Source organism: Stegostoma tigrinum, chromosome 44 (genome assembly GCF_030684315.1).
Source record: "Stegostoma tigrinum isolate sSteTig4 chromosome 44, sSteTig4.hap1, whole genome shotgun sequence".
In the NCBI taxonomy this organism is placed as follows: Eukaryota; Metazoa; Chordata; class Chondrichthyes; order Orectolobiformes; family Stegostomatidae; genus Stegostoma; species Stegostoma tigrinum.
In genome coordinates, this window is record NC_081397.1 from 5,577,703 (window position 1) to 5,721,881 (window position 144,179).

General features: G+C 45.5%; 7 protein-coding genes and 2 long non-coding RNA genes across 15 annotated transcripts; 6 read left to right on the forward strand and 3 right to left on the reverse strand.

The window, feature by feature from the left end:
• The first annotated feature begins 1,178 nt into the window (after window positions 1–1,178).
• LOC132206001 (histone H2B 7-like) lies at window positions 1,179–4,749 on the forward strand. Of its 3 annotated transcripts, none has more exons than XM_059642520.1 (2): window positions 1,179–1,260; window positions 3,973–4,749. In XM_059642520.1, exon 2 carries the CDS (start codon window positions 4,277–4,279, stop codon window positions 4,520–4,522), a length of 246 nt encoding a protein of 81 aa, XP_059498503.1. In that variant the 5' UTR covers window positions 1,179–1,260; window positions 3,973–4,276; the 3' UTR covers window positions 4,523–4,749. The 3 variants fall into 3 exon arrangements, with proteins under 3 accessions (XP_059498503.1, XP_059498504.1, XP_059498505.1); XM_059642521.1 differs by having other exon boundaries at window positions 4,052–4,749; XM_059642522.1 differs by having other exon boundaries at window positions 4,155–4,749.
• A 1,325-nt stretch (window positions 4,750–6,074) lies between these two features.
• On the reverse strand, window positions 6,075–12,345 carry LOC132207299 (histone H3). 3 transcript variants are annotated; one of them, XM_059642507.1, is made up of 3 exons: window positions 11,833–12,345; window positions 9,385–9,438; window positions 6,075–6,216 (listed from the first exon to the last, which is right to left on the reverse strand). In XM_059642507.1, exon 1 carries the CDS (start codon window positions 12,328–12,330, stop codon window positions 11,920–11,922), a length of 411 nt encoding a protein of 136 aa, XP_059498490.1. In that variant the 5' UTR covers window positions 12,331–12,345; the 3' UTR covers window positions 6,075–6,216; window positions 9,385–9,438; window positions 11,833–11,919. The 3 variants fall into 3 exon arrangements, with proteins under 3 accessions (XP_059498490.1, XP_059498491.1, XP_059498489.1); XM_059642508.1 differs by lacking the exon at window positions 9,385–9,438; XM_059642506.1 differs by lacking the exon at window positions 6,075–6,216 and having other exon boundaries at window positions 9,334–9,438.
• A 1,289-nt stretch (window positions 12,346–13,634) lies between these two features.
• Window positions 13,635–14,273, reverse strand: LOC132206904 (histone H1-like). The gene has a single exon (XM_059642003.1). It carries the CDS (start codon window positions 14,271–14,273, stop codon window positions 13,635–13,637), a length of 639 nt encoding a protein of 212 aa, XP_059497986.1.
• A 5,882-nt stretch (window positions 14,274–20,155) lies between these two features.
• LOC132207304 (late histone H2B.L4-like) lies at window positions 20,156–39,114 on the forward strand. 2 transcript variants are annotated; one of them, XM_059642514.1, is made up of 5 exons: window positions 20,156–20,237; window positions 21,575–21,656; window positions 29,221–29,304; window positions 30,972–31,048; window positions 38,657–39,114. In XM_059642514.1, the coding sequence occupies exon 5, from the start codon at window positions 38,668–38,670 to the stop codon at window positions 39,046–39,048; it is 381 nt and encodes a 126-aa protein (XP_059498497.1). In that variant the 5' UTR covers window positions 20,156–20,237; window positions 21,575–21,656; window positions 29,221–29,304; window positions 30,972–31,048; window positions 38,657–38,667; the 3' UTR covers window positions 39,049–39,114. The 2 variants fall into 2 exon arrangements, with proteins under 2 accessions (XP_059498497.1, XP_059498498.1); XM_059642515.1 differs by lacking the exon at window positions 30,972–31,048.
• A 17,021-nt stretch (window positions 39,115–56,135) lies between these two features.
• On the forward strand, window positions 56,136–66,314 carry LOC132207317 (uncharacterized). The gene is made up of 3 exons (XR_009443428.1): window positions 56,136–56,384; window positions 57,722–57,803; window positions 65,051–66,314. It is a non-coding gene; the product is annotated as an uncharacterized LOC132207317 (long non-coding RNA).
• An 8,596-nt stretch (window positions 66,315–74,910) lies between these two features.
• LOC132207305 (late histone H2B.L4-like) lies at window positions 74,911–76,607 on the forward strand. Its single transcript, XM_059642516.1, has one exon. The coding sequence runs from the start codon at window positions 74,952–74,954 to the stop codon at window positions 75,330–75,332; it is 381 nt and encodes a 126-aa protein (XP_059498499.1). The 5' UTR covers window positions 74,911–74,951; the 3' UTR covers window positions 75,333–76,607.
• Window positions 76,608–77,422: 815 nt separating this feature from the next.
• Window positions 77,423–77,842, forward strand: LOC132207312 (late histone H2A.2.2-like). Its single transcript, XM_059642528.1, has one exon. It carries the CDS (start codon window positions 77,450–77,452, stop codon window positions 77,840–77,842), a length of 393 nt encoding a protein of 130 aa, XP_059498511.1. The 5' UTR covers window positions 77,423–77,449.
• A 2,105-nt stretch (window positions 77,843–79,947) lies between these two features.
• LOC132207308 (histone H4) lies at window positions 79,948–80,259 on the reverse strand. Its single transcript, XM_059642519.1, has one exon. The coding sequence runs from the start codon at window positions 80,257–80,259 to the stop codon at window positions 79,948–79,950; it is 312 nt and encodes a 103-aa protein (XP_059498502.1).
• A 3,666-nt stretch (window positions 80,260–83,925) lies between these two features.
• Window positions 83,926–110,027, forward strand: LOC132207318 (uncharacterized). Of its 2 annotated transcripts, none has more exons than XR_009443429.1 (4): window positions 83,926–84,034; window positions 84,775–84,856; window positions 92,298–92,426; window positions 107,123–110,027. It is a non-coding gene; the product is annotated as an uncharacterized LOC132207318 (long non-coding RNA). The 2 variants fall into 2 exon arrangements; XR_009443430.1 differs by lacking the exon at window positions 83,926–84,034 and adding an exon at window positions 84,174–84,245.
• The last annotated feature ends 34,152 nt before the right edge of the window (window positions 110,028–144,179 follow it).

Here is a 144,179-nt window from a genome sequence, read left to right on the forward strand (position 1 = left end):
GTTCACTTTCAGGAATAGAAACCATATTTGCCATCTGTCTTGCAAAATTTCCTTTTTGTGGGAGGGGGAAGCATTGAAGTGTATTTGGCAACTAAGTTAAACAGTTTTCTACAGTGTCACTTGCCCCTCCCATAGCAGAAACATACAGAGAAAGATTGCCCTCTGTACCCGTGTTCATGTGGTTCAAACATGTGTACAGATTTCTAATTCCACTCATTAACACATACAGCAGAAACTGACGGAGAAATTGTTATTTACATTTCTATACCGTAACTGGCAGGTCCAAATTGCGAAGCACATTCACAGCACACTCACTGGCTGATAGGGAAAGTTTGATAAATGCCCTGAAATAGTCATGTAGCAGAGACTACCAGTTGCAGATTAATAACTGCACACTCGGATACAGAGCTGAAACGGACAGGGACTGACCGGTAAATAGACTCCGATGTTCACATGGCAGTTACTGACAGAACTTTTGATAACACGTCTATCATATCCACACAGCAAAAACTGACAGGAACAGATTAATAATAAAACTCCCGATTTCACATTGTTTACACTGACAGGTACAGTTTGATAACTAATCATACATTTTCTCAGCAGAATCTGACAAGTACAGATCGATAACTAAACTCAGATTGACAAGCAAATCCAAACAGGTATATAAATGACAACGACACTCACACATTGATCATTAGAAAGCCAAGGTGTAGGTGCACAACTACCCTCATTCACATGGCAGTAATGGAGAGCTACAGCTTGGTAACTACAGTCACGCACCTTCAGTACAGTAACTGTCAGAGGCCCACACTGCCCCTTGCAGCATCCCGCCCAGGCCCTTCCCCCTATAACCCACACACCACTGAACACCACGGGCAATTTAGCATGGCCAATCCAGCTAGCCTGCACATCTTTGGACTGTGGGAGGAAACCCATGCAGACATGGGGAGAATGTGCAAACCCCACACAGACAGTCGCCTGAGGCTTGAATCGAACCTGGGTCCCTGGCACTGAGGATGCAGTGCTACTCACCGAGCCACTGTGCTGCTCCAATTGTAATGATATTGAAATAATGATAATCATATTGTAATGATTAACTGAACATTGCATTGATCAATGAAATATTATCAAACTTGGCTGATGTTGATTTACAGGAGGGTTCTCTTCTGTCTTCCTCCAGGCAAATACTTGAGGGACTAAGAAAGTAATAATCCCTCGGGGCAAAGCCAAATGTCACCAGCTGCTTCTAACAAACAGAAGGTATGTTACCGCTGTCAGATCAGAGAACATCCTTTCCACAGTCACAGAGCAGATTGAGTCAGACACACATTGAGGTCAATTTCCAGTGAGATTTGTTCAAACAACACGGAGGAAATAGAAGTTTGTGGGGTTTTTTTACCATCATTCACAATGCACACCTGCCCAGTTTGAACAAATTTCAGCATTTAAATTTTTTTTTTCCCTAATATCTGTAGCTCGGGTAGTGGATAATGTTGTTGACTTGCTTTGTTGAGCTGGCTTGCTTTTTTTCATACAGTTCATCACCATGCTCGGTGGCATCATCAGTGGATCCTCCAATGAGTCTGTTATTCCACTCTGTGTGGAATTTATACTGGATGGTCCATTATGGCAAGTACTGTCATTTCTAGTTTTGATCTGTATGAGTTTTCATATATGGGGTATGAATCTATATGCTTATTGATTGAAGTATGGATGGAAAACCATGCCTCAAGGAATTCCTGTGTCTGTGTTTGGCTTGGGCTACCATAGTTACTTTGTCCCATATTAACCTGATGGCCTTTATTGTTTGAATATACGATACATTCAGACAACGAAGGCCATCAGTTGAAATGGGACAAAGTAATCATATAAAAACAAAAAAAAACTGTGTAGATGTTGTAAATCAGGAACAAAAAGGTCTGCGGCTCAGCAGTAACTGGTTCAGAGGAAAGGTCACTGGACCCGAAAGGCTAACTCTGTTTGTTTTTGCTTTACTGCTGCCGGACCTGCTGAGCTTTTCCAGCACTTTTTTTTTGTTTTTGTTCGATAAAGTAACGATTGCAGCCTAAGCCAAACATGGATGCACATGGGAATTCGTCAAGACATGGTTCTCCACACAAACACATAGAATTGGACCCCGTGTATAAACCCATACAGATCAAAACTGAAATAACAGTACTCAGCATGACAGACTGGACAGTGTAAATTCCAAGCAGAGGAGAACAATGTTGCATCATCAGAGGCTCCACTGATGATGGTGGCAAAATGTCTGAACAAAAAGAAGCCAGCTCGGTGACCAAGTCACTAACATCACATTTCTGCATTCATAGCCCATTGACGTTTACACTATTTATTTGAAGATGGATAGACTGAATACTCATCCAAAATATACACTCAGAAACTGAATCTCATCTACATTAAATCACGCTAATATAACAGCTACCACATAACAAATTGCATTGCATTGTCACAGAATATTACTGGCTGCCAAAGTTCAGCCACGTTGACAAATAGAAACTGACAAGCATGTGTTGATGCCTCTGCTCAATCAGTTACCTTTGTAGAAACAGGCAAAAACAGATTGACACTCACATTGACGTATAGTTTGCTTAAAAACATTCTCAAGTTCACATTATGAAAACTGATATGTACAAATTAATATCTATGCTCACATATCAAATTACCAGGACCTGAATGATAACTACACTTGCATATCCACATCATAGCAACAGAGATAACTCTCCAGGCTCCCAGCATAACTTAACAGGTCTGATTTTATCAATGCATTCAAATATCCACTTTTTTTTACAAAAACTGTTAGGTGCGTAACTACAATCCAATTTCACAAGCAGAATCTCATATTGATTACTAACTTCACCTACCAATATAGCAGAAATTGACAGAAACAGCTTGGTAATAACTTTCCCACTGTCATACAGCATGAACTGACAAGTATAGTTCGATAACTACATGTATATCGACAGTGCAGAATCTGACACCTACCTATTGATAACTACACATACTCTCTTACACACTGTCACTGAGCAGAAAATGAGAAATATAAATGGATAACTAAACAGACAAATTGACATTGCAGAAATTGAAAGGCTAGCTGGATAACTACAGTCATGTCTTCCTGCAGCAGAAACTGACAGTGATATGTTGATAACTAGTCACACCACTAATACGGTGGTAATAGTCGTGGATAGATTCATGATGCTTACGTGAACATCTAACAGAAACTGACAAATCACTACACTCTCATTCACATTGCGCTTACCAACAAAAAGAGGTTAATAACTACAACTACAGATATCAGAATGTATAAGGTACAAATGAATAACTGTGCTCAAACATTCACCTAGCAGAAACTGGCATTATAGATCAGGAACTGAACTCAGATGTTGAAATAGCAGAACCTGCCAGGTAGACACTGAAAGTGGTTTAAAGAAAAAAAACACGCTGGTACAGGTTGATAAACAAGGCACTTCAAATTTCAGAAACTGTCAGGGACAGATTGGTAAATACGCTCACACATTTACACAACACTAACTGTCCTAGAAAGATAAGTAAGCACACTCCTATTCACAATGCATCATATGCACAATTCACAATGAATCTATCCGTGACTATTACCACAGTGTTACTGGTGTGATATTATCAAAAGATGTAGAATAACTCGCGATTAAGATCTCTCAATTTAGAGAAAGCTCGGAGTTTGATCCGTGAACAAAATTTCGATTTGCGTTTGAAATTTCATTGTAGATCCTGGCATATCAATGATAACAAAGTGTGGAGCTGGATGAACACAGCAGGCCAAGCAGCATCTTAGGAGCACAAAAGCTGACCTCGACCGGAAACGTCTGCTTTTGTGCTCCTGAGATGCTGCTTGGCCTGCTGTGTTCATTCAGCCCCACACTTGTTTTTAATCTCGGATTCTACAGCATCTGCAGTTCCTATTATCTCTGGCAGATCCGCGTTGTGTCCCGCACTAACCAATCGCAGAGAAGCAGATGACATTTTCTAAAATTCTTTTAACCGAACCAATCAGGAACAAGGCTTTCCCCATCGTCATTAGCATTGCTGACGCATCAGGCTGCAAAAAGCGAGCTCCGAGCCCGCTTTCCCTTATTCTGTGTCTGACTTTGATACAGTCAATGGTGGAGGAGAAGAAAGGACAAGTTGCCAAGAAGGGTGCTAAGAAAGCGGAGAAGAGGGCGGCAAGAAGAGGAGAAGGCCCAGGAAAGATAGTTACTCCATCTACATCTACGAAGTGATGAAGCAGGTTCACCCCGACACCGGCATCTCCTCCAGAGCCATGAGCATCATGAACTCGTTCGTCAACGATATTTTCGAGCGTATCGCAGGGGAGGCTTCCCGCCTGGCCCATTACAACAAGCGCAGCACCATCAGCTCCCGGGAGATCCAGACCGCCGTGCGGCTGCTGCTGCCCGGGGAGCTGGCCAAGCACGCCGTGTCGGAGGGTACAAAGGCGGTGACCAAGTACACCAGCTCCAAGTGAGACACCTCACTGTGCTGAAAAAACAGCCCATCCAAAACCCAACGGCCCTTTTCAGAGCCACAACTTCCCTGAAACAACTGTTATTCTTTCGACGATTTTTGTGTTTTATAAGTGTTGTAAATTACTGATCGCTGACCCGATGTGCGCCTAATTTTCGGATGCATTCATATACATCTGTAATCGCTGCCTCTAGCCGGGGATCGAGGTAAACACCAATGAGTTACTTACAGCAGTTTATATGTGTTTGTATTACTCTCTGTCACTCGATCAGTTCAGAAGCTACAAGACCCGGTGGAGTATGAACCCTAACTCCTGGCAAACCAAAGTGCCCCATCTCCCTCGAGTTCCGTTTCACTTTTTTTTCATTTTCAAATTTCCACGAGGGTTTTGTCGGGTCGCAGAATGCTGTAAATTAGTTTTTATTTTGCTTTCGGGAGAGAATTTCAAAATGCACCACTATAAAACCAGAACAGCTGCCGGACAGATACAGTGAATGAGGTGCTTCCTGATCGAGTGCAATAACGGAGGTGGGGGGACACTTTAAAATATTGTCTAAAGACGGTGCGCGCGATTAATGCTCCCACCCGAAAAAAAAGTCATCGATTGATTTATTAATATATCAAGGTGTTTTTAAAATGCGAAATTAATAACCATGCGCAGCGTGCAGATTTTGGCTCCTTTATGCCGCTTGCGTTTAAGGTTCAGAAAATAAGATACAAAGTCAGAAATTGAAATTGCAGTCGGTTCGGGAATGGGGGAAAGGGAGATGAAGTCAAATATACATTCATAATCTAAAAGTAAATTAATTCGAGTATTCGTGCATTCTATTCTGTAAAACTTCTTCCAGTTTTGTACATATTGGCGGGCTTTCCGAGTTTGAAAGAAAGCGGTTGATAATTTGGCTCCTGGACGTTCCCGCCTCCTCCCCGGGCCCTCTCCGGATTGGTGAGGGAAGCAGATATCTGATTGGGAATGGAAACGACATTAGGAGATACCGAACAATGTGACCAATCAGCAATGGCCGCACCCCCATTCCTCCCGAAGGTATAAGAGGGCGGGATGAGGCCACATTGCAGCATTCTCTGTGAAAGTGTTTGCGAGTTTGTGGCAAAGTCTGGGAGAGGAAAGGGCAGTGGAGGGAAAGCTCGTTCGAAGGCCTCGTCCCGGGCTGGCCTGCAGTTCCCGGTGGGCCGTGTTCACAGGCTCCTGAGAAAGGGTAACTATGCTGAGCGTGTGGGTGCCGGAGCGCCGGTCTATCTGGCTGCGGTATTCGAGTACCTGACGGCTGAAATCCTCGAGCTGGCCGTTAACGCGGCCCGGGACAACAAGAAGACCCGCATCATCCCCAGGCACCTCCAGCTGGCCGTGCGCAACGACGAGGAGCTCAACAAGCTGCTGGGAGGGGTGACCATCGCTCAGGGCGGGGTGCTGCCCAAGAAAACCGCCGCAGGGGGCCCCACTAAAAAGTGAAGAGGCCGTTCTTTTATCTGACGACCCAAAGCCGCCCGCAACATCAGTGAAAGAATCTCAGACCTCGTTTCTGTTGGCTTGATTTAATTTTAAATATACAGAGCCTGGGACTTGGCAACGTCAAATTTCAATCACATCGTTCGTTGATCTTGTAGTTGTCACAGTTCGATAGAAAATGAAATCGATCCTGCCGCTGCTGAATTCGGTAATTTTTTCACTCTGAGCTGGTGGCCAATGAGCAGAGGAAGAAATTATCATGAGCTTATTATAAAATTGCAATTTGTAGTAAAATTGGAGAGCAGAATAATAGTTTTGCAACTGCATTTTCCAGTCGCCCTGCTTGTCGTTCACGGCCAATTTCACATCTCCCTTAAATCACATTAGAGAAAGCTGAAGTGAGCCCGGGTCATTTGCTTCTGATAATGAACGGCCACTGACCCTCTGTGCATTAATCTCAGGTACATCTTCTTTTCCTGCCTTTGGTATTGTCGAATCCTCAGTGTGGAAGCAGAGCATTTGTCCTGTCAAGCCCTGAGCGAGCCTCTGAAGAGCATCTCACCCAAACCAAGCCCCTTTCTATATCCCTGTCACTATTTCCATGGACACAGGGCGATTTAGTGTAGCCATGCCACAAAAAGTGCACATCTTTGGACTATGGGAGGAAACCAGAGGACAGCCTCAAAGACACTATAAAGGTCATCCTCCAGCCTACAAGTTTCCAGGGAAAAATAGCTTCTCCACCAAGCCGAAACCCTTACAAATCTTCCATGGATATTTAAGCTTGAAACTTTTTTTACTTTAAGTCAATCTGGCTGTTCCCCATCTTAAACCTTGGATGAACTGGTTAGTCCATTCCCTACTGCAGACTAGGAGTGCAGCATCAAAAAGGGGATGACTGGGGCTGTTACAGAAAATTCAGAGGAGAAGGCCTCAGCAAATCCATCAAAGATACCAACCCGCAGGACTGAACCAGTTTAGTGGCCCCAACCAACCACATGGAGTCCCCCCCACCTGTGGGCAACTGCCAAACACCACAGTGGGGAACAACGTGGAGCAAAGCAAGCAAGTGGACAGACAGATCCCACCCTGATGCTCTCTATGCTTGGTTTGTGCAGAATGCCAGCAGCATGGTGTCCACTGCCCCACCAGGCCCCAATGCACCTGTTCTCTTGGTCACTGCAGTTGTCAGATCTGACTTCCTGGTGCGAACACCCAAGGAAAGAGAGCTGGACTGAAGCACCAACTGTGCACTTCATTCCTGTGGGGAATTAGTCGCTGACCTCTTGGATGTCTCCCTCCTACAAGCTGTACTCTGCACTGGCTTGGATAATGGTGGACTTCTGTCAGTACCTAAAATCACATGCAATGTGCCTTCATCACTACTGCCCAATGGCTCTGGCATTGAAAATCGAGAAGTGCCTAGAGATGCAGGTCATGGCCCACTTGAACTCTGGAAATTTAAGCCTGCCTCAGTCCCTTGCAATTTTCCCCACTAATCTAACAGGCCCACAGCAGATGCCCTTTTCCCAGCCCTGCAACCATCCCTGGAAAATCTGGGCAACAAGGCCACCTACATCAGGCTTCTGCTAATCAACTACAGCTCAGCATTCAACACCATTATTCCTTTCTGATGGATCTCAAAACTAACACCACCTCAGGTTTGGCTCCACCCTGTGCAACCATCACCTCAGCTTCCTGAAACTCACACCAAATCGAGAAGATAGGCAACTGCATCTCCATGATAACATTCAAACACTCCAACCCTCAAGAATGTATTCTCAGGTCCCTACTGTACTCCTTGTATACTCATCATTTTTGTCAAATTCTGGTTGAATGTCATCTATACATTTGCTGTTGACACCACTATGATAGGATGGATAACAAATGATGATTCAGATGACAGGAAGGAGATGGAGGATTTGCAGACATGGTGTAATGAAAAAGAAAGCTGAGTATTGACAAAAAGAAAAGAACTTATAATTGACTTCAGAAGGAAAAGAGCAGAACACCCCTCATCTCCAATAGAGAAGGGTGCTGAGAGTGTCAAATTCCCAAAGAGTTACAATAACCAACAGCCTTTATAGGACTTCCCACGTAGATGCAATGATAATGAAGGCATAAAAAAGGCTTCTTCTCCTCAAGCTGCTTGTGTATTTGGCATGTTACTCATGCACCATAGAAAGTGTACTGTCTGGGTTCATAAAGGCCTGATATGGAACCTGCTCTGTCCTGTTCCATGAGCAACCATGGCAGGTTGTGTTCACACCCCACACCATAATGGGAGCCAACTTCCCAAACATGGGCTCTTGTTGCTGTGCCAAGCCTGACAGATCAAAACCCATCCCAACCCCAGTAATGCCCTCCTATAACCTGTTCCATCAGGCAGAAGATACAGAAGCTTGAACACACACCAGCAGGTTCAAGAACTGATTCTTCCCTGCCATTTGGACTCACAAATGGACATTTTAAGTTTAAGAAATCTTTGATCTTGCCTTGCATAGCATACATCCTGTGGAGTGTAACTTGTATACCTTATTCTTTCCATTTTTCACATTATGACCTGTATGTGCTTACTGACTATGATCTGGCAATATTGCTTGCCAACAAAACCATTCACTATTTAGGAACATGTCACAATAAATCTAATCAAATGCTTGTCTTTGTGATAGCAGAGAGAGCAGAATGGAATGCATTATTCCAACAGAGTTCTAATCCATGTCCTGTACAGCTGCAACATGGCCTCCCAAATACTGTTCTAAATGTACTGGCCAAATTTTCCTAATGATGATACCATTAGCACCCAATGCTAAAACAGATGTTAAACAAGATGTATTCTTATTTTCAAAAGGTGGAAAAAACCACCCCAGTGCCCTCCCGACAGAAACTTCTGTGCAAGATGTGATAATGAGCTAATGGGCCAGTTGGAGGTTTCAGTTCAGTGGCAGTTAATGCAGCTACATTGTATGTGTTGAGAGATGATTAAACAAAAACAAAAATGGCAATTTCTGATCAGGATCCAGATTCACAACTGATTTTGTGAACTGGAGGAGTGTGGCAAAGATATTGTCAATTCACACATTCTTTCCAAGCAGTTTTGAAAGGCAATCACTTCACATTGAACATCTGTCTCTGCCTCACTGATATGAAAACAGCACGTAAAAACACATTGCTGACTTTACCTTCACTCAATTGTTCAAAATGTGGGAAACTGGCATATTTACTGTCAACCCCTCATGCCTCAAGCAGCTTGTGAGCAGGCCTCATCACGAGATATTCAATCCTTATCATCAAAACCCTGAAGTTTGCATGCATGTTACATTTATTATAAATACAGAGATTAATGCAGTTTGAATTTGTTCAGATGGTCAGCATCACTGCCTGGGCTAACCCACCTGTAATTGCCCAGAGAGCCATTAGCACTCAGTGCTGAGAGTGTGGAGTCACACCTAAAAAGGGAGAGAGAACACAATAAACTCCAATAACTTATTGATCAGCTACTTCCATTTGTGCAAGTTGCTTTTTTATACTCCATTTCCAGGGGTGACAAGCCCTAGTGGAGTATGTACCGTGTGCTTCACCCCCTGTCAAACAAAGCAATTACCTACTATTTGAGTCAGGGATAATGGGAACTGCAGATGCTGGAGAATCCAAGATAACAAAGTGAGATGGATGAACACGGCAGGCCAAGCAGCATCGTAGGAGCAAAAAAGCTCCTAGTTTCGGTCTTAGGCACTTCATCAGAAAAGCAGGATAGGGAGAGGATTCTGAAATAAATAGGGAGAGAGAGGGGGAAGGCAAACTGAAGATGGATGGAGGAAAGCATAGGTGGAGAGGAGAGCACAGGTGGGAAGGGAGGGGATAGGTCAGTCCCAGAAGGATGGACAGGTCAAGGGTGGGGTTATAGGTAGGAAATGGAGGTGTGGCTTGAGGTAGGAGGGGGTCACAGGAGGCAGCAGCAAGGTGGGCTGGTTTTGGGATGCAGTGGTGGATGGAGAGGGGGTGGTGGTGTGGGAGGGGAGTTTTTGAAGCTGGTGAAATCCACCCTGATACCATTAGGCTGCAGGGTTCCCAAGCAGAATAAAAGGGTTGCTGTTCCTGAAAATATCAGGTGCCATCATTATAGCACTGCAGGAGGCCCAGGACAGACATGGCATCTGACGAATGGGAGGGTGAGTTGAAATGGTTCACAACTAGGATTTGCAGTTGTTTATTACAAACCGAGCATAGGTGTTCAGCAAAGTGGTCCTGAAGCATCCACTTGTTTTCTCCAATGTCGAGGGAGCCACAATGGGTACAGCGGATGCAATATACCACATTGGCAGATGTGCAGGTGAACATTTGCTTGATGTTGAAAGTTACCTTGGGCCTGGGATGGGGGTGAGGGAGGTGGTGTGGGGGCAAGTGTAGCACTTCCTGCGGTCTCAGGGGAAAGGGCCAGGTGTGGAGCGAACAAGGGAGTTGTGGAGAGAGTGGTCACTCCGGAAAGCAGATAAGGGTGGGGATGGAAAAATGCCTGTTGTGGTGGGGTCGGATTGTAGATGGAAGTGTCAGAGTTCACCTCCCAGTCGCAAACCATTTTAACTCCACCTCCCATTCCTCTGACGACATGTCCAATCCAGGCCTCCTGCAGTGCCATAATGATGCTAACCAAAGGTTGCAGGAACAGCAACTCATTCCACTTGGGAACCCTGCAGCCTAATGGTATCAATGTCAATTTCACCAGCTTCAAAATCACCTCTACCCCATTGCATTCCAAAACCAGCCCAGTTAGTCCCTGGCCTCCCCAACCTGTTCTTCCTCTCACCTATCCCCTCCTCCCACTTCAAGTCGCACCTCCATTTCCACCCTGCAAACCTCATCCCACCCCCTTGACCTTTTGTTCTTCCCCCAACTGACCTATCTTCTCCTCCATCCATCTTTGGTCTGCCTTCCCCACTCTCCCCATTTATTTCAGGATCCTCTTCCCATCCCCCTTTCCTGATGAAGTGCCTAGGCCTGAAATGTCAGCTTTTGTGATCCTATGATGTTGCTTCCCCTCTGTCCATCCAGCTCCACACTTTGTTACCTCCTATTTGAGTTCCATGGGTAGTGACATTTTGCACTATTATTTTTCCTTCTCTAAAAATCCATGAGATTTGACTGTGCAGCTGCAGAGACCTTCTGCTGTGCTGTGACAGTAACTTGCAACATCTCAGTCCAAGCCAGAATATTGCTGAAACAGATATTTACATCCAGCTGGGCTATGCCAAACTGGAGTAGACCCACTTACCTGCATTTTACCTAAATCCCTCCAAACCTTCCCTATTCGTGGACATATACAAGTGTCTGTTGAAAGTTAACTACATATACAACACAAATTACTGTCTAAAAAAGTAGTCCCTCTTATCCTTATTACAACTTCCCTTACTCACCTGAAAAAATATACCTCACTCCAGTTTGAACCGGATAACCCCAGGGAAAAGATCCTTGCGATTCACCTTATCTATGCCCAAAACACTCTACCAGAGAGATAGCGCAACCCCTCTACTCCCAGCAATAGCTCTCAAAATGAGCAGAGCTAAAACTGAGACCTCCAGCCACATAGCAATAACAGGAAGGTATCTTTTGCAAAAAAGATAAGGATGGAGAGGTGCTTTACTGTCACTCAAATATCCTACACACCGGGAGGCTTCAATTATGGACTGCGATCAATTTATAACTTCCCTACAGCAACACGCGTTTTGTTTTAGTTAACGGGACAAATCCACTTGGCGGCCAGATTGAATTTCTTTCATAACAGCCGGAACGACACAATACAGCAGCAGAAAAAACACGGGCGCATAATAAAGAACAACGCCTACCGATTGCTGCTCGCTCTGGATAGTGTAGTGGCTCTGAAAAGAGCCGATGTTTCTCGGGGTGAATGTGCACGGTCGGGCACGCTCCTTTTAGGCGCGCTCCCCGCGGATCCGGCGGGCCAGCTGGATGTCTTTGGGCATGATGGTGACCCGCTTGGCGTGGATGGCACACAGGTTGGTGTCCTCAAACAGCCCCACCAGGTAAGCCTCGCTGGCCTCCTGCAGGGCCATCACGGCCGAGCTCTGGAAGCGCAGGTCGGTCTTGAAGTCCTGAGCGATCTCCCGCACCAGGCGCTGGAACGGCAGTTTGCGGATCAGCAGCTCGGTGGATTTCTGGTAGCGGCGGATCTCCCGCAGAGCCACTGTGCCGGGCCTGTAGCGATGAGGCTTCTTCACTCCGCCCGTGGCCGGAGCGCTCTTGCGGGCCGCTTTGGTCGCCAGCTGCTTGCGAGGAGCTTTTCCTCCGGTGGATTTGCGCGCTGTCTGCTTGGTTCTGGCCATTCTCTCTGTAACACACACAAGCCGCTGCTATCAATGCTGATCCAGCTGGGGCGCTGCCTATTTAAGGGAATGGAGAGCCCGCCCTAGAGCTAGGATTGGATACAGCCCCGTCCCTCAACCCCCTGAGAAAAGCCGCTGAAGGACAGAAAAGGCAGTAAAATGATTATTGGAGGCTGATTGGTTAAGTTGAAATGACAGTTGGTCACTTTCAAAAAGCCCGCCGATTTTACCCTCGCAATCCTGAGTTTAAGGTAAATATTTAAAAGGAAAATAAAGTCCGACTCTGATCAAATCGTGTATTTTGCAAACTAAGTTTTTTTAAAAAAAACTACATCAACGGAGACAGGACGCGGGATTATTGTCTCGTCTGTCTGTAACAGGCATGAGGGAAGGGGGAGGGGGTGTAATAAGGCCTGGACAAACTGACAAACCGAACGTGTAACTACCGTTAATGCATCTAAACACTGCCGAATAAAGCATTTTAAAAGCTAATATGGTGTAACACTGTGTAACGAATAAATTTACACAAATTCAATTTAGCGGCACATCTATCTTTCACCTAGTTAATAATTAGTCCGAAAATAATTTGGCATTGCTTCCTGCAACAGACAGATGGAAACAAAATTAAAACATCTGCAGGTGTCCCTGAATCAAAACTGAACGAAATATCATTCCTGAAACTGTTAAATACAGCAATATATGCTCACTCCAGCCCCAACTGGATCTGGAAATAAAACTATTCTACACAATGGTAGGGAACACAATTCTCGGCAAAAAAAACGAACTGCGGTCTCGAGTTTCATGTACGAAGAGGATAAAAATAGGGATTTTTTTTCAAAGCAGTAGTGATATAATTAAACGCCCATGATCCGGCCGTTCTTAACAAGACCACACGGTTGCTTCCATTTCAACGTCAGTTACTATTCCCCCAGCTGAATGAGACAAAATCATTTATTGGGGATTGTGTGGCGAAGAGGTGTTTCAGGGCCTGTGTTACTCTCTTTGAGACTCTCTCCCTGAATGTGTGAAAAGCAGACTGACATGAACTGACACAACACCTGAGCCTATCACCAGTGTGAGCAGGACCTCACACTGACCTATTGTAGTGTACGGGAGAGGGGCTGAGTGTAAATACGGTAGGTAAATCCGGACTGGTTATTCCCATAAATTAGTGTACAATCTATTCCTGCACTCGGAGCGAGGACAGGGATCATTTGATCCGGGCTCAGCTCTTTCCTGGAGAGATGTGGGTGGCTCTGAGAAGAGCCTTTGGGTTCAGGTGGTTACACGTTACACCGACTGCTTCATTTCTTTGCTGCTTTCTTGGTCACTTTCGCTTTGGCCTTCGCCTTCGTTTTCACCGATTTCGGGGCCGGTTTTGCAGCCTTGGGGCTCTTGGTCTTTTTCACCTTCTTCACGGGAGTCTTTTTCTGAGGCGCTGCTTTCTTCGCCGCTTTCTTTGGCGTTGGTGCCTTCTTGCCGGCCACTTTCTTTCCTGTTGCTTTCTTGGCTGGGGATTTCTTCGCTGCCACCTTCTTGGCCGTTGTTTTCTTCACGGCTGCTTTCTTGGCGGCTGCTGCGGGTCTCGCCTTCTTTCCCACTTTTGCCTTGACCTGATTCTTTGGGAGTTTGAAGGAGCCGGAGACGCCCTGGCCCTTCACCAGAACCAGGGAGCCTTTCGCCAGGCACCTCTTGGTAGCCATCCTGATCTGTGCATTCTGCTTCTCCACATTGACCCCGCTTCTCTGCAGCGCCTTCTTTATAGCGGCCAGAGACGTCCCCTTCCGATCGCTGTTCTCCCCGACAATCTTCACAATCCGCTCGCCCAACCCGGGACCGGCTGGTTTTTTCCTGGGGGCCGCCGCCTTCTTCTTCTTGGGAGTCTTGGGTTTAGTGCTGGCGGAGGCTGGAGGAGCCGTTTCGGCGGCTGCACTGTCGCTCATGTCGGGAACTCTGCGCTGAATCTCTCTCTGTCAGACTGAGCTGGGTCAGCAATGAAGCTGCTGGTGGCGGCACTGAGCAACTTCAAGGCAGCGAGCGGACGGCGCGGAGACAACCTGCCCTCAGCTCCCTGCTCCTGCTGCCTCTCTGTGTTTCTCTCTCGGCAGAAACTCTCCAATTCCTCTGCAATTCCGCATCTCCAGAGAGCCAGGCTCGATCGTTCTTGACCATGACACGGGAAGGTTTGCGGCCAAAAAGTTTTCACTCGAATTGACGGCTCCGTTGTCGAGTTACACGCATTTTGCTGTTGCACTGATCGCGCTCTCTGAGCTGAGCGCTGGCATTATCCTCACATTTGGGCTGGAATCTTGAAATCAACAAATACACAGCCTTGAATTCTAGCTTTGGGGTTTAGTGGGGGAGCAGGTGGATAAATGGAATTGAAAATATTTTCGATCTGCACAAGAGAGATTCGGAAATATCATGATATGAGCGGACAGACAAACACAGTGACGTTAGACTAACCCGCCCGCCCTTTCCCCAAAGTCTCTCTGATTCAATATTCACATCCACACAGTCACAGGCCAGAAACATCGCCAAATGTAAATGTGGAAGGATATCATTTATTTTCATTTCAGCTTTTGCTCGGATATCAGGGAGTTCGTTGGAGATTTTCCCCTCAGTAACTGTTAAACTCTCTGAGGCCGGTGTGCCGGAGATTCGCTCTTCTCCAGATTCAGCTCCAAAAGCCAATCATCTGGTTTGAAGTTATATGGATCACCCAGATCAGTTTTTGTTTTTTATTTTCATTCCGGTGACAACCTGAACATCGGTTCTAGGAGTAATCAGACATAGAAACACAAATAATGGCAACTTGGCCGAACCAATGGGCCCTTCAAACCTCTCCTCCAACTCATCATGAAAATGGCAGGTCATCTAACTCAATAGCCTGTGTCCGTTCTTCTCTCATATGGAGTCGTTCAGCAAGGATGCATAACGTTCAGTACAACCATAACATGCCGAATATAATGCCAAACTGAACTAGTTCCACCTGCCTGTCCCTGGCCTGTTCCCTTTCAAACTTGTCATATTTACCTACTTATCAAATGCCGTTTCAAGACTGTATGTGTGGCCACATGGGCCGTTTCGTCAGAAAGTTCATTTCACTTGCAGCAGGCTCTGTGACAATAAAACCCTCGTGTCTTTTGTTTTAATCTCTCTCCTGTCACTGTAAAAATGTCCACGCCGCTCCTCAACCCTCCCCATCCCAGGAAAAAGACAACTGCCATTAACTCTGTCTCACCCCTCATTATTTTATGAACTTCTATAAGGTGACTTTCAACATGCTACACTCTAGTGAAAAAAAAACTCCCAGGCTGTCCATCCTTTCTTTATAACTCGAAACCTACATACTCGGCAATTACTGGTGAGCCTCTTTTGAACCGTCTCCATCTTAATACTGTCCTTCCTCTAACTGGCCAACTGGCCTCACCCAATGCCCTGTGTAATGTCAATGTGATTGTCACCTCCTAAACTCAAAGGACTCAGCAGTGAAGGAAAGCGTGCCAAACACCTTCTTAACCATCCTGTTGAGGTGTGATGCAGACTGAGAAGAATTCTCGGCCCTTCTGTTCTGCAACATTACCCATTAATTGTACAAGGCCTACCCTTGTATGTTGCACCAAAATGCAAAACCTCACAGTTATCCAGTTGAACGCCATTTTGCAGCCCAACCGATTGGATCAGGATCCCTTTGCAATCTCAGAAAACCTTCTCCACTCACTGTGCTACTAACTTTGCCAGAATTCACAAACGTGCTTACCATGCCTTCTATATTCTGATTCAAATCATTTTTTATAAATGACAAACAAAAACAGAGCCAGTACCAATCCCTGTGGAAACCACTGGTGACAGGTCCCCAGTCTGAAAGAAAAAAGCCCTCCACCTTCACTCTCTCTCTATTGCCATTAAGCCAATTATACCTTGATTCCCTTTATTCACAATTGCTACACCCTATAACATTTTGAAATCATATAGTGTGTTGGATGCAGCTGATTTCTGCAGTAGACAATTCCAGAGGCATACCGTTCTCTGTATGAAGAAAGCTCTCACTTTCTCAGCCCTAAATGTCCTATCCCATCTCCGAAAGATGTCACTCACGCCATCAGGAATATTTTTCCAGCATTTATATTGTTTCTGTCTGCCAGTGTCTTACAGATTTCTAAGAAAATCCCTCATTATTCTGAATTTAAGTACATAAGTTCACAAACAATTCAATCTCTCCTTCCATCCCAGCAATCTGCCCACTAAAACTACCTTTATAGTAACACCATCCTTCCTCAGATAAGGAGGCCACACCTGCTGTCAGTATTCTCGATGTTGTCTCACAGATGCTCTGTTAAATTGTCACAATTTCTACTTTTCTCCTGTACTCTAATTCTCTCTCCATGAAGGAAAACATACCTGTTGCCTTTCTCACTGCCTGCTACACCGACATGCTTAATTTCAGTGATTGGTTTGTGAGGACACCCAGGTCTTATTGCAAATTCCACTGTGCCCATTTATTGACGTCCAGAAAAAAAAGCGTCTTCCTTTTATTTTGCTACCAATGTGTATAACCTTACATTTATGCAGATTACACAGTGCCATCCTGGGTGAAATTGAGGACACAGTAATGGGAAGGGGAGTTGAACTGGTTCGCGACTGGGAGGTGCAGTTGTTTACTGCGAGTGTAGATGTTCTGCCAAGCAGTCCCCAAGCCTCCGCTTGGTTTCCCCAATGTACAGAAAGCCACATCGTGTACAGCCGACGCAGTATACCACATTGGTGGATGTGCAGGTGAACATCTGCTTGATGTGGGAAGTCATCTTGGGGCCTGGGATGGGGGTGAGGGAGGAGGTGTGGGGGCAAGTGTAGCACTTCCTGTGGTTGCAGGGCAAAGTGCCGGGTGTGGTGGGATTGGACAAGCGAGTCACGGAGAGAGTGGCCTCTCCAGAAGGCAGGCAAGGGTGGGGTGGGAAAAATGTCTTTGCTGGCTGAGTCGGAGATGGCAGAAGTGTCGGAGGATGATGCGTTTTATCAGAGGTTGGTGGGGTGGAAATCAACATAGAACAATACAGCACAGAACAGGCCGTTCGGCCCTCAATATTGCGCCGACCTGCGGACTAATCTAAACTCCTCCCCAACACTATCCCATCATTATTCATATGCTTATCCGAGGATTGTTTAAATGCCCCTAACGTGGCTGAGTTAACTACATTGGCAGGCATGGTGTTCCATGCCCTTACCACTCTCTGAGTAAAGGGCCTGCCTCTGACATCTGTCTTAAATCTATCACTCTTCAATTTGTAGCTATGTCCCCTTGTACAAACTGAAGTCATCATCCTCGGAAAAAGACTCTCACTATCTAATCCACTGATCATCTTGTATGTCTCTATTAAATCACCTCTTAGCCTTCTTCTCTCCAATGAGAACAGACCCAAGTCCCTCAGCCTTTCTTCATAGGGCCTGCACTCCAGACCAGACATCTTCCTGGTCAATCTCCTTTTCATCTTTTCCAATGCTTCCACATCCTTCCTGTAATGGGGGGACCAGAACTGCACACAATGTTCCAAATGAGGCCGCACGAGCGTTTTGTACAATTGCATCATGACATCACGGCTCTGGAACTCAATCCCTCTACCAATAAAACCTATCACACCGTAAACCTTTTTACCAGCACTATCAACTTGGGTGGCGACTTTCAGGGATCTATGTACATGGACACCAAGATCCCACTGCACATCCGCACAACCAAGAATCTTTCCATTGATCCGCTATTCTACCTTCCTATTATTCCCCCCAAAGTCAATCACCTCACATTTATCCATATTAAACTCCATTTGAAAACTTTCGGCCCAATTCTGCAGTTTATCCAAGTCTCCCTGCAACCTACAACATTCTTCCACACTGTCCACCACTCCACCGACTTCAGTGTCATCTGCAAACTTACTAACCCATCCACCAATGACTGCATCCAAGTCACTAATAAAAATGACAAACAGCAGTGGTCCCAAAACAGATCCTTGAGGCACACCACTTGTGACCGGACTTCAGGCTGAATATTTTCCATCAACAACCACTCGTTGCCTTCTTACACAAAGCCAGAGGACTTTGGGATTCGCTTGGGGCCATTATTGCGACGGCGTGGTGTGGGGGATGAGGTACGGAAAATGCGGGAGACACGTTCGACGGTGTTCTCGATCGCTGCGGGGTGGGGGGGGGGGTGTTGCGGCCCTTGAAAAACGGGGACATCTGGGATGTGCAGGAGTGGATTACCTCATCCTGGGAGCAGATGCGGCAGAGGCAAAGGAATTGGGAATAGGGGATGGAATTTTTGCAGGAAGGTGGGTGGGAGGAGGTGTATACCTGGTAGCTGTGGGAGTCGGTGGGCTTGAAATGGACATCGGTTATAGGTGGTCGCCTGAGATGGAGACTGAAAGGTCCAGGAAGGTAAGGGATGTGTTGGAGATGGTCCAGGTGAATTTGAGGTTGGGGTGGAAGGTGTTGGTGAAATGGATGAACTGTTTGAGCTCCTCTTGGGAGCATGAGGCAGCGCTGATACATTCATCAATGTGACGGAAGAAGAGGTGGGGTTTGGGGCCAGTGCAGGTGCGGAAGAGGGGCTGTTCCACATAACCCACAAAGATGCAGGCATAGCTTGGGCCCATTCCTCAGACGACATGTCCATCCTGGGCATTCTGCAGTGCCAGAATGATGGCACCCGTAAGTTGCAGGAACAGCAATTCATATTCCGCTTGGGAACCCTGCAGCCCAATGGCATCAATGTGTATTGTATCAGCTTCAAAATCTCTGCTCCCACCACTGCATCAAAAAAACAGCCCAGCACGTCCCAGCCTGCCTAACCTGTTCCTCCTGCTCTCCTATCCCTTCCTCCCACCTCAAACTGCACCTCCGTTTCCTACCTCCTAACCTCGTCCCGCCCCCTTGACCTGTCCGTCCTCCCCGGACTGACCTATCCCCTCCCCACATCCAACCCATACTCTCCTCTGCACCTATCTTCTCCTCTATCCATCTTCGGTCCGCCTCCCCATCTCTCCCTATTTATTTCAAAATCCTGTCCCCATCCCCCTTTACTGATGAAGCGCCTCGGCCCGGAACGTCAGCTTTTGTGTTCCTAAGATGCTGCTTGGCCTGCTGTGTTCATCCAGCCCCACAATTTGTCACCATAAGATTAGGCGTGATGATTTGACTTAGGGAGCACATCTAACGGGCCGAATGGCCGTTAGCTACTCCACTTGCCCACCAGATTGTGAGAGAGCCGGAGGGAGGGAGTTATTAACATGGTCCGGGAAACGATCGAAATTCATCGTTCAGCTTCTGTTTCACGCTCTTTTTTGCGAATTGGTATTGAATCGTGGGAAAGAAAAGTCATTATATACAAACGGTCTCTGCTCTTTCCCCCACGGCCCCCAGTTGCTTTGCTGAAACTGGGTGTAAAGTGAATTGGGGAAATGATCAATTGATTTCTGTTGCTGGAAATTATTTGGAAAAGTAGCTCATGCGCGATTTTCCCCTCGGAAAAAGTACATTTGGCTGTTGAGAGGAGCGCATGCGTGAGGTCCTCCCCCTGCGCTGCCATTGAGGGGCATTTACTCAGTGAGTGGAAGAGGTTTGTTTGAAACAGACCGCAATGGAGAGACCAGCGCCCAGGGAAGCGAGAGAGCAGCAGGCTCCTTCCGGCAGCGCATCGAGATGTGAATCTGGGACACAGAGGGGGCTCCGAGACCGGCATTGATTCGGGCTCAGTTCAGGGAGAACCGGGGGCTGTTGGTAAGAGGCCGAGCGGAGCAGGAACTGGTCCCGGAACTTGGAGAGAGAGCGGCCTCGGGGCGGGGAGAGAGAGGCCTTTCTCGGGCTGTGTGTGGGCCTGCTGAGGGAGTCACAGCGGCAAGAAGCTGCTGGAGGTCAGTCTTGTGGTTTTTTTTATCCTTCTGAGCAGTGATGGAAATTCATCGATTAGCTTCTGTTTCAGTGATAATGGGAACTGCAGATGCTGGAGAATCCACGACAACAAAGTGTGAAGCTTGATGAACACAGCAGGCCAAGCAGCATCTCAGGAGCACAAAAGCTGACGTTTCGGGCCTCGAGCCTTCATCTGAGACGGGGATGGGGAGAGGGAACTGGAATAAATAGGGAGAGAGGGGGAGGCGGACCGAAAATGGAGAGAAAAAAAGATTGGTAGAGAGGTGAGTATAGGCGAGGAGGTGGGCAGGGGATAGGTCAGTCCAGGGAAGTTGGACAAGTCAAGGAGGCAGGATGAGGTGGTAGGTAGGAAATGGAGGTGCGGCTTGAGGCGGGGGGAAGGGATGGGTGAGAGGAAAAACAGGGTAGGGAGCCAGAGATAGGTTGGGCTGGTTTTGGGATGCAGTGGGGGGAGGGGGACGAGCTGGGCTGGTTGTGTGATGCATTACGTGGGAGGTGACGAACTGGGCTGGTTTTGGGATGCATTCGGGGAAGGGGAGATTTTGAAACTTGTGAAGTCCACGTTGATACCATTGGGCTGCAGGGTTCCCAAGCGAAGTATGAGTTACTGTTCCTGCAACCTTCAGGTGGCATCATTGTGGCACTGCAGGAGCCCCATGATGGACATGTCGTCAGAGGAATGGGAGGGGGAGTTGAAATGGCCTGCTGAGGGAGTCACAGTGGCCAAAAGCTGCTGGGGGTATCAGTCTTGAGGTTTTCAAATCCCCAATCACTGATGGAAATTCATTATTTGGCTTCTGTTTCATGCTGTTTGTTGACATTGTGCAGATAAAGTCGAAACACAGACAAGACTGTGGAAATATAAGAACCCTGTAATGGACGTGGATTAGAGTCAATGTATTCTACAGTTAGTGCATTAGGATTTGGTAACATGAACTGCGCAGACATTGCAGTGGCTCTGGGTAGCACCTTATGTGGAGCTGTACAATTATTGTTCCATTTCTAGATTTTACTCAATTGGTATCGAAGCATATATATTTTTTTTAAAATCCTCAGACAAGGCGCAGCTGAAAGTTAAAATGGAACCAGACCTGCGTTTGAATTGATGACTTTAAAGAAAAGGCAGATGTCTCATGACACTGTCATCATCTCACAGGTTCTTTTGAAATGACAGGCTTTTGGAGCACTGTTCTTCAGAAGAAGTTAAAGAAAAGAAACATCCTAATAATTATTAACTGAGTATTACAGTAATCTTTTTGACATTGTAAAACTTAATTGATGTTGATTTACAGGATTAAACACTTCTGTCTTCCCCCAGGAAAACACTTGCAGGAACAAGACAATGTTATGTGTGCTTGGTACGAAGCCAAGCGTGACCAGCTGCTTTGAACAACCAACAGGTATGTTACCATGCCCAAGCAGAGAACATCCTTTCCACAGGCACAGAGCAAATTGAGTCAGATACATTAAACTCAATTTCTGGTGACATGCATGCAAGCCAACAGTCAAACACAACCAACAAAATAAAAATAGTTTTTTTTCCCCCGCTCTGTTTTCTCAAAACACCACCCTGTTTGAAAAAAAGATCATTTGTAGCCTATTGGCATTTATGGCATTGTTGAAAACAAATAGACTGAATTTTCATCTGAAACAGACACAGAAGAACGGCAGTAAATCTACATTTAGTAAGCATGTTTTCAAATTTACTGTCAAGGTGAAGAAATAGTTCATGCTGTTACATAGTTACACCAACCAAACATATAGCAGATAATGAGGACAGATATGGAAGAAAACATTCACGTTATCATCAGTAACTGAGCAGGACAGCATTCATCTTTTGTCAAATAGATGTCCCAGGCACAGCCAGAACAATTAATTAATGTGCCTTCCAAATGCATCCTGTCCCAAAGCCTGACATAGAATGCCAGCAGAATGTATGCACACACTTTCTGGCACACACGCACTCCACTCAGTTGTAAATATATACACTATCCCCATCACACGTGTCACACCATCTAACAGCCATGAAGATCATGTATATTACAAACCTCACAGTGTAACATTGAAGATGATTTCCACTCACGGATTTCAGGTCAGAGAGCTAGCCTTTCATGATAAGAGACAAATAGAAAAGAATGTGAGCTAAATACTTCAATCCTCGTGTGGACATGCACTCCCGTGTTCATAATGTGAATATCACTCGTTCACTATATTTGAAAAAAAAGGGCAAATTTTGTGGTGTTCAGTTCAGGCAAATGCGAGGTGATGCATTTTGAAAGATCCACTTCAAGAGCGAACTATGTGGTAAATGGAAAAGCCCTGGCAAAAATTGATGCTCAGAGAGATCTGGGTGTTCAGGTCCATTGTACCCTGAAGGTGGCAACACAGGTTGATAGAGTGGTCAAGAAGACATACTGCATTCTTTCCTTCATCAGATGGGTCATTTAGTGCAAGAGTTGGCAGGTCATGTTACAGTTGTATAGGCCTTTGGTTTGAACACATTTGGAATATTGTTTTTAGTTCAGGTCACCACATTACCAAAAGGATGTTGATGCTTTGGAGAAGGTGGAGAGGAGGTTCACCAGGATGTTGCCTGGTACGGAGGGTGCTAGCTATGAAGAGAGTTTGAGTAGATTAGGATTATTTACATTGGAAAGATGGAGGTTGAGGGGGGGTACTTGATTGAGGCCTACAGAGTCATAAGATTATATTTACGGGGTGGATAGCAAGAAGCTTTTTCCAAGAGTGTGGAACTCTATGACTATGCGTCATGATTTCAAGGTGAGGGGGCAAAAGTTTAAGGATGATATGCATTGAAAATTCTTGACACAGAAGGCTTTGGGTGCCTGGAACGCGTTGCCAGCAGAGGTGGTAGAGGCGTGCATTGTAGTGTCCCTTAATATGTATGTGGACAGATATGTGACTGGACAGGGAGCAGAGGGATACAGATCCTTGGAAAATAGGCGACAGGTTTGGATAGAGGATATGGATCAGCACAGGCTTGGAGGGCCAAAGAGCCTGTTCCTCTGCTGGAATTTTTTTTTTCTTTGACACACTGACTTCCCAAGAAGGAGTCCAAGAAATATATCGAACAAGAGATTAATTTCACGTCTCTGTGTCACCATCTCATCGACTTAGAGAGGTAATTAAAGTATCATTTCCTTTTGTACAAACTGGAGAAATTGCATATCAGGATACGTTTCAGATTGAAATTGATATTGACATTGCATTTGTTTGCATAAAACTACAAACTGAATAGTGAAAACCATCTGATACGCTTCTACTGAATATAAACTTTGCGATTAAATAGACCAGAAGGAAATCAAGTAGTGACCTGAAACGATACAGAGAATAACCTACATTCAAGCAGATAACCTAGATTGTTGACTGTACAATTAAGAATGTCTCGCACAGTGAGCTTGCAACAACAAATGAACATTAAACACTATCTGTATCCAGACTGGAGACAGAGCAAGCCAATATAAGACAGAAAACCTACCCTAGAAATTATACAGGGAGAGAATGATAAATGCATTCACAAACCAGATAGCGTCAGGCATAGCCTAATAACTCATCTCTCAGATTTACAGGACAGGATCTGACGGGCCCAAATGGGTAAATATACTTGCACAGCCAGAGAGAAGAAACTGACAGGCACGTATTGATAATGGCGCACTCATATTCACATATCAGACAATGACAGGGACAGAAAGATAATTACACACACATTCAGATTGCAAAAACTGGCAGGTACAGGCTGATAAATACATGTACACATGACAGGAAAGCGAAGGCATAGGCATATTTAGATTGATAACTACATTTGCATATTCACAGACAAATTTGACAGGGACATATTTGTAACACTTTCACATTCACGCAAGAGGAATTGATGGATATAGATTGATAACTAAACTCACATATTTCACAGCAGAAACTGAGAGGGACAGTTTGATGATTACGCTCATATCTTCACATGACAGCTACCAGCAAGTACGAATCGATGATTACCAATCACACACATATATTCATAGACGTCTGCAGCACAGAAAACAGTCCTTTCTGTCACTGAATCTGCACTGTTTAGAAACAACCAGCCGACAATTCTACATCAATTCAGCCAGTATTCAAATTCCATAAATGTGTCATGTTGGCAGAGGAAGTATCATCCTCACCTTTATCAGTTGTCAATTTCTTCACCAAGCATGATCAGATTTTTTTTATTCTATATTAAGCAAGAGGACTTTATAATCAGAGACCTTTTGTTTTCAAATTAGCTTAAATTTTGTTCACATCGCTCTGTGTTCCTCTTGACAATCCACCTGAATTTTTACATAAAACACAAGAAAGCTTCATGCCATTTTTTTCAAACAAGCAATATCACAATATAACCGTCCTCACTTATATTTTGCAAAGATTGTTCAACAGTGTTTATTCTTCAGTAAATTCAGTTTGACGGTTCCAGTTTTGCCCACTGAATGACAGAAAACAAAAGTTCAACACCGAGCATGTTAATGTCCGCGCCATGAAACGAATTCGAAGTAAGAAAGCTAATTTTCTTTCCTGCACAAGCAACATTGTGGTCAGTCAGCCACAATGCAGTTGATTTGTTCATTGCACTTCCTCTTTGGCAACAACATACTAAATTAACATCTTTACTTTAGCAGCATTCCAAGACTTGTGTCACGATGCAATGTTGAATAATATTAATCTCATCCTGAAAATATCCTTTGATATCACCACAGCGGTTAGACTCTGCAATGTATCCTTGGCAAAGGTCCATTGCTTCTCTGTCCTCAACTCTGAAGAAAAGCACAGACTCATTTCAGTTGCAATGCCTTGCATTTTCACTTGCTTATAAATGCTGGAGACACAAACAACTGAAGAACATAGGCTGTTTCACATTTGCGAAAGAAGAGATGAACCGAAAACTCTGTTCTCTGCCATGGTGGTAACTGGCTCTCCACTTTACAAGAAATACTTAATCTGCTCAGTAATGCAATACAGGAAGATAGAAATAGGATCAATTGAGTGGATCCGTCTGTCTTGTTTCATAACAGCAGCTCTTGTGCCAATACACAGTAGGAACAGAATAACTTACAAAGTGTGGAGATGCTGCCAGGTTAGTAGATACCCAGGCAAAAACAAAAGAAAATGCCATTTCTCTTAAATATCACATGGGTGGGAGAGCTCCCCTTTCATTGTGCATTAATAGGACAGGGTAAGAGCGAAGTACTTCAATCCCAGTATGTGAATACTTTCCTTGAGGATTAAGTATGAGGTATCAGCTTGGCATAAAGTAAATTCGTCATGTTCACTACATCAGAAAATACTGAATCGATTGCATGATCAATGATGAATTCTACTGAAACAGCTCAAGAAGTAAATTGAAATCCAGATTAAATATGCCTCCAAATATCACACCATGTCTTAGATTTGGACACGTAACTAGTGCATCAATTTCCTTTGTTGAAACTGAAGGAAATATATAGTAGGCCAAGTTTAAAATGAAATAAACATTACAATTTAATTTGCTTCCAATGAGGTACAAATTAAAAAGCAGCTCTCATCTCGTGCAGAAGTACTGCATAACGATGTTGTGAAATGGACCAAAGAAGAAAGCAAATGGGGTCGTGAACAGATACAGATAACTGGAGTTTATTGGAAATAGATTGAAGAAACGCTGATCTCATGATCTTGTGACAGGAGGAATAAATACACATTCAGTTTTTGAGTGACTGACCAATCCAGAACAAAACTTACTATCATAAACCGGACAGTAACCAAACTGCATCTACAGAGTCAGAGACTGACAAAGGTATTAAAACAGTTTAATTTACATGATCTGATTATATGGCATTGGGTAAAATCTCATTCATGTTGAGCAGCAGAGATTTGAACAATAGAAGAATGTCAGCAGTTCCTACAAGTAACATTTTCAATGCAACATTACCCACTCGTTACCCATGTGAAAGATGATGAAAATGCATGAGGAATACATTGACACACAATGCCAGAGACTGAATCGATGCCATGCTGACTGTCAGCCCGACGCTAATGAAAACCAACAGTAACCACACTTATAATCTCAGTGGGAGACTGACTATTTCAGAAGAATGCCCACACTCTCTTTATGATTAATGTATTATAAATTAGTGTTATAATGATATAATAATTTATAATACACCTCATAAAGGGAATCAAATCATACATGCAGAGCGAGAAACACAAGCAGACATTTGGAAAAGGACAGTGTCATTTTGCCCAATACCCATCTTTAATTCAGATTGGCACCTCATTAGAAATCTCCCTCTCTTACAACAAACAGATGCTGAAAGGAAAGAAATGAAATTGATACCTCTGGTCGGCATGGACTGTTGGACCAAAGGTCTGTTTCCCAGATGTACTTTGACAATATTGCTGCACTCTGATATTCACAAAGCAGAAACCGATCAGAAGAAACTCACAGTAACACTCCCAAGCTGCATGAGGCATAAAATGGCATAACAAGGCATTTATATTCACAGAGTAAAATCTGATAGGGGGAAATAACAATTATATTTCCATATTTAAATCACAGAAACTGATTGGAAAAGGTTTACAACTGCACTTCAACATTCACACTGCAGGTAATGACAGGGACAGATTGATAACAATGTCCGTATATGCACATAGCCAAGAATGATCGGTAGAAATAGATAACTGTGTTCTCATATTCATGGAGAGGAAAGCATTACAAATTCATAACTGCATTCATATATTCACATCACAAAAACTGATAGTTGCAGATGAATAACTACATTCTCAGGTTCCCAGAGCAGACGTGGACAGATGCAGATTGAAATTTGCACTCAAATATTCACGTTGCATGTTCACACATCATTATCAACAGAGATAGAGTTGATAGCCAGAGACTATTTCCCAGGGCAGAAATGGCTAGCACGAGGGGTCAGAGTTTTAAGCTGGTTGGTGGAAAGTATAGAGGGGATGTCAGAGGCAGGTTATTTACGCAGAGAGTTGTGAGAGCATGGAATGCGTTGCCAGAAGCAGTTGTGGAAGCAAGGTCATTGGGGTCATTTAAGAGACTGCTGGACATGTATATGGTCACAGAAATTTGAGGGTGCATACATGAGGATCAATGGTCAGCACAACATTGTGGGCTGAAGGGCCTGTTCTGTGCTGTACTGTTCTATGTTCTATTAATTACAAAACTCACATCTGTATAACACAAATAGACACTGATTGCTGTGTGAAGGTGCAATTGTATTTTTCAATCAGTCCCTGTCAGTTTTCACAATGTGGATGTGTGATTTTAGTTATCAATCAATACCTGTCAGTGAATGCCACGTGAATGTGTGAGGATAGTGTAATGCATGTTAACTACATGGATTTTAGTAAGACATTTGATAAAGTACCATGCAGCAGATGAATCAGAAATGGAAAGGCTCATGGGATACAGAGCAATGTGCTAAATTGGAAGCAAAGTTTGCTTAGCAACAGGAATCAAATGGTCAATGGCTGCCCTTGTAAACCGAAAGCTGTTTCAAGTGGTGTTTCTCATAGCTCAGTGTTGGGACCTCTGCTGTTTGTTTTATATGATAGCAACTTGAACTTGAACATGGGGATACAATTGGGAAATTTTCAGCCAGCACAAAAATTTAACAGTGTACTGGTAGTGCAGAGGATAGCTGTCAGCTCCAAAATGATATAGAAGTTTTGATGGAAGGGGCAGATGAGTGGCATATGGAGTTCAACTCTGATAAATGTGAGGTAATGCATTTCAGGAGGTGCAAGGACACAAAATAGGAATACATGAGGTGGTGTGGAAATTGTACATAAAATAAGTGGTTTGGTGTGCAAGTGTAATGGAGTATGAAAATAGCAGTACAGGTGGATAAGATTGTGAAACTAGGTATATAGAATGCTGTCCTTTTTTGGCAGAGGTATACAACACAAAAGTAGGGCGATAACGATGAAAGTATTTAAGACACTGGTGAGGCTGGAACTGATGTATTGTGCGCCACGATGGTCACCACATTACAGGACAACATTATTGCTCTGGATATATTGCAGAGAAGATTTACTGGAATGTTGCCAGGGCTGGAGAGTTACAGCTATGAGGAGTGATTGCAGAGGTTGGAGCTGTATTATTTTGAACAGTGAAAGCTGGGAGTGCCATGATTCAGGCAATTGGGATGGGCAGAGATAGAGTCGACAGGGGGAATCGGTTTCCCTTGGCATAGAGTTTAAAAACCATTGGGTGTAGATTAAGTGAAGTGGCAGAACGATGAGAGATGATGGGAGGAAAACCATTTTTATGAGAGGTTGCTTATCTCAAATACGCTGCCTGAGTTGCTGATAGCAGAGATTCTCAACTCTTGTAAGAACATACCTGGACCTCCACATTAAGTCTGCAAGCTGCAGGGCTATGGGATGTATGCAAGAAGATCGGATTTTATGATGGCCATTTTGGCGTGTTTGGGTCAGCGTGGATATATTGAGCCAAATGGCCACCTTCTGTGCTGCATAATTTAAATTGATCAGTAGTTCCTGATCATTCTGTCCCTGTCAGCCTCTGCTGTGCAATACATGAATAATTACCAAAGACCTCGAGGGACACGTTGATAACTACACTCACACATTCACCAAGTAGCAACTGACATGAATAGATCAATAACTAAACTCACATCCACTGACAAGCTTCCACTGGGTGGTTCCAGTCATGGAGCTGTACAGGTATCATTTACTTTCAGGAGCTCATTCAAATGGTGTTGAAGTTTTTTGAAATGATCAGACAAGGAGCAGTCAGGGCAAGATTGGATCAAGACCCATAGTTATGTTAGAATTCCTAGTAATATTAGTATATCCAAATGATTATTAATGAAATGTTGTGTTGATCAGTTAAACATTGTCAAACCCAATTGATGTTGCTTTACACGAACTATCTCTTCTGTCTTCCCACAGAAAAAAACACTTGAATGAACAAGACAAAGTAAGATTTCTTCAGTGCAGAGGCAAGTGTGCCCAGATCCATCTGATAAACAGCAGGTATGTTCCCACTGTCAGAGCAGAGAACATCCTTTCCGCAGTCACAGAGCAGATTGAGTCAGACACACAGTGAGCTTAATTTCCAACAGATATGTTCAAATCTTTCCAACAGGAGAACAAGGTTGGAGAAATTAAACTTTATTTTTCTTATCTCTCCATTCCACATAGACAGTTCCAACAAATTTCAGCATTCATCACCCATTGACTTTTACACCATTTTTGAAGATGGATAGGCTGAAATTATACACTCAGTATCTGAATGAAATCTACGTAAAATTACTCTACTAGCAATTATCACATAATGAATCACACCTCCACGAAGAATATTACTGGCTGCTGACAATTAAGCCACTTTTACAAGTAGAAAATGACCAGTATGGATTGATGCCTAACCTCACTCATTTGTGTTGTAAATGCATACAAAAGAGGATGGGTGACGAGACTCACATATTGGCATTGCAGAAACCGACAGCTAAAGATTAATAAAGATATTCACACATTCACATCATAGAAACTGGGATACACAGGTTAGTAAACAACACTCACATTCACATAGCAAACTGACAGCAACTGAACGATAACTACTTTCACATATCCACACAGCAGAAACTGGCAGCTACATATTGATGACAACTCCCAATTTCACAGACCATAAAGTGACAGGTACAGTTTTATAACTGCATACCCACAGATTTAAAAAATACCGACGGGTACAGTTTGATAACTATACTCAAATATTCACAAAGTAGATTCCCACAGGTACATATTGATAACTTTACTTGCAAATTATGAGGTATTGATAGGTACAGGTTGCTCTACATGCACATATCCATACAGAAGAAATTGATAGGAACTGATTGACGATCACTTTAGAGATAGCAAGAGCTGCAGATTCTGGAGTCAGCCTTCCCAGTTTCACAAAGCATTAGCTGACAGATACAGTTTGGTAACTACTGTCATATTCACAGAGTAGAAGCTGACTGGCTGTTATTGATAACTGCACTCACATGGTCACCAAGCAGAAACTCGGAGATTGATAACAGTGACATTCAAATTGCAGAAACTGGCGGCTACACAATGATAGCTGCTGTCACACTTGCATTGCATGAACCGTTGGGGTCAGATTAATAACTATGCTGTTGTTGAATTGCTCGACATGCTTGTTGCTTGGTTAGAGACATTTTGTCACCATCTACATAATACCTTCAGTGCACCTCTGGTGATGCGTTGCTGTTGTGTCCTGCTGGCTGTTCATGTGCTGCAGTTTGCTGGGGTGGCTGACATCACTTCTGGATTTGTTTCTCAGTGGTTGGTGTATGGGATCCTGCTCTACACATTTGTTAATGGCATTCCAGTTTGAATGTCAGGCCTCCAGGAATTCTTGTGCATGTCTTTGGTTGGCTTGTCCTCAGATGACTAAGTTGTCCCAGTCAAATTGGTGTCCCTCTTTGTCCATGTGTATTGAGATGAGTGATAGTTGGCCATGTCTCTTGGTAGCTGGTTTGTGTTTACGAATTATGATGGCTAGTTTCCAACCAGTTTGGCCATTGTACTGTTTTTGGCATCTGTGCACGATATCGTGCAAATAACGTTGGTTCTGTCAGTTCTGGTTGTTGGTTCGGGGCAATATGGTGCTCATTTCTGATATGTTTTTCATGTTTGGTCAGGTGACTAGTGTCTCTGGACGTGCTGTGTTATCCATTTGTCGTCTGTTGTGCAGCTGTCGAAGGACAATGCTTTTCAGGTAACCTTCCTTTCTATAGTCACTGTGTCGTGTTCTTCCTCAGCTTTACGCAGCTCTGGATGCTGCAGTGTGTTGTGGCTCACTTGAACAGTGTTTTGGTGCAGCTCCATTAGTAGATATTGGGATGATTGCTATTGTAGTTGAGTATCTGATCAGAATCTATTAAAACATGTAATAACTACACTCTCAGGCTCTCCTAACTGAAATTGACGGAGAGCGATTGATAACTAAACATTCACATAGCAAAACTGTGTCATTGGACAGACTGATAATTTCAGACACATATTCACTGAGTAGAAACTGACTGACAGAGAATGACATCTATACTCAGGTACCCGGATAGCAGAAACTGACAGGAACAGCTTGATGATAACATGGACATGTACATGATACCTGCACTCCCTCATTCCAATTGCATTAACTGAGTGGTACAGATTGATTCCTGCACTCTCACATTCTCACAACAGAAAGTGGCAGAGACAGATATATAACTGCATTCATTCACACGGCACAAACTGTGAGGACGAGGTTGTCACTATGCTCTCACATTTACAGAGCAGAAACTGACAGGTACAAAGTAAATTTGCACTCATACGTCCACAAATCAGAAACTGAAAGGCCCATATAGATACCCACACTCTCTGTTTCACACAGCATAAACGGACAAAATAAAACGCGAAAGAACTGCGGATGTTCCCCCCGCAGCGGTCGGCAATGCCCTCAACCGGGTCTTCCACATTTCCCGCGCCTCATCCCTCACACCCTGTCCCTGCAATAACTGTCAAAACAGAAACCCCTTCGTCCCCACATACCACCTTACCAACGTCTGGATACAACGCATCATCCTCCGACACTTGTGCCATCTACGATTCAACCCTACCACCAAAGACATTTTTACTACCCCACCCTTGTCTGCTTTCAGGTGAGACCACTCTCTCCACAACTCCCTTGTCTGGTCCACACTCCCCTCCAACCCCAGCACACCCGGCACCTTCCCCTGCAACCGCAGGAAGTGCTACACTTGCCCTCACACCTCCTCCCTAACCCCAATCCCAGGCCCCAAGATGACTTTCCACATCAAGCAGATGTTCCCCTGCACATCCGTCAATGTGGTATACTGCATCGGCTGTACCCGGTGTGGTTTTGTCTGCATTGGCGAAACCAAGCGGAGCCTTGGGGACTGCTTTGCAGAACAGCTCCACTCGGTTCGCCATAAACAACTACACCTCCCAGTCGCGAACCATTTCAACTCTCCCTCCCATTCCTTAGACAACATGGGCATCCTGCAGTGTCATAATGATCCCACCCGTAGGTTGCAGGAACAGCAACTCATATTCCGCTTGGGAACCCTGCAGCCTCATGGTATCGATGTCGATTTCACCTGTTTCAAAATCTCCCTTCCCCCCACTGCATCCCAAACCAGCCCAGCTCGTCCCCGCCTGCCTAACCTGTTCTTCCCCTCACCTATCCCCTCTTCCCACCTCAAGCCGCACCTCCATTTCCTACCTCCTAACCTCAGCCTGCCCCCTTGACCTGTCCATCCTCCCCAGACTGACCTATCCCCTCCGTACCTCCCCACCCATACTCTCCTCTGCACCTATCTTCTCCTCTGTCCACCTTCAGTCCACCTCCCCCTCTCTCCCTATTTATTTCAAAATCCTCTCCCCTTCCCCCTTTTTCTGATGAAGGGTCTCGGCGCAAAACGTCAGCTATTATGCTCCTAAGATGCTGCTTGGCCTGCTGTGTTCATCCAGCCCCACACCTTGTTATCTGCGGAAGCTGTAAATCAGGAACAAAAACAAAGTTGCTGGAAAAGCACAGCAGGTCCAGCAGCACCTGTGAGGGAGAAAACCGAGTTAACATTTCAGATCCGGTGTACAGATCGATAACTAAACTCACGTATTCACATTGAGGAATCTTTGAGCTAGAGACTGATAATCACAGTCATACATTCAGAGAACAGGAACACACAGGCTAGACTGATAACTAACTTCATGTATTAACATAGCAGAAACTGACTGGCATAGATTGGTAACTGCATTCACGTTATCTTGTCAGCTGCAACAAACAGGTACGGATAGATAACTACTCTCATACATTCACTCCGTAAATACTGACAATGACAAACAGCTTCAATCCCACCTATTGCATAGCAGAAATTGTCAAGAGCAGATTGATAACAAAGTGTGGAGCTGGATGAACACAGCAGGCCAAGCAGCATCTCAGGAGCACAAAAGCTGACGGTTCGGGCCACAACCCTTCATCAGAGAGGGGGATGGGGAGAGGGAACTGGAATAAATAGGGAGGCGGGGGGAGGCGGACCGAAGATGGAGAGAAAACAAGATAGGTGGAGAGGACAGTGTAGGTGAGGAGGTATGGAGGGGATAGGTCAGTCCAGGGAAGATGGACAGGTCAAGGACGTGGGATGAGGTGGTCAGTTGGAAATGGAGGTGTGGCTTGAGGTGGGAGGAAGGGATTGGTGAGAGGAAGAACAGGTGAGGGAAGCAGAGACAGGCTGGGCTGGTTTTGGGATGCAGTGGGGGGAGGGGAAGAACTGGGCTGGTTTTGGGATGCAGTCGGGGGACCCCAGAGGATCCGCCTCATCCTCACATACCACCTCACCTACCTCTGGATACAACATATCATCCTCCGACTCTTCCACCATCTACAATCCGACCCCACCACCCAAGCCATTTTTCCATCCCCACCCTTGTCTCTTTCCGGAGAGACCACTCTCTCCGCGACTCCCTTGTCCGCTCCACACTCCCCTCCAACCACACCACACCCTGCACCTTCCCCTGCAACCACACAAAGTGCGACACTTGCCCCACGCACCTCCGCCACCCCCATCCCTGGCCCCAGGATGACCTTCCATATCAAACAGATGTTCACCTGCACATCTGCCAATGTGGTTTATTGTATCCTTTGCACCCAGTGTGGCTTGCTCTACATTGGAGAAACCAAGCGGAGGCTTGGGGACCACTTTGCAGAACACCTCCGCTCGATTCGCAACAAACAACTGCACCTCCCAGTCGCGAAACATTTCAGGTCCCCCTCCCATTCCTCAGATGACATGTCCATCATGGGCCTCCTGCATTGCCACAATGATGCCACCCGAAGGTTGCAGGAACAGCAACTCATATTCCGCTTGGGAACCCCGCAGCCCAATGGTATCAACGTGTACTTGACAAGCTTCAAAATCTCCCCTTCCCCTACTGCATCCCAAAACCAGCCCAGTTCTTCCCCTCCCCGCTCTGTATCACAAAACCAGCCCAGCCTGTCTCTGCATCCCTAACCTGTTCTTCCTCTCACCAATCCCTTCCTGCCACCTCAAGCCGCACCTCCATTTCCAACTGACCACCTCATCCCGCCTCCTTGATGTGTCCATCTTCCCTGAACTGACGTATTCCCTCCCCACCTCCCCACCTATACTCTCCTCTCTACCTATCTTCTTTTCTCTCCATCTTCGGTCCGCCTCCCCCCTCTCTCCCTATTTATTCCAGTTCCCTCTCCCCATCCCCCTCTCTGATGAAGGGTCTCGGCCTGAAACATCAGCTTTTGTGCTCCTGAGATACAGTGATAACTGCTGCCAAACATTCGCAGAGCATGGAGGAAAATAAACAGATTGATAACTAAACACCCATTTTCACAAGACAGAAGACTGATGGGGAAAAATTGGTACATCCTCTCATAATTTCACACAGCAAAGACTGATATGGACGGAATAATAACTACAGTTACACATTCATGCAACAGAATCTTTAAGGAATGTATTGATAATTGTACAAACAAACTCACTTAGGAGAAACTGACAGTCTCAGATTTAAAACTACACTCTCTTTTTCACAAACTAAAAACTGGCAGGTACAGTGTAACAACTGAACTCAATAGTCACAGAACAAAGTCTCCCAGGTACAGTGTGATAACTACATTCTCACATCTGCCTAACAGAAACTAAACTCGCATATTGACGGAGCAGAAATTGGCATGTGCAGACTAATGCCTGCACTCTTACATTGATACCACCGAATGGACATGTAGGCACGTGTAACAACACTCATGCATTTTCTTGGAGAAACTGTCAGGCATGGATTGAGAACTACACCCACACATTCACAGAGCACAGATTGAAATGTACAGACGAATAATGTCACATTTTTGGACAACAGAAATGACAGAGGTAGATGACCTGAAATATCAAGCGACATTGAAGATCTGGTCAGGAAAGGGAAGAAGACAGACATTGGGTTTAAACTATCAGGCTCAAGTGAATCCCTAGATAACTATAAAAAGTGGAGAAGCACACAAGAGGGAAATCAGAAAAGCAAAAAGATGTCATGAAATGGATCTGGCAGAAAAGGTTACAGATAATCCCCAGAGGGTCCATAGTTATAATAAGAGTAAAAGGTTGGCTGGGGAGAGGAGGACCCCTTAAAGATCAGGATGGTGGTCCATGTGTGGAGCCACAGCAGAAGGGGAGGATTTTTAATGAATATTTCTCCTCATGTTTGCTGAGGAGAGAATCATGGATGCTAAGGAAATGAGATTAATTCCCTACAGTGTGGAAACAGGCCCCTCGGCTCAACAAATCCACTCCACCCCTTCAAGCTTCCCACCCAGACCCAACCCCCTATAACCCACACACCCCTGAACATTACGGGCAATTTAGCATGTCCGGTCCACCTAACCTGCACATCTTTGGGCTGTGGGAGGAAACCGGAGCCCCCAGAGGAAACCCACGCAGACACGGAGAATGTGTAAACTCCACACAGACAGTCGCCCGAGGCTGGATTCGAATCTGGGTCCCTGGTGCTGTGAGGCCGCAGTGCTAACCACTGAGCCACTGTGCCACCCTATAATCCCTACAAGAAATAAGGGAAGGAAGTAGAGACATTTTGGACTGCATATGTCTGAACAGGAAGGGTGTCTTTGCAGCCTTAGATCATATTAAGGTGGATGAATTTCCGAGTTCTGATCGAGTCCATCTCGGATTTTGTGGGAAGCCAGTAAAGAAATTGCAGAGGCCCTTCGTTTGCAGAGATTTCAACTTCATTTTTAGCCACTGGCGAGGTTCCAGAAGACTGGAGGGTGGCTAAAGTTGTGACATTGTTTATGAAAGGGAGGAAAGACAAGCCAGGGAACTTCCAGCCAGTGAGCCTAACACCAGCAGTACGCAAGTTATTGGAAAGGCCGCTGAGTGACATGATCGATGAACATTCGGATAGTCAAGGTATGATTACGAATAGTCGGCATGGATTTGTGTGCGGAAAGGCACATGTGACAAATCTTTGAGTTTTTCAAAGAAGTTACCAAGTGGGTAGATGAGGGGAGGGCAGTGGATGTAGTCTGTATGAACTTTAGTAAGGCCTTTGACAAGGTCCTGCACACAGACTAGTAATGAAGGCTAGGTTGCAAGGGATCCAGGGAGAGCTAGCTAATTTGATTCAAAAATGGCTCGATGGTAGAAAGCAGAGTGTGATGGTTGAAGCTTGTTTCTCGGACTGGAGGCCTGTGACTCGTGGTGTGCCACAGGGGTTGGTGCTGTGACCTTTGTTGGGCACCTCGGTGTCTCAGTGGCTAGCACCGGGGATCCGGGTTCAATTCCATCCTCAGGCGATTATCTGTGTGGAGTTTGCATATTCTCTCCGTGTCTGCATGATGTTGCTCCGGGTGCTCCAGTTTCCTCCCACAGTTCAAAGATGTGCAGGCTAGGTGGGTTGGCTATGGGAATTTTCCCATAGTGTTCAGTGATGTGTTCGTTGGGTGAGTTATAGCAGGATGGATCTCGGTGGGATGCTTGGAGTGTCAGCATGGACTTGTTGGGCCAAAGGGCCTGTTTCCACACAGTAGGGATTCGATGATTGTGTGATAAGTGGCCTTGATGTGAATGCACAAGGCATGATTCGTATGTTTTCCATGATACAAAATTAAGATGTAGTTTTGAAAGTGAGGAAGGTTTATCAAGAAAATAGAGGGATTTAAGAAGGACCTTGCGGAGTGGTGCACATGTGGAATCAGCTGCCAGAGAAAGTTGTTGAGCCAGTTGCAATAGCAGTACTAAAAAAAAAGAAAGGATAAGTTTTAGAGGGATATGTCCAAATGGGGGCAATTGGAATTAGCTGAGAGGGCACCATGATCAGCATGAACCAGTTTGGGCTGAAGGGCCTTTGTCCATGCTGCACGACTGCCTGACCTCAGACTACAACAGGACCTTGATCGAGAGGACCAATGGGCTATGGAGTGGCAGCTGGGGTTTAATCTTGACAAATGTGAGGTGCTACATTTTGTAACAGAAAATCGGGGCAAGACTTGCACACTTCATGGTCAATTCTCGGGAAGTGTTGCCAAACTAAGTGGCCATGGAATGCAGGCTCGTAGCGTCTTGAAAGTGGAATTCCAGGGAGACAGGGCAGTGAAGAAGGTGTTTGATACAATTGCCTTTATTGGTCAGTGCATTCAGTGTATATTGAGGATCGGGAGGTGATGTTGTGACTGTACAGAAGATTGGTTAGACTACTTCTGAAATACTGCATTCAGTTCTGGTGCCCCCTTGCAATAGGAAAGGTGTTGTTCAACTTGACTGAGTCAGGAACATGTTTAAAAGGATGTTGCCACAGTCGGAAAGTTTGAGTTTCAGGGAGAGACTGAATAGACAGGGCTTATTGTGGCTTGTTTTCCATGGAGTGTCTGAGGCTGGGTGGTGACTGTATAGAAGATATAAAATTAAGAGGGGCATGGATAGCATGAATAATCACGTTCTTATGCACAAGGGATAGGAGGCCAAAACTAGAGGTCATGGGTTTTGGATGAGAAAATCACGATTTGAAAGGAAACGGTGGGCAATGTTTGCTCACAGAGTGTAGTGTGGAATTGCAGTGAACTGCCAGAGGAAGTGGTGGAGTTGAGTCCAGCTACAATATTTAAAAGACATCTGGGCGGGTGTATGAATCGGAAGGGCTTCGAGTGATGTGGGCCAAATGCTGGCAAATAGGACTAGATTAATTTAGGATATCTGGTTGCCATGGATGAGGTGGACCCACGAGTGTTGTATATCTTTATGACAGGATGACAGGAACAGACTGTGAGAGAGTAATAACCATCCACACTGCGTGAAAAGCGTCAGATGGATAACTGCACTCCCATTTTCATATCGCAGAGACTGACAGATATTCGACAAACTATCCCTCATTAAACATCAAGCTCTGGACACAATACTGCTCATAGTGTAATGCAGAAACTACAGAGAGTGATGAAACAAAATAAGATGTTATACATGAAAGGTTGCTTTGAGCAGATAAATACATTGTCGCAATTAAAAACTCTCAGGTACTGTGTTCACAATATCAATAAATGACAATAACGAGTTAAATGTAGAGTGATCCGGGTACAAAATTTCGGCTTGTGTTTCACTTTTCGGTGCATATCCTGACAGATCCCCGATGTATCCCACACTAACCAATCACAGAAAAGCTAATCACATCCTCTGAGATTCTTGTAAACTGTCCAATCATGAACAAGACCTCCCCAATCCCTCATTAGCATTGCTGACGCCAGCAGCCTACAAAAAGCGAGCTCCGCGCCCACTTTCCCTGATTCTGTGTCTGACAGTGACCGTCGTTATGGCAGATGAGAAGAAATCGCAGGCAACTTCCAAGAAAGGCGCGAAAAAAATCATCAAGAAGGCGCCAGGGAAAGGCGGCAAGAAAAGGAGCCGACGCAGGAAAGAAAGTTACTCCATCTACATCTACAAAGTGATGAAGCAGGTTCACCCCGACACCGGCATCTCCTCCAGGGCCATGAGCATCATGAACTCGTTCGTCAACGATATTTTCGAGCGTATCGCAGGGGAGGCTTCCCGCCTGGCCCATTACAACAAGCGCAGCACCATCAGCTCCCGGGAGATCCAGACCGCCGTGCGGCTGTTGCTGCCCGGGGAGCTGGCCAAGCACGCTGTGTCGGAGGGTACAAAGGCGGTGACCAAGTACACCAGCTCCAAGTGAGACACCTCACTGCTGAAAGCACACACAAATCCAAAACCCAACGGCTCTTTTAAGAGCCACCCACAATTGCACTGAGGCAGCTGAACCGTTTTAACTTGGATAGTCGATGCTAGAGAATCTGAGACAGCAAGTTGTGGGGCTGGGTGAACACAGCGAGCCGAGCGGCGTCAGAGGAGCAAGAATGTTGACGTTTCGGGGCGAGACCCTTCTTAAGAAATTAGGTTTTAACTTTGTGGTTGATTCTAGGTCTGTATAATTCATGTCCCTTAGCTTTGTGTTTCGTTTTCGATAAACTTTGTAAAAAAAATTCGTGTGATCCCTGACCCTCTGCCCTTTATTCTCGGTTGCGTAGTTCCCTGACTGTATAGAGAGCATATTTATCGTCACGGAGTCATTTTTTCTGTAACTTCTATATTTTCCAGTTACTCTTTAACCCTTGATCAGCGCAAAAGCTACAGTGCCCCCTGGGGTATGAAACACGAGTTTCACCCCCGGAATGAAAAGTAACTGTTCGCGTCCCACGAATAGATTTTGAAATTTACTTGTCCTTTTCTTGCATGAAGTTTTCAAAGCGCCACTGAGACTTCGTCTGATGTTTGCAGAGTACTGCAAATGAGGCTCTCAGCTGTCGATAAGAGGCTTTCAAACTGAACTGAGATAAAACCAGATTAACTGCTGGATTGCCATGTCAAGTGTGAAACTGACTGAAGTCTGATCAAAGACAATAGGGACGGCAACTTTAAACTCAAGTTTCACCTCTCTCACCGGCAAGAACGTTATGTGAGTTTTTCCTTAATATTTCAGGGTGCACTTGCAATATGAAAAATGAATTAAATTCGATGAAAAATTAAATTATTCATTCCTCTTTGTAAAACGTCTTTTTCCTATTTCGGTCATGTTGGAGGGTTTTGTGGCTGTGGGTAATGAGCCCTAAATTTCTTCCGTGGTAACGAAAGTTAATGACCCCGAATTTGAGACCCACGAAGAGTAGTATTGTGCGATTTGTGTTTTGTTTCAATTTCCAAATGTCTACGTGAAGTTCTCCGAATTTATTTTCAGAAAGCAGTATGTGGGGCGTGCCGTTCTCGGTAAGAGGCTTTCAAAACGAACCGAGATTAACAGGGCAGTATGACCTAGCACAATAATTACAAAATTTCCCGAAGCCGGTGTTACTCAGAGTGAGAACGAGAGGTTATGTCAAGTATCAATTTGTAATCTGAAAGGAAATTAAATCGTAAGCATTCACGTAAAGCGTCTTCCTCGTATTGCCCATGTTGGCGGGCTTTTCAAATCCGAAACAAAACGGTGGATGATTTGGCGCCGGTATTTTCCTACGGTTTCCACGCAGAGGAATTTTGTTTTATTTTCAAATCTCCCCGTGGGTTCTATCCAGTTTTGCAGAAAGCTATAAATGAGGCTTTCTGCTGTCGGTGGGAACATTTCAAAGTGAACCGAGATGATGAAAGCAGAACAGCTGCCGGACTGGCATCGCAAAAGGAGAAATATTGTTGATCTCGTGCAGTAGGGAGCGCGATTGTAAAATGTTGTTTAAAGCAGTAATGCGGTCAACGGGAAAGAAATTGTTGTGTGATCCTGTTATCATTATATCCATTATCAGCATTATATGCTGATCTGAAATAAAATAAATCTGTGCAGAGACTTACTTCTGGCGGGCTCTTTTTTCTGCCATCTGCTCATTCTTAAGTATAAAAAAAATCAGAAACACATCGATTCACTGAGGCCTGGGAATCAGAGAGAGATTGTGTGCAGTTTCCAGGTGTATTCTAACAGTAAATTATCTGAAATATGAACGTATTCTTCTTTGTAAAACTTCTTCCAGTTTTGTACATATTGGCGGGCTTTCCGAGTTTGAAAGAAAGCGGTTGATGATTTGGCGCCGGGACGTTCCCGCCTCCTCCCCGGGCCCTCTCCGGATTGGTGAGGGAAGCAGATATCTGATTGGGAATGGAAACGACATTAGGAGATACCGAACAATGTGACCAATCAGCAATGGCCGCACCCACATTCCTCCCGAAGGTATAAGACGGCGGAATGGGGCCACATTGCAGTATTCTCTGTGAAAGTGTTTGCGAGGTTGTGGCAATGTCTGAGAGAGGAAAGGGCAGTGGAGGGAAAGCTCGCTCGAAGGCCAAGTCCCGGTCGTCCCGGTCGTCCCGGGCTGGCCTGCAGTTCCCGGTGGGCCGTGTTCACAGGCTCCTGAGAAAGGGTAACTATGCTGAGCGTGTGGGTGCCGGAGCGCCGGTCTATCTGGCTGCGGTATTCGAGTACCTGACGGCTGAAATCCTCGAGCTGGCCGTTAACGCGGCCCGGGACAACAAGAAGACCCGCATCATCCCCAGGCACCTCCAGCTGGCCGTGCGCAACGACGAGGAGCTCAACAAGCTGCTGGGAGGGGTGACCATCGCTCAGGGCGGGGTGCTGCCTAATATCCAGGCCGTGCTGCTGCCCAAGAAAACCGCCGCAGGGGGCCCCACTAAAAAGTGAAGAGGCCGTTCTTTTATCTGACGACCCAAAGGCGCCCGCAACATCAGTGAAAGAATCTCAGACCTCGTTTCTGTTGGATTGATTTAATTTTAAATATACAGAGCCTGGGACTTGGCAACGTCAAATTTCAATCACATCGTTCGTTGATCTTGTAGTTGTCACAGTTCGATAGAAAATGAAATCGATCCTGCCGCTGCTCAATTCGGTAATTTTTTCACTCTGAGCTGGAGCCAATGAGCAGAGGAAGAAATTATCATGAGCTTATTATAAAATTGCAATTTGTAGTATAATTGGAGAGCAGAATAATAGTTTTGCAACTGCATTTTCCAGTCGCCCTGCTTGTCGTTCACGGCCAATTTCACATCTCCCTTAAATCACATTAGAGAAAGCTGAAGTGAGCCCGGGTCATTTGCTTCTGATAATGAACGGCCACTGACCCTCTGTGCATTAATCTCAGGTACATCTTTTCCTGCCTTTGGTATTGTCGAATCCTCAGTGTGGAAGCAGAGCATTTGTCCTGTCAAGCCCTGAGCGAGCCTCTGAAGAGCATCTCACCCAAACCAAGCCCCTTTCTATATCCCTGTCACTATTTCCATGGACACAGGGCGATTTAGCGTAGCCATGCCACAAAAAGTGCACATCTTTGGACTGTGGGAGGAAAGACACTATAAGGTCGCCCTCCAGCCTACAAGTTTCCAGGGAAAAATAGCTTCTCCACCAAGCCGAAACCCTTACAAATCTTCCATGGATATTTAAGCTTGAAACTTTTTTTACTTTAAGTCAATCTGGCTGTTCCCCATCTTAACCTTGGATGAACTGGTTAGTCCATTCCCTACTGCAGACTAGGAGTGCAGCATCAAAAAGGGGATGACTGGGGCTGTTACAGAAAATTCAGAGGAGAAGGCCTCAGCAAATCCATCAAAGATACCAACCCGCAGGACTGAACCAGTTTAGTGGCCCCAACCAACCACATGGAGTCCCCCCCACCTGTGGGCAACTGCCAAACACCACAGTGGGGAACAACGTGGAGCAAAGCAAGCAAGTGGACAGACAGATCCCACCCTGATGCTCTCTATGCTTGGTTTGTGCAGAATGCCAGCAGCATGGTGTCCACTGCCCCACCAGGCCCCAATGCACCTGTTCTCTTGGTCACTGCAGTTGTCAGATCTGACTTCCTGGTGCGAACACCCAAGGAAAGAGAGCTGGACTGAAGCACCAACTGTGCACTTCATTCCTGTGGGGAATTAGTCGCTGACCTCTTGGATGTCTCCCTCCTACAAGCTGTACTCTGCACTGGCTTGGATAATGGTGGACTTCTGTCAGTACCTAAAATCACATGCAATGTGCCTTCATCACTACTGCCCAATGGCTCTGGCATTGAAAATCGAGAAGTGCCTAGAGATGCAGGTCATGGCCCACTTGAACTCTGGAAATTTAAGCCTGCCTCAGTCCCTTGCAATTTTCCCACTAATCTAACAGGCCCACAGCAGATGCCCTTTTCCCAGCCCTGCAACCATCCCTGGAAAATCTGGGCAACAAGGCCACCTACATCAGGCTTCTGCTAATCAACTACAGCTCAGCATTCAACACCATTATTCCTTTCTGATGGATCTCAAAACTAACACCACCTCAGGTTTGGCTCCACCCTGTGCAACCATCTCCTCAGCTTCCTGAAACTCAAGCCAAATCGAGAAGACAGGCAACTGCATCTCCATGATAACATTCAAACACTGCAACCCTCAAGAATGTATTCTCAGGTCCCTACTGTACTCCTTGTATACTCATCATTTTTGTCAAATTCTGGTTGAATGTCATCTATACATTTGCTGTTGACACCACTATGATAGGATGGATAACAAATAATGATGATTCAGATGACAGGAAGGAGATGGAGGATTTGCAGACATGGTGTAATGAAAAAGAAAACTGAGTATTGACAAAAAGAAAAGAAAAGAACTTATAATTGACTTCAGAAGGAAAAGAGCAGAACACCCCTCATCTCCAATAGAGAAGGGTGCTGAGAGTGTCAAATTCCCAAAGAGTTACAATAACCAACAGCCTTTATAGGACTTCCCACGTAGATGCAATGATAATGAAGGCATAAAAAAGGCTTCTTCTCCTCAAGCTGCTTGTGTATTTGGCATGTTACTCATGCACCATAGAAAGTGTACTGTCTGGGTTCATAAAGGCCTGATATGGAACCTGCTCTGTCCTGTTCCATGAGCAACCATGGCAGGTTGTGTTCACACCCCACACCATAATGGGAGCCAACTTCCCAAACATGGGCTCTTGTTGCTGTGCCAAGCCTGACAGATCAAAACCCATCCCAACCCCAGTAATGCCCTCCTATAACCTGTTCCATCAGGCAGAAGATACAGAAGCTTGAACACACACCAGCAGGTTCAAGAACTGATTCTTCCCTGCCATTTGGACTCACAAATGGACATTTTAAGTTTAAGAAATCTTTGATCTTGCCTTGCATAGCATACATCCTGTGGAGTGTAACTTGTATACCTTATTCTTTCCATTTTTCACATTATGACCTGTATGTGCTTACTGACTATGATCTGGCAATATTGCTTGCCAACAAAACCATTCACTATTTAGGAACATGTCACAATAAATCTAATCAAATGCTTGTCTTTGTGATAGCAGAGAGAGCAGAATGGAATGCATTATTCCAACAGAGTTCTAATCCATGTCCTGTACAGCTGCAACATGGCCTCCCAAATACTGTTCTAAATGTACTGGCCAAATTTTCCTAATGATTTCCTAATGATCCATTAGCACCCAATGCTAAAACAGATGTTAAACAAGATGTATTCTTATTTTCAAAAGGCTGAAAAAACCACCCCAGTGCCCTCCCGACAGAAACTTCTGTGCAAGATGTGATAATGAGCTAATGGGCCAGTTGGAGGTTTCAGTTCAGTGGCAGTTAATGCAGCTACATTTTATGCGTTGAGAGATGATTAAACAAAAACAAAAATGGCAATTTCTGATCAGGATCCAGATTCACAACTGATTTTGTGAACTGGAGGAGTGTGGCAAAGATATTGTCAATTCACACATTCTTTCCAAGCAGTTTTGAAAGGCAATCACTTCACATTGAACATCTGTCTCTGCCTCACTGATATGAAAACAGCACGTAAAAACACACATTGCTGAATTTACCTTCACTCAATTGTTCAAAATGTGGGAAACTGGCATATTTACTGTCAACCCCTCATGCCTCAAGCAGCTTGTGAGCAGGCCTCATCACGAGATATTCAATCCTTATCATCAAAACCCTGAAGTTTGCATGCATGTTACATTTATTATAAATACAGAGATTAATGCAGTTTGAATTTGTTCAGATGGTCAGCATCACTGCCTGGGCTAACCCACCTGTAATTGCCCAGAGAGCCATTAGCACTCAGTGCTGAGAGTGTGGAGTCACACCTAAAAAGGGAGAGAGAACATAATAAACTCCAATAACTTATTGATCAGCTACTTCCATTTGTGCAAGTTGCTTTTTTATACTCCATTTCCAGGGGTGACAAGCCCGAGTGGAGTATGTACCATGTGCTTCACCCCTGTCAAACAAAGCAATTACCTACTATTTGAGTCAGGGATAATGGGAACTGCAGATGCTGGAGAATCCAAGATAACAAAGTGAGATGGATGAACACGGCAGGCCAAGCAGCATCGTAGGAGCAAAAAAGCTCCTAGTTTCGGTCTTAGGCACTTCATCAGAAAAGCAGGATAGGGAGAGGATTCTGAAATAAATAGGGAGAGAGAGGGGGAAGGCAAACTGAAGATGGATGGAGGAAAGCATAGGTGGAGAGGAGAGCACAGGTGGGAAGGGAGGGGATAGGTCAGTCCCAGAAGGATGGACAGGTCAAGGGTGGGGTTATAGGTAGGAAATGGAGGTGTGGCTTGAGGTAGGAGGGGGTCACAGGAGGCAGCAGCAAGGTGGGCTGGTTTTGGGATGCAGTGGTGGATGGAGAGGGGGTGGTGGTGTGGGAGGGGAGTTTTTGAAGCTGGTGAAATCCACCCTGATACCATTAGGCTGCAGGGTTCCCAAGCAGAATAAAAGGGTTGCTGTTCCTGAAAATATCAGGTGCCATCATTATAGCACTGCAGGAGGCCCAGGACAGACATGGCATCTAACGAATGGGAGGGTGAGTTGAAATGGTTCACAACTAGGATTTGCAGTTGTTTATTACAAACCGAGCGTAGGTGTTCAGCAAAGTGGTCCTGAAGCATCCACTTGTTTTCTCCAATGTAGAGAGAGCCACAATGGGTACAGCAGATGCAATATACCACATTGGCAGATGTGCAGGTGAACATCTGCTTGATGTTGAAAGTTATCTTGGGCCTGGGATGGGGGTGAGGGAGGTGGTGTGGGGGCAAGTGTAGCACTTCCTGCAGTCTCAGGGGAAAGGGCCAGGTGTGGTGAGTGTGGAGCGAACAAGGGAGTTGTGGAGAGAGTGGTCACTCCGGAAAGCAGAAAAGGGTGGGGATGGAAAAATGCCTGTGGTGGTGGGGTCGGATTGGAGATGGTGGAAGTGTCAGAGTTCACCTCCCAGTCGCAAACCATTTTAACTCCACCTCCCATTCCTCTGACGACATGTCCAATCCAGGCCTCCTGCAGTGCCATAATGATGCTAACCAAAGGTTGCAGGAACAGCAACTCATTCCACTTGGGAACCCTGCAGCCTAATGGTATCAATGTCAATTTCACCAGCTTCAAAATCACCTCTACCCCACTGCATTCCAAAACCAGCCCAGTTAGTCCCTGGCCTCCCCAACCTGTTCTTCCTCTCACCTATCCCCTCCTCCCACTTCAAGTCGCACCTCCATTTCCACCCTGCAAACCTCATCCCACCCCCTTGACCTTTTGTTCTTCCCCCAACTGACCTATCTTCTCCTCCATCCATCTTTGGTCTGCCTTCCCCACTCTCCCCATTTATTTCAGGATCCTCTTCCCATCCCCCCTTTCCTGATGAAGTGCCTAGGCCTGAAATGTCAGCTTTTGTGATCCTATGATGTTGCTTCCCCTCTGTCCATCCAGCTCCACACTTTGTTACCTCCTATTTGAGTTCCATGGGTAGTGACATTTTGCACTATTATTTTTCCTTCTCTAAAAATCCATGAGATTTGACTGTGCAGCTGCAGAGACCTTCTGCTGTGCTGTGACAGTAACTTGCAACATCTCAGTCCAAGCCAGAATATTGCTGAAACAGATATTTACATCCAGCTGGGCTATGCCAAACTGGAGTAGACCCACTTACCTGCATTTTACCTAAATCCCTCCAAACCTTCCCTATTCATGGACATATACAAGTGTCTGTTGAAAGTTAACTACATACACAACACAAATTACTGTCTAAGTAGTCCCTCTTGTCCTTATTACAACTTCCCTTACTCACCTTAAAAAATATACCTCACTCCAGTTTGAACCGGATAACCCCAGGGAAAAGATCCTTGCGATTCACCTTATCTATGCCCAAAACACTCTACCAGAGAGATAGCGCAACCCCTCTACTCCCAGCAATAGCTCTCAAAATGAGCAGAGCTAAAACTGAGACCTCCAGCCACATAGGAATAACAGGAAGGTATCTTTTGCAAAAAAGCAAAGGATGGAGACTACAAAACATTGACTAAAGGAGGTGACTAAAGGAGGTTCCAAGATAATAAAATGTGAGGCTGGATGAACACAGCAGGCCAAGCAGCATCTCAGGAGCACAAAAGCTGACGTTTCGGGCCTAGACCCTTCATCAGAGAGGGGGACTAAAGGAGGTGCCGGGATGAACTTTCGTGGAATCTCGACAAAGCAGGAAATGGCCTTTCGAGCGTGAACGACCCTCCGAGGAGGATCGAAAGAACATGTGATGCTATAAATTCGGAACAAGCCCACAAGTTGCTGAAAAAGCTCCGCAGGTCTGGCAGTGAAGATTTAACGTTCGAGGTGCGGCAACCCTTGCAGTTCTGAGGAAGGGTCAGGCGACTCGAAAACTTCACTGATTCCCCCCCCCCCCATCTTCAGAGATGTTGCCAGACCTAAGTTTTTTTTACAGCAACTTCTGGTTTTGCTCCGAATATCAACCATCGAAACAGGCTGGGGCCTGAGGGAAAGAGAGTGTATGATCTCTACTCTGAAACCTCACATTGGCGGGCTTTTCAAATTTGAAATAAAGCCGTTGATGATTTGGCGCCAATGATTTCTCCCGCCCAGCCGTGTTCAGTTACAGCTGAGGCAACACCAAGGGAGGCGTGGGCGGAGAGGTGCTTTACTGTCACTCAAATATCCTACACACCGGGAGGCTTCAATTATGGACTGCGATATATTTATAACTTCCCTACAGCAACACGCGTTTTGTTTTAGTTAACGGGACAAATGCACTTGGCGGCCAGATTGAATTTCTTTCATAACAGCCGGAACGACACAATACAGCAGCAGAAAAAACACGGGCGCATAATAAAGAACAGCCCCTACCGATTGCTGCTCGCTCTGGATAGTGTAGTGGCTCTGAAAAGAGCCGTTGTTTCTCGGGGTGAATGTGCAGGGTCGGGCACGCTCCTTTTAGGCGCGCTCCCCGCGGATCCGGCGGGCCAGCTGGATGTCTTTGGGCATGATGGTGACCCGCTTGGCGTGGATGGCACACAGGTTGGTGTCCTCAAACAGCCCCACCAGGTAAGCCTCGCTGGCCTCCTGCAGGGCCATCACGGCCGAGCTCTGGAAGCGCAGATCGGTCTTGAAGTCCTGAGCGATCTCCCGCACCAGGCGCTGGAACGGCAGTTTGCGGATCAGCAGCTCGGTGGATTTCTGGTAGCGGCGGATCTCCCGCAAAGCCACCGTGCCGGGCCTGTAGCGATGAGGCTTCTTCACTCCGCCCGTGGCCGGAGCGCTCTTGCGGGCCGCTTTGGTCGCCAGCTGCTTGCGAGGAGCTTTCCCTCCGGTGGATTTGCGCGCTGTCTGCTTGGTTCTGGCCATTCTCTCTGTAACACACACAAGCCGCTGCTATCAATGTTGATCCTGCTGGGGCGCTGCCTATTTAAGGGAATGGAGAGCCCGCCCTAGAGCTGGGATTGGATACAGCCCCGTCCCTCAACCCCCTGAGAAACAGCCGCTGAAGGACAGAAAAGGCAGCAAAATAATTGTTGGAGGCTGATTGGTTAAGTTGAAATGACAGTTGGTCACTTTCAAAAAGCCCGCCGATTTTACCCTCGCAATCCTGAGTTCAAGGTAAATATTTAAAAGGAAAATAAAGTCCGACTCTGATCAAATCGTGTATTTTGCAAACTAAGTTTTTTTTAAAAAAACTACATCAACGGAGACAGGACGCGGGATCATTGTCTCATCTGTCTGTAACAGGCATGAGGGGAGGGGGTGTAATAAGGCCTGGACAAACTGACAAACCGAACGTGTAACTACCGTTAATGCATCTAAACACCGCCGAATAAAGCATTTTAAAAGCTAATATGGTGTAACACTGTGTAACGAATAAATTTACACAAATTCAATTTAGCGGCACATCTATCTTTCACCTAGTTAATAATTAGTCCGAAAATAATTTGGCATTGCTTCCTGCAACAGACAGAAGGAAACAAAATTAAAACATCTGCAGGTGTCCCTGAATCAAAACTGAACGAAATATCATTCCTGAAACTGTTAAATACAGCAATATATGATCACTCCAGCCCCAACTGGATCTGGAAATAAAACTATTCTACACAATGGTAGGGAACACAATTCTCGGCAAAAAAAACGAACTGCGGTCTCGAGTTTCATGTACGAAGAGGATAAAAATAGGGATTTTTTTTCAAAGCAGTAGTGATATAATTAAACGCCCATGATCCGGCCGTTCTGAACAAGACCACACGGTTGCTTCCATTTCAACGTCAGTTACTATTCCCCCAGCTGAATGAGACAAAATCATTTATTGGGGATTGTGTGGCGAAGAGGTGTTTCAGGGCCTGTGTTACTCTCTTTGAGACTCTCTCCCTGAATGTGTGAAAAGCAGACTGACATGAACTGACACAACACCTGAGCCTATCACCAGTGTGAGCAGGACCTCACACTGACCTATTGTAGTGTATGGGAGAGGGGCTGAGTGTAAATACGGTAGGTAAATCCGGACTGGTTATTCCCATAAATTAGTGTACAATCTATTCCTTCACTCGGAGCGAGGACAGGGATCATTTGGTCCGGGCTCAGCTCTTTCCTGAGAGATGTGGGTGGCTCTGAGAAGAGCCTTTGGGTTCAGGTGGTTACACGTTACACCGACTGCTTCATTTCTTTGCTGCTTTCTTGGTCACTTTCGCTTTGGCCTTCGCCTTCGTTTTCACCGATTTCGGGGCCGGTTTTGCAGCCTTGGGGCTCTTGGTCTTTTTAACCTTCTTCACGGGAGTCTTTTTCTGAGGCGCTGCTTTCTTCGCCGCTTTCTTTGGCGTTGGTGCCTTCTTGCCGGCCACTTTCTTTCCTGTTGCTTTCTTGGCTGGGGATTTCTTCGCTGCCACCTTCTTGGCCGTTGTTTTCTTCACGGCTGCTTTCTTGGCGGCTGCTGCGGGTCTCGCCTTCTTTCCCACTTTTGCCTTGACCTGATTCTTTGGGAGTTTGAAGGAGCCGGAGACGCCCTGGCCCTTCACCAGAACCAGGGAGCCTTTCGCCAGGCACCTCTTGGTAGCCATCCTGATCTGTGCATTCTGCTTCTCCACATTGACACCGCTTCTCTGCAGCGCCTTCTTTATAGCGGCCAGAGACGTCCCCTTCCGATCGCTGTTCTCCCCGACAATCTTCACAATCCGCTCGCCCAACCCGGGACCGGCTGGTTTTTTCCTGGGGGCCGCCGCCTTCTTCTTCTTGGGAGTCTTGGGTTTGGTGCTGGCGGAGGCTGGAGGAGCCGTTTCGGCGGCTGCACTGTCGCTCATGTCGGGAACTCTGCGCTGAATCTCTCTCTGTCAGACTGAGCTGGGTCAGCAATGAAGCTGCTGGTGGCGGCACTGAGCAACTTAAAGGCAGCGAGCGGACGGCGCGGAGACAACCTGCCCTCAGCTCCCTGCTCCTGCTGCCTCTCTGTGTTTCTCTCTCGACAGAAACTCTCCAATTCCTCTGCAATTCCGCATCTACAGAGAGCCAGGTTCGATCGTTCTTGACCATGACACGGGAAGGTTTGCGGCCAAAAAGTTTTCACTCGAATTGACGGCTCCGTTGTCGAGTTACACGCATTTTGCTGTTGCACTGATCGCGCTCTCTGAGCTGAGCGCTGGCATTATCCTCACTTTTGGACTGAAATCTTGAAATCAACAAATACACAGCCTTGAATTCTAGCTTTGGGGTTTAGTGGGGGAGCAGGTGGATAAATGGAATTGAAAATATTTTCGATCTGCACAAGAGAGATTCGGAAATATCATGATATGAGCGGACAGACAAACACAGTGACGTTAGACTAACCCGCCCGCCCTTTTCCCAAAGTCTCTCTGATTCAATATTCACATCCGCACAGTCACAGGCCAGAAACATCGCCAAATGTAAATGTGGAAGGATATCATTTATTTTCATTTCAGCTTTTGCTCGGATATCAGGGAGTTCGTTGGAGATTTTCCCCTCAGTAACTCTTAAACTCTCTGAGGCCGGTTTGCCGGAGATTCGCTCTTCTCCAGATTCAGCTACAAAAGCCAATCATCTGGTTTGAAGTTATATGGATCACCCAGATCAGTTCGTGTTTTTTATTTTCATTCCGGTGACAACCTGAACATCGGTTCTAGGAGTAATCAGACATAGAAACACAAATAATGGCAACTTGGCCGAACCAATGGGCCCTTCAAACCTCTCCTCCAACTCATCATGAAAATGGCAGGTCATCTAACTCAATAGCCTGTGTCCGTTCTTCTCGCATATGGAGTCGTTCAGCAAGGATGCATAACGTTCAGTCCAACCATAACATGCCGAATATAATGTCAAACTGAACTAGTTCCACCTGCCTGTCCCTGGCCTGTTCCCTTTCAAACTTGTCAAAATGTCGTTTCAAGGCTGTATGTGTGCCCACATGGGCCGTTTCGTCAGAAAGTTCATTTCACTTGCAGCAGGCTCTGTGACAATAAAACCCTCGTGTCTTTTGTTTTAATCTCTCTCCTGTCACTGTAAAAATGTCCACGCCGCTCCTCAACCCTCCCCATCCCAGGAAAAAGACAACTGCCATTAACTCTGTCTCACCCCTCATTATTTTATGAACTTCTATAAGGTGACTTTCAACATGCTACACTCTAGTGAAAAAAAAACTCCCAGGCTGTCCATCCTTTCTTTATAACTCGAAACCTACATACTCGGCAATTACTGGTGAGCCTCTTTTGAACCGTCTCCATCTTAATACTGTCCTTCCTCTAACTGGCCAACTGGCCTCACCCAATGCCCTGTGTAATGTCAATGTGATTGTCACCTCCTAAACTCAAAGGACTCAGGAGTGAAGGAAAGCGTGCCAAACACCTTCTTAACCATCCTGTTGAGGTGTGATGCAGACTGAGAAGAATTCTCGGCCCTTCTGTTCTGCAACATTACCCATTAATTGTACAAGGCCTACCCTTGTATGTTGCACCAAAATGCAAAACCTCACAGTTATCCAGTTGAACGCCATTTTGCAGCCCAACCGATTGGATCACGATCCCTTTGTAATCTCAGAAAACCTTCTCCACTCACTGTGCTACTAACTTTGCCAGAATTCACAAACGTGCTTACCATGCCTTCGATATTCTGATTCAAATCATTTTTTATAAATGACAAACAAAAACAGAGCCAGTACCAATCCCTGTGGAAACCACTGGTGACAGGTCCCCAGTCTGAAAGAAAAAAGCCCTCCACCTTCACTCTCTCTCTCTATTGCCATTAAGCCAATTATACCTTGATTCCCTTTATTCACAATTGCTACACCCTATAATATTTTGAAGTCATGTAGTGTGTTGGATGCAGCTGATTTCTGCAGTAGACAATTCCAGAGGCATACCGTTCTCTGTATGACGAAAGCTCTCATTTTCTCAGCCCTAAATGTCCTATCCCATCTCCGAAAAATGTCACTCACACCATCAGGAATATTTTTCCAGCATTTATATTGTTTCTGTCTGCCAGTGTCTTACAGATTTCTAAGAAAATCCCTCATTATTCTGAATTTAAGTACATAAGTTCACAAACAATTCAATCTCTCCTTCCATCCCAGCAATCTGCCCACTAAAACTACCTTTATAGTAACACCATCCTTCCTCAGATAAGGAGGCCACACCTGCTGTCAGTATTCTCGATGTTGTCTCACAGATGCTCTGTTAAATTGTCACAATTTCTACTTTTCCCCTGTACTCTAATTCTCTCTCCATGAAGGAAAACATACCTGTTGCCTTTCTCACTGCCTGCTACACCGACATGCTTAATTTCAGTGATTGGTTTGTGAGGACACCCAGGTCTTATTGCAAATTCAACTGTGCCCATTTATTGACGTCCAGAAAAAAAAGTGTCTTCCTTTTATTTTGCTACCAATGTGTATAACCTTACATTTATGCAGATTACACAGTGCCATCCTGGGTGAAATTGAGGACACAGTAATGGGAAGGGGAGTTGAACTGGTTCGCGACTGGGAGGTGCAGTTGTTTACTGCGAGTGTAGATGTTCTGCCAAGCAGTCCCCAAGCCTCCGCTTGGTTTCCCCAATGTACAGAAAGCCACATCGTGTACAGCCGACGCAGTATACCACATTGGTGGATGTGCAGGTGAACATCTGCTTGATGTGGGAAGTCATCTTGGGGCCTGGGATGGGGGTGAGGGAGGAGGTGTGGGGGCAAGTGTAGCACTTCCCGTGGTTGCAGGGCAAAGTGCCGGGTGTGGTGGGATTGGACAAGCGAGTCACGGAGAGAGTGGTCTCTCCAGAAGGCAGGCAAGGTTGGGGTGGGAAAAATGTCTTTGGTGGCTGAGTCGGAGATGGCAGAAGTGTAGGAGGATGATGCGTTTTATCAGAGGTTGGTGGGGTGGAAATCAACATAGAACAATACAGCACAGAACAGGCCGTTCGGCCCTCAATATTGCGCCGACCTGCGGACTAATCTAAACCCCTCCCCAACACTATCCCATCATTATTCATATGCTTATCCGAGGATTGTTTAAATGCCCCTAACGTGGCTGAGTTAACTACATGGGCAGGCATGGTGTTCCATGCCCTTACCACTCTCTGAGTAAAGGGCCTGCCTCTGACATCTGTCTTAAATCTATCACTCTTCAATTTGTAGCTATGTCCCCTTGTACAAACTGAAGTCATCATCCTCGGAAAAAGACTCTCACTATCTAATCCACTGATCATCTTGTATGTCTCTATTAAATCACCTCTTAGCCTTCTTCTCTCCAATGAGAACAGACCCAAGTCCCTCAGCCTTTCTTCATAGGGCCTGCACTCCAGACCAGGCAACATCCTGGTCAATCTCCTTTGTACCTTTTCCAATGCTTCCACATCCTTCCTGGAATGGGGTGACCAGAACTGCACACAATATTCCAAATGAGGCCGCACGAGCGTTTTGTACAATTGCATCATGACATCACGGCTCTGGAACTCAATCCCTCTACCAATAAAACCTATCACACCGTAAACCTTTTTACCAGCACTATCAACTTGGGTGGCGACTTTCAGGGATCTATGTACATGGACACCAAGATCCCACTGCACATCCGCACAACCAAGAATCTTTCCATTGATCCGCTATTCTACCTTCCTATTATTCCCCCCAAAGTCAATCACCTCACATTTATCCATATTAAACTCCATTTGACAACTTTCGGCCCAATTCTGCAGTTTATCCAAGTCTCCCTACAACCTGCAACATTCTTCCACACTGTCCACCACTCCACCGACTTCAGTGTCATCTGCAAACTTACTAACCCATCCACCAATGACTGCATCCAAGTCACTAATAAAAATGAAAAACAGCAGTGGTCCCAAAACAGATCCTTGAGGCACACCACTTGTGACCGGACTTCAGGCTGAATATTTTCCATCAACAACCACTCGTTGCCTTCTTACAGAAAGCCAGAGGACTTTGGGATTCGCTTGGGGCCATTATTGCGACGGCGTGGTGTGGGGGATGAGGTACGGAAAATGCGGGAGACACGTTCGACGGTGTTCTCGATCGCTGCGGGGGGGATGTTGCGGCCCTTGAAAAACGGGGACATCTGGGATGTGCAGGAGTGGATTACCTCATCCTGGGAGCAGATGCGGCAGAGGCAAAGGAATTGGGAATAGGGGATGGAATTTTTGCAGGAAGGTGGGTGGGAGGAGGTGTTTCCCTGGTAGCTGTGGGAGTCGGTGGGCTTGAAATGGACATCGGTTATAGGTGGTCGCCTGAGATGGAGACTGAAAGGTCCAGGAAGGTAAGGGATGTGTTGGAGATGGTCCAGGTGAATTTGAGGTTGGGGTGGAAGGTGTTGGTGAAATGGATGAACTGTTTGAGCTCCTCTTGGGAGCATGAGGCAGCGCTGATACATTCATCAATGTGACGGAAGAAGAGGTGGGGTTTGGGGCCAGTGCAGGTGCGGAAGAGGGGCTGTTCCACATAACCCACAAAGATGCAGGCATAGCTTGGGCCCATTCCTCAGACGACATGTCCATCCTGGGCATTCTGCAGTGCCAGAATGATGGCACCCGTAAGTTGCAGGAACAGCAATTCATATTCCGCTTGGGAACCCTGCAGCCCAATGGCATCAATGTGTATTTTATCAGCTTCAAAATCTCTGCTCCCACCACTGCATCAAAAAAACAGCCCAGCTCGTCCCAGCCTGCCGAACCTGTTCCTCCTGCTCTCCTATCCCTTCCTCCCACCTCAAACTGCACCTCCGTTTCCTACCTCCTAACCTCGTCCCGCCCCCTTGGCCTGTCCGTCCTCCCCGGACTGACCTATCCCCTCCCCACATCCACCCCATACTCTCCTCTGCACCTATCTTCTCCTCTATCCATCTTCGGTCCGCCTACCCATCTCTCCCTATTTATTTCAAAATCCTGTCCCCATCCCCCTTTTCTGATGAAGCGCCTCGGCCCGGAACGTCAGCTTTTGTGTTCCTAAGATGCTGCTTGGCCTGCTGTGTTCATCCAGCCCCACAATTTGTCACCATAAGATTAGGCGTGATGATTTGACTTAGGGAGCACATCTAACGGGCCGAATGGCCGTTAGCTACTCCACTTGCCCACCAGATTGTGAGAGAGCCGGAGGGCGGGAGTAATTAACATGGTCCGGGAAACGATCGAAACTCATCGTTCAGCTTCTGTTTCACGCTCTTTTTTGCGAATTGGTATTGAATCGTGGGAAAGAAAAGTCATTATATACAAACGGTCTCTGCTCTTTCCCCCACGGCCCCCAGTTGCTTTGCTGAAACTGGGTGTAAAGTGAATTGGGGAAATGATCAATTGATTTCTGTTTCTGGAAATTATTTGGAAAAGTAGCTCATGCGCGATTTTCCCCTCGGAAAAAGTACATTTGGCTGTTGAGAGGAGCGCATGCGTGAGGTCCTCCCCCTGCGCTGCCATTGAGGGGCATTTACTCAGTGAGTGGAAGAGGTTTGTTTGAAACAGACCGCAATGGAGAGACCAGCGCCCAGGGAAGCGAGGGAGCAGCAGGCTCCTTCCGGCAGCGCATCGAAATGTGAGTCTGGGACACAGAGGGGGCTCCGAGACCGGCGTTGATTCGGGCTCAGTTCAGGGAGAACCGGGGGCTGTTGGTTCGAGGCCGAGCGGAGCAGGAACTGGTCCCGGAACTTGGAGAGAGAGGCCTTTCTCGGGCTGTGTGTGGGCCTGCTGAGGGAGACACAGCGACAAGAAGCTGCTGGAGGTCAGTCTTGTGGTTTTTTTTATCCTTCTGAGCAGTGATGGAAATTCATCGATTAGCTTCTGTTTCAGTGATAATGGGAACTGCAGATGCTGGAGAATCCACGACAACAAAGTGTGAAGCTTGATGAACACAGCAGGCCAAGCAGCATCTCAGGAGCACAAAAGCTGACGTTTCGGGCCTCGAGCCTTCATCTGAGACGGGGATGGGGAGAGGGAACTGGAATAAATAGGGAGAGAGGGGGAGGCGGACCGAAAATGGAGAGAAAAAAAGATTGGTAGAGAGGTGAGTATAGGCGAGGAGGTGGGCAGGGGATAGGTCAGTCCAGGGAAGTTGGACAAGTCAAGGAGGCAGGATGAGGTGGTAGGTAGGAAATGGAGGTGCGGCTTGAGGTGGGGGGAAGGGATGGGTGAGAGGAAAAACAGGGTAGGGAGCCAGAGACAGGTTGGGCTGGTTTTGGGATGCAGTGGGGGGAGGGGGACGAGCTGGGCTGGTTGTGTGATGCATTACGTGGGAGGTGACGAACTGGGCTGGTTTTGGGATGCATTCGGGGAAGGGGAGATTTTGAAACTTGTGAAGTCCACGTTGATACCATTGGGCTGCAGGGTTCCCAAGCGGAGTATGAGTTACTGTTCCTGCAACCTTCAGGTGGCATCATTGTGGCACTGCAGGAGCCCCATGATGGACATGTCGTCAGAGGAATGGGAGGGGGAGTTGAAATGGCCTGCTGAGGGAGTCACAGTGGCCAGAAGCTGCTGGGGGTATCAGTCTTGAGGTTTTCAAATCCCCAATCACTGATGGAAATTCATTATTTGGCTTCTGTTTCATGCTGTTTGTTGACATTGTGCAGACAAAGTCGAAACACAGACAAGACTGTGGAAATATAAGAACCCTGTAATGGACGTGGATTAGAGTCAATGTATTCTACAGTGAGTGCATTAGGATTTGGTAACATGAACTGCGCAGACATTGCAGTGGCTCTGGGTAGCACCTTATGTGGAGCTGTACAATTATTGTTCCATTTCTAGATTTTACTCAATTGGTATCGAAGCATATATATTTTTTTAAAAATCCTCAGACAAGGCGCAGCTGAAAGTTAAAATGGAACCAGACCTGCGTTTGAATTGATGACTTTAAAGAAAAGGCAGATGTCTCATGACACTGTCATCATCTCACAGGTTCTTTTGAAATGACATGCTTTTGGAGCACTGTTCTTCAGAAGAAGTTAAAGAAAAGAAACATCCTAATAATTATTAACTGAGTATTACGGTAATCTTTTTGACATTGTAAAACTTAATTGATGTTGATTTACAGGATTAAACACTTCTGTCTTCCCCCAGGAAAACACTTGCAGGAACAAGACAATGTTATGTGTGCTTGGTACGAAGCCAAGCGTGACCAGCTGCTTTGAACAACCAACAGGTATGTTACCATGCCCAAGCAGAGAACATCCTTTCCACAGGCACAGAGCAAATTGAGTCAGATACATTAAACTCAATTTCTGGTGACATGCATGCAAGCCAACAGTCAAACACAACCAACAAAATAAAAATAGTTTTTTTTCCCCCGCTCTGTTTTCTCAAAACACCACCCTGTTTCAAAAAAAGATCATTTGTAGCCTATTGGCATTTATGGCATTGTTGAAAACAAATAGACTGAATTTTCATCTGAAACAGACACAAAAGAACGGCAGTAAATCTACATTTAGTAAGCATGTTTTCAAATTTACCGTCAAGGTGAAGAAATAGTTCATGCTGTTACATAGTTACACCAACCAAACATATAGCAGATAATGAGGACAGATATGGAAGAAAACATTCACGTTATCATCAGTAACTGAGCAGGACAGCATTCATCTTTTGTCAAATAGATGTCCCAGGCACAGCCAGAACAATTAATTAATGTGCCTTCCAAATGCATCCTGTCCCAAAGCCTGACATAGAATGCCAGCAAAGTGTATGCACACACTTTCTGGCACACACGCACTCCACTCAGTTGTAAATATATACACTATCCCCATCACACGTGTCACACCATCTAACAGCCATGAAGATCATGTATATTACAAACCTCACAGTGTAACATTGAAGATGATTTCCACTCACGGATTTCAGGTCAGAGAGCTAGCCTTTCATGATAAGAGACAAATAGAAAAGAATGTGAGCTAAATACTTCAATCCTCGTGTGGACATGCACTCCCGTGTTCATAATGTGAATATCACTCGTTCACTATATTTGAAAAAAAAGGGCAAATTTTGTGGTGTTCAGTTCAGGCAAATGCGAGGCGATGCATTTTGAAAGATCCACTTCAAGAGCGAACTATGTGGTAAATGGAAAAGCCCTGGCAAAAATTGATGCTCAGAGAGATCTGGGTGTTCAGGTCCATTGTACCCTGAAGGTGGCAACGCAGGTCGACAGAGTGGTCAAGAAGACATACTGCATTCTTTCCTTCATCAGATGGGTCATTTAGTGCAAGAGTTGGCAGGTCATGTTACAGTTGTATAGGGCTTTGGTTTGAACACATTTGGAATATTGTTTTCAGTTCAGGTCACCACATTACCAAAAGGATGTTGATGCTTTGGAGAAGGTGGAGAGGAGGTTCACCAGGATGTTGCCTGGTACGGAGGGTGCTAGCTATGAAGAGAGTTTGAGTAGATTAGGATTATTTACATTGGAAAGATGGAGGTTGAGGGGGGGTACTTGATTGAGGCCTACAGAGTCATAAGATTATATTTACGGGGTGGATAGCAAGAAGCTTTTTCCAAGAGTGTGGAACTCTATGACTATGCGTCATGATTTCAAGGTGAGGGGGCAAAAGTTTAAGGATGATATGCATTGAAAATTCTTTACACAGAAGGCTTTGGGTGCCTGGAACGCGTTGCCAGCGGAGGTGGTAGAGGCGTGCATTGTAGTGTCCCTTAATATGTATGTGGACAGATACGTGACTGGACAGGGAGCAGAGGGATACAGATCCTTGGAAAATAGGCAACAGGTTTGGATAGAGGATATGGATCAGCACAGGCCTGGAGGGCCAAAGAGCCTGTTCCTCTGCTGGAATTTTTTTTTTCTTTGACACACTGACTTCCCAAGAAGGAGTCCAAGAAATATATCGAACAAGAGATTAATTTCACGTCTCTGTGTCACCATCTCATCGACTTAGAGAGGTAATTAAAGTATCATTTCCTTTTGTACAAACTGGAGAAATTGCATATCAGGATACGTTTCAGATTGAAATTGATATTGACATTGCATTTGTTTGCATAAAACTACAAACTGAATAGTGAAAACCATCTGATACACTTCTACTGAATATAAACTTGGCGATTAAATAGACCAGAAGGAAATCAAGTAGTGACCTGAAACGATACAGAGAATAACCTACATTCAACCAGATAACCTAGATTGTTGACTGTACAATTAAGAATGTCTCGTACAGTGAGCTTGCAACAACAAATGAACATTAAACACTGTCTGTATCCAGACTGGAGACAGAGCAAGCCAATATAAGACAGAAAACCTACCCTAGAAATTATACAGGGAGAGAATGATAAATGCATTCACAAACCAGATAGCGTCAGGCATAGCCTAATAACTCATCTCTCAGATTTACAGGACAGGATCTGACGGGCCCAAATGGGTAAATATACTTGCACAGCAAGAGAGAAGAAACTGACAGGCACGTATTGATAATGGCGCACTCATATTCACATATCAGACAATGACAGGGACAGAAAGATAATTACACACACATTCAGATTGCAAAAACTGGCAGGTACAGGCTGATAAATACATGTACACATGACAGGAAAGCGAAGGCATAGGCATATTTAGATTGATAACTACATTTGCATATTCACAGACAAATTTGACAGGGACATATTTGTAACACTTTCACATTCACGCAAGAGGAATTGATGGATATAGATTGATAACTAAACTCACATATTTCACAGCAGAAACTGAGAGGGACAGTTTGATGATTACGCTCATATCTTCACATGACAGCTACTAGCAAGTACGAATCGATGATTACCAATCACACACATATATTCATAGACGTCTGCAGCACAGAAAACAGTCCTTTCTGTCACTGAATCTGCACTGTTTAGAAACAACCAGCCGACAATTCTACATCAATTCAGCCAGTATTCAAATTCCATAAATGTGTCATGTTGGCAGAGGAAGTATCATCCTCACCTTTATCAGTTGTCAATTTCTTCACCAAGCATGATCAGATTTTTTTTATTCTATATTAAGCAAGAGGACTTTATAATCAGAGACCTTTTGTTTTCAAATTAGCTTAAATTTTATTCACATCGCTCTGTGTTCCTCTTGACAATCCACCTGAATTTTTACATAAAACACAAGAAAGCTTCATGCCATTTTTTTCAAACAAGCAATATCACAATATAACCGTCCTCACTTATATTTTGCAAAGATTGTTCAACGGTGTTTATTCTTCAGTAAATTCAGTTTGACGGTTCCAGTTTTGCCCACTGAATGACAGAAAACAAAAGTTCAACACCGAGCATGTTAATGTCCGCGCCATGAAACGAATTCGAAGTAAGAAAGCTAATTTTCTTTCCTGCACAAGCAACATTGTGGTCAGTCAGCCGCAATGCAGTTGATTTGTTCATTGCACTTCCTCTTTGGCAACAACATACTAAATTAACATCTTTACTTTAGCAGCATTCCAAGACTTGTGTCACGATGCAATGTTGAATAATATTAATCTCATCCTGAAAATATCCTTTGATATCACCACAGCGGTTAGACTCTGCAATGTATCCTTGGCAAAGGTCCATTGCTTCTCTGTCCTCAACTCTGAAGAAAAGCACGGACTCATTTCAGTTGCAATGCCTTGCATTTTCACTTGCTTATAAATGCTGGAGGCACAAACAACTGAAGAACATCGGCTGTTTCACATTTGCGAAAGAAGAGATGAACCGAAAACTCTGTCCTCTGCCATTGGCTCTCCACTTCACAAGAAATACTTAATCTGCTCAGTAACACAATACAGGAAGATATAAATAGGATTAATTGAGTGTATCTGTCTGTCTTGTTTCATAACAGCAGCTCTTGTGCCAATACACAGTACATACAGAATAACTTACGAAGCGTGGAGATGCTGCCAGGTTAGTAGATACCCAGGTAAAAACAAAAGAAAATGCCATTTCTCTTAAATATCACATGGGTGGGAAAGCTCCCCTTTCATTTTGCATTAATAGGACAGGGTAAGAGCAAAGTAATTCAATCGCAGTATGTGAATACTTCCCTTTAGGATTAAGTATGAGGTATCAGCTTGGCATAAAGTAAATTAGTCATGTTCACTACATCAGAAAGTACTGAATCGATTGCATGATCAATGATGAATTCTACTGAAATAGCTCAAGAAGTAAATTGAAATCCAGATTAAATATGCCTCCAAATATCACACCATGCCTTTGATTTGGACACGTAACTAGTGCATCAATTTCCTTTGTTGAAACTGAAGGAAATATATAGTAGGCCAAGTGTAAAATGAAATAAACATTACAATTTAATTTGCTTCCAAAGAGGTACAAATTAAAAAGCAGCTCTCATCTCGTACAGAAGTACTGCATAAAGATGTTGTTAAATGGAAAAAAGAAGAAAGCAAATGGGGTCGTGAACAGATACAGATAACTGGAGTTTATTGGAAATAGATTGAAGAAACGCTGATCTCATGATCTCAAACACACATTCAGTTTTTGAGTGACTGACCAATCCAGAACAAAACTTATTATCATAAACCGGACAGAGACTCAATATTTGTGGACAGGAACCAAACTGCATCTGCAGAGTCAGAGACTGACTCAGGTATGATAATAGTTTAATTTACATGATCTGATTATATGGCATTGGGTAAAATCTCATTCATGTTGAGCAGCAGAGATTTGAACAATAGAAGAATGTCAGCAGTTCCTACAAGTAACATGTTCGATGCAACATTACCCACTCGTTACCCATGTGAAATATGATGACAACGCATGAGGAATACATTGACACACATGCCAGAGACTGAATCGATCCCATGCTGACCGTCAGCCCAATGCTGATGAAAACCAACAGTAACAACACTTATAATCTCAGTGGGAGACTGACTATTTCAGAAGAATGCCCACACTCTCTTTATGATTAATGTATGATAAATTAGTGTTAAAATGATATAATAATTTATAATACACCTCATAAAGGGAATCAAATCATACATGCAGAGCTAGAAACACAAGCAGACATTTGGAAAAGGACAGTGTCACTTAGCCCAATACCCATCTTTAATTCAGATTGGCACCTCATTAGAAATCTCCCTCTCATACAACAAACAGATGCTGAAAGGAAAGGAATGAAATTGATACCTGTGGTCAGCATGGACTGTTGGACCAAAGGTCTGTTTCCCAGATGTACTTTGACAACATTGCTGTACTCTCATATTCACAAAGCAGAAACCGATCAGAAGAAACTCACAGTAACACTCCCAAGCCGCATGTGGCATAAAATGGCATAACAAGGCACTTATATTCACAGAGTAGAATCTGACAGGGGGAAATAATAATTATATTTCCATATTCATATCACAGAAACTGACTGGAAAAGGTTTACAGCCGCACTTCAACATTCACACTGCAGGTAATGACAGGGACAGATTGATAACAACGTCCGTATATGCACATAGCCAAGAATGATAGGTAGAAATAGATAACTGTATTCTCATATTCACGGAGAGGAAAGCATTACAAATTCGTAACTACATTTATATATTCACATCACAAAAACTGATAGTTGCAGAATGATAACTACATTCTCAGGTTCTCAGAGCAGACGTGGACAGATACAGATTGAAATTTGCACTCAAATATTCATGTTGCATGTTCACACATCATTATCAACAGATTAATTACAAAACTCACATCTGTGTAACAGAAATAGACACTGATTGCTGTGTGAAGATGCAGTTGTATTTTTCAATCAGTTCCTCTCAGTTTTCACAATGTGGATGTGTGATTTTAGTTATCAATCAATACCTGTCAGTGATTGCCACATGAATGTGTGAGGGTAGTGTAATGCATGTTAACTACATGGATTTTAGTGAGACATTTGATAAAGTACCATGCAGCAGATGAATCAGAATGGAAAGGCTCATGGGATACAGAGCAATGTGTTAAATTAGAAGCAAAGTTTGCTCAGGAACAGGAAGCAAATGGTCAAAGGCTGCCCTTGTGAATGGAAAGGTGTTTCAAGTGGTGTTTCTCACAGCTCAGTGTTGGGACCTCTGCTGTTTGTTTTATATGGTAACAACTTGGACTTGAACGTGGGGATACACCTGGGAAATTTTCAGCCAGCACAAAAATTTACCAGTGTACTGATAGTGCAGAGGATAGCAGTCAGCTCCAAAATGATATAGAAGGTTTGGTGGAAGGGGCAGATGAGTGGCATATGGAGTTCAACTCTGATAAATGTGAGGTAATGCATTTCAGGAGGTGCAAGGACACAAAATAGGAATACATGAGGTGGTGTGGAAATTGTAGATAAAGTGAGTGGTTTTGGTGTGCAAGTGTAATGGAGTATGAAAATAGCAGTACAGGTGGATAAGATTGTGAAACTAGGTATATAGAATGCTGTCCTTTTTTTGGCAGAGGTGCACAACACAAAAGTAGGGCTATAATGATGAAAGTATTTCAGACACTGGTGAGGCTGGAACTGATGTATTGTGCGCCGCGATGGTCACCACATTACAGGAAAACGTTATTGCTCTGGATATATTGCAGAGAAGATTTACTGGAATGTTGCCAGGGCTGGAGAGTTATAGCTATGAGGAGTGATTGTCGAGGTTGGAGCTGTATTATTCTGAACAGAGAAAGCTGGGAGTGAGGCAATTGGGATGGGCAGAGATAGAGTCGACAGGGGGAATCTGTTTCCCTTGGCATAGAGTTTAAAAACCATAGGGTATAGATGAAGTGAAGTGGCAGGACGATGAGAGATGATGGGAGGAAAACCATTTTTATGAGACGATGCTTATCTCAAATATGCTGCCTGAGTTGCTGATAGCAGAGATTCTCAACTCTTGTAAGAACATACCCGGACCTCCATATTAAGTCTGCAAGCTGCAGGGCTATGGGATGTATGCAAGAAGGTCGGATTATGATGGCCATTTTGGGGTGTTTGGGTCAGCATGGATATAATGAGCCAAATGGCCACCTTCTGTGCTGTATAATTTGAATTGATCAATAGTTCCTGATCATTCTGCCCCTGTCAGCCTCTGCTGTGCAATACAAGAATAATTACCAAAGACCTCGAGGGACACATTGACAACTACACTCACACATTCACCAAGTAGCAACTGACATGAATAGATCAATAACTAAACTCACATCCACTGACAAGCTTCCACTGGGTAGTTCCAGTCGTGGAGCTGTACAGGTATCATTTACTTTCAGGAGCTCATTCAAATGGTGTTGCAAGTTTTTAGAAATGATCAGACAAGGAGCAGCTCAGGGCAAGATTGGACCAAGACTCATAGTTATGTTAAAATTCCTAGTGATATTAATATATCCAAATGATTATTAACTAAATGTTGTGTTGATCAGTTAAACATTGTCAAGCCCAATTGATACTGCTTTACACGAACGATCTCTTCTGTCTTCCCACAGAAAAAAAACACTTGAATGACCAAGACAAAGTAAGATTTCTTCAGTGCTGAGGCAAGTGTGACCAGATCCTTCTGATAAACAGCAGGGATGTTCCCACTGTCAGAGCAGAGAACATCCTTTCCGCAGTCACAGAGCAGATTGAGTCGGACACACAGTGAGCTTAATTTCCAACATATGTTCAAATTTTTCCAACAGGAGAACAACGTTGGAGAAATTAAACTTTATTTTTCTTATCTCTCCATTCCACATACACAGTTCCAACAAATTTCAGCATTCATCACCCATTGACTTTTACACCATTTTTGAAGATGGATAAACTGAAATTATACACTCAGTATCTGAATGAAATCTATGTAAAATTACTCTACTAGCAATTATCACATAATGAATCACACCTCCACTAAGAATATTACTGGCTGCTGACAATTAAGCCACTTTTACAAGTAGAAAATGACCAGTATGGATTGATGCCTAACCTCACTCATTTGTGTTGCAAATGCATACAAAAGAAAAAGGATGACGAGACTCACATATTGACATTGCAGAAACCGACAGCTAAAGATTAATAAAGATATTCACACATTCACATCATAGAAACTGGGATACACAGGTTAGTAAACAACACTCACATTCACATAGCAAACTGACAGCAACTGAACGATAACTACTTTCACATATCCACACAGCAGAAACTGGCAGCTACATATTGATGACAACTCCCAATTTCACAGACCATAAAGTGACAGGTACAGTTTTATAACTGCATATCCACAGATTTAAAAAATACCGACGGGTACAGTTTGATAACTATACTCAAATATTCACAAAGTAGATTCCCACAGGTACATGTTGATAACTTTACTTGCAAATTATGAGGGACTGATAGGTACAGGTTGCTCTACATGCACATATCCATACAGAAGAAATTGATAGGAACTGATTGACGATCACTTTAGAGATAGCAAGAGCTGCAGATTCTGGAGTCAGCCTTCCCAGTTTCACAAAGCATTAGCTGACAGATACAGTTTGGTAACTACTCTCATATTCACAGAGTAGAAGCTGACAGGCCGTTATTGATAACTGCACTCACATGGTCACCAAGCAGAAACTCAGAGATTGATAACAGTGACATTCAAATTACAGAAACTGGTGGCTACACAATGATAGCTGCTGTCACACTTGCATTGCATGAACCGTTGGGGTCAGATTAATAACTATGCTGTTGTTGAATTGCTCGACATGCTTGTTGCTTGTTTAGAGACATTTTGTCACCATCTACATAATACCTTCAGTGCACCTCTGGTGATGCGTTGCTATTGTGTCCTGCTGGCTGTTCATGTGCTGCAGTTTGCTGGGGTGGCTGACATCACTTCTGGATTTGTTTCTCAGTGGTTGGTGTATGGGATCCTGCTCTACGCATTTGTTAATGGCATTCCAGTTTGAATGTCAGGCCTCCAGGAAGTCTCGTGCATGTCTTTGGTTGGCTTTTCCTCAGATGACTAAGTTGTCCCAGTCAAATTGGTGTCCCTCTTTGTCCATGTGTATTGAGATGAGTGATAGTTGGCCATGTCTCTTGGTGGCTAGTTTGTGTTTTCGAATCATGATGGCTAGTTTCCTACCAGTTTGGCCTTTGTACTGCTTTTGGCATCTGTGCACGATATCGTGCAAATAACGTTGGTTCTGTCAGTTGTGGTTGTTGGTTCGGGGCAATATGGTGCTCATTTCTGATATGTTTTTCATGTTTGGTCAGGTGACTAGTGTCTCTGGACGTGCTGTGTTATCCATTTGTCGTCTGTTGTGCAGGTGTCGAAGGACAATGCTTTTCAGGTAACCTTCGTTTCTATTGTCACTGTATCGTGTTCTTCCTCAGCTTTACGCAGCTCTGGATGCTGCAGTGTGTTGTGGCTCACTTGAACAGTGTTTTGGTGCAGCTCCATGAGTAGATATTGGGATGATTGCTATTGTATTTGAGTATCTGATCAGAATGTATTAAAACATGTAATAACTACACTCTCAGGCTCTCCTCACTGAAATTGACGGAGAGCGATTGATAACTAAACATTCACATAGCAAAACAGTGTCATGGACAGACTGATAATTTCAGACACATATTCACCGAGTCAAAACTGACTGACAGAGAATGGCATCGATACTCAGGTACCCGGATAGCAGAAACTGACAGGAACAGGTTGATGATAACACGGACATGTTCATGATACCTCCACTCCCTCATTCCAATTGCATTAACTGAGTGGTACAGATTGATCCCTGCACTCTCACATTCACACAACAGAAAGTGGCAGAGACAGATATATAACTGCATTCATTCACACGGCACAAACTGTGAGGACGAGGTTGTCAACTACGCTCTCATATTTACAGAGCAGAAACTGACAGGTACAAAGTAAATCTGCACTCATACGTCCACAAATCAGAAACTGAAAGGCCCATATGATACCCACACTCTCTGTTTCACACAGCATAAACGGACAATATAAAAACCGAAAGAACTGCGGATGCTCCCCCCGCAGCGGTCGGCAATGCCCTCAACCGTGTCTTCCACATTTCCCGCACCTCATCCCTCACACCCTGCCCCCGCAATGACCGCCAAAACAGAACCCCCTTCATCCTCACATCCCACCCTACCAATCTCTGGATACAACGCATCATCCTCCAGCATTTGTGCCATCTACGATTCAACCCCACCACCAAAGACATTTTTACTACCCCACCCTTGTCTGCTTTCAGATGAGACCACTCTCTCCACAACTCACTTGTCCGCTCCACACTCCCCTCCAACCCCAGCACACCCAACACCTTCCCCTGCAACCGCAGGAAGTGCTACACTTGCCCTCACACCTCCTCCCTAACCCCAATCCCAGGCCCCAAGATGACTTTCCACATCAAGCAGATATTCCCCTGCACATCCGCCAATGTGGTATACTGCATCCACTGTACGCGGTGTGGTTTTCTCTACATTGGCGAAACCAAGCGGAGCCTTGGGGACTGCTTTGCAGAACAGCTCCGCTCGGTTCGCCATAAACAACTACACCTCCCAGTCGCGAACCATTTCAACTCCCCCTCCCATTCCTTAGACAACATGGGCATCCTGCAGTGTCATAATGATCCCACCCGTAGGTTGCAGGAACAGCAACTCATATTCCGCTTGGGAACCCTGCAGCCTCGTGGTATCGATGTGGATTTCACCAGCTTCAAAATCTCCCTTCCCCCCGCTGCATCCCAAACCAGCCCAGCTCGTCCCCACCTGCCTAACCTGTTCTTCCCCTCACCTATCCCGTCTTCCCACCTCAAGCCTCACCTCCATTTCCTACCTCCGAACCTCAGCCTGCCCCCTTGACCAGTCCATCCTCCCCAGACTGACCTATCCCCTCCCTACCTCTCCATCCATGCTCTCCTCTCCACCTACCTTCTCCTCTGTCCATCTTCAGTCCACCTCCCCCTCTCTCCCTATTTATTTCAAAATCCTCTCCCCCTCCCCCTTTTTCTGATGGAGGGTCTCGGCCCAAAACGTCAGCTATTATGCTCCTAAGATGCTGTTTGGCCTGCTGTGGTGATCCAGCCCCACACCTTGTGATCTGCGGAAGCTGTAAATCAGGAACAAAAGCAAAGTTGCTGGAAAAGCTCAGCAGGTCCAGCAGCATCTGTGAGGGAGAAAACAGAGTTAACATTTCAGGTCCGGTGTACAGATCGATAACTAAACTCACGTATTCACATTGAGGAATCTTTGAGCTAGAGACTGATAATCACAGTCATACATTCAGAGAACAGGAACACACAGGCATAGACTGATAACTAACTTCATGTATTAACATAGCAGAAACTGACTCGCATTGATTGGTAACTGCATTCACGTTATCTTGTCAGCTGCAACAAACAGGTACGGATAGATAACTACACTCATACATTCACACCGTAAATACTGACAATGACAAACAGCTTCAGTCCCACCTATTGCATAGCAGAAACTCTCAAGAACAGATTGATAACAAAGTGTGGAGCTGGACGAACACAGCGGGCGAAGCAGCTCCTGAGATGCTGCTTGGCCCGCTGTGTTTATCCAGCTCCACACTTTGTTATCTTGTATTCTCCAGCATCTGCAGTTCCCATTATCACAGGAACAGATTGATAACTGCACTCAAATATTGACACATCAGAAGCTGGCAGGCACTGTTTAATATCCAAACACTCATATTCACATACCAGAAAATGGCAGGTATAAATTGACAACCACACTCACATACACACAGTCGCAGAAACTGACAGTGAAAGAACTGATAACAGCATTCAGACATTCACATCACAGAGCGTGGCAGAAACAGAGTGATAACTAAACTCTCATGTTCTTGTAACAGAAACTGCCATGGATAGACTGAAAATTTATTCATCAAGCAGAACCTGACAGATACAGAGTGATGTGATAATGGGAACTGCAGATGCTGGAGAATCCAAGACAACAAAGTGTGGAGCTGGATGAACACAGCAGGCCAAGCAGCATCTCAGGAGCACAAAAGCTGATGTTTCGGGCTCAGACCCTTCATCAGAGGTGGGGAATGGGGAGATGGAACTGGAAAAAATAGGGAGAGAGGGGGAGGCGGACCGAAGATGGAGAGAAAACAAGATAGGTAGAGAGGAGCATACAGGTGGGGAGGTGGGGAGGGGAAGGTCAGTCCAGGGAAGATGGACAGGTCAAGGAGGCGGGATGAGGTGGTAGGTTGGAAATGGAGATGTGGATTGAGGTGGGAGGAAGGGATGGGTGAGAGGAAGAACAGGTTCGGGAAGCAGAGACAGGCTGGGCTGGTTTTGGGATGCAGTGGGGGGAGGGGAAGAACTGAGCTGGTTTTGGGATGCAGAAGGGGGCCCCCAGAGGATCCGCCTCATCCTCACATACCACCCCACCTACCTCTGGATACAACATATCATCCTCCGACTCTTCCGCCATCTACAATCCGACCCCACCACCCTTGCCATTTTTCCATCCCCACCCTTGTCTCTTTCTGGAGAGACCACTCTCACCGCGACTCCCTTGTCCGCTCCACACTCCCCTCCAACCACACCACACCCGACACCTTCCCCTGCAACCACACAAAGTGCTACACTTGCCCCACACACCTCCGCCACCCCCATCCCAGGCCCCAGGACCTTCCATATCAAACAGATGTTCACCTGCACATCTGCCAATGTGGTATATTGTATCCATTGAACCCAGTGTGGCTTGCTCTACATTGGGGAAACCAAGCGGAGGCTTGGGCCGCCCTTTGCAGAACACCTCCACTCAGTTCGCAACAAACAACTGCACCTCCCAGTCGCGAAACATTTCAGCTCCCCCTCCCATTCCTCAGACGACATGTCCATCATGGGCTTCCTGCAGTGCCACAGTGATGCCACCCGAAGGTTGCAGGAACAGCAACTCATATTCCGCTTGGGAACCGTGCAGCCCAATGGTAGCAACGTGGACTTCACAATCTTCAAAATCTCCCCTTCCCCTACTGCTTCCCAAAACCAGCCCAGTTCTTCCCCTCCCCCCACTGCATCACAAAACCAGCCCAACCTGTCTCTGCTTCCCTAACCTGTTCTTCCTCTCACCGATCAATTCCTCCCATCTCGAGCCGCACCTCCATTTCCTACCGACCACCTCAAACCGCCTCCTTGACCTGTCCATCTTCCCTGGACTGACCTATCCCCTCCCTACCTCCCCACCTATACTCTCCTTTATACCTATCTTCTTTTCTCTCCATCTTCGGTCCACCTCCCCCTCTCGCCCTATTTATTCCAGTTCCCTCTCCTCATCCCTCTCTCTGATGAAGGGTCTAGGCCCGAAACATCAGCTTTTGTGCTCCTGAGATACAGTGATAACTGCTGCCAAACATTCGCAGAGCACGTATAAAAATAAACAGATTGTTAACTAAACACCCATTTTCACAAGACAGAAGACTGATGGGGAAAAATTAGTACATCCTCTCATAATTTCACACATCAAAGACTGATATGGACGGAATGATAACTACAATTACACATTCATGCAACAGAATCTTTCAGGAATGTACTGATAATTGTACAAACAAACTCACTTAGGAGAAACTGACAGTCACAGATTTAAAACCACACTCTCTTTTTCACAAACTAAAAACTGGCAGGTCCAGTGTGACAACTGAACTCAAATAGTCACAGAACAAAGTCTCCCAGGTACATTGTGACAACTACATTCTCACACTTGCCTAACAGAAACTAAACTCGCATATTGACAGAGCAGAAATTGGCATGTGCAGACTAATGCCTGCACTCTTATATTGATACCACCGAATGGACATGTAGGTACGAGCAACAACACTCATGCATTTTCTTGGAGAAACTGTCAGGCATGGATTGAGAACTGCACCCACACATTCACAGAGCACAGATTGAAAGGTACAGACTCATAATGCCACTCTTTTGGACAACAGAAATGACAGAGGTAGATGACCTGAAATATCAAGCGACATTGAAGATCTGGTCAGGAAAGGGAAGAAGGCAGACATTGGGTTTAAACTATCAGGTTCAAGTGAATCCCTAGATAACTATAAAAAGTGGAGAAGCACACAAGAGGGAAATCAGAAGCGCAAAAAGATGTCATGAAATGGATCTGGCAGAAAAGGTTACAGATAATCCCCAGAGGCTGCATAGTTATCATAAGAGTAAAAGGTTGGCTGGGGAGAGGAGGACCCATTTAAGATCAGGATGGTGGTCCATGTGTGGAGCCATAGCAGAAGGGGAGAATTTTTAATGAATATTTCTCCTCAGTGTTTGCTGAGGAGAGAATCATGGATGCTAAGAAAATGAGATTAATTCCCTACAGTGTGGAAACAGGCCCCTCGGCTCAGCAAGCCGACACCACCCCTTCAAGCTTCCCACCCAGACCCATCTCCCTATAACCCACACACCCCGAACACTACAGGCAATTTAGCATGTCCGATCCACCTGACCTGCACATCTTTGGGCTGTGGGAGGGAACCGGAGCACCCGGAGGAAACCCACGCAGACACAGGGAGAATGTGTAAACTCCACACAGACAGTCGCCCGAGGCTGGATTCGAATCTGGGTCCCTGGTGCTGTGAGGCTGCAGTGCTAACCACTGTGCCACCCTATAATCCCTAGAAGAAATAAGGGAAGGAAGTAGAGATATTTTGGACTGCATCTGTATGAACAGAAAGGGTGTCTTTGCAGCCTTAGATCATATTAAATTGGATGAATTTCCGAGTTCTGATAGTGTCCATCTCGGATTTTGTGGGAAGCCAGGAAAGAAATTGCAGAGGCCCTTCCTTTGCAGAGATTTTAGCTTCATTTTTAGCCACTGGCAAGGTTCCAGAAGACTGGAGGGTGGCTAAAGTTGTTACATTGTTTATGAAAGGGAGGAAAGACAAGCCAGGGAACTTCCAGCCAGTGATCCGAACACCAGCAGTAAGCAAGTTATTGGAAAGGATGCTGAGTGACAGGATCAATGAACATTTGGATAGTCAAGGTATGATTACGGATAGTCGGCATGGATTTGTGTGCGGAAAGGCACATGTGACAAATCTTTGAGTTTTTCAAAGAAGTAACCAAGTGGATAGATGAGGAGAGGGCAGTGGATGTAGTCTGTATGGACTTTAGTAAGGCTTTTGACAAGGTCCTGCATGCAGACTCGTAATGAAGGTTAGGTTGCAAGGGATCTAGGGACAGCTAGCTAATTTGATTCAAAAATGGCTCGATGGTAGAAAGCAGAGTGTGATGGTTGAAGCTTGTTTCTCGGACTGGAGGCCTGTGACTCGTGGTGTGCCACAGGGGTTTGTGCTGTGACCTTTGTTGGGCACCTCGGTGTCTCAGTGGCTAGCACCGGGGATCCGGGTTCAATTCCATCCTCAGGCGATTATCTGTGTGGAGCTTGCAAATTCACTCTGTGTCTGCATGATGTTCCTCCAGGTGCTCCGGTTTCCTCCCACAGTTCAAAGATGTGCAGGCTCGGTGGGTTGACTATGGGAACTTTGCCGTAGTGTTCAGTGATGTGTTCGTTGGGTGAGTTATAGCAGGATGGATCTGGGTGGGATGCTTGGAGTGTCAGCATGGACTTGTTGGGCCAAAGGGCCTATTTCCACACAGTAGGGATTCGATGATTGTGTGATAAGTGGCCTTGATGTGAATGTACAAGGCATGATTCGGATGTTTTCCAATATACAAAATTAAGATGTAGTTTTGAAAGTCAGGAAGGTTTATCAAGAAAACAGAGGGATTTAAGAAGGACCTTGCGGAGTGGTGCACATGTGGAATCAGCTGCCAGAGAAAGTTGTTGAGGCAGATGCAATTGCAGCATTTAAAAAAGGGTAGGTTTTAGAGGGATATGGACCAAATGTGGGCAATTGGAATGAGCTGAGAGGGCACCATGATCAGCATGAACCAGTTTGGGCTGAAGGGCCTTTGTCCATGCTGCATGACTGCCTGACCTCAGACTACAACAGGACCTTGATCGAGAGGACCAATGGGCTATGGAGTGGCAGCTGCGGTTTCATCCTGACAAATGTGAGGTGCTACATTTTGTAACAGAAAATCGGGGCAAGACTTGCACACTTCATGGTCAATTCTCGGGAAGTGTTGCCAGACTAAGTGGCCATGGAATGCAGGCTCATAGCATCTTGAAAGTGGAATTCCAGGGAGACAGGGCAGTGAAGAAGGTGTTTGATACTATTGCCTTTATTGGTTAGTGCATTCAGTGTATATTGAGGATTGGGAGGTGATGTTGTGACTGTACAGAAGATTGATTAGACTACTTTTGAAATACTGCATTCAGTTCTGGTGCCCCCCTTGCAATAGGGAAGGTGTTGTTAAACTTGAAAGAGTCAGAAACATGTTTAAAAGGATGTTGCCACAGTTGGAAAGTTTGAGTTTCAGGGAGAGACTGAATAGACAGGGCTTATTGAGGCTTGTTTTGCAGCTTGTTTTCCATGGAGTGTCTGAGGCTGGGTGGTGATTGTATAGAAGATACAAAAATTAAGAGGGGCATGGAGAGCATGAATAATCACGTTCTTATGCACAAGGGATAGGAGTCCAAAACTAGAGGGCATGGGTTTTGGATGAGAGAATCACGATTTGAAAGGAACTGAAGGTGGGCAATGTTTGCTCACAGAGTGTGGTGTGGAATTGCAGTGAACTGCCAGAGGAAGTGGTGGAGTTGAGTACAGCTACAACATTTAAATGACATCTGGGCGGGTGTATGAATAGAAAGGGCTTCGAGTGATGTGGGCCAAATGCTGGCAAATAGGACTAGATTAATTGAGGATATCTGGTTGCCATGGATGAGGTGGACCCACGAGTGTTGTATATCTTTATGACAGTATGACAGGAACAGACTGTGAGAGAGTAATAACCATCCACACTGCGTGAAAAGCGTCAGATGGATAACTGCACTCCCATTTTCATATCGCAGAGACTGACAGATATTCGACAACTATCCCTCATTAAACATCAAGCTCTGAACACAATACTGCTCATAGTGTAATGCAGAAACTACAGAGAGTGATGAAACAAAATAATATGTCATACATGAAAGGTTGCTTTGAGCAGATAAATACATTGTCGCAATTAAAAACTCTCAGGTACTGTGTTCACAATATCAATAAATGACAATAACGAGTTAAATGTAGAGTGATCCGGGTACAAAATTTCGGCTTGTGTTTCACTTTTCGTTGCATATCCTGACAGATCCCCGTTGTGTCCCACACTAACCAATCACATCCTCTGAGATTCTTGTAAACTGTCCAATCATGAACAAGACCTCCCCAATCCCTCATTAGCATTGCTGACGCCAGCAGCCTATAAAAAGCGAGCTCCGCGCCCACTTTCCCTTATTCTGTGTCTGACAGTGACCGTCGCTATGGCAGATGAGAAGAAATCGCAGGCAACTTCCAAGAAAGGCGCGAAGAAAATCATCAAGAAGGCGCCGGGGAAAAGCGGCAAGAAAAGGAGCCGACGCAGGAAAGAAAGTTACTCCATCTACATCTACAAAGTGATGAAGCAGGTTCACCCCGACACCGGCATCTCCTCCAGGGCCATGAGCATCATGAACTCGTTCGTCAACGATATTTTCGAGCGTATCGCAGGGGAGGCTTCCCGCCTGGCCCATTACAACAAGCGCAGCACCATCAGCTCCCGGGAGATCCAGACCGCCGTGCGGCTGCTGCTGCCCGGGGAGCTGGCCAAGCACGCCGTGTCGGAGGGTACAAAGGCGGTGACCAAGTACACCAGCTCCAAGTGAGACACCTCGCTGCTGAAAGCAGACACCAATCCAAAACCCAACGGCTCTTTTAAGAGCCACCCACAACTGCACTGAGGCAGCTGAACCGTTTTAACTTGGATAGTCGATGCTAGAGAATCTGAGACAACAAGGTGTGGGGCTGGGTAAACACAGCAAGCAGAGCAGCGTCAGAGGAGCAGGAATGTTGACATTTCGGGGCGAGACCCTTCTTAAGAAATTAGGTTTTAACTTTGTGGTTTATTCTGGGTCTGTATAATTTATGTCCCTAAGCTTTGTGTTTCGTTTTCAATAAATTTTGTTAAAAAAAATTCGTGTGATCCCTGACCCTCTGCCCTTTATTCTCGGTTGCGTAGTTCCCTGACTGTTTTCCCTGCCTGTATAGAGAGCATACTTTTCGTCCCGGAGTCATTTTTTCTGCACCTTCTATGTTTTCCAGTTACTCTGTAACCCTTGATCAGCGCAAAAGCTACAGTGCCCCGTGGGTTATGAAACACGAGTTTCACCGCCGGAATGAAAAGTAACTGTTCTAGTCCCACGAATAGATTTTGAAATTTACTTGTCCTTTTCTTTCATTAACTTTTCCAAGCGCCACTGAGACTTCGTCTGATGTTTGCAGAGCACTGCAAATGAGGCCCTCAGCTGTCGATAAGGGGCTTTCAAACTGAACTGAGATAAAACCAGATTAACTGCTGGATTGCCATATCAAGTGTGAAACTGTGGTTGAAGTCTGATCAAGGACAATAGGGACGGCACTTTAAACTAAAGTTTCACCGCTCTCTCCGGCAAGAAGGTTATGTGAGTTTTTCCTAAATATTTCAGGGTGCACTTGCAATATGAAAAATGAATTAAATTCGATGAAAAATTAAATTATTCATTCCTCTTTGTAAAACTTCTTTTTCCTATTTCGGACATGTTGGAGGGTTTTGTCGCTGTGGGTAATGAGCCCTAAATTTCTCCCGTGGTAACGAAAGCAAATGACCCCGAATTTGAGACCCACGAAGAGTAGTATCGTGCGATTTCTGTTTTGTTTCAATTCCCAAATCTCGACGTGAAGTTCTCCGAATTTATTTTCAGAATGCAGTATGTGGGGCTTGCTGTTCTCGAGAAGAGGCTTTCAAAATGAACCGAGATTAACAGGGAAGTCTGATCTAGCACAATAATTACAAAATTTCCCGAAGTCGGTGTTACTCACTGAGTGAGAACGAGAGGTTATGTCAAGGATCAATTTGTAATCTGAAAGGAAATTAAATCGTAAGCATTCACGTAAAGCGTCTTCCTCGTATTGCCCATGTTGGCGGGCTTTTCAAATCGGAAACAAAACGGTGGATGATTTGGCGCCGGTATTTTCCTACGGTTTCCACGCAGAGGAATTTTGTTTTATTTTCAATTCTCCCCGCGGGTTCTGTCCAGTTTTGCAGAAAGCTATAAATGAGGCTTTCTGCTGTCGGTGGGAACATTTCAAAGTGAACCGAGATGAAAGCAGAACAGCTGCCGGACTGGCATCGCAAAAGGAGAAATATTGTTGATCTCGTGCAGTAGGGAGCGCGATTGTAAAATGTTGTTTAAAGCAGTAATGCGCTCAACGGGAAAGAAATTGTTGTGTGATACTTTTATCATTATATCCACTATCGGCATTATATGCTGATCTGAAATAAAATAAATCTGTGCAGAGACTTACTTCGGGCGGGCTCTTTTTTCTACCGTCTGCTCATTCTTAAGTATAAAAAAAATCAGAAACACATCGATTCACTGAGGCCTGGGAATCAGAGAGAGATTGTGTGAAGTATACAGGTGTATTCTAACAGTAAATTATCTGAAATATGAACGTATTCTTCTTTGTAAAACTTCTTCCAGTTTTGTACATATTGGCGGGCTTTCCGAGTTTGAAAGAAAGCGGTTGATGATTTGGCGCCGGGATGTTCCCGCCTCCTCTCCGGGCCCTCTCCGGATTGGTGAGGGAAGCAGATATCTGATTGGGAATGGAAACGACATTAGGAGATACCGAACAATGTGACCAATCAGCAATGGCCGCACCCCCATTCCTCCCGAAGGTATAAGAGGGCGGGATGGGGCCACATTGCAGCATTCTCTGTAAAAGTGTTTGTGAGGTTGTGGCAATGTCTGGCAGAGGAAAGGGCAGTGGAGGGAAAGCTCGCTCGAAGGCCAAGTCCCGGTCGTCCCGGGCTGGCCTGCAGTTCCCGGTGGGCCGTGTTCACAGGCTCCTGAGAAAGGGTAACTATGCTGAGCGTGTGGGTGCCGGAGCGCCGGTCTATCTGGCTGCGGTGCTCGAGTACCTGACGGCTGAAATCCTCGAGCTGGCCGGTAACGCGGCCCGGGACAACAAGAAGACCCGCATCATCCCCAGGCACCTCCAGCTGGCCGTGCGCAACGACGAGGAGCTCAACAAGCTGCTGGGAGGGGTGACCATCGCTCAGGGCGGGGTGCTGCCTAATATCCAGGCCGTGCTGCTGCCCAAGAAAACCGCCGCAGGGGGCTCCGCTAAAAAGTGAAGAGGCCGTTCTTGAATTTGCAAACACAAAGGCTCTTTTAAGAGCCACCCACAACATCAGTGAAAAGCAACTAGACCGTCACTGCTGGCTAATTAACTTTCATGTTATGTTCCAGCACGGTCCTTTAAATGAGCAAAAATAATCCCTTTTGTTTTCTCCTTGAGAGACAACACTAAAACAGCTGCCGGACGGTACGAATAAAGTTGGAGGTTTTGCTACAGGGACAGCGACTTCAAACAGTGACTCAAAGGGGCATTCCCATCAATACGCTGATAGGGAAATAGAGACATGGAATAGCTCTGCGCCAGAAAGAGGCCATGCGAGACTGACCCGACCCTCCTCAGTTGGTCGAACGAATCCCCTAGTGGGAGATTGCGCAAAATTTCGAGTGCACGAACAAAAATATAAAAATAGTTTCTATGTTGTGGTGGGTTTTGAAATTGGCGATTGTTCCCCACCATCCTCCTCCGCCAAGTTGTTACAGCTGGGGAAACGCCAAGGGAAGCAATTCGCACACAGAGGCGTTTCAATTGAAAATTATAAATTATAAAACGTGGAGTGCAGTACTTGAATTTGTTGCGATTAGTGAAAGCGTATAAATCTGATTGCCCCGAGTTGCGTCCTGTCTTTAAGATGAATTAGTGCATCTCAGACACATTAAGTTTCTGTAAGAGCTGTTGCATTGAGACAACATCAATAGCATTAACTAAAGTCCATAGTGCCTGACGATTGCTGCTCTCTCTGTATAGTGTAGTGGCTCTGAAAAGAGCCGTTGTTTCTCGGGGTGAATGTGCAGGATCGGGCACGCTCTTTTTAGGCGCGCTCCCCGCGGATCCGGCGGGCCAGCTGGATGTCTTTGGGCATGATGGTAACCCGCTTGGCGTGGATGGCACACAGGTTGGTGTCCTCAAACAGCCCCACCAGGTAAGCCTCGCTGGCCTCCTGCAGGGCCATCACGGCCGAGCTCTGGAAGCGCAGGTCGGTCTTGAAGTCCTGAGCGATCTCCCGCACCAGGCGCTGGAACGGCAGTTTGCGGATCAGCAGCTCGGTGGATTTCTGGTAGCGGCGGATCTCCCGCAGAGCCACCGTGCCGGGCCTGTAGCGATGAGGCTTCTTCACTCCGCCCGTGGCCGGAGCGCTCTTGCGGGCCGCTTTGGTCGCCAGCTGCTTACGGGGAGCTTTTCCTCCGGTGGATTTGCGCGCTGTCTGCTTGGTTCTGGCCATTCTCTGTGTAATACACACAGGCCGCTGCTATCAATGATGATCCTGCTGCGGCGCTGCCTATTTAAGGGAATGGAGAGCCCGCCCTAGAACTGGGATTGGATACAGCCCCGTCCCTCAACCCCCTGAGAAACAGCCGCTGAAGGACAGAAAAGGCAGCAAAATAGTTGTTGGAGGCTGATTGGTTAAGTTGAAATGACAGTTGGTCAATTTCAAATCGCCCGCCGATTTCAGCCTGAGCTGAAGTAATTTTAAAACGAGAAGTCCCATGTGTCTGCAACTAAGGTTATATCTTATGCTTTACAAAATTTTATTGTGAACCTAACTTGCAGTCAGCGCGGAGAGGGCTCTGAATCATTTCCTGATGTGTCTCTGACAGGCAGTTCGAATGAACTCGCCACTAAAACATCAGCACAGCTACCAGAATCAAACTGAACAAAGTATCATTCCTGGAAGCGTCAATGAAGTACAAACACTGCAATATGCAATTAGCGCCTGGGCCCAAAATTCCGGACAGAGCAAATTATTATTCATGGTATGGACAACTGGTAGTATTACTGATAGACTGGTATTCACAAGAAAGGGCATAACCAGCTGCAGAACAGTATCGTCTCGAATGGCGTGAAACCTCTATCTGTAGTGCAGGGATACCTTGGTTAGAAAACACTTTTCTGCATACAGTATAATTTCACAATCCGCGCTCTCTCTCCTGCAACGCGCGGCACGAAGTTAATATATTTCCTGAAAGGATTGGTTCAAAATTAAAAGTCGCTGCAACAGCCCTATGTGTTGCCTTTCCCCGTCCTCAGGTCTCCGCTCTCAATCGGAGGGTTTGGGTGGCTCTGAAAAGAGCCTTTGGGTTCGCTGGAAAAGGGACGAGTTGCTCAGCCGCCGAATCCATAGAGAGTGCGGCCCTGGCGTTTCAGAGCGTACACCACGTCCATGGCAGTGACCGTCTTGCGCTTGGCGTGCTCAGTGTAGGTCACCGCATCCCTGATCACATTCTCCAGGAAAACCTTCAGCACCCCGCGGGTCTCCTCGTAGATCAAGCCCGAGATGCGCTTGACCCCGCCACGGCGAGCCAGGCGCCGGATGGCTGGTTTCGTGATGCCCTGAATGTTATCACGGAGCACTTTGCGGTGCCGCTTCGCCCCGCCTTTTCCCAGGCCTTTGCCTCCTTTGCCTCTCCCAGACATCACGCTTCTTCACTGCAATCGCTGCCGAGTGAGAGCCGAGCTGCCTCACCTTCCTTCTTTATACAGCCCGCCCCGACCTGACTGAGAAAGAGCTGACAGAGAGGGAGAGGCGGCCCGGGCAGGAAACTAAGTGACAGACAGAGAAATGTCCAGCTCCGCCTCCAGCTACGACTCAAGCTTCATGTTCGAAGATAAAAAACGTGGAACTTTTAAAAGCAGTTGTGATACAATTAAACGCTCATGTGCCGGCCTTTCTTTCAGGAGACAGCATGTCAGCTTCCATTTCAAAGATAGCAGAAACTGCAGATGCTGTAGAATACGACAGTGTCAGTTTCCATTGCTCCAGCTGAATCACACAAAATCAATTCTTGAGGGCTGTGTTATGAAGCGGGGTTTCTGCGCCAGTGTTACTCTCTCCCTGAATGTGTAAAATAGAAACGGACAGGAACTGAAACTGACTTTTCCACAGCCATGATAACAAAGTGTGGGGCTGGATGAACACAGCTGGCCAAGCAGCATCTTAGGAGCACAAAAGCTGATATTTCGGGCCGAGACTCTTCATCCAGCCAATATCACTTTCCACAGCCATATCACATTCCTCAGTGACTGCCTCCGGCTCAGACTCACACCACGTGGATTCCAACTCAAGTTTCATCCCTCATGTTTTGAATCCTCCTCGGATCATAGATATCACCATGATGTTCAACGTTCCACGGACGGCAGCTCTGGCCACATTCTGAGATCCGCCCTCAATGCGATGCGGCGGCACATGCATACTCTCAACCTCTCTCTCCAACAGCATCGTAACACACTGGCTCAGAGCTGTACCAGTCCTCAGTTCCACTTCATCCTCCGGCTCATTCGTCAGACTAACAAGGAATTTTTTTTCTTGTCCGATCAGGCAATCAGGCCCACAAGATGCATCAACTCAAAAATACCAATGGCTGTCTGGAACCTACCGCTCCTTCCCTTCCCTCTGACTCTATCCCTTCCCACAAACACCCCACATCATGTCCGGTATTGGCCATCCCTCCTAACCTTCTGCTCTCTGATGCTGAACGCTCTGTACTCAGCAAAGGCCTCAGCTTTATCTCTCTGCATCCAGTTCTGAGGAAGGGTCATCGGACCTGAAATGTTCACTTTTTTCCCCTCCATAGATGCTGCCAAATCTGCTGAGCATTTCCAGTAACTTTGTTTTTGTTCCTGAACTGCAAGTGCACCCGAACTGATGGTCAGTAAAAATGAGAGGGGGTGTCCTCACACTGATTCATTGTAGAATGTGCGAGAGGAACTGGTGTAAATGGAGCCAAGAAAGCGTGCTTTGAGTAATTCAAATTAATTAATGCCTACGTCTCCACTCGGAACCAGGACAGGGACCCTTTGAGCCGGGCTCAGCTCTTTCCTGAGAGATATCGGTGTCTCTGACAGGAGCCTTTGGGTTCAGATGGTTACATGTTGCACCTATGGGTTCATTTCTTTGCTGCTTTCTTGGTCACTTTCACTATCAGCTTGGCCTTCACTTTAGTGAACCTTTCCAATGTTTTCAATTGTATTTGCTCCTCCTGCTCTGACAGTGAACATTACAAAATCAATCCCAGCGGAGATCAGCTGTTCTCCACTAAACATAGACACACAGACCGTGCAGTTTCTCAGCATGGGGAGATGTAGCTAACCTCTAGTCAAAGTGAGTGTGTGCCTGGGCAGACTTTCCGAGAGGAGAAGGAACATTGACTGCTTTGCTGTAATACAGGAGTATTGTTCTCAGGGTCAGTGCAACATGTCCAATTCTGTTCACGATCACACATTAATCGATACAATACCATAGAGATTTGGGATTGTAGTGGGGATTGTTGTGATGGAACTTGCTGTTAGGGTGGATGGAGGCTATATCAAGCCTGATCAGTGTGTGAGTGTAAAACTGCATCACAGAGACGTGCAGTAAGGCATCCTTTGACTTGGGCCTCAGCATCATTGTATCCTCCACTATCAACATCCTGGAAGCTACCATGAACCACAAGCTGAACTGGACTCACCCAATAAATGCAGTGGCAACAAGAGCAGGTCTAAGGCTATGGATACTGCAGCAAGTAACTTACCTCCTGATTTCTCAAACCTGTCCAAAATCTCCAACATTTAAGTCATGTGTTAGTGCTGCTCCAATTGCACACGGCAAGCGAGATACTATCCATGAAAAAGCTGCTCCTGTTTAATTGGTACCACATTCACAAACATCCACTCTCTCAAACATAAAATTAGACAGCACCTTCCAAACCCACAACTACTTCCACCTTGAAAGACAACAGCAGCAGGTTCACGGGAACAGCATGATCTGCAAGATCTTCTCCAAGCCACTCACCATCCTGACTTGGAAATATATTGGCCATTCAGCCTGTGTCAATCCGTGAAAATCCTGCAATTCCCTTACTACCGGCAATGTGGGTCGACCTACAGAGCAGAGATTCAATGGTTCAGGAAGGCAGTTCACTACCACCTTCTGACGCGCATTTCAGGAGGGCCAATCAATGCTCAGACCAGTCAGTGATGCCCACACCCGGCATTTTTTTTTCTTTGAAAAGTCTGCATCATTCTTGCCCAGTAACAAAGACTGTCCAAATTCTCTTAAAACATCCAGTTGTGAAACAAAGCATAGACTGGCTCATCATTTTGAAGAGCATCTATGTACTGCTTGCAAAAAAGACCTTGAAATTCCTGTTGCCTGACACTTTAATACACCACCTCGTTCCCAGTCCAACATCTCTGTCTTTCTGTAGAGTTCCATTGAAGCTCAACACAAGCTAGAAGAACAACACCTCATCTTCCACTTGGGGACCCTGCAGCCCTCCAGACTTAATATCGAGATGAATAATTTTTGTGCCCAAACTCTACCCCTCACAATGCCTTGTTACCACATACCCTGCCATTATCCACCACCTACTGTCAGTCACTAATAGTCCCCATTAACTACTATTTAACCTCCCAGCCTGATCGTCAACAACTCTGACCAAATGTTCTTCTCTCTGTTAGGCTCTATCCTATCATTTATTCCAAACCCCATCACACTCTCCTTTTGCTTCTGGATACAAACTGACGTTTCCCCGGCCACCATCAGTTTTGCGTAAAGGTCACGGGATCCAGAATGTTAATTTTGTTTCTTTTTCCTTTGAAGATGCTGCCACACACAAAACCCCTCCAGGCCATTTGGTCCAACAAGTCCCCATCGCCCCTCTGAAGAGCAGACCCAGACCTATTCCTCTACCCTTTATATCTCGTGCTTAACCCACCTAACCTAAACATCCCTGGGCACCACGGGCAATTTAGCACAGCCAACCCGCCTAGTTTGCACACCTTTGGACTGTGGGAGGAAACCGGAGCATTCAAAATTATAGTCTAACGTTTATTCTATATGAAAACAGGAAAGTAGTTTATATGAGCAGATCAAAACATTAGCATATAGTTCACATTTATGCACCTAATTTGCAGCAAACTTCATAGAATCATCATACAATCCCTAGAGTGTGGAAACAGACAATTCAGACCAACTAAAATCCCACACCGACCCTCTGAACAGCATCCCCACCCGACACATTGCACTGCCCTGTCCCTTTGTCACACACAACCCAGAGGAGCGCATGCGTGAGGCCCTTCCCCCTGCGCTGCCATTGAGGGGCATTTACTCAGTGAGTGGAAGAGGTTTGTTTGAAACAGACCGCAATGGAGAGACCAGCGCCCAGGGAAGCGAGGGAGCAGCAGGCTCCTTCCGGCAGCGCATCGAGATGTGAGTCTGGGACACAGAGGGGGGCTCCGAGACCGGCATTGATTCGGGCTCAGTTCAGGGAGAACCGGGGGCTGTTGGTAAGAGGCCGAGCGGGGCAGGAACTGGCCCCGGAACTTGGAGAGAGAGCGGCCTGGGGGCGGGGAGAGAGAGGCCTTTCTCGGGCTGTGTGTGGGCCTGCTGAGGGAGACACAGCGGCAAGAAGCTGCTGGGGGTCAGTCTTGTGGTATTTTTTATCCTCTCAGCACTGATGGAAATTCATCGATTAGCTTCTGTTTCACGCTGTTTTTAGATATTGTGCCGTCAACAGTGGAAATATTGCCAGACTTTCTGTATAACAAGGTGTAGAACTGGATGAAGACAGCAGCCAAGCTGCTTGTCCTGCTATGATAATAAAATGTGAGGCTGGATGAACACAGCAGGCCAAGCAGCATCTCAGGAGCACAAAAGCTGACGTTTCGGGCCTAGACCCTTCATCAGAGATTATTCATCTCTGATGAAGGGTCTAGGCCCGAAACGTCAGCTTTTGTGCTCCTGAGATGCTGCTTGGCCTGCTGTGTTCATCCAGCCTCACATTTTATTATCTTGGAATCTCCAGCATCTGCAGTTCCCATTATCTCTGCTTGTCCTGCTATGTTCGTCCAGCTCTCCGCCTTGTCATCTCGGATTCTCCAGCATCCGCCGTTCCTACTATCTCACATTTTCAGGGTTTTACAGGAAGCGTGTATTCTCTCTTCCTCCAGGCAAATACTGGAAGGACCTGGATGTTATCATATTTCCTCGGTAGAAAGCCATGTGTGACTAGCTGCTTCTAACAATCAGCAGGTATGTAGCCCATTGACATTGACACCGGTTTTGAAGATGGATAGACTGAACGGTCATCTGGAATAGACACTCGGGAACAGTATTAAATCTGCACTGACTAAGGGCATTTTCAAACTTAAAATCAAGACAAACAAATAGATCATGCTGTAACATAGTGGCAACAGCCATACCTCAGTTCAGTGCAGAAATGGGAAGAAACTGCTCACTGAGAGGACAAGAGTTACTAACTTGGATGAAACACGTTTATATGAAGCTTATCAGTAAATGAGAAGGACAGAATTAATTCTTTGTGGAATAATTCTAACCCTCTGACTCACACACACACACTCTCACTGTCCAAAGGTGCATGTTGCAATATGGAACAACCAAACGTTCTGTATACGCTGCAAATCACAGAAAATGGTACATTCAAAGTGATCTCCCCAAACAACCTCAAGTTATCGAAGTCTGCAGCACAGAAAAAGGCCCTTTGGCCCTTTGGTTCTGCGCCAATGAAAAACAGCTAACAACACTAAACCCAATCAGTCAGCATTCTATTTCTATGAATGTATCGAGGCTGCAGAGGAACTGCTGTCCTCACCCTTATGGCAACATTATTCTCCATTTCTTCACCTTACAGGATTTAACATTGCTTTTAATTTTTCCTTCAGTCCAACAAGAAACATTGTACATCTCCTTTCATTTTGTTTTCAAATTTCTACAAAGGGTTTGAAGTTACTCTCGACCTTCCCTAGTACACTCATGTTAGTTTCCATGTTCTTCTCTGTTGGATGCCAGTCACATGAGCAAAATTTGGAATGCACGTTCAGACCAGGGACTGACCAATCTAGAATAAACGCACAATCAGAGACTGACAAAGTGAGAAATGCCTTCACTTTTAGGCCCTGACACTGAGTGGATTAGATGAAGACTCATTCATGTTGAGCAGTAGAGATTAGAAAAATCAAACACACTCCTGCAACTTCTGAAAGTGATGTGTTCATTTTAAAAAGATACTCATGCACTGTGAAATACAATGACAAATAATGAGAAGCAGATTAACAGATAATACCAGAGACTGAATAAAGTACTGATGAAAACTCACTTCATCCATGCTGACATTCTGGTCAAGAGACTGAGAAAGAGTGGACATGTTTCTGCAAGAGTCAATGTATGAAAAAGCTGTTTTACAGTACATGAATCACACCTTATGAGGAGTATCAGATGATGACATGACATGAGCTAGAAACACAAGGAGACATACAGAAACAGTCAGTGTGACATAAATCAGTAACAGTCTTTAAAGATATATTGACGAGGAGCATGCAAGAAAACTCGCTCACAGCCAGCCATTGAATGACGAAAGGAAGACAATGAAATTTATCCTTACACAGATTTCCAGATATGGACAAATGTAAACTGATGCACAAACTCACCAATCACAACAGAGAGGAGATTTGGTGTTCGATGTTTATTTGTTACATTGTCTAGTTATGATTGACAAAGTCCACTGTGCACTCAAATTAAAAGAAAAAAACTGAGATTGAATGCAACGAAATTAAGCCTCACTGGTAAGGACAAATGTCAGTGCAAAATTAATCCCTCAATCATACAGGGTCAGTGAATATCTGCAGAGTTTATGCTGCATTCAGATACAAAACCACAAATGAACAGGAAAGGAGAATGAAATCCATATACAGTACCTGAGACTGTTGCAGACATCGCAAAGCTGGCATTCCAGCTATTCAAAGGCTGATAACTACAGAATTAATGTCAAGTTGGCACTACCAGATAGACACGAGGAGTGAGTGGAAGAAGCTCACGTTCTCACCAACTACTGGAAACTAGTATGCAGAATAGAATGTCCCAGTGCAAGCACAATGGGCTGAATGGTCTACTTCTGCACTGCACCTCATCCTGATTCTGATCCTGGTGATGAAGGAAATGACATTCTGTTGTTTAGAGTATTAGTATAAATATATAATGTAGAAATAGACAGATAGGTGCAGAACATAACTCTCTTTAATGAAAGAGCACTAAAAATGTCCAACAGAAAATGAATCTAAATATCTCATTGATACTACAGAACCCAGAAAAAAGATCCCGTACTGACACACAGAACCAGCATTCGGGACGTGCGGTATAGAAAACCCACACTCAGCACGCAAACTAGAAAACGTGTTACTGATTCAGAGTGGTTCTCAGAGGAAAGCAGCCCCACTTCTATGACCCTTCCTAGATCCTGCCAACTGACAGTAAATGCAGAAGTCACAAAATGCAGAAGAGATTAATAGCCTGTCTGGACACCCTAATAGCTATATCAGAATGTATCTCTCAGTCAAAGAGAATATTACTGATTTCCAGAGAATCAAGGCACATTGATACACAACAGTAAAAACTGACAGGGACAGATTGATATCTACGACGACTCGTTGACATTCCAGAAACAGACAAAAGAAAGCTGATGTTAAAACTCACATTCACATGGCAGGAACTGATGGGTACAGTTTTATCATGACATTCGTATTCAAACAGCAGAAAATGACAGGCAAGGACTGATCATTTTTCTTGCCCATTTACACAGCATAAACTGACTAGGAGAGAATGAGAAATTCATTTCCCATTCAAAACCCAGAAACTGACAGGTACAGGTTGATAATTGATAACTACTAACTGACAGGGAGTGGTGGAGACATATGCTCACACATTTATGTTGCAAATACTGACATGAAGAATATTATTATTAGATACAAATTCACAGAGTAATAACTGACAGGTACACATTGAGCAAAGAACCTACCTCTGACGTCTCCCCGATATCTACCTCCTTTCACTTTAAAACCATGTCCCCTCGTCAAAGCTAACTCCACTCCTCTATCTCTACCTCTGTTCATTTTGTATACCTCTGTGCTGTACCACATCTGTGATTCTGATTTCGGTGAGAAACGAGCAGTTGTATTGGTAGGCTCATTCAGAAGGTCAGGAGGAATGGGATACAGGGGAACTTAGCTGCTTGGATATAGAATTAGCTGGCCAACAGAAGACAGCGAGTAGTAGTAGAAGGAAAATATTCTGCCTGGAAGTCAGTGGTGAGTGGGGTTCCACAGGGCTCTGCCCTTAGGCCTCTACTGCTCGTAATTTTTATTAATGACTTGGATGAGGGGATTGAAGGAAGGGTCAGCAAGTTTGCAGACGACACAAAGGTCGGAGGTGTCGTTGACAGTATAGAGGGCTGCTGTAGGCTGCAGCGGGACATTGACAGGATGCAGAGATGGGCTGAGAGGTGGCAGATGGAGTTCAACCTGGATAAATGCGAGGTGATGCATTTTGGAAGGTCGAATTTGAAAGCTGAGTACAGGACCAAGGATAGGATTCTTGGCAGTGTGGAGGAACAGAGGGATCTTGGTGTGCAGATACATAGATCCCTTAAAATGGCCACCCAAGTGGACAGGGTTGTTAAGAAAGCATATGGTGTTTTGGCTTTCATTAACAGGGGGATTGAGTTTAAGAGTCGTGAGATCTTGTTGCAGCTCTATAAAACTTTGGTTAGACCGCACTTGGAATACTGCGTCCAGTTCTGGTCGCCGTATTATAGGAAAGATGTGGATGCTTTGGAGAGGGTTCAGAGGAGGTTTACCAGGATGCTTCCTGGACTGGAGGGCTTATCTTATAAAGAGAGGTTGACTGAGCTCGGTCTCTTTTCATTGGAGAAAAGGAGGAGGAGAGGGGACCTAATTGAGGTATACAAGATAGTGAGAGGCATAGATAGAGTTGATAGCCAGAGACTATTTCCCAGGGCAGAAATGGCTAGCATGAGGGGTCATAGTTTTAAGCTGGTTGGTGGAAAGTATAGAGGTGATGTCAGAGGCGGGTTCTTTACACAGAGAGTTGTGAGAGCATGGAATGCGTTGCCAGCAGCAGTTGTGGAAGCAAGGTCATTTGGGGTCATTTAAGAGACTGCTGGACATGCATATGGTCACAGAAATTTGAGGGTGCATCCATGAGGATGAATGGTCGGCACACCATTGTGGGCTGAAGGGCCTGTTCTGTGCTGTACTGTTCTATGTTCTATGTTCTATATTAGTGATGCCACAGATCTCACATTCTCTAACCATATCAGAAATGTGTGACCATTCATCAGAATGGTTCTCAGAATAAAACAGTTCCCCTCCTGTTATCACCCCATGTCCTCAACTTCTCCATCCCCTCAACTACCACATGGACTGACACTCAACTCATAAATCACGCAATGCAGAAGAGATTAAGATGCAGACTCAACATCCTAACAATAACTGTCACAGCGTGAATCATGCAGTTACAGAGAATAGTACTGGCTTTCAGAGAACTAAGCCATTTTGATAACCGAGGAGAAACTGACATGTACAGATCAATAACTAAACCCATTTGTGCATATCGAAGAAGCACACAAACCGATGATGATGACACATTTACTACAATGTAAATATGTGTTTATAGTTATCAGTCTCTTTTGGTTTCTGCTAATTTCAGTCAGGCATTCACACTGCAGTAACTATCAGGGAGAGATTAAAAACTACATTCTCACTGACAAAGCTAAAACTGACAGTCATAATGATAACTGCATTCCCAGTTTCACAGAGCATAAAGTGATAAGTACAGTCTGATAACTAGACTCTCCTATTCACAGAGCAGAAATTCACAGACACATATTGGTAACAGCACTCACATTCACCAAGCAGGAACTGAGAGGTATATTTTGATAAGAACATTTACAAATTGCAAGACAGAAACAGAGAGGCATACATTGGTAACTGTACTCATGCTTACGCAGCAGAAACTGACAGAGACAGGGTAACCTCTGTTAATTCACAGTGCAGAAACTAACAAGAACAGACTGGTAAATATACTCACCCATTGACTTTGATGAAACTGGCAGGTATGTATTGATAACTGTATTGATTATATATAAATGATTTGGAGTTGGGTGTTGAGGATAAAATCTCTAAATGTGCAGTTGATACTAAGCCAGGGAGAAGAGTGAATTGTGAGGATGACACTGAGTGACTTCACAGGTACATTGACAAGTTGGCCAAATGGGCAGAGACCTGGCAGATATATTTCAATGCAGAAAAAATATGAGCTTGTGCATTTTGCTCATAAAAACACAGAGAGACAATACAAGCTTAAGGGTACAGCTTTGAGGGGAGTATTGAGCAGAGAGATCTTGGGGTTCATGTGCATTATTCTCTGAAGGTGGCCAGGCAAGTTGAAACAGTTGTGAAGCAGTTTCAAAGGATCTTTGAGTTTAAAAATAGAGACATTGAGTCTCAAAACAAGGAAGTAATGCTACATCTCTACAAGTCATTGCTAAGACCACATTGCTCAGACTGTGTTTGTTCTCAGTTCTGGGCACCTTACTTAAGGAAGAAGCCTCTGGGGAGGGTCCAAAGGAGATTACTAGAATGACAGCAGGAATGAAAGATTTTACTTACATGGAAAGATTAATGAAATCAGGCTTATTCCCCTTGGAGCAGAGAAGATTAAAAGGAAACTTTATGGACGTGTTCACAATTGTGAAGAATTTTGAGAGAGTGAAATTCAATACTCTGTTTCCACTATGTCAGTAACCAAGGGTCACAATTTCAAGATTGTCACCAAGACAGCTAGGAGTGAGATGAGGAGAAACATCTTTACTCGGAACGTTGTTCGGATTTGGAATGTGCTGCCTGGGAGAGTGGTGGAGGTGGATTCCATATGAGGTATGAAAAGAGAGCTGGATGTATGTTTGAAAATGATGAACTTAGAGGCTAATTTAGATAGAGCTGGAGAACAATCCTGCCTAGAATTATTTCCAGCTCACCACAATTAAAAAAAAATAAATGCAGAGTAGATTCAATTCATTGGCTTATCTGCCCTGACCCACTGACCAGGAGATCAAATGGATACTCAAGCTGGGAATGGACAGCACAAAATCTCAAATCCCTGCCATCAAGGGTCAGATCATGCTACAGCAGGAGAAATTGGCTCTCTCAGAGTTATGTGTGAGACAGTTATTCAGATGGTTTCTCAAGGCAAGTTCATCTTTGGAATTGATGTCTGGCTGAGAGAATGGCAACAAAGCTTAGCCATTTGTCAGCTGCAGAAACCTGACGCAGGTCTGGTTGATCAGCCTGAAAATAGGGCAATACAGAAACGTAGTAAATGAGGAGCAGGAGCAAAATTGTTGGCCTCGTGGACAGTGAAGGTGATTATCTCAGAGTACAACAGGAACTTGATCAACTGGGCCAATGGGCTGAGGACTAGCGGGTGGAGTTTAATTTAGACAAATATGGAGGTGTTGCATCTTTGGTGAGCCAAACCAGTGCAGGGGCTAGGGCCCTGAGGAGTGTTGTCAAACAGAGGGATCGAGGGGTCCAGACACATAGTTCCATTAAGTGGAGTCACGGGTGGATAGCAAGTTTGGAACACTTGTCTTTTTTCAGTTCTAACACTGAGTGTAGCAGTTGGGATGTTATTATGTGGCTGTACAAGACATTTCGCCCCGAAGAACTCCATGCAACTACTTGAACAGCATTCACTGCTCTGGCCCTGACCACTTTGTGTGGCAGAGAATCCCGCTGGGTGAAGACATTTGTCCCCATCTCAGTCCTTCCCGTCTCCTTTAGCCTGTGACTGCCTGATTCTGGACTCACGCACCCTCGCCCCCTACTCTGGCCATCAGCAACATCTGTGTTTACCACTGTTTAGTCCTGTTAAAATTTTATAGATTTCTATGAGATGACCCCACATTCTTCTAAACCCCAGTGAATATAATGCTAATCGATCCAGCCTCTCCTTATCCATCAGTCCTGCCATCCCAGGAATCAGTCTGGGAAACCTCGGCTGCATTCCCTCCATAGCCACGGCATCCTTCCTCAGAGATGGAGACCCCAAACTGCACACACAATACTGCAGGACGTGGTCTCTCCCTGTACAATTGCAGCAAGACAGCCCTGCTCCTGGACTCGAACCCTCTCGCTATGAAGGCCACCGTCCTGTTGCCTTCTTCACCGTCTGCTGCTGCTGCAATGCTCACTGTCAGTGACTGGTGTACGAGGTACTCCCAGGTCTAATTGCGCCCCCGCATCCCTATCTGTCACCTTTTGGATAACAATTTGTTTTCCTGGTTTTGCTCCCAAAGCAGATAACCTCTCGCTGATCAACATTAAACTGGATGAACCATTTCTGTGTCAAGTCTACAAGCTGGAAATTCAGAGGAGGTGGGTGGTGAGCGCATGAGCACAGAGGGGGCAGACAGTGAGCGTGGGGGACAGAGGGGCTGGGTGGTGAGAATAACACTTTATCTGGAAGACAGTGAGAGTGTACAGGATGAGCTGTGAACATCTGGGGTTATTACACAGACCAATTCCTCTGAGAAACGCACACCATTGGAACAAGCCTAAAACTGACGATGATGAATGTTATTTCTCTGTACTCTGAACAGGGCGTGGCCAGCTCTGCCAAGGTGGCAATGGATGCCAATCTCAGAATGTCCGCCGACAGATTGCCTTCATGCCGAGCAAGTGAATGAGGTGTCCGCAAAGTGATAAGAGTAAAGTGCAGAGTGGACCAGGTAAGAACGGCAGATTTCGCTCCGAAAAGGACCATCAAAGACAGGAATGGAAAGAGGCCATTCAGCCCCTCGAGCCTGCATTCTGTTGGACTGTGGCTGATCCACCATTCCTCGTGTCCACTTTCCTGCCCTTTCCTTTGATTCCCTGGCTGATCAAGAATCTATCAATCCCAGCCTTACATCTGCCTCCCCCGATGCAACAAATACACATGTTCGCTGTGGCAAGAAGTTCCAAAGATTCCTAGCTCCCTTAGAGAAGAAATGCCTTCTCATGTTAGTCTTCACAAGTGAACCAGATGGTTCTTTGTTCCTGACAATGTTCATCATTAAAATCTCAACTCCAGATCTGCTTTGTTTAAAGTTGAATTCAAAATCCATCACCTGCCACAGCAAGGTTCAAATTCAAGTCCTCAGAGTACCCCTTGGACATCTGACAAAATTACCTCCCCATTAGTTTAGAAATTGAAAGTGAATCTCATCAAAGTGCAGTGCTCAGATCAGAATAACTTGACCCACACTGCTGAGCTAAACATTGACAGTAGTGGATTCCCCACAGTGTAGAAGTAGGCCATTGGCCCATCAAGTCTCTACTAAACTACAAGGAAAATCCCACCCAGACCTGCGCTGCTACCCTGTCCCGTAACCATGCATTTCCCATGATTAATCTCCCTCATCTACACACCCCTGGACACTATGAGCAATTTAGCATGACCAATCCACCGAACCTGCACACGTTTAGACCAATGGGAGAAGCCTGGAGCACCTGGCGGAAACACACAGACAATATGAGACAGCAGTGCTAACCACTGAGCCACCAATGTTTTTGCCATGTAGGGCTTGATTGTCTGGTCGTGCTGAAAGCGCGGGGTTCAGTTCCTGCACTGGTAGAGATTGCTGTGAATGATCGTTCCCCTTTGCCTTAGATGTGGTGACCAACAGGTTAAACAGTAAAACAGTTGTTGCTGTCTCTCTCTCACTCTCTCTCTCTCTCTCTCTCTCTCTCTCTTTCTCTGCAATGAGACAACAGTGACTCGACATTAACCACCTGCTAAAACGTAACTTTGCTGATTAAAAATTATCTGCCAGCTTTTTCACTGCAAAATAACTTGAGTGTTTCCAACCTGATGCAATATCACAGTGACGTGTAAATAAAGGACACTTTAATGACAGAATGTATCTAAAAGCACTGGGAGAGGGTGTAGAGGCAGACTTACCAGGATGTTGCCTTAGATGCTGGAGAGTGTCAGTGATGGAGAGAGATTGGAGAGATCAGGGTTGTTATCTTTAGAGCAGAGGAGATTGAGAGGCTGGACAAGATAGGGATGTATCAAATGATGAGGGACCATAGATTGTGTAAGCAGGAAGAAACTTTTCCTCCTTGATGGAGGGACCAATGAGGGAAAACACTTCCATCCAGAGGCTAATAGAATGTGAGGCTGGATGAACACAGCAGGCCCAGCAGCATCTCAGGAGCACTCAAGCTGACGTTTCGGGCCTAGACCCTTCATCAGAGAGGGGGATGGGGTGAGGGTTCTGGAATAAATAGGGAGAGAGGGGGAGGCAAACCGAAGATGGAGAGAAAAGAAGATAGGTGGAGAGGAGAGTATAGGTGGGGAGGTAGGGAGGGGATAGGTCAGTCCAGGGAAGACGGACAGGTCAAGGAGGTGGGATGAGGTTAGTAGGTAGGAGATGGAGGTGCGGCTTGGGGTGGGAGGAAGGGATGGGTGAGAGCAAGAACAGGTTAGGGAGGCAGAAACAAGTTGGACTGGTTTTGGGATGCAGTGGGTGGAGGGGAAGAGCTGGGCTGGTTGTGTGGTGCAGTGGGGGGAGGGGACGAACTGGGCTGGTTTGGGGATGCGGTGGGGGAAGGGGAGATTTTGAAGCTGGTGAAGTCCACATTGATACCATTGGGCTGCAGGGTTCCCAAGCGGAATATGAGTTGCTGTTCCTGCAACCTTTGGGTGGCATCATTGTGGCACTGCAGGAGGCCCATGATGGACATGTCATCTAAAGAATGGGAGGGGAAGTGGAAATGGTTTGCGACTGGGAGGTGCAGTTGTTTATTGCGAACAGAGCAGAGGTGTTCTCCAAAGTGGACCCCAAGCCTCCGCTTGGTTTCCCCAATGTAGAGGAGGCCACACCGGGTACCGGTGGATGCAGTATACCACATTAGCTGATGTGCAGGTGAACCTCTGCTTAATGTGGAAAGTCATCTTGGGGCCTGGGATAGGGGTGAGGGAGGAGGTGTGGGGGCAAGTGTAGCATTTCCTGCGGTTGCAGGGGAAGGTGCCGGGTGTGGTGGGGTTGGTGGGCAGTGTGGAGCGAACAAGGGAGTCATGGAGAGAGTGGTCTCTCCGGAAAGCAGACAGGGGTGGGGATGGAAAAATGTCTTGGGTGGTGGGGTCGGATTGTAGATGGCAGAAGTGTCGGAGGATGATGCGTTGTATCCGGAGGTTGGTGGGGTGGTGTGTGAGAACGAGGGGGATCCTCTTTGGGCGGTTGTGGCGGGGGCGGGGTGTGAGGGATGTGCTGCGGGAAATGCAGGAGACGCGGTCAAGGGCGTTCTCGAACACTGTGGGGGGAAAGTTGTGGTCCTTGAAGATCTTGGACATCTGGGATGTGTGGGAGTGGAATGCCTCATCGTGGGAGCAGATGCAGCGGAGGTGGAGGAATTGGGAATAGGGGATGGAATTGTTGCATTGCTGCAGGAGGGTGGGTGGGAGGAGGTGTATTCTAGGCAGCTGTGGGAGTCGGTGGGCTTGAAATGGACATCAGTTACAAACTGGTTGCCTGAGATGGAGACTGAGAGATCCAGGAATGTGAGGGATGCACTGGAGATGGCCCAGGTGAACTGAAGGTTGGGGTGGAAGGTGTTGGTGAAGTGGATGAACTGTTCGAGCTCCTCTGGGGAGCAAGAGGCGGCGCCGATACAGTCATCAATGTAACGGAGGAAGAGGTTGGGTTTGGGGCCTGTGCAGGTGCGGAAGAGTGACTGTTCCACGTAACCTACAAAGAGGCAGGCATAGCTGGGTCCCATGCGGGTGCCCATGGCCACCCCCTTAGTCTGTAGGAAGTGGGAGGAATCAAAAGAGAAGTTGTTGAGGGTGAGGACGAGTTCAGCTAGGCGGATGAGGGTGTCGGTGGAGGGGGACTGGTCGGGCCTGCGGGACAGGAAGAAGCAGAGGGCCTTAAGGCCATCTGCATGCGGAATGCAACACAACCCTCACACCCCGCCCCCGCCACAACCGCCCAAAGAGGATCCCCCTCGTTCTCACACACCACCCCACCAACCTCCGGATACAACGCATCACCCTCCGACACTTCTGTCATCTACAATCCGACCCCACCACCCAAGACATTTTTCCATCCCCACCCCTGTCTGCTTTCTGGAGAGACCACTCTCTCCGTGACTCCCTTGTTCGCTCCACACTGCCCTCCAACCCCACCACACCTGGCACCTTCCCCTGCAACCGCAGAAAATGCTACACTTACCCCCACACCTCATCCCTCACCCCTATCCCAGGCCCCAAGATGACTTTCCACATTAAGCTGAGGTTCACCTGCACATCTGCCAATGTGGTATACTGCATCCACCGGTACCCGGTGTGTCTTCCTCTACATTGGTGGAAACCAAGCGAAGGCTTGGGGACCGCTTTGCAGAACACCTCCGCTCGGTTCGCAATAAACAACTGCAGGGTAGGTGGGACCTCTACAAGCAAGATGGTCTTCACCTGAACCAGAGGGGTACCGATATCCTTGGGGGGAAATTTGCTAAGGCTATTCGGGTGGGTTTAAACTAATTCAGCAGGGGGATGGGTACCAAAATTGTAGTTCGACTATAGTAAAGGTTGAGAGTAGGGTGGTCCGAAATAAAGTTTCAGGGAAGCAAGATGGCACCAACAAGCAAGAAGTTGGTTTGAAGTGTGTCTACTTCAATGCCAGGAGCGTCCGGAATAAGGTGGGTGAACTTGCAGCATGGGTTAGTACCTGGGACTTCGATGTTGTGGCCATTTCGGAGACATGGATAGAGCAGGGACAGGAATGGTTGTTGCAGGTTCTGGGATTTAGATGTTTCAGTCAGAAGAGAGATGATGGTAAAAGGGGTGGAGGTGTGGCATCATTGGTCAAGGACAGTATTACAGTTGCAGAAAGGATGTTTGGGGACTCGTTGGCTGAGGTTAGAAACAGGAAAGGAGAGGCCACCCTGTTGGGAGTTTTTTCTTAGCCTCCGAATAGTTCCAGAAATGTAGAGGAAAGGATAGCAAAGATGATTCTCGATAGGAGTGAGAGAGACAGGGTAGTTGTCATGGGGGACTTCAACTTTCCAAATATTGACTGGGAACACTATAGTTCGAGTACTACAGATGGGTCAGTTTTTGTCCAGTGTGTGCAGGAGGGCTTCCTGACACAGTATGTAGATAGGCCAACAAGGGGCGAAGCCACATTAGATTTGGTGCTGGGTAATGAGCGTGGCCAGGTGTTAGATTTGGAAGTAGGTGAGCACTTTGGTGATAGCGATCACAATTCTGTTATGTTTACTTTAGTGATGGAAAGGGATAGGTGTATACCATTGGGCAAGAGTTATAGCTGGGGGAAAGGCAATTACGATGAGATGAGGCAAGATTTAGGGAGCATAGGATGGGGAAGGAAACTGCAGGGGATGGGCACATTAGAAATGTGGAGCTTATTCAAGGAAAAGCTCCTGTGTGTCCTAGATAAGTATGTACCTGTCAGGCAGGGAGGAAGCTGTAGAGTGCGGGAGCCGTGGTTTACGAAGGAGGTAAAATCTCTGGTCAAGAGGAAGAAGAATGCTTATGTTAGGATGAGATGTAAAGGCTCAGTTAGGGCACTTGAGGGCTACAAGGTAGCCAGGAAAGACCTAAAGAGAGAGCTCAGAAGAGCCAGGAGGAGACATGAGAAGTTGTTGACGGATAGGATCAGGGTAAACCCTAAGGCTTTCTATAGGTATTTAAGGAATAAAAGAATGACGAAAGTAAGATTAGGCCCAATCAAGGATAGTAGTGGTAAGTTGTGTGTGGAGTCAGCTGAGATAGGGGAAGCGCTAAATGAATATTTTTCAACAGTATTCACTCTAGAAAACGATAATGTTGTCAAGGAGAATACTGAGATACAGGCTACTAGACTAGGTGGGATTGAGGTTCACAAGGAAGAGGTATTAGAAATCCTTCATAGGGTGAAGATAGATAAGTCCCCTGGGCCGGATGGGATTTATCCTCGGATCCTCTGGGAAGCCAGGGAGGAGATTGCCGAGCCTTTGGCATTGATCTTTAACTCGCCATTGTCTACAGGAATAGTGCCAGATGACTGGAGGATAGCAAATGTGGTTCCCCTGTTCAAGAAGGGGAGTAGAGACAACCCTGGTAATTATAGACCAGTGAGCCTTACCTCAGTTGTTGGTAAAGTGTTGGAAAAGGTTATAAGGGATAGGATTTATAATCATCTAGAAAAGAATAAATTGATTAGGGATAGTCAGCACGGTTTTGTGAAGGGAAGGTCATGCCTCACAAACCTTATTGAGTTCCTTGAGAAGTTGACCAAACGGGTAGATGAGAGTCAACCGGTTGATGTGGTGTATATGGATTTCAGCAAGGCGTTTGATAAAGTTCCCCACAATAGGCTATTGTACAAAATACAGAGGAATGGAATTGTGGGAGATATAGCAGTTTGGATCAGAAATTGTCTTGCTGAAAGAAGACAGAGGGTGGTAGTTGATGGGAAATGTTCATCCTGGAGACCAGTTACTATTGGTGTACCGCAAGGGTCGGTGTTGGGTCCACTGCTGTTTGTCATTTTTATAAATGACTTGGATGAGGGCGTAGAAGGATGGGTTAGTAAATTTGCAGACGACACTAAGGTCGGTGGAGTTGTGGATAGTGACGAAGGATGCTGTAGGTTGCAGAGAGACAAAGATAAGCTGCAGAGCTGGGCTGAGAGGTGGCAAATGGAGTTTAATACAGACAAGTGTGAGGTGATGCACTTTGGTAGGAGTAACCAGAAGGCAAAGTACAGGGCTAATGGTAAGATTCTTAGTAGTGTAGATGAGCAGAGAGATCTCGGTGTCCATGTACACAGATCCTTGAAAGTTGCCACCCAGGTTGACAGGGCTGTTAAGAAGGCATACAGTGTTTTAGCTTTTATTGATAGAGGGATCGGGTTCCGGAACCAAGAGGTTATGGTGAAGCTGTACAAAACACTGGTGTGGCCGCACTTGGAGTATTGTGTACAGTACTGGTCACCGCATTATAAGAAGGATGTGGAAGCTTTGGAAAGGGTGCAGAGGAGATTTACTAGGATGTTGCCTGGTATGGAGGGAAGGTCTTACGAGGAAAGGCTGAGGGACTTGAGGCTGTTTTTGTTAGAGAGAAGAAGGTTGAGAGGTGACTTAATTGAAACATATAAAATAATCAGATGGTTAGATAGGGTGGGTAGGGAGAGCCTTTTTCCTAGGATGGTGACGGTGAGCACGAGGGGGCATAGCTTTAAATTGAGGGTTGAAAGATATAGGACAGATGTCAGAGGTAGTTTCTTTACTCAGAGAGTAGTAAGGGAATGGAACGCTTTGCCTGCAACGGTAGTAGATTCGCCAACTTTAGGTACATTTAAGTTGTCGTTGGATAAGCATATGGACGTACATGGAATAATGTAGTTTAGATGGGCTTGAGATCGGTATGACAGGTCAGCACAACATCGAGGGCCGAAGGGCCTGTACTGTGCTGTAATGTTCTATGTTCTATGTTCTACCTCCCAGTTGTGAACCATTTCCACTACCCCTCCCATTCCTCAGACGACATGTCCATCATGGGCCTCCTGCAGTGCCACAGTGATGCCACCCGAAGGTTGCCTAAACAGCAACTCATATTCCGCTTGGGAACCCTGCAGCCCAATGGTATCAATGTGGACTTTACCAGCTTCCCCCACCGCATCCCAAAACCAGCCCAGTTCGTCCCCTCCCCCCACTGCACCACACAACCAGCCCAGCTCTTCCCCTCCACCCACTGCATCCCAAAACCAGTCCAACCTGTCTCTGCCTCCCTAACCTGTTCTTCCTTTCACCCATCCCTTCCTACCACCCCAAGCCGCACCTCCATCTCCTACCTACTAACCTCATCCCACCTCCTTGACCTGTCCGTCTTCCCTGGACTGACCTACCCCCTCCCTACCTCCCCACCTATACTCTCCTCTCCACCTACCTTTTCTCTCCATCTTCGGTCCGCCTCCCCATCTCTCCCTATTTATTCCAGAACCCTCACCCCATCCCCCTCTCTGATGAAGGGTCTAGGCCTGAAACGTCAGCTTGTGTGCTCCTGAGATGCTGCTGGGCCTCCTGTGTTCATCCAGCCTTACATTTTATTATCTTGGATTCTCCAGCATCTCCAGTTCCCATTATCACTCACACATTCATCCAGAGGCTGGTGGTGCCTCTGCAACTTGCTACTTGTGAAGATGGGAGAGGCAGAAACCCTCATCACATTGAAGAAGGATTTTGATGTGCACTTGGGATGCGTTGGCAATGGGCTGGGTGCTGGGGAAATGGAATTAGAGAATAATGAAGTGGTTGTTTTTGACTGGTACAGACTCAGTGGGCTATTTTACTTTTTGTGCTGTAGACCTCTTCAACACTGTGACTAGCTCACTTTGAGATATTTGTTCTACATTCACGATACTATCTAGATATAAGGTGATTTTTTCCATTTCATTTTTGAGGTAAGGGGATGGTCTTATGAAGAGAGATTGAGCAGTTTCACCTTATAATCTATGGAGTTTAGAAGAATGAGAGGGGATCTAATTGAGGGATATAAGATGGGAAGGAGAAGGAAAGAGAATGTTTGCTCATGTGGGTCAATCTGGAACAACAGGTCAACATTTCAAGAGAAGGTGGTGGGACAGATTGAAAACAGAGGTAAGGAGGAATGGCTGCTCTCCAAGGGAGAGAGGGATGTGAATCTGGGGGATTTGCTGTGCTGTGTGTACACACTGCTGTTCCCTTGTGTGTGAGGGATGTTGGCAACGGAACAAATTGGAGGAAGAGACAGATATATTTTTAATCAATGATGGGTGAAAGGGAGTGGGGGCAGGAAACTGGATCTGAGTCCAAGATGGGGTCAGCCATGCCACAATGAATGGGGCCGCCGACTCCCAAGAGGCTGAATGGTCTCCTCCTGCTAGCCCTTAAGTTGTATTGGTCATTCAGTTACCTGAGCGCATTTTAGCATGGGTGCTACACAGTATGTGGACAGAACACTCTTATTCTGAGGTTCAAAAGTGTGTGATCCCCTCCAGGTCACTCAGTAAGAGTGAATCTATGAACCACATAATAGCAGAGCAGCATTGGGCCATTTGGCCCATCGAGACTGCTTCGTCATCAAATTATGGCTGATATGTATCTAAACCATACTCTCTTACCTTCTTCCCCTGGTAGTTGATCCCTTTACGAATCCCTTTTCCACAACCCTCTGTGGCAATGAGTTCCACAGATTCATCACCTTCTGGCTGAGGAAATTCCTGCTCATCTCAGTTCGAAAAGGTCATCCCTTCACTCTGAGGCTGTGCCCCTCATGTCCTCATCTCCATTCTGGCCTCTCAATATTCCCTAAGTTTCAATCAGATTATCCTCATCCTTTGAATCTCCTTTGAGTACAGACACACAGTTCTCAACCACTCCTCATCAGACAAGTCCTTCATCTCTGGGATCTTGTAAATCTCCTCTGGATCCCCCTCCAAGGCCAGCAATCCTTCCTGAGATACAGGGCCCAAGGCTGCACATGGTATTCCAAGTACGGTCTGACCAGAGCCTTATACAACCTCAGCACTACGTCTCTGCTGTTGTATTCTAGCCGTCTTGAAATGAATGCTGGTATTATGTTAACTGCCAAATGAACTTGCATGTTAAATTTAAGAGAGCCCTGAACTGGGACTCCATGTCTCTTTGTGCTTTAGATTTCCGAAACCTTCCCCATTTGGAAAACAGTCAATGCCTCCATTCCTACCCAAGCGCATAACCCCACACTTTCCCCCATTGTATTCCATTGCAATTTCTTTGCCCACTTTCCAAGCCTGCCCATGCCCTTCTGCAGCCTCTCTGCTTCCTCACCATTACCTGTCCCTCCACCGAACTTCCTGTCATCAAAGAAACAGCAAATGACAAAGCTCCCTATGAGAACGATGCTGGACCCAGAGCGAATGGCCCCAGTGACTAAGGCCAGAAGGGGCCACTCTCAGATATTACGCTGTTGTATTGGGGTAGTAAACAGTGCCCAAACTTTAGGTGTCCCCTCAAAACAAGATGAACAATATCGCAGTTAGCCATCAGTGTCTGTTTCCCTCTTCCAATTCCCGTTACCCTGTTGTCAATTTAGTTGGCATTGATGGAATTTGACAATGATTTTGGTGAATTGCAAACACTATCGTGATTAGTAAATTCAAATCACGTAAAAAGATTTGAGTAGCTTGGGCAGGTCTTTGTTCCAGGCTTTAAGCAAGAGGAAAGCAGTGATATTAAAAGTGGCTGGGTTTTCTGAGGGTCGAGATGAACCAGAGAAAATCTCCACTTTCACTGAGCCAGAAATGTCATAAAAATATATATAATGTATCCTTTACCAGTGATTCTTGGCTTTGGGATAGTGATGGCCGAGTACACCAAACCACTATCCAGCTTGCTATCATCTATAATCAGAAACAATAAGCAAAGGGAATTGAAGGGTTAGAGAACAGAATTTTAAAATGACAGCAAAGACCGCCTCCAGATTAAAGACGGAGAGATAATTCAGGTCAGAGAGCCAACCCGGCAGGAATATATATAGACATGAGTTAGGAAGCATGGACTGGGAGCAGTTGTTCCATGGTAAGGGAACTATAGACATGTGGAGACGGTTTAAGGAACAGTTGTTGGGAGTGATGAGTAAATATGTCCCTCTGAGACAGGCAAGAAGGGGTAAGATTAAGGAACCTTGGATGACGAGAGCGGTGGAGCTTCTAGTGAAAAGGAAGAAGGTAGCTTACATAAGGTGGAGGAAGCTGGGGTCAAGTTCAGCTAGAGAGGATTACATGCAGGCAAGGAAGGAGCTCAAAAATGGTCTGAGGAGAGCCAGGAGGGGGCACGAGAAAGGCTTGGCAGAAGGAATCCGGGAAAACACAAAGGTATTTTACACTTACGTGAGGAATAAGAGAATGGTCAAAGAAAGAGTAGGGCCGATCAGGGATAGCATAGGGAACTTGTGTGTGGAGCCTGAGGAGGTAGGGGAAGCCCTAAATGAGTTTTTTGCTTCTGTCTTTACGAAAGAAACGAACTTTGTAGTGAATGAAACCTTTGAAGAGCAGGTGTGCATGCTGGAATGGATAGAGATAGAGGAAGCTGATGTGCTGAAAATTTTGTCAAACATTAAGATTGACAAGTCGCCAGGCCCGGATCAGAGTTGTCCTCGGCTGCTTTGGGAAGCGAGAAATGCAATTGCTTCGCCACTTGCGAAGATCTTTGCATCCTCGCTCTCCACTGGAGTCGTACCTGAGGACTGGAGAGAGGCAAATGTAATTCCTCTCTTCAAGAAAGGAAATAGGGAAATCCCCGGCAATTATACACCGGTAAGTCTCACGTCTGTCGTCTGCAAGGTGTTAGAAAGGATTCTGAGGGATAAGATTTATGACCATCTGGAAGAGCATGGCTTGATCAAATACAGTCAGCACGGCTTTGTGAGGGGTAGGTCATGCCTTATAAACCTTATCGAGTTTTTTGAGGATGTGACTAGAAAAATTGATGAGGGTCGAGCTGTGGATGTGGTGTATATGGACTTCAGTAAGGCATTTGATAAGGTTCCCCATGGTAGGCTCATTCAGAAGGTCAGGAGGAATGGGATACAGGGGAACTTAGCTGCTTGGATACAGAAGTGGCTGGCCAACAGAAGACAGCGAGTGGTAGTAGAAGGAAAATATTCTGCCTGGAAGTCAGTGGTGAGTGGAATTCCAAAGGGCTCTGTCCTTGGGCCTCTACTGTTTGTAATTTTTATTAATGACTTGGACGAGGGAATTGAAGGAAGGGTCAGCAAGTTTGCAGACGACACAAAGGTCGGAGGTGTCGTTGACAGTGTAGAGGGCTGCTGTAGGCTGCAGCGGGACATTGACAGGATGCAGAGATGGGCTGAGAGGTGGCAGATGGAGTTCAACCTGGATAAATGCGAGGTGATGCATTTTGGAAGGTCGAATTTGAAAGCTGAGTACAGGATTAAGGATAGGATTCTTGGCAGCGTGGAGGAACAGAGGGATCTTGGTGTGCAGATACATAGATCCCTTAAAATGGCCACCCAAGTGGACAGGATTGTTAAGAAAGCATATGGTGTTTTGGCTTTCATTAACAGGGGGATTGAGTTTAAGAGTCGTGAGATCTTGTTGCAGCTCTATAAAACTTTGGTTAGACCGCACTTGGAATACTGCGTCCAGTTCTGGTCGCCGTATTATAGGAAAGATGTGGATGCTTTGGAGAGGGTTCAGAGGAGGTTTACCAGGATGCTGCCTGGACTGGAGGGCTTATCTTATGAAGAGAGGTTGACTGAGCTCGGTCTCTTTTCATTGGAGAAAAGGAGGAGGAGAGGGGACCTAATTGAGGTATACAAGATAATGAGAGGCATAGATAGAGTTGATAGCCAGAGACTATTTCCCAGGGCAGAAATGGCTACTACGAGGGGTCATAGTTTTAAGCTGGTTGGTGGAAAGTATAGAGGGGATGTCAGAGGCAGGTTCTTTACGCAGAGAGTTGTGAGAGCATGGAATGCGTTGCCAGCAGCAGTTGTGGAAGCAAGGTCATTGGGGTCATTTAAGAGACTGCTGGACATGTATATGGTCACAGAAATTTGATGGTGCATACATGAGGATCAATGGTCGGCACAACATTGTGGGCTGAAGGGCCTGTTCTGTGCTGTACTGTTCTATGTTCTAATATAAACCGAAGCTGTTGGCAATGTGCAGACATTTCTCACAGCAGGTCACAGAGCAGGTGACTCAACAACGCTGAGTCTGAGAAATTGACAATGGAAATAACGAGATGTCCAATGAATTCCAGGGATATTTTGCGTCAACATTTGGTACAAAGTGTGCACCAACCATCCCAGAACAAGCTAACAATAGGGAAATGGAAGGTACAGGCCTGGGAAGTTAAAGTATTTTATTCAATCATCTGGCATGGGCATTTCCCACATTTATCACCCAGCCCGTCCACAATGGCCCCCTTGAGAAGGTGGTGGTGAGTTGCCTTATTGAACCTCTGCAGCCCACCTGCTGTTGGTAGCCTCTCAATGCCCTTCAGGAGGGAATTCCAGAATTTTGACCGAGTAACACTGAAGCAGTGGCTGATCTATTCCCAAATCAAGATTGTGAGTGGCTCAGAGGGGAACTTGCAGGGGCCAATGGTCCCCATATATCTGCTGCCCCTCTAGATGGATATGGTTATGGGTCTGGAAAGTGCTGTCTGCAGGGTCTTTGGTGAATTTCTGCAGTGCATCTTGCTGGAGGTACACACTGCTGCTACTGAGTGTCAGTGGTGGAGGGAGTGGTGGCTTGTGGATGTGGTGCCAATAAGCAGGGGCTGGCTCCTTTGTCCTTGGATGGTGTCAAGCTTCTCAAGTATTGTTGGAGCTGCACCCATTAGGCAATTGGGGAGTATTCCTTCACACTCCTCACTTGTGACTGAGATTCTTGGAATGGCTCAATCAGGGCAGCTTCTAACCATATCACCTCCAAAGGTATGAAATCGTGAAATATCATGGTCTAGAGCTGGATGAACACAGCAGGCCAAGCAGCATCAGAGGAGCAGGAAAGCTGACATTTCAAGCTGAGACACATCTTCAGACCCTTTTTTTCTTCAGAAGAGTTGAGGCCCGAAACATCAGCTTTCCTGCTCCTCTGATGCTGCTTGGCCTGCTGTGTTCATCCAGCTCCTACACCTTTATTTCAGATTCTCCAGCATCTGCGGTACCTTCTATTTCATAAAATATCAATACTGTGTTACCTTCCTTCGGGGGACACCAGCGTCTCCCCTACAATTTACAAGTTGAGCCATATCCATCTCAAGCAACCTCCCTCAGACAAATGGAAAGCCTTTGTTTTTACACAGTTTAATAATATTTCTCTGGCTTTGCTCCATTGCTCTCGAATATTGAGGTTTGTGAACAAAACGAATGTTTACCATCCTGTGTCCCTGTGTTCTTTACTGAACAGTACTCAGCTCTAGCACAGCTCATCAGTAAAGGGTCAATAGAAGAGACAGAGAGCTGTTATCAACAGCAAACAGTCAGTCAAGTGGCAAATAATATCTGTCCTTGATGAGTTTCCCCAAACATTTCTGTGATTCTTTTTAAATCTGATATTCATTGACTGAAGAAAGCTAATGGAATGCTGGCCTTTCTATCCAGAGGATTGGAGTACAAGGACACAGAGTTATGCTGCACTTGTACAACACCCTGGTTAGACCCCACTTGAAGCAGGCCTGGGCACCACACTTCAGGAAGAATAGATTGGCCTTGGAGGGAGAACATTGTAGGTTTACAAGAATGATACCTGGACTTCAGGGGTTATGTCATATTTAGAAGGTTAGGGGGTGGCCTGATCAAAGATATTATCAGGAAAAGACTGTGTGGTGAAATAGAAACTATTTCCACTGGCTGGGGTTTCTGGACCTACGGACAGCGTAGCCTGAGAATTAGGGCCAGACTGTTCAGGAAAGATGTCAGGAAGCTCTTCCACACACAAAGGGTGGGAGAGGTTTGGAACTCGCTCCCACAAACAACAGCAGATGCTGGATCGGTTGTTAATTTTCAATCTGAGAGAGAGAGAATTCTTTTGTTCAGCTAATCTATTTAGGGAATAAACGCTAAAGGCAGGTATATGGCAGACCAGCCTCAAGGAAATGAATTACGTACTCCTGACTTGTTTTGTACGAATATTCAACATTCATAAATCAGGAAGAATCTGTAGTTACGAAGTGTCATTTTCATGCACTGGCGCAACGACAGATTGAAATACTTCCAGATGTTTTATTGTCATACTCTCCAGATCCTCACCGCCCTATGGGACAAACAGTCCTCAAATCCCCTTCTATGCCTCTTACTTTTCACCTTAAAATGTTGCCCCCTCTTCCTTTGTCATTGACCCCCCATCTGAGGGGAACAGCTGCTTCCTATCACCCCCCCCCTGCCCCTGCCCATGTCCTTCGTAAGTGAGTCACTGAAACCGACCTTCAGTCCAACTTGTCCTTGCTGACCATGTTCCCAAACTAAACTAGTCACACCTGCCTGTGTTTGGCCTATATCCCTCCAAACCTTTCCAATTCATGTACTTTCCCAAATGTCTTTTAAATGCTGTCCTGTACCCACATCCACCACTTCCTCTGGAAGTCCATTACCTGCATGAACTGCTCTCTGTGCAAAACAAAAATTGTCCCTTATGATTTTTGTTAATCTTTGTCCTCTCACTTTTAGAAGAACCCGAGTTTTAAACTGCCCCAACCTGGAGAAAAGGCACCTGCCATTCTCCTTATCCATACCCTTGATATTTTATGAACCTGGATCAGGTCACCCTTCAACCTCCTGTGCTGTGGTGAAAATAGTCCCAGCCTATGCCACCTCTCTCTTTAACTCACCCCTTCCATTCCCACCAACATCCTGATACATCTTTTTCTGAACCCTCTCCAGATTAACAATGTCCGTAGTGGAACATGACAACCAGAACAGGACACAGTACTCCAGAAGAGGCCTGAACAACGTTGTGTACAACCACAACATGATGTCAGAACTCCTGTACACAATGTCTGAGCAATGATGGCAAGCGTGCTCAATGCATTCCTCACCACCCTGTCAACCTGTGACTCTGTCTGCAATGAATTATGTGCCTGAACCCATCAGTCTCTGTTCTACAAAACTACCCATTTTACACATCTCTGTCGTTTCCGCCTTCCTCAACAACCTTCTCTGCCTGAAAGAAAACAACCCAAACTCTCTCCATCACATACAGAAAGAAGATTTGTTTCTGTCAGTCTTCCCAATTGGATAAATACCAGTGTGAACAATGACTAATACATGATATTGTAGTATTGGTAGTTCACAGATTCACACACTCACCATTCAGTCGACTTCGCCCAATCTCTGCATAATCGAAGTTTCTTGTGCATCTGCCTTCACTCACATCCTCAGCTCAATTTCCCATCACCTCGCTTGGAAGGAAGTATTTTCAGATTGTTTCCCAAGCAAGTCTCAATTCTCCTTGCGACAACAATTCACAATCTTCTCCCCCTTTGAGAGAAGCCGTTTGTTCTCACTTCTGCTTTTGATCTGCCGCACCACTTGCTCCTGAAGCAATGACTCTCTTGTTCTAGATTGCCTCACATGAAGAGACATCTCCTCTCCATCTATTTTTTCAATTCTCCCCTTGAGCATCTTCTATCCCTCAATTTAATCTCTTCTCATTCTTCTAAACTCCAGAGAAACTGCTCAATCTCTCTACTAAGGCAAACCAGTCATTTTTGGAAATAATCGAGTGAATCTCCTTTGAACTGCCTCCAATACAACTACAGCCGCCCTCATGTAAAGAAACCAAAATTGTACCTGTCTCTCCTCACAAAGCTCACATTTCATTTTGTCATCAATCCAGTGAAACTGCTGTGAACTCTCTCCAATGCAACTGCTTTCCTCCTCATGTCAGTGGACCAAAGGACTATACAGTGCTCCAGATGCAGAAATCCCAATGCCTTGTCCCTTTGAGAAGTCACACAACACCAGGTTGGAGTCGAATTAGTTTATTTAAAATCACAAGATTTTACCACACTGCCCCTTTGTCAGGTGAAGTGATGGAGAGGCACATAGACAGAATTTGTAGGAGTCTCAAATAATCAGTCTCTTCAGGTGATGAATAGTTTCAGAGCATTCAGAGGATGTCAGCAGCTGAATAACAAGCAAAGGGATGAGCTAAAATCTGATAAAATGAGGCAGTGAGATAATTACGAGAACTTAAAAATATGATGGTGTTGCAAACAAATGAATGGGATAACATGACAGGTGCAAGATTCACATACCAAGGGTTTAACCAAAGTAATAAGTAAACTAAAACTGTATAAACTAATGGAGGTAGAGAGATCATACTAATTTATCAAGCTGGTGGTGTCAGAACAGGACAGCGAATAACGTTTTACAAATACAGACCGGCGGGTGGGGTCACACGTAGCCTGCCATGAGCCCAAGAACACGGTTGAGGCCGTCTTCATGGGTAGGGATCTTGGCTGGCAGTTTCTGCTGCGGTGATTCTGCTTTGTTGTGTATCTCGAAGGCCACCTTGGAAGATGCTTACCTGAAGATCGGGGCGGGGGGGCGGTGTGTGTTGCTGACTTAATATTAGAAGTAATACTGTCAACACTTTTGATCACCTGCAGAGACTTATTATTCGACTCTCCACTCAATACCTTTAAATGATATTTTCATCTCTATGCCACAAATCCTGTATCTGTGTGCTTCTCCTAAAGCTTGTGTTTCCAAATAAATCTGTTGGGCGCTAACCCGGTGTCATGTGACCTTTGACATTGTCCACTCCAGTCGAACACCAGCACCTCCACTTCATTGTGCGGTTGAAGCAACACTTCCCTACGTTTATACTCCATGCCTTTAGCAATAAATGACTTTCTTATTACTTGCCGGAGCAGCATGCTAGATTTCTGAGATTCATGCACAAGGACATTCAGATCCATCTGCACGAATAAATTATTAATTTTCTCTCCCGTTCAGATGGTAAGTTGCCTTTTTCAATTCTTCTAACTGCAATGGATAACCCCATCATTGATGTGACTGAGCCACACATTTCAGTGTCAGATGGAAGGTGTCCTCAATTTGATCTGTTTTGCTTTCAATTTGCAAATGAGTCGGACACAATAGTATATTTGCCACCATGTAAAATTGTTGGGTATGCACCCCACAGCAATTTTCACCCCATTTGGACTGTTTTTGAAAGCTGTTACAAGTCGCTAAACACCTCACTAAATTACCTCTGCTGCCGGGATCTGCTGGAAGAATCAGCTGGAAAAACTGAGAGAGAGAGAAAACATGGGAATGTTTTACTGTAAATATTTGGCTTCACCTGTTTGCAAATAAATTTGGTTTCCTTGACTGATGTGCAGGTAGCAATAATTCAAATTTTACCCTTTAGTTTACATCTGTGCTGACCAATCTTTCAAACACAACACATTACTTTGTCTGTCTTCCCTTGTAATTCCATCTGCTGCTCATTCAGCCTGCTCACACCCTCACAAAGTACATTCACTCGTGGCACATGGACATCACCGGCTGGGCCCAGCATTTATTTCCCCTGTCCCTACTTGACCCCTTGAGAAGGTCGAGGGAGCTGACTTCTTGAACCGCTGCGGTCTGTGTGCTGTGTGTAGATGCACGATGCCCTTAGGGAGGGAGTTCCAGGATTTACTGACCCAGAGACACTGAACAAATGACTGATGTATTTTAAAGCCAGGATGGGGAGAGGCTCAGAGCAGGATTTGTAGCAGGTAGTGTTCCTGTGCATCTGCTGCACTTGGCCTTGTAGATGATAATGGCCATGAGATGGAAGGTGCTGTCTCCGCATCTCGGGTGAAGCTTTCCAGTGCATCTTATTGATGGTACACACTGCTGCTGCTGAATGTCAGTGATGGCGGGATTGGATGCTAGTGGATGTAGTGCCTGTGAGTATGTGTGGGTGAGTGTGTGAGAGAGAGAGAGATCTTGTCTGTGAGCAAGTGTGTGTCACTAAGAGTGTGCCTCTCTCACACATATACACACTGACTTTCAGTTATACTCCCACTTGCACACGTTCACTGTCTCCAACCACTTTCTGAAGCAGCCTGTTCACAGGCTTCCCACTCTCAAATACAAATGAGCAATGTTACTTTGAAACCCACATTGAGCTGTGACTGAAGAACGATCACCGATTATCTGCCAGAGTGTCTCACCCGTCTTGTTTCCTGTTCTGGAGTTTGATGGGAAGCAATGCGAGGAGAGAAAGGATCAGAAACAGTGGGACAATGAGTGCTGCCATCTCGGCGCCATGTGCTTGTGCTGGGTTCAGAGAGGGATTTTCTGTCAATAACATCAATCATTCACCAAATGCCAACACCAGTGTTCCCTGTTGCCCTGAACCCCACCCCCCCCTCCCAGCACACATCCATTTGGAGTGAAACTCTCGTGTCTGTAAAATTCCCCTCAAAACCTTCAGCATCGCAGTGACATCATTGTTTCTGTGCATCCTGTCTCATTCACAAAATCCCTCCAATCCAACTCAGACTATTTGGTGCAAAATTCCAAAGATCATTCTGCACTAGTCTCCCTAAATTGTCGATTAGACATTGTTGTCCCTCATTTTTCCTACCACTATATATCAAGCTCTCAGTGGCAACTGGGTCATTCAGAGAGAAACATCAAAAATAGCTTCAGGAGTCGGCCAGTCAGCCTTCCAGCCTGCTGTGCCCATTCCATAGGATCTTTGCTGATCATCCAACTCAGTCCCCTGTCCCCCTGTATTCTCTCCCCTTAGCCCATAAAAAAATCTATACAACTCCCTCCTGCACAACATTTCATGTTCTGGCCCCAACCACTTTCTGAGGCAGCCTGTTCACAGGCTTCCCACTCTCTGGGTAAAGACGTTTCTCCTCATCTCAGTCCTGCCCCATTTCAATTAGACTATGACTTCCTGTTTGCAGACTCCCAGTTATTGAGAACAGCATTCCCGTCGGTCCTGTTAGGATTTCATAGGTTGCGATGAGATCTCCCCGCTTCACTGATCCAGCCCCTCTTCATCCATTAGTCCTACCATCCCAGGAATCAGGCTGGGAAACCCTCACTGCACACTTTCCGTAGTGAGAGCATTCTTCCTCAGAGAAGGAGACCCCAAACTGCACATACAATACTGCATGGTGTGCTGTGTAATGGCAGCAAGATGACCGTGACATCCCTGTTCCTGATCTTTAATCCTCTCCCTTATCGATGAAGGATGTTTCTCACTCTCTCCACAGATACCGTGAGACCCAGTGAATTCTTTTCCAGCATTTTCTGTATTTATAACCAGTAACATTAACTCTGTTACTGTCTCTCTGCCTCCACAGATGCTGCCAGAGCAGATGAGTTTCTCCAGCCATTTTTCCAAGGGTTCAAGTCAAGTCTTCAACCAGATCCCAGTGAAGAATGAGCACAGATCAATGATGAAGAACAGGTTACCTGGAACCATGAGGTTGATGGAATTACTGGTCACATTAAATATCATTCCACCAGGACCCCTATTGATCACGACACACTAGTATCAACCTTGGAGATGGGCCTGGAAGGATTCAATTGCCAGCTCTCTCCTGTCCGAGCTAAAGTTGTAATTCTGGCTGGCATTGTTTAAGGCTTTCTGTTGGAAGTACCACTGAAAGTAGGGTCCTGTACCTTGGCTTAACACACGCTGTTGATCAAGATGACTCCCAACTGGAACCTCCATTTTATTGGCTCGGAGGATGAGGAAAACCCTGTCAACAGGAACTGGAACAAAACAAAGCCAAATAGGAAATAAAAGATCAGGTGCTGAATTTGTCTATTTTGTTTTTCAGATGTCATCTTCATTGACAGTATAATAATGGATGGAAAGGAGAAATAAATTGAACAAGATTTTACATTTTTGCCAAGGTGAACAGTCTCAGGCTGTTGTAAAATCTACACTTTGAAAGATTTGTGTGAACTATGGATAGCCAAATGGTATATCATCCAACTGCGCCCCCTTAACAGTCAGTGATGTTACCGTCACTATTTCTCTCCCCAATCCCCACACTATCAACATCCAGGGGGTTACCATCATGATAGAATCTCACCAGCACCCCCTTGATGTTCAATGGCGCTCCCATCACTGAATTCCCCCAGTATCAACATACTGGGGATTACCTTTGAGAGAGAATCTAAACTTTGCCCCTTGACATTTGATGGTATAACCATCACTGAGTCCCCTATTATTAATACCCTGGGGGGGTTACAATTTACCAGAAATTGCACTGGGCTCACCATATCAAAATAGTTACTACAAGACAGGTCAGAGGCTGGGAATTCTGGTGCAAATAACTCACCTCTGGACCCCCCAAAATTTGTTCGTCATCAACAAGGTGCAAAGCAAGAGTGTGATGGAATACTCCCCACTTGTCTGGATGAATGCAGCTCCAACAGCAATTGAGAAGCTCAGCACCATCCAGGGGCAAAGCAGCCCACTTGGTTGGCACCACATCCACTAACATCCACTTCCTTCACCACCAACAATGATCAGCTGCAGCGACCCTGTCTACAAGATGCAGTGCATAATGTCACCTTCCTAACACATGTCCACTTCAATCTGGGTGGACAAGGGCTGCAGGTATGTGGGAACACCAAGCCCCTGCAAGTCCCCCCCGAGCCGCTCACCGTGCTCACTTGGAAATATATCAGCCATTTCTTCAGCGTCACTGGTCAAAATCTCTCTTACTGCCAACATTGCAGGTACATTACATTCTCATGGGCTGCATGCGGAAGACAGGGCACCATCAAGGGGAATTCATGATGAGCAATCTGTGATAGGCTTAGCCAATGATATTCAGGTCCCATCGACAAATTAGCTCCATGAGAAAAGGACAGCTTTGAGGCTCGGTGCAGTTCCTTGGTTGAGCCGATGGCTTGAATCAATTGAATGGGAAAGATGTCAAGCTCAGTGCTTTATCTAGCTGTTCCAGATCATTACCCTTTCCCTCCCTGAGGGGATGCAGAGGGTCTAGGGAAGCTGATCCTGTGGGGATTTCTGCAGGGACAGCACAACATATCAAATGTTTTCAAGAAGGATTTTGATATCGTTCTCAGGGCTAAAGGGATCAAAGGGAGAAAGTGAGGGGAAGAGGCAACTGAGGTGGATGATCTGCCCTGATCCCATTGAATGGATGGAGCAAGTGGGATAGCGTAAATTGCCTCCTCCTATTGTCCATGCTTCTAACTTCCTCTGTTGGAGTGCTTAACATGGAATTGTAGCGTCAGAGAGGTCTGCAGCACAAAGAAAGGCCCTTTGGCACATTGAATCTGCACCAGTGAAAAGCAGCCACCTCTCTGTTCTTTCATCAATTTTCCCAATACTTGGACACATAGAGCCATATAGCAAGGAAACAGGCCCTTTGGCAGTTTTCACAAAGTCACCTGGTCCCATTTACATGCATTTGGCTCATATTCCTCAAACTCTTTTGCGTCTTTTAAATGTTGTATTTGTACTCACCTCCACCACTTCCTCTGGCAGCTCATTTCATTTAGGTACCACCCTCTGTGTGAGCAATTTTCTCCTCAGGACCCTTGTAAATCTTTCCACTCTCCCCTTAAACCTGTGCCGTCTGGTTTTGGACTTCCCTACCCTGGGGGAATGACCTTGGCTATTCACATTATCAGTGTCCCTATTTCTGCAGGAAAAGACAAGTGAAATGTAGAGGACCCTTTAATCTGACTTTAGCCGAGGCATCGCAAGTGCACATCTAAATCCTTCTTCCATGTGATGAGGATTTCTGCCTCTCCCACCCTTTCAGACAGTGAGTTCCAGACTCCCCACCACCCTCTGGGTAAAAAAAAAGTCCTCACATCTCTTCTACACCTCTGCCCCTTACCTTCACCCACACCAGTCACCGATCCCTGTATCAAAGAGGAAACGTTTCTTCCTGTCAGTCCTATCTGTGCCCCCTAATCATTTTATACAGTTCAAACATATTTGCCTCTCCCAATCTCCTCCACTCTAAGGAAAACATCTCCAGCCTGTCCAAACTTCATCCATTACTGAACTCTCCAACCCTCAAGGCAACATCCTGGTAAATCTCTCCTGCACCCTATCCCAGTGCTATCACATCACTCCCATAAATTGGGTTTGTATAGATTAGTTTAGAAACTCATCAATCACTGAAACAGCAATGGCTTTGCTATACTGGAGAGACTGTCCCTCCTGGTTAGAAACAGCACAGTGGTAATAGCCTGCTTATCTTTTGCTGACGTTGATGATGGTGTGTATGGTTCTGCTGTAGTTGGAATACTCCCAGGAAATCTCATTGCCATCTCTGCAGAAAATATATTGAATTGGAGTCGAACCTCTGGTCACAGAGCAGTTTAATGAGTTGCTGTCTCCCTCCACTACCTCGTTCCCAGGGTGGATACTCAGGTCTGGAACTGACACAGGGATGCCTGTGATTGAACCAAACTGTTAAGTGCTTTTCCAAGGCAGGGAATGTTGTGTTCAGCAGCAAGCAGCACTCCCACCATACAGTCAGAGAGAGAGAGACAGAAATTCATAGAGAGTCATAGAGAAGTACAGAGATATATAGGAAGTAATTGGGAGAAACACTGTCATAGAGTGATATAGAAAGAGAGAGTGTGATAAGGAAAGTCATAGAGATTCATAGTGACAAATAGACTCACAAAGAGATAGATAAATAGATTCATAAAGAGACATAGAGGGATGTAGAGAGTCACAGAATCACATAAAGTTGTCGATATTTATAAAGAGTCATTGAGTTAAAAGTGAGCCACAGAGTGACAGAGAGATGTAGAGATTGATTGGAAAACGTAGAGTGTAGGGGAAACAGAGAGAGTCATAGGGAGACATAGAGAATCAGAGACAGGTATCAAGTCTTGCACAGTCCTGATGTCACCTCCCAGCTCTTTATAATCTGTGCCACGCCTGATAAAACCAAGTCTCTTGTATGTTTACCCAACCACCCTTTAACCTGTACCGCCTCCTTCAGGGATCAGTGGGCTAGCTCCCGAACATCCCTCTGTTCCTCTGAACTTGCCAAAGGCTGTTGCTGATTGAAGACAAAAAACCCTCAGTCTTCACAAGAAATTCAGACCCAGGAAGCAGAAACATCGCTAATGGCAAAAGAAACAGGCGAAGCGGTCAGGACAGGGTGGATGAGATAATGGGAACTGCAGATGCTGGAGATTCCAAGATAATAAAATGTGAGGCTGGATGAACACAGCAGGCCAAGCAGCATCTCAGGAGCACAAAAGCTGACGTTTCGGGCCTAGACCCTTCCTCTGATGAAGGGTCTAGGCCCGAAACGTCAGCTTTTGTGCTCCTGAGATGCTGCTTGGCCTGCTGTGTTCATCCAGCCTCACATTTTATTATCTAGGACAGGGTGGATAACTGGTGAGGTATGGAGAGGGATTGAAGACTGTAATAAATACGTATTCACAAACTCAATAGGAAGCGAGAGTGTGCAGCGCACAAAAACAGTGTTATTCCATACTGACAATGACAACAGGAGCTGACCAACCCTTACATTTACAGTGATTTGGATGACAGCAGAAATAATGAAATAAATGGAGACACAGCTTACGTTTGATTGAAATGGGAACTTTATTACTCTTTTTCCTCAGTTTATTGTCTCGAATCTTGACTTCACATTGGTAAGTTCCCGAATGGCCCAGTGTTGCCTCCTTTGTTGTGTAACTGCTCTTGTCTGAAGGGAAATTGAGAAATTCACCATTTTTATAAAATACGTACAACAGGAGATGATCATCGTGAAAGGGTTCAGCCAAACAGGCGAGCTTAAAGCGTTCACCAATGAATACTTCCACACTGGGGACTGCTCGCAGTGTTGGCTCAGAGCAGAGATCTACGACAGGACAAAATAAAATTAGAGGAATATGTAACACAAAGAATGCAGGAGATATGAAACAAAACACAAAGCGCTGGAGAAACTTAGCAGGTCTGGCGGCATCTGTGAGAGAGGGAAACAGAGTTAATGTTTCAAGCCGTACATCCCATCCTCCGAACTGCCGTCCGACCAAAATACAAAAATGAGAAGAATGTATCTTGATGCCTTGCACTCTGATGCCTTCACACCATTTTCGAGCTCGTGATCACAACTCTCTTTGGGTAACTGCCAACTATGGTTTTTGAAGCAACATTGATGTTTTTGCCTGTGGGCCATTTAACCCAAGTCAGAGCAACTCAAGAGAGAAAACTTACATCTTACGATTATGTTTTCATCATGTGAGATCCACCTCCTGAAACCCAGTCTGTTCACATCGATAAGTTGCTCCATCTGAAAATGTCGCACTTGCTATCGTGTACTCAGGTTCACATTCTCCCTCAATTAAGGAATCGTTTTGATACCAAAGGGAGGTGTAATCTCTCTCAAATCCCCAGGGATGCCTGGAGCATTTCAGAACAGACATCTCACCAAGCAGCAGGGTACTTGAATGGACTTGCACTGTCAACGTCACATCCAAAGATTGAGGGAGAAAATATAACTAGTGTGATCCAAAAAGCCTTATTAGTCCTGATTACAGTGTAAGAGTAGGGTGTTCTTACTGTAACTGTACAAAGTGCTGAGAAGACCACATCTGGAGCAGTGTTATTTAAGGGGAGCTGTTATTTCATTAGAGGAAGTCAGAGAGGTTTCAATAGGATGATCCCTGGGATGGAGGAACTGTCTTCCAAGTAAAGGCTGCACAGTTTCAGACTCTACTCGCTGGATTTTAGTAAAATGAGAGGTGATCTTATTGAAACATAGAGGGCTTGACATGGTCAATGCTGAGAATCTGTTTCCCTTCATGGGAGAGTCTAGGAGCAGAGAACACCATCTCAGAGTAAAGAGACACTGACTGCAGACGGAGATGAGGAGGAGTTTTTTCTCTCAGAACAATGTGTATGTTTGGAATGGTTTGCCACAGAGAGCTGTGTGGGTGCAGAGTCCCTGTGCATATTGAAGGCTGAGACAGACAGATTCTTGATCAGGCAGGGAATCAAGGGAAAGGGCTGGAAAGTTGCTATGAGGAATTCCGGATCAATCATGATCCTATTGGATGGTTGAATAGGGCATACTCTTGGACAATCTCAGGTTGATCAGCATGTCAAGAATCTAACATCTAAATTCAGATTTTGGAATCCTTTTTACAGGGGGAGGTGGAAACACGATGGTATTATCGTTTGAGTATTAATCCAGTGGCCTGGGTTCAAATCCCACCATGGAAAATGGTGGAGTTTGAATTCAGTTCATAAAAATCGAGAATGAAAGAGTCTGATGGTGACCACAAGTTCATTGCTGATTTTCAGGAACAACCAACTAGTTCACTACTGCCCTTTCGAGAAACAAGTCTGCCATCAATACTTGGTCTGGCCTGTACATGGCTCGAGATGCACAGCAATGTGGTTGACTCGTCACTGCCTTCTGTGCAATTAGGTATGGGCAATGAGTGCCGGGCCCAGCTAGCACCACCCACAACCCAAGAACATCTCGAGAGATAATGGGATGGAATATCAAGGTGGCAGGTTAATCAACCATTTTAATACAACACAAAATTAATGTGGATAAAATGAAGATTGGCCGGGTGATTGACAGTGAGGAGAAGGTGTTAGGTTACAGGACATTTGCTCAGATGGGCAGGCCAGTGGCAGATGCGGTTGGACCCTGATAAATGGGAGGTGATGCACTTTGGAAGAAGGAAGACATGGAAGTACTCAGTGAAAGGCAGGGCACTACAAAGCTCAGAGGAACAGAGGGATCTTAGGGTGTTTGTACACAGATCCGTGAAGGTGACAGGACATGTTGATAGGGCAGTTAGGAAGGCATATGGGGCACCTGCCTTTATCAGTCAAGGTACAGATTGTGAGAGCAAGGAGGTGATGTCAGAGCTGGACAGGACTTTGGTGAGGCTGCAGCTGGAGCACTGTGTGGAGTTCCAGTCTCCGCACTATAGGAAGGATGTGATTGCACTGGAGGTGGTGCCAGGGAAATTCACTAAGATATTGCCTGGGATGGAGAATTTAAGCGATGAAGAGAATTCCGATGGGCCTGAGATGTTTGGAGTAGAGAAGGCTGAGGATGGGCTTGACAGAGGTGTGTAAAATTGTGAGGGGGATTTACAGGAGGGATAGGAAGCTGCTGTTGCCCTTGGTTGAAGGGTCAATAATAAATGTTGGGGGGAGGGGAGTCATCATTATTTTAAAGTGAAAGGGCAGGAGGTTTAGGGGGAGATTTGAGAATTGCTTCACCCAGAGAATGATGGGAGTCTGAAAAGCACTCATTTGGACGATATTTCAGATGGGACACTGAAATAAACTCTAAAATGTTCTTGGTCAACCAACTGTTATGCCATAGTATTCAAGGCTGTTATCCTTGTGGCGGGAACTGGGATTAGTTTAGCTAGGTTCATGCAGATTCATGGGCTGAAGAATCCCTTCTGTACCAACTATAACTATGGCTCCATGACTCATTCACTAAAGTAAATCAGAAGCTAAATTAACTTGAAAGTGAAAGTAGGTGATTGATTCTGTTCAACAGGGTTTCGCTCTTTGTCTCATAACAGTGAACTCATGGTGGGAGATGGTGAAGCTGGAACTGCTTCTATCATCGCCTGAGCCCTCAGCAATGTTTCGGATGTGACAGGGAATACTGTGTGACCCTGGAAAGGACATGGCCCAGTGTCAGACGAGGCCCAGTTTAGAATGAGGCCCAGTGGATGATATGGGCCAATATGGAGCGAAGCCCAGTGTACAACATGTCCCAGTGTAGGGTCTGTTTAAATATAGCGTGTGGCCCAGTGTCGGAGGTGTCCCAGTTTAACATGAGGCCCAGGTTAGAATATTTGCAAATTTTGAATGTTTCACTGTGTGGATGTGGTCCAATTTATGATGTGGCAACACAGTGTGGAGGTGGAGGAACACCGCAGGCCAGGCAGCATAAGAGGAGTGGAAGAGTTAACTTTTTGTGCCAGGACCTTTCTTCAGAAATTGGGCAGGAGTAGGGAACTGGAAATAAATAAAGGTAGAAAGGGTGGGTCTGGGGAAAGGTAGGTGGGATGGTGATGGTTGGATATAGGTAGCGAGTGCTGGGGATTGGTCAATGGGATGGGTGGGGTGGATAGGTGGGAAGGAAGATGTATAGCTTTTGGGTGTTGCCCAGTTTAGGATTACCCCAGTTTAGTATTGGTCCAGTTTAGGATTGTTCCAGTTTAGGATTCGCCCAATGTAGACTGTGGCCGAGTTTAGAATGAGGCCCAGTTTAGAATAATGCCCAGTGTAGGATTTGGCCCAATTTAGAATGAAGCCCAATGTAGGATGTACCCTAGCTTGGGATGTGGCTGTGTTTAAGATGAGTTCCAGTTTATGATAGGGCCCAGTTTAGGATGAGACCAAACATGTTTCGCATGTTGTGATGTTTTGCAGTTTATGATGAGGCCCGAGGCTAGCATGAGGCCCAAGTTACAATGTCACCCAGTTCAGAATGTGGCCCAGTTTAGGATTGGGCCAAGTGTAAGAATTGACTCAATTTACAATGGGGACCAGTTTGTAAAGAGACCCAGCCTAGTCAGCAAAGTGGTGAAATCTCTATGGAGCAGGTGGGACTTGAAACCATGTCTCAGATCAGTCATGCATCTGGCTGAAAGGTGGAGCAAATGGGTCGAATGGCCTACTCTTGTTCTGGTTTCTTCTGGGCCTGATGGTCAACATTAAAATCTGGAGAGGCAGAGAATTCACTCATTTGGGAAGTGGGATGAAAAGCATTCGGGCATCGCCGTGACCGTCAGGACTCGATGAATCAAACAGCGTGCAGTATGATATATTGGGTGGTCTCTCTGCAAAAGGGGTTGTAGTTTGACACACAATACGGACGTTAGCACTCAATGTTTACGTACCGAACGTCACCACTTGCAAAGCTTTACTTCATGGAGAGGGGCTCAAATAGCTGCCTCTTTAACACTGGTAAAAGCCTCCAGTTTTCCTGTCAGCTCTTTTGTTAAATGTTTTAGATTTAGCTTCATAATAGTTGTGTTTATACCAGGAAGCCTGTTCCTGTACCGACCCTTCAAAGTGAACCACTGCCCTTCTTTGATGATGCCATCACTGGGATTAGTTATAACTACTTCTGGGTATTGGCCTGCAGAAGAAAAGCAGTAGTTACTTCCAACAAGCAAAACCTCAATCAAAATTTTCACTCTTCATCGCTGTTAAAACATTTGCTGTTTCTGCCCAATGCAAAAAAAAACACAATTGGCTGATTATTCAGTGATTCTCCTCTCCGAAGCCTGCCCAATACCGACAAGGCACAGGTTAGGAATGAGGGAGTGCTCCCGACTTGCCCGGTTGGGTGCAGCTCTCTTAACACTTGAGAAGCTTGATACTAACCAGAGACAAAGCAGACCCCGCTTGATTGGTACCACATCCACAAACATCCACTTTCTCCACCACTGACGCTCAGTAGCAGCAGTGTCTCTTATCTACAAGGTGCACTGCAGATATTCACCACAGATCCTCAGGCTGCACCTTTCAAACCCACAATTACTTCCATCTAGATCAACAATGATAGCAGCTACATGGGAACACCACTCCATGCACATTCACCTCCAAGCCACTCACCGTCCTGACTTGCAAACATATCAATCATTCCTTTAGTGTAGCTGGGTCAAAATCCTGGAATTCCCTCCCAAGGGACATTGTGGGTCTACCTCCAGCATGTGGGCTGTGGTGGTTCAAGAATGCAGCTCACTACCACCTACTCAAGGGGCAACTAGGGTTAGGGGCAATAAATGTTGGGCCTACCCAGTGACACCCATGTTCCATCATTAGAAGCTACCTTCAATGGGACTCCATCTCCACAAGAACTGTGCTGTGGTCACTCTCACCGATACTGTCAAGGACAGATGTATGAACAGCTGACAGATTGGTAAGGATGAGGCCAGGTATGTTTTTTTTCCCCTCCTGTTGGTTCCCTCACGACCTGCCGCAGACTCAATCTCGCAGCAATGCCCTTCAGGATCCGATCAGCCCGACTGGCAGTGCTACTGCCGAGCTACACTTGGTGGTGGGCACTGAAATCCGTGCTTCATCTCAGTGTTGTTCAACATGGAGGAGTTATTGATTCATCAGCCAAGGGAGGGACGGTACGTGGTAATCTGCAGGAGGTTTCTTGTTTCTGCCCGTGTTTAACCCAAAGCCACAAGGCTTCACGTTGTCCGGAGTCAAGATGATACCTGCCAACGTAACTGCTGCCTGACTGCATGCCACTGCGGCATCACCTCTGCTGGGCCTGTCTTGCCGGTGGGACAGGACATATCCAGGGACGGTGATGGTGGTACCTGGGACATTGACAGTAAGGTATGATTCGAGGAGGCTGACGGTGACCCTCCCAATTTTGACACTGGCCCCCAGATGTTATTGAGGAGGTCTTTGCAAGGTCATCAGGGCTGTTTTTGCTGTTGTCTTTTTTGGTGTCAGGTCAATCCTGGGGATCCATCCAGCCTCTTTTCATTGTGCAGACTTCATAGCAATGGATATAACTGCATGACTTGCTCAGCCATTTCAAAAGACAATTAAAGGGTCAATGGATTCGAAGTGTTGACTCTGTTTTCCTCTCTCTCTCTCTCTCTCTCTCTCTCTCTCCACAGATAATGCCATGCCTGCTGAGTTTCTCTAGGACTTCCTGTGTTTATAACCTGTAATGCTACCTTTGTTTCTCTCTCTCTCTCTCCACAGTCCTGCTAAGATTTTGAAATTTGTCATTGTTGCTTTCCTGCCCTGATTGATCAGAAGCTTCAAACAGAATCTGTTCATTTTCCAGGTATGGCACTGCCAAGTGACTATTGGCAAAGATTCCCAACTTCCTGTGTCTACTTACAGAAGCATTCTATTTGGGATGGGGGGTTGCGGTCAATGCCAAAAAGATAAATGTTCGCTGTAACAGCTGGTACAAAGTACAACTTTCATTCAATTTTGAATGCTTAAAAAGAAACACATCATTGGTGCATCAATAACAGATCATGGTCAATTCACCACAAACTTACCAGATCATTGGGCTGCTCTCCCCTCAGAGAGAGGCGACTGAATGGTGACTTGACCTGAGGCTCACCACACCTTAGGCAAGGCAGAGGTCGAGAAGGAGAGTCCTTCACAGTCGCTGCAGGATTTGAACCCACGCTGTTGCTGTTTTAATGCATCACAAAGCAGCCATCGAGGCGAGCCCCACACCCCTCCCCTTCTGAGGCAGGAATTGTCGCTGATCTGGAGAGGGGGTGTAATTATAAACCAAAGAGCCTTGCCCCTCCCACCAGCCCAACATCATTGGAGACAAAGAGATTTGTGATGATGCTGTAGCTTTAAGAGATTATTTTGTCCTGGTTTCTTTTGAGGGAAAGATTGAAGGAGAAAGGTCCAGCTCGCTGGTTAGGACCGATTAACTAAACAGCTTGAGGGGCTTTGGGTTTTATTTTTTACAGCCTGATTGGGTGTGGCCACCTCTCACAAAGCAGAATCTCTGGGTTTTGTTTTCTTTTCAGTGGCATCTGAAGCTATTGGGGTCTCAACAGATATGGAAGCTTGAGGGAATGTCTCCTGGCTGCTACTCTCTCTGAATTTTCTCTCAATGTTTCATGCTACTGGATGTAAAGAATTGCCCTTGAGAATCCATGTCTGAATTTTCCTTGTATTTTGCCAAGGGGTGTGTTGAGGGGATGTTACTGTCTTGAAAGAGATTTATTAGAAATATTTACTGAGTCAATTATTCTGTGACATTTCCAATATAATTGTTATTCTTAATTCCTCTTTCTTTTGTTGCATTTTAACTGCAGTGTTGAAATAAATTGTGTTTTGCTTAAAATAAAACAATCACACTGCATCTGAAACCAGCACTTCATGTTTGCCTTTAAAAATAAGAAAATCTAGCATCTAGGCTCTTTTCTAAAAATATTTGGAGGGGGCCTGGCCTGGTCCATAACAAAGATTTATCTTTCGAAGAGAGATTGAGCAGTTTTGGTTAATACTCTCTGGAGTTTAGCAGAATGAGAGGAGATTAAACTGGGGGATATAAGATATGAAAGGAAGTGGGGGGACTGACAAAGAAAATAGGGAGAAATTGTCTCTTCATGTGGGACAATCTAGGATGAGAAGCCACCATGTCAGGATAAGGGGCTGGAGCAGGTTGAAAACAGAGAAGAGGAGGAATGGCATCTCTCAAAGGTTAGGCGGGCAGGGGAGCATGATTCTAACCCTCACATCTTAGGGCCGTGCCAGGAAATGGGAGCACCTGGAGAAAAATTGACACAGACACAGGGAGAATGTGCAAACTTCATCCGGACAGTCACCTGAGGCTGAAATCAAACCCGGGTCCCCAGCACTGTGCAGCAGCAGTACTAACCACTGAGCCACTATGTCACCCATTGAGCCTGTTCCACTATTCAATGGCTGACCTGTGGGCTCACTTCATTGACTTGTGTTTGGCTCCTATCCGCTGATTACCTGAAGCAAAAAAAACTGTCAGAGGCTTATAAAAAATAGAGACCTAAACCTCGATCTCACTTTGCGTGCAATCATTTAACGTAACATTTTCAACTTACCGTGGGCATCCAAATATGAAGTGGTCCTGACGGTTAAAAAGAGAGAACATGCCGTTACATCTGTGAAGGTTCTCGTTTTGAATTCTAACCTCTGCGGAACGACGCACACACCCCTGTGCAATCATGTGTCATTTGCTTCTAAAGAGGAATCTGCTGTTTGAAATACTGTAGCTACAGGTTTTGGGGCAGGAGTTTTGCCCATGGAGGGTTTTTTTACTGCTCCAAGTTTGTACGTTTGCTTCAGAAACACCGGAGCCAGTGAGGGGGTCCATGGACAGATATCCAAATGGAAAGCTGAGTTCGGAATGTCAGAATGGAGCTGGGCAATGCTTTGCAATGGTGAACGAAAGAGAAAGTGGGAGAGCTAAACCAAGAGGTGAGAAGGAAGGGTCCTGGGGGTGGAGCTTCAAAGAATGGAGATGCCTGCTCAATCTGTTCAGATCAATAGCATGGATCATCTCGCAATAGAGTTATAGAGTCATACAGCATGGAAACAGATCCCTTGGCCTAACTCATTCATGCCAACCAGGCTTCCCATAATAAACTAGTCCCATATGCCTTCAACTGGCTTTGCAAATCCCTTTAGCACCCTCTTCAATGTAATAATATCCTTTCCATAGCAGGGCTACCAGATTTGTACACAGTAACCTAAAAGAGGCCACATCAATGACCTGTACAATGGCAACATAACATCTCAACTCCTATAATCAATGGCCTGACTGCTGAAAGTAAGATTGAATTCTGGATGATGGTACGTAATCAGGGATGCTCACTTCAATGTGACAGACTCTCACAGTATTGGAGAGGCCTTTTGATCCATCCAGACTATACTCACCAAAAATAAAGGATGTTCCCAGTCACAACTGAGATGAGGAAAAATGCCTTCACCCAGAGAGTGGGGAGCATGTGGGATTCTCTACCACAGTAAGCTGTCGGGTTCAAGACACAGAATGAAACTCTATCTCTCTCTCTCTTAGTCCTGTCACACACACACATACAAACACACATGCACGCGCGCACGCACACGAGCGTGCGCACACACACACACACACACACACACACACACACACACACACACACACACACACACACACACAAAATCTTGACGAGACAGCGAGAGCTGGTGACACTCTCGATAGACAGAGGGAAAAAAATTAAGAAAGAATCTGATGCATTCTTCTCCAGATTTACTCTCAGTGAGGGGTTTATTGTCTCCACCGCTGGAACCTCTTAGAGCCCCCCCCAACCCCTGAGAGCTCTCTGACACATTGAGATGTTAATGTCAGGACAGGAACCTTGCTGAATCATCCTGAACATTGACATGTTAACTCAAGGGCAGCAGAGATTGACTGTTCCTTGTTTCAATTTAAATTTCAAAAGAAAGCTTTGTTAATTATATCAGTGCAGCTTGAAAATATTCAACATTCATCCTACATGAGCCTCTCAGATTCTCTAATGCTAAACCTCCAACACACACAGTAGTGGTCAGACCATGGGGATATTTTCTGAGATAATAAAGTGTGAAACCCAGCAGGCCAAGCAGCATCTCAGGAGCACAAAAGCTGATGTTTCGGGCCTAGATCCCTCATCAGAGAGGGCCTTTTGTGCTCCTGAGATGATGCTTGGCCTGCTGTGTTCATCCAGCTTCACACTTTATTATCTTGGATTCTCCAGCATCTGCAGTTCCCATTATCTCGGATAATTTCTGAGGTTCTCTCCCCGGGGATTTTTAAGCTGTCAGTGTGATTCCTAGATATGTATCTTTCTCTCCCTCTCTCTCTCCGTTCCTGTTTCTATCTTTGTCCATCTCTCTTTCTGTCCTGCACTCATTGCAGCCATTTCAAACTTGACTTTCAAACTTCCCTGGGTAAAGTCACAGGTAATCTGATTGCTCTGTCCTCTGTGATGCTGCACAAGTGTTCATAATCTGCTCGAGCTCCAGAAACTAACATTCCTGCTGTTTCACTGTCCAAAATACGTCTCCCTGTCTTCCCTTCTGTCTTTCTTTTGCCAGTGTATCTCTTTCTTTTGCTGTTGCGGTTGTATGATCCTGCCCCACACAAGTCACATATTACTCTTCATTATGCCAAGTGTTTAAGGAGAATTTCACATTCAGGGTTTTAATGTCCTCTTTGGGGAGTCCTGTCTGTTAGACACTCACTGTGGGAGGTGGGGGCTAATATGCTTGTGTGAAACCCCAAGGCCCCAGTAACTTTAACCCTAGGATTCAAAATTGTTTGAAAATAGCTGAGCCGCAATCCGACGGGGTTCAGTGAACCAGAGACCCCTAAAGAACCAGGGTCCCCCAGAGGAAATCAAACCTCAGGGTAATAAACAGTCATAAATCACGTGGACGTAATGGGATGCAGCCTGTCGAACAGGCCTCATGCCAATTCCCGCCAGTCCCCTCTGGGGGAAATTTCTGTCCAAGGGAAGGATTTCTTGCCCTGTCGCAGTTTCGACATAAAAATTCCTGTGCGGGATGGTTGGACAGAGTGTGAGCGAGAAACGTATTGGAACTGGAATGGGGGGACATTTTAAACAACTTACACAGCAAGAGGCCATTCTGTCACACAAAATATCCGCCAGCAAACCCAACAATGATCAAATTGGGGAATAAAGTTCGGGGATTTGAATACTGCAAACATCGGGCAGCTGTAAAACTATGAGCGAAACAGTTGTTGCTACGATCGCATTGCTGCAGGCCATCGGAGAACAGCAAAACCTGACAGGCAGCAAAGTACCAGCAGGAAGGTGGGCTCAGTTTTTCTGATGGGTGCTGCTTAAATGTTAAATGCTTGTTGTAACCGCAGGCACTGACATGACTGATACTTCATCATCTCAAATGCCCCTCTCCCTTTCTACTGCCCCTCTCACTTTTTCACCCCCTCTCTGTCTCACTCCCCATGTCAATTTTAATTTTACACATTATTAGTTTGACATTATAGAAAGTTTATATGAGACAGTTTGACATTTCAGGTTTTAATTCCCTCTTTGGGAAGTCCTGTCTTTCAGATATTCACTGGGGATGGTGGGGCTTCACAAGCTTGTGTCAATTCCAAAGGCCTCAGTTACTTTAACCCAAGGCTTCAAACCTGTTTTAAAATGACGGCCACAATCTGACAGAACCTAGTGATTCAGAGGCCCCTTTTAAAAAGCCAGGGTCCAACAGAGGAAATCAAACTTTGGGGGAATAACGAGACAGAACTCGTGGGCCCCGGGGAGAACAGCCTGTCGAATAGGCCTCAGGACTCTGGGCCATTCTTGGAGGATGCTCTTGTTCAAAGATGACCTTGCCCCAAACTCTCTCACTGTCTTTGGATCTTCTAAATGAGTAACAACTTCCTGGGAGAAAAGAAACAGAATTGGAAAATCCTTTGAGAAATGGCACAAGATCCGAGAGATTCTCTCAGTAACCTCGAAATATTTAACGTGTCAGCAGGAAGTAGATTTTTTTCGGGCCAGATCCTTTTGAAAACTTCACAAAACAGATGAGTTTGTTGATTAGAAGTCTCACTGCTTGCTAAAATGGCACGTTGGCAATTGATGCACAGCAAGATCCCACATGCAACAGCCCGATAATCTGATTCCTTTCTCCTGTGCAATTCTGGTCAAGTGTTAATTATTAGCCCGAATTTCAGAAACTAACATTGCTGCTGTTTTTCAATCTCAAATACCTCTTCCCGTCTCTCCCCCTGTGAACAGGGTATTCACTCTGTGGAAGGAGTATTCAGCAAACTAATGGAGCGGCAGTTTCTCAGGCTTTGGATCCGAGAACAATGAGAAGAAGAGAACAAAGAACAATACAGCAGAGGAACAGGCCCTTCAGCCCTCCAGGCCTGTGCCACCTCATTTTTCCACACTATCCAAACACTGTCTTCACATACAGGATCCATATCCCTCAATCCTTTCCCTGTTCATGTATTTGTCCAGGTACTTCCGGAATCCTGTGATTGTGTCGGCTTCCACCATCTCCTCTGGCAGTGAGCTCCAGGCACTCAACACCCTTTGCGTAAAAAAACCTCGCGGTGCACATCTCTTTCAAACTTCCCCCCACCCCACAAATTGAAACTGTATCCCCCAGTAATTGACACCTCCACCTTGGAAAAAGCCCCATTCTTTCCAATGTTAGCAATGCCATTCACAATCTTATAAAATTCTATGAAGTCGCCCCTCAACCTCCTGCGTTCCAGTGAAGACAAACCGAGTCTATCCATTCTTTTTTCACAGCTAAAAATCCCCATGCCAGGGAACATCCTGGTGAACATATTCTGCACACTCTCCAAAGCATCCACATCCTTCTGGAGTGTGGTGACCAGAACTGTCCTCAATATTCCAAGTGTGGCCCAATGGAAGTGCTATAAAGCTGCAGCATACCTTCCCTGTGCTGAGACCCAATGCCCCTTTCAATGACGGTCAGCATGCTATCAGCATTTTTTCTATCTTATCTACCTGCGCTGCCACCGTCAGTGATCTGTGGACCTGCACAATCAGATCTGTCTGCATATCAGCTATCCAAAGGGTTCTGCAATTCACTGTAGAATTTCGACCATAAGTGATCTTCCAAAATGCACCACCTCACATTTGTCCAGATTAATTTCCATCTGGAATTTTTCTACCTTTTCATGCCTCCAACTGATCTACATCCTGTTGTATCCTCTGACAATCCTACTCACTTCCCACAACTCCACCAATTGTTGTATTTTCCTGAAATTTACTAATTAGACCAGCCACGTTTTGCTCCAAAGCATTTATATCCCAGCGCTGATCCCTATGGGGCACCACTATTCACAACCCTCTACTTTGAAAATCATCCTTCCACTGCTACCTCCTGTCTCCTGTGACTGAGCCGCTACTCTGTCCATACTGCCAGGTCACTGTGTGACTTCACCTTTTGTCTCAGTCTGCCATGAGGGATAATGTCATCGGCTTTACTGAAGTCCACGTGGACAACATCACCGTTTTTCCCTAATCAATCATCTTTGTCACCTCCTCAAAAAATTCAGTCAAGATAGTGAGGTGTGACCTCCATCGCACAAAGCCATGCTGTCTATCACCAATTCATCCATTTGCTTCGAAAAATGTACAGGCCTTGTCCCTGAGAATCTTTTTCACTAATTTCCCTATCACTGATGTGAGGCTCACAGACTGCAATTTCCTGGATTATCCCTGCTGCTCGACTACAATGGGAGAACATTGGCTAATCTCCAAACCTTTGGGCCCTCATGTGTGGCCAAAGAGGATACAAAGATGCCTGCAATGTTCCAGTAATTTGTTCTCTTATATCCTTCAATATTCTGGCATAGATTCCATCAGGACCCAGGGACTCATACTTTTTAATACACACAAAACATCTTCCTTTGTATCAGTAACTTGGCTTAGAAATTTGATCCTCCACACCTTGAGATCATCCTTCACCAATTCTGTCTCTTTTCTGAATACCAACACAATGTACATGTTTAGGGTTTCACCTAAATTTTCTGACGACACACATAGGTTCCCTCCTTTGTCCTTGCGTGGGCCAACCATTTCCCGGCTACCCACTTGCTTTTTATGTAGGTATACAAGGGCATCAGATTCTCCTTAATCCTGTTTGCTCATGACTTTTCATGATCCCTTTCAGCCCTTCTAATTTCTTGTTTAAGTTTTTTTCCGATTTTCCTTATATACTTCAAGGGCTCCATTAGTTCCCATCCTCCGGGACCTCATGCAAGCTTCCATTTTATTTTGACCAAAGTCATAACATCTCTGGTCACCCAAGGTTCACGTTACTTGCTGTACCAATCCTTCATTCTCACAGGAACATGGCGCTCCTGAACTTTGATCAATTGCCATTTGATTCTCAGGGACAAGGCCTGTACATTTTTCGAAGCAAATGGATGAATTGGTGATAGACAGCATGGCTTTGTACTCCCACACGTCCGATATGTGTTCTCGTCAAACAGCTGTAACCAGACCAAATTCTCCAGTTCCTGCCTAAAATTGGTGTAGTTCACTTATCCCCAGTTTAACAACTTCACTGGAGATCTGCCTCTGTCCCTACCTGTGAGTATCCTCAAACTCTCACAGCATTATCGGGTAGTTTCTGATGTTGATGTGGTCCCTCTATATGACTGAATTCAGGCCATTTGAGAGCACATATTGATGGAGTAGCATTTAAGTGAGACCAGGTAAGGTTGGCAGTTTCCTTCCCTGAAGAGCATTAGTGAATCAGAGAGTTTTTTTAAAAAACATGATTTCATGCTCATCATGAGATTTTTATTGAACTTCAAGTTCCACCACCTGCCATGGTGTGATTCGAATCCAGGTCGTCCGAACATTACCCAAGGCTCAGGATTAATACTCCAGTCACAATTCCATAACATATTGGAATGAAACTTATGAGAAGGAAATCAAATTAATAGGGATATTGTGCTGGGAAATTGAATGAGATTAAAGTTCAATGAATTCCCAGAGCCTGATTATCTGTGTTGGAGAGTCCTTCCTGAGGTGGCCGTAAAAGTAATGGATGCATTGGTGGTTGTCTTTCAAGTTCGATAGATTGCGGAGGGGAGTTAATGTAACCCCAATGCTCTGACCTGAGGTGCCCAGTAAAGCCCATCTTCCTGCCATTGGGAACCACAGGTACCCACCACACCACAGCTTCAGGAAATTGGGAGCAGCGACACTCTGTTAGTCCCTCTGTCAGACTCAGCACAGAACCCTGATGACTTTGTTCTCACCCCGATGTTACCAGAGCTGGAAAATCTCCCCCAGGCAGGAACAAGGCAGCTACCACAGTGCAGAGAGTATCCAAACCATGGGGTTTCAGAGATTCCCTCAGTGACAAGACTGGGTGAATGGACATTGGGTAATTCTGTAAACTTTTAAACTGAGTGTTAACATTTCCAGTGTTACTGTGTGTAGCTTTGAATCTATGACACGATGTGTTACCACATTGACTTACCTGGGCAATGTCAAAGCAGGTGTCCTGTTTCTGCAGGAGTGTGGGATACCGCATCTCAGCAGCTACAGGAGATGGCCGAGATTATGGACCGATGGGACTTCAATTTTTTCAGGGGGAAATGACAGCCGTTCCTCCGGCCTGGGTATTCTGCTGCATGGAGGCAACTTCCCCATCTCTGAGGTTAAGGAGGTGGTAGGTGGGTGCCTCCTTGCAGCAGATGTTAGAGATTAATTAACATGTTCACCCCCAACTGTTGCTGGCAATGTGTGGGCCGGTCATTCTGGCCGGAGACTCCAACTGTATTATTGATGTGGATGGATGACCCAGAGGGGCTGACAGTGAGCTGGAATCCATCTCCAAATTCCTGGCGGAAATAGTTAAAGTCCAAGTTGCATGATGTCTCCAGCACCTCTGCAGATGAAACGCACCGTAGATACACCTAGTTGCAGCCAGACAGGTCTATCGGCTCAAGGAAAGTTTTTCTGTTTGCATCCCACATGTTCTCAGTCAGATCCAAAGACATCCAGCCAGTATTGTTCTCTGACCACTGCCTCCTGCTGGCTCACTGTCACCTCCATCCAGTGGGCAGGCAAGGGAACATAGAAGCTAACTTGTGAGGCTCTCTCTCTGTGGTTGTACATGGGCAGGTCTGGCCAATCCTCCAAAACTGTGCTGTTTCTGTCACCTGAGCCAGCTTTCACTTCATCTGGAGGCCGAAGATAAACCATGTCTGCAAACACTCCACATACAAAACTCTGGAAAAAGGTGGGTGCACTTACCCAACAGCACCCTAATCCTGATGGCCATGTAGTGTGTGGCTGTATCAAGCTGTGTGTAGACCCTCAGTACACAAACACCCAGTGTCACTCTGTAATGAGATTCTTCCTGTACCCAGTGTTGCGAAGGACGGGACTGGCCTCATTACCATGAAACTCTCCAAGTAGAGTCGCAGAGTTACAGAGCTGGACAGCATGGGAAGAGGCCCTTTGGCCCAACTTGTCCATGCTGACCATAGAACATAGAACATTGAAGTGCAGTACAGGCCCTTCAGCTGTCGATGTTGCATCGACCTGAGAAACCAATCTGAAGCCTGTCTAACCTCCACTATTCCATTATCATCTATATGTTTATGCAATGCCCATTTAAATGTTCTGAAAGTTGATGAGTCTGCTACTGTTGCAGGCAGCACATTCCATACCCTTACTACTCTATGAATAAAGAATCTACCTCTGACATCTGTCCTGTATCTATCAGACCTCAATTTAAACCTATGTCCCCTCTGGCTAGCCATCGTCATCTGATGGAAAAGGCTCTCGCTGTTCACCCTATCTAATCCTCTGATCATCTTGTAGGCCTCTATTAAGTCACCTTTTAACCTCCTTCTCTCTAACAAAAACAGCCTCAAGTCCCTCAGCCTTTCCTCATAAGACCTTCCCTCCACACCAGGCAACATCCTGATAAATTGCCTCTGCAGATTTTCCAATTTTTTGACATCATTGCTATAATGCGGCGACCAGAAATGTACACAATACTCCAAGTGCGGCTGCACCAGAGTTTTGTACAGCTGCAACATGACCTCATGGCTCCGAAACTCAATCTCTCTACCACAACACCTAACGCACCATGCACCTTCTCAACAACCCTATCACCGAGGTGGAAACTTTCAGGCATCTATGCACATGGACACCGAGATCTCTCTGCTTGTCCACACTACCAAGAATTTTACCATTAGTCCAGTGGTCTGTATTCCTGTTACTCCTTCCAAAGTGAATCACCTCACACTTTTCCAAATTAAACTCCATTTGTCACCTCTCAGCCCAGCTCTGTAGCTTATCTATGTACTTCTGTAACCTGTGACATTCTTCTGCACTGTCTACAACTCCACCGACTTTAGTGTCATCCGCAAATTTACTAACCCATCCTTCTATGCCCTCATCCAGGTCATTTATAAAAATGACAAACAACAGTGGCCCCAAAACAGATCCTTGCACTACACTACTAGTAATTGAACTCCAGGATGAACATTTCCCATCACCAACCACCCTCAGTCTTTTTACAGTTCACCAATTTCTGATCCAAACCACTAAATGGACCAGATGTCCTAAATCAATCTATTCCCTTTTATCAGCTTTTTGCTCATACCCCTTCTGAACCTTTCCTATTCATGTACCCATCCAGATACTTTTCAAAAGTCGTAATTTTGCCAGCCTTCAACCGGAAGATTGAAGGGAGGCAAATGTTGTTCCTCTTTTCAAGAAAGGGAATAGGGGAATCCCTGGAAATTACAGACCAGTCAGTCTTACGTCTGTGGTCAGCAAGGTTTTGGAAAGAATTCTGAGGAATAGGATTGATGACTATTTGGAAAAGCATAGCGTGATTAAAGGGAGTCAGCATGGCTTTGTGAGGGGCACGTCATGCCTTACAAATCTTATTGAGTTCTTTGAGGAAGTCATGAGACAGGTTGACGAGGGTCGAGCAGTGGATGTGGTGTACATGGACTTCAGCAAGGCATTTGATCAGGTTCCCCATGGCAGGCTCATTCATAAAGTCAGGAAGTATGGGATACAGGGTGATTTGGCTGTCTGGATTCAGAATTGGCTGGCTGACAGGAGGCAGAGAGTGGTTGTAGATGGTAAGTATTCTGCCGGGAGGTCAGTGTTGAGTGGTGTCCCACAGGGCTCTGTTCTTGGGCTTCTGCTCTTTGTAGTTTTTATGAATGACTTGGACAAGGAGGTTGAGGGGTGGGTTAGTATGTTTGCTGATGACACAAAGGTTGGAGGTGCCGTTGATAGTACCGAGGGCTATTGCAGGCTTCAGGGAGACATTGACAGTATGCAGAGGTGGGCTGAGAAATGGCAGATGGAGTTCAACCTGGATAAATGCGAGGTGATGCATTTTGGAAGGTCAAACTTAAATGCTGAATATAGGATTAAAGGCAGGATTCTCGGCAGTGTGGAGGAACAGCGGCATTTTGTTTCTCAAGTGCATAGCTCCCTCAAAGTTTCCACCCAAGGTTGTTCAGAAAGCAGATGGTGTTTGGCTTTCATTAACAGGGGGACCGAGTTTAAGAGCCGCGAGATTATGCTGCAGCTTTACAAAACCCTGGTGAGACCACACTTGGAATATTGTGTCCGGTTCTGGTCGCCCTATTATAGGAAAGATGTGGAGGCTTTGGAGAGGTGCAAAGGAGGTTTACCAGGATGCTGCTGGACTGGAGGGCTTGTCTTACGAGGAGAGGTTGACTGAGCTCGAACTTATCTCTCTGGAGAGAAGGAGGAAGAGAGGTGACCTGATCGAGGTGTACAAGGTAATGAAAGGCATGGATAGAGTCGATAGCCAGAGACTTTTCCCCAGGGCAGGATTGACTGCCAGGAGGGCTCATAGTTTTAAGGTGTTAGGAGGAAGGTATAGAGGAGATGTCAGAGGGAGGTTCTTCACCCAGAGAGTGTGAGCACATGGAATGCTTTGCCAGTCGTAGTCGTGGAAGCGGAGTCATTAGCGACATTTAAGCGACTGCTGGACATGCACATGGACAGCAATGAATTGAGGGGAATGTAAGTTAGGTTATTTTATTTTTGGATTAAGATTATTACACTGCACGACATCGTGGGCTGAAGGGCCTGTACTGTGCTGTACTTTTCTATGTTCTATTTCCTCTGGCAGCTCACTCCATACATACGCCACCCTCTGTGTGAAAAAGTTGTCCCTTAAGTCCCTTTTAAATCTTTCCCCTGTCACCTTAATCCTATGTCCTGGACTCGTCAATCCAAGGGAAAAGACTTTGGCTGTTCAACCTGTCCATGCCCTTCATGATTTGGTAAATATCTACTTGGTCACCCCACAGCTCCGACGCTCCAGGGATAGCAGCCCCGGTCTATTGAGCCTCTCCCAATCCCTCCAAGCCTGGCAACATCCTTGTAAATCTTATCTGAACCCTTTCAAGTATCACAACAGTCTTTCTATCACCTGGAGACCAGAGTTGCTTGCAGCGTTCCAAACGTGGCCGAACCAACGTCCTGCACAGCTGTAAAATAACCACCCAACTCCTCGCATACCAAATGCCTTCTTCACTTTACTGTCCACCCGTGACTCTACTTCCAAGGAGCTGTCAATCTGCACTCCAAGCTTTCTTTGTTCAGCAGCATTGCACAGGACCTTATCACAATGCATGTACGTCCTGCCCTGATTTCCATTCCCAAACGCAGCGTCTACATTTATCTAAATTAAACTCCATCTGCCACTCCTCGGCCCAGTGACCCATCTGATCCTGGTCCCACTGAACTCTGAGTAACCTTCTTCACTGTGGCCACACCTAAGATACTGTGTGCAGCGTTGGCCTCCTGTTCTGAGGAAGGATATTCTTTCTCTCAAGGGTTATCAGCAAAGGTTTATCGGGCTGATTCCAGGGATGGCAGGTCTGACGTACGAGGAAAGAATGACTTAGTTGGCATTGCTTTCGCTAGAATTCAGATGGCTGAGGGGAGATCTCATCCAGACTTGTAAAATTCCAACAGGATTAGGGAAGATGCAAAGAGAATCTTCCCAATGGTGGGTTTGCCCATAACCAGGGGTCACAGTATGAGGATACATGGTCGAACATTTAGGACGGAGATGATGAGACATTTCTTCCCCCAAAGAGCGGTGAGCCAATGAAATTCATTGCCACATCAAGTGGTTGATGCCAAAACATTGAATATATTCAAGAAGCAGCCAGATACAGCCCTTCTGGTGCCTGGGATCATTGGTTCTTGGGAGAAAGCAGGACTAGGCTATGATTGGTTCAATGATTGGCTGTGAATGTGATAAATGGCGGAGCAGGCTTGAAGGGCTGAAAGGTCTCCTCCAGCTCCAATCCTCTGTGTTTCTGTGTCCACTGCACCAGTAATTTTCATGTGATACACGCACATCCAAACAAGGAAAAGGAATGGACCCAGCACCGATCCCTGCGGGATACTACTGGTCACAGGTCCCCAATCTGAAATGAAACCATCCACCACCACTCTCTGTCTTCTACCTTCAAGCCAGCTCTGTACCCAAATGGCTAGTTCCCTCAGTATTCCACATCATCTAACCTTGCTGACCAGTCTACCATGCAGGACCTTGTGAAACGCCTTACTGAAGTCCATACAGATCACATCCACCGCTCTGCCTTCATCAATCCTCTTTGCTTTTTCTTCAAAAAACTCAATCAAGTTAGTGAGGTGCGATTTCCCACGCACAAAGCCATACTGACCAACCCTAATCTGTCTTTGCCTTTCCAAATTCATCTAAATCCTGTCCCTCAGGATTTCCTCCAACATCATGTCCACCGCTGATGTCAGGCTCACTCTGTGGCTTTCCCTGGCTTTCCTTTACCATGTTGCTTAAACAGTGAGACCACTTTAGCCAAACTCTGTGGCATCGATGATACAAATACCTCAGTAAGAGGCGCAACAATCACTTCCCGAGCTCACCACAGAGTTCCAGGGGACACCTGATCAGGTCCCGGGGATTTATCCACCCTGATGTAATTTAAGGAATGCAACATCTCCTCCTCTATAATATGGACCTTTTATTTTAATTTCTCCAAGTTTTCTAGCTTCCACATCCTTCACCACAATAAAAACTGATGCAAACTACTGATTTACTATCTGCCCCCATCTCTGGCAATTCCACACAGAAGTTGATCTTTAATGAGCTATACTCTTCTAAGGATTCACTTGATCCCTGCTGTCTTTTCCTGACCTGTGCAACCTACTTTGTTTCAGAAAAAGCCTCAATTTGTGCAGTCATCCAACATTCTCTGTACCTACCAGCCTTGCCCTTCACCCGAACAGGAACTCATTGTTTTTGGATTGTGTCTATCTCACTTTCGAAGCCTTCCAATTTTCCTGCGGTCCCTTCATCTGACAATATTAAAGCACAACGTTTAAAAGTTCTTGCCTCACACTGACAAAATTTGCCATCCTCTAAGCAAGTTCATCTCACAAAACAATCTTTTGGCCAAACGATCTTGACCACAGCACATCCATCCCATACACCAACAGGGATAGAATGCAAAGTACAAAACAAAAATTTTGATTGCATTTGCATGTTCCTTTGCTTCAGGCTAATTTGATGACTGTACTCTGGTGGCTGATTCCATAAGACCATAAGACATAGGAGTGGAAGTAAGGCCAATCAGCCCATCGAATCCACTCTGCCATTTAAATCATGGCTGATGGGCATTTCAACACCACTTCCCTGCACTCTCCCCGTAGCCCTTGATTCCTTCTAAGATCAAGAATTTGTTGATCTCTGCCTTGAAGGCATCCAACGTCCCGTCCTCCACTGCACTCTGCGGCAATGAATTCACAAGCCCACACTTTCTGGCTGAAGAAGTGTCATCTCATTTCAGTTTTAAATTTACCCCCTCTAATTTGAAGGCTGTGCCCACGGGTCCTAGTCTCCCCACCTAACGGAAACAACTTCCTAGCGTCCACCCCTTCCAAGGCAGACATTATCTTGTAACTTTCTATTAGATCTCCCCTCAACCTTCTAAACTCTAATGAGGACAATCCCAGGATCCTTAGCCGTTCATCATACGCTTAACCTAGCATTCCAGGGATCATCCATGTGAATCTCCGTTGGACATGCTCCAGGGCTAGTATGTCCTTCCTGAGGTGTGGGGCTCAAAATTGGACACGGTATTCTAAATGGGGCCTAACTAGAGCTGTGTAAAGCCTCAGAAGCATATCACTGCTTTGATATTCCAACCCTCTTGAGATAAACGACAACATTACATTCGCTTTCTTATTTATGGACTCTACCTGCAAGTTAAAGATGCTCCATAGGTGAGGGATTTATTCATCATACTCAACATGTGCTCAGTGAACTCTCCTTTTATTTTAACAAGGTAAATAATTTAGAGTGCAATACTACTGTCAGAAGCTTCATTGGAAGCAACGTTCCCATAAGATCAACAGTCATGTGCACTTGACTCAAACTGCCTGAAATCTGACAATTGAACAACCAGACAATGAAGCATTGCCTCACCACTGTTCCTGGTAATGTGGTAGTCTGTGTACTCTGTATCTGCACAGCTTGCTTTAAATCGAAGGTTTTAATGATTTCATCATTTATAACCAATTTATGTTTGAGTCATGAGCAGAAGTCCAACAAGATCTAATCATGGAAAAGTAGGAAAAGTTTTCAAAAACTCATGTTTATGTCTCTCACTATTTTAATTTCATGCTGTTTAATGCATTGTTTTATGAGTCCTGATTTGCTAAATTTAAAAGAGTTTCGAATTCCCAGGCCTGACGTTTAATGACAGCTTCATAACTGTTGAAAGAAAGTGGCCTATTTTCCTAATTAACCTGTTAATTCCTACTGCACCACAAGGTGTCCCCCTCACCCCCAAATTCAGCTTGACACATCTTTTCCTTTGATTGACAACAACCTTTCCCTTCTCGATGATTAGATCTTGTTGGGCTTCTACTCATGACTGGAACTTAAATTTATCACAAATGTTGAAATAGTTAAATTCTTCATTTTAAACGCAAGATATACCAACCACAGAGCACACAGACTGTCGCATTACCGGGAGCAGTGGTGAGGCAATGCTTCACTGTCAGGTTGTCCACTTGCCAGATTTCAAATGGTTTGTGCCTTTCAGTAAAGTGCGTGGTATTGCTGATCTTATGAGGGAAGGACACGCTTCCAGTGGATAGTTCAACTTAACAGTATTTTGTCAGATGGCAGTAGCATTGCACATGAAACTATTTACCTAATTTAAAAAAAGGTAGAGTTTATGTAATTAAACACACATTTTGAAATGTTGAATACTGAATAAATGTCTCACCTTGAGGACAGTCTGGAACCAGACACCAGAGTTTAGTCATCAAATGGGCTCGAAGCAAAGGAACATGTAAATGCAATTGAATTTTGTTTTACACTTTGCATTCTCTGCCTGTTGGCCTCAGAGACGGATGGACATGCTGCATTTCAATTGGCCAAGAAGGTTGTTTTTCCAACATGTAAGTATCTGGCCAAATCAAAAGTAACAGTGGCCTAACATGGACAGTGACTAAATTGAGGACTCAAGGGCAGAGATGTTCAGGAGCTCAGAGAAGAGTTGTTTCAGGTCAGTGAATCTTGATTGTGCCTCTGTCAGGCTGGTTCTCTCCACTCGGTTCGATCTCTATCTCTCGCTCCCACTCTCCCGCCCTTTCTCTTGCACTCTGTCTCTCTCATTCTCTCTGCCTCAGGACCTCCCTCTTGCTGTCTCTTTCAATTACTGACTCCCTCACACACTTTTTCTCTCTGTCTCTGCCATACTTCTCACACATTTCCTCTTTTTTCTCTCTCACTCACTATCATTCTTCCTGTGTCTTTCACTGACTCTCTCAAACTCTCCCTTTCTCTTTCTCACTGTTCTTCTTGCTCTTTACCACCCAATGCCATGTCTCTCTATCTATCTGTCTCTCCTTGTGTCTCTCTCTGTGGCTCCTGTCTGACTCACTGTCTCTCCTTCTGTCTCTCACAGTATCTCTCACTGTCTCTCTCACTATCAATTTCTCACTCTCTTTCTGTCCCTCTTTCTCGTTCTTTCCCTCTATATGTCTGTCTCACTGCCTCGCTTTCTTTCTGTCTCACCATGTCTCAAACTCTCTCTCTTTCTCTCACTGTCTTTCTTCCTCACAATATCTCTCTCGCACTGCCTGTGTCTCACTCACTGACTCTCTCTCCCTCACACACACATTCTCAGTCTCTCTCGCTGTGTTTCTCTCACTCAAATACACATCATTCTATCTCTCTCGCTCCCTGTCTCCCTCCCTCTTTCTCTCACTCAGTGTGTGTCTCTCTCACTGCTCTCTCTGTTCCTCTCTATATCTCTCACTCTCTCTCACACTCTGTCTGTCTCTCATGCTCTGTCTCCGTCTGTCTCTCTATCTCTCTCTAACACACACTGTTTCTTTCTCTGAGATAATGGGAACTGCAGATGCTGGAGAATCCAAGATAACAAAGTGTGGAGCTGGATGAACACAACAGGCCAAGCAGCATCTCAGGAGCACAAAAGCTGATGTTTCGGGCCTAGACCTCTGATGAAGGGTCTAAGCCCGAAACGTCAGCTTTTGTGCTCCTGATATGCTGCTTGGCCTGCTGTGTTCATCCAGCTCCACGCTTTGTTATCCTGTTTCTTTCTCTCACAGTCTTTCTCCACTCCAGTCTCCCACTGTCTCTTTCTCTCTGCATTTGTCTTTCTGTTTATTTTTGGTCTCTCTCTGTCCATCTCTGACTCACTCTATCAGCCTGTCTCTCTCTTTCTGAAGCAGGTTACTGAATTCATGACATTATATTTCTAAATGCCTGGTTTGACAGGATCATGTCAATGAAAATGTGGAAAAGGCATAATTTGAATTCTAATTCTAAAACTGCAATATCATTTGGATGGATGGTAAATGATAGTTTCCAGTTGTACTGTGGGTATGTTGGTGCATGCTTGTGTGATCTGTACCAACCACATACAGAGCAAATGCCTGCAGGTCAATGTAATAAAGTCTGAACTCTGTGCACGCCGATGTCTCATTCAGGGGGTGATTATCTGGCAATTGTGTTCCTGGAGGCAGAAGCATAAGCTTGGTTCTGCACTTTGGATTCTGTCTGTGCTCAGAGATAATACGGTGTCGAGATGAGTGTGCAGGGTTTATCCTGAATGGTCCTACCTGCTTGCTATTTATCCTCTTGTTTTTGATGTATGCACAGAATGCCTTGGGATTTCCTTCAACCCTCCTTGCCAAGGTCATTTCATCGCCCTTTCTTTTTCTGCTTTCTTGATGTCAGCCCTGTTCGATTTTAGCTTCCTAAACCTGACATATTTCTGTTTTTCCCTTTTCACTAACTTCACAACCTCCCCAATTATCCAAGGGTCTTTTACCTCGCCATCCTTGTCCTTCCTCCTTCCTGATCCTAAACTCACAAGCAGGCCTTTAAGCAATTCCCATATGGCAAATGTGACAGCTCCTCCCAATTAACACTCCCCAGCTCCTACCTAAAACTGATATAATTTACTCTCTGCCAAGGTCCTGACTTATCCTTCTTCATAGCAATTCTAAAATTTAAGGAGATGTGATCACTATTTCCAAAATGCTTTCCCACCCTTCTCACCAGTTACCTGACCAGGACAAAGTCCAGTATGGCCCATCTTCTATCCATATACTGTGTCAAGAAACTCTCCTGGATAGACTTCACAAATTCAGCCTCATTTAAACTCTTGTTGCAAGGGAGTCCCAGTCAACACCGTGGAGGTTAAATTCACTGACTGTGGCAACTCTGACTTATTGCATAGTTTCACAAGCTGCCTACATATTTGTTCCTCAGTGTGTCAGTGGCAACAGGGGAGCAGGCTATTAGTTTAATCTGATCAGAGTGATTGTGTCGATCTTATTTTTGAATGCTACCTCTATTGCCTCAGTGGGCAAGCCCTCCAGAATGTCCTTTCTAGGTACAGATGTAACATTTCCCACAGGTTAGGAGTGCACCTCCTCCTTTTACCTTCCCCTCTATCTTGTCTAAAGCAATGAAACCCTGGAACATGGAGCACCCAGTCCTGTCTCTGTCTCAACCAAGCCTCTGTAATGGCCTCAACATCAGAGTCCCATGTACAGATCCAGGCTCTAAGATCATCTGCCTTACCTGTAATACTCCTTGCAGTGAAATAAACATATTTCAGCTTGTTCGTGCCATCATGTTCATGTACCTGTCTCTGACTACCATTCTTTTCTGATTTATTGGTCCTAGTATGTACCTGACATCAATTCATCTACTTGCTGACCTGCTGCTCTGGTTCCCAACAGCCTGCCAGTCTTTAAATCCTCCCAAGTAGCACTAGCAAACCTCCCTGTGAGGGTATTTGTTCCCGTTCAGTTTAGGTGCAACCCATCCCTCTTACACAGGTCACCCCTTGCCCAAGAAACGGTCGCAAATTTCCATGAACCTGAAAGCCTGCCCCCAGGACCAGCTCCTTAACCAATGCATTCATCTCACCTATCTTTCTCTGACTTACCTCACTAACATGTGGCACTCGTGGCAACCCATAAATTATTACCCTCTAGGTCCTGCCTTTCAGCCTCTTTGCTAACTCCTTGCACACAGTCCACAGGATCTCATCCCTCTTTCTACCTACGTCATTGGTACCAATGTGCACAATGGCCTCTGGCTGCTCACCATCCCCCTTAAGAATTTGTTGCAACCACTCAGAGATGTCCTTGACCTTGGCACCAGGGAAGCAACACACAGCCCTGGTATCTCAAATGTGGCTACAGAATCTATGCACCCAACGAATGAGTCTCCAACCACGATCACTCACTTGGATTTGCCTGACCCTGTCCCACAGCAGGGCAGTTTGTACCACGGACCTGGCTACAGCTGATTATATAACCGTTCCAGTTTAGTTTTAGATCAGTGTTAACCTTGATTAAGTGGATAGCCAAGCACCTGAGTCGTCTACAATACAGGAGAAATAAATTCTTAAGCTCACGGATTTTGTGAGAGTCAAAGACAAGCACTGAATTTTTCTAACCTCATTTCCAACACCTGACCCATTGCCCTGCATGGCTTGGATAACACTTGCACATTTAAAAAAATGTATGGATGATGTGAGGGTAAGGACATGGAATTTTGTGATGTGGTCATATTCTCTCTTGTTGGAGCTGATTGCTGCTTAGCTCTTGTATGGTGCAAATGTTACTTATCCTTTATCAGGCCAAGCCTGATAACTGGCCAAGTCTCACTGTATTTTCTCATCGTTGACTTCACTGTTGGAAAAGTCATGAATTCTGCTGGACACCTGGACAATATTCAATGAACATTCATGTCTCCACTTTGGTTCAAGTGAAGACATGACTTCAACCAGTGCAGGTATCCAGTGAATGCCAATGACTCAATTTTCTATTCGTCTGCTTCACACCACATTCAATCAGAAGTTGCCAGGGTGGAAATGACAGATTGCACTTTCCTTCCTTTTCAAGCTCAGGATCTCTGATCATATTTGTGGTAAATCCTGAATGAGGTGAAGAGAAGTGTGGCATGACGAAAAGTAAACTGAACCTTAGTGTGCAGCTGTATGACAGCACTGTCATCCAGATGTTGCATTACTTTGCTGATGATTGAGAATACATTGAGGCCATAATTGGTCAGGACAATTTGTCTGCCGATTGCGTGATAGGTCATCTTTCTCTGAAATGTGAGTGTTGCAAGTGTTTAAAAATGTACTGGAAAACATTTACTGTTGGTGTGCTGACCTTGGGGCACATTGTTCCAATACAGTTTGTGGGATGCTGCCAGGTGCCATGGCATTTGCAGTGTCCGGAACATTCAGTCTTGTCATTGCGTGAAATAATTTGAATTGCGTGTCAGTTACGATCTGTGATGCCTCCTCAGGATGAGGGCAAGAAGATCATCCAGACTGATGCTATGAATGGTTTCATCTGCTCCTTCACCTTTTGTTCATAACATCTTGTAATAACTGCCATGTAGCCTGATGAGAAACTAAAGCTCACCTTGATTCATTTGCATTCGAAGGTGCCTATTTTTCCCAAACAAAAGGACCCATCACTGAGCGGGAAGTATGGAGAATGTTATAGACATCAGTGGTGAGATTATGCTGGATCTTGACCAGCAAAACCATTGTTGTGTTGGTGAAATGCAAACAAAAATCTATATGATGTAAACTTTATTCTCAGCTAATCCCTTTCTCAAATGACAGATTCTGATGTTAGTAACTGGAAAGCCTCCATTGTTGGAGGACGAGAAGCCGTATCCAATTGAAGCAGCACAGGCTTCTGCGATGACTGTGGAAACCACTGCTTATGCCTTGCTTCAAGCGTTGTCAAGGAATGATATTGACTATGCAACACCGATTGCGAGGTGGCTAACGATGCAACAGAACTATGGTGGTGGATTTCACTCGACGCAGGTAAATGCTTGAGATCACAACAGCAGGCATTCAGATATTTCCATTGATCATGTTACTAACTGGTGGTTGTTGCAGTTTGCAATCAAACTGGACACTGCATTTTCATCTGCAGGTTTGGTGCATTGGCACAAATTCCAGTTCTTCAATGGTGTTAATCCTTGGTTAAATTCTTACATGCACTTTGCCTGTGCATCACTTTTCCTTTTGGCATTGTCCTTGAAAAGTGCCTGTTTCTGGAAACCTTCACTTACTTGTCGTAGGATCATTGAGGGACAGCATAATAGAGTGCCGTGGCAATGGAACAGACCCTTCAGCAAATTGTATGTGCCCTCACAAGATGCAAGTCCCGAACTATTCTCATCACATTTCCCAGCACTCGACCCAGAGCCTTGTATGCCTTGGCATCGCAAATGCCCAATCAAAGACTTGTTAAATGTTATCATGGTTTCTGCCTCTACCACCCACACAGTCGTTGCGTTCCATATTCT

Bases quoted from the DNA above. Each gene is read 5' to 3' on its own strand.
- LOC132206001 (XM_059642520.1), top strand. From the start codon at position 4,277: ATGAAGCAGGTTCACCCCGACACCGGCATCTCCTCCAGAGCCATGAGC.
- LOC132207299 (XM_059642508.1), bottom strand. From the start codon at position 12,330: ATGGCCAGAACCAAGCAGACAGCGCGCAAATCCACCGGAGGAAAAGCT.
- LOC132206904 (XM_059642003.1), bottom strand. From the start codon at position 14,273: ATGAGCGACAGTGCAGCCGCCGAAACGGCTCCTCCAGCCTCCGCCAGC.
- LOC132207304 (XM_059642514.1), top strand. From the start codon at position 38,668: ATGGCAGATGAGAAGAAATCGCAGGCAACTTCCAAGAAAGGCGCGAAA.
- LOC132207305 (XM_059642516.1), top strand. From the start codon at position 74,952: ATGGCAGATGAGAAGAAATCGCAGGCAACTTCCAAGAAAGGCGCGAAG.
- LOC132207312 (XM_059642528.1), top strand. From the start codon at position 77,450: ATGTCTGGCAGAGGAAAGGGCAGTGGAGGGAAAGCTCGCTCGAAGGCC.
- LOC132207308 (XM_059642519.1), bottom strand. From the start codon at position 80,259: ATGTCTGGGAGAGGCAAAGGAGGCAAAGGCCTGGGAAAAGGCGGGGCG.